Below are 142,825 nucleotides of genomic sequence, written 5' to 3'. Positions count from 1 at the left end.
GTATCATTTACCCTTGCCTACTAGCAGCGGTCAGCATATGCATACACAAAAATGTGCACATATGGGCACACATGTACACACATGCACACGTGCACACTCATGCACACATGCATACACACATACACACTATGCACATTTATATGCTCTCATGCACACGCACACCTATGTACACACACATCTTGCCACAGTTCTAAGGTAGGTTTTTTATTGTTGTTTTTCTTCTTCTTTTTTTTTTTTGAGACATAGTCTCACTCTGTCTCCCAGGCTGGAATGCGGTGGCGCGATCTCAGCTCGCTGCAACCTCCACCTCCTGGGTTCAAGCAATTCTCCTGCCTCAGCCTCCCTAGTAGCTGAGATTACAGGTGCCCGCCACCTCACCTGGCTCATTTTTGTATTTTAGTACAGACAGAGTTTCACCATATTGGTCAGGCTGGTCTCGAGCTCCTGACCTCAAGCAACCCACCTGCCTAGGCCTCCCAAGGTGCTGGGATTACAGATGTGAGCCACCGCACCCAACCTGAGGTAGATTTTATATTTGTCATTGCCCAGCATCGAGGATCAGGCAGGGAGGTAGAAAGAGCACCTGTATTACATTTAAGCAAATCCAAGTTTGAATCTTGCATTCTGTCACTTTCTAACTGTGCAACCTGGAGCAAGTTTCCTAATATTTGTCCCTTCCTTCCTCAGCTGGGATTTGAAGTGCTGACCCTTCTGTAGGCACTAAATACATGGCAGGCAGGTGTTATCTGTATGATGTCAAGGAGTTCCTTAAACCTCTCTGTGTCTGTTTATTCCTCTGTAAAATAGAATAACAGCCCCTATATCAAAGGAAGAGGCGGAAGCACAGTATATGATGTAAAGAGTTTACTTGAGCCAGGATAAGGAAGATTCAGACACCAGTCACCTGGGATATGAGCTCCACTTGGCCTTTATTACAGGCAGATTTTTAAAGGCAAAAAAGGAGGGGAACAAGGATTGGACTGATACAAAGTCCTGCCACGGATTCTCATTGAATTGCAGAAATAACATTGATTAGTGATTGGCTACCCATGGTTAAGCCTTCGAGTGTGGGATGTTGTGTCCAGTGAGGCGTTATTAGGTTAATTCATGGCTACTTGTGGCAATAGCAGGCAGTTTCGACAGATAAATACATAGCTCTAAAGGGGGAGAATAAGATGTGATTGTTATATCATTTGACTGCTTCTCTGGGCCTAATAATTTGAAAGAGCTCACATTCCTCGATAAAAGTTCTTTCCTTTCCTTGAGATTAAGTTAGATGATAAATTTAAAATGTTTAGCATGCCGATTTATATGTATTAAGTATTCATAAAGTGTTATTCCATGTGCTGAGGGAGGGGGACACCCTCCCACATGCTCCCATGAACCCTATTTCTGGCAGATGTAAAGTTTTTTTAAATGGCTTTTTTTGGCCACATCTAGGAAGAGGGAAAATAAAGAGAAGTGAGAAGCAGCTTAGTCCATTAAAATGGGAATAATAGTAGTAATGATAGTGATGAGAATGCTGCAGTTTTCGTCTGTATGATTTTTTTTTTTTTTTTTTTTTTTTTTGTGAGACGGAGTCTCACTCTTGTCACCCAGGCTGGAGTGCAATGGTGCGATCTCGGCTCACTGCAACTTCCATCTCCCGGGTTCAAGTGATTCTCCTGCCTTAGCCTCCTGGGTAGCTGGGATTTCAGGCGCACACCACCACTCCTGGCTAATTTTTATATTTTTAGTAGAGACGGGGATTCACCATGTTGACTGGGCTGATCTCGAACTCCTAACCAGGTGTCAGGTGATTCACCCATCTTGGCTTCCCAAAGTGTTGGGAATACAGGCATGAGCCCATATGCAGGCTCTGCCCGTATGATGTTTTTTTATGCATTGCAAAGTGACTACACACCCTATCCCTTGTCTCCTTTCCCTCTCTAGCAACCGTCCAGTTATTAGGGCAGCTACTACTCTCATCTTCCATGTAAGAAGTGGGAACAGTTTCACGGATGTTCTGGGGCCCACAGTCCAAGTCCTGGTTCTTAGAGAGTTGGATCCAGATCCTGTGTCTTGTAGGTATATAGGTATATGTTTATGCATTGAAATGAAATATGTACAACTAGGTCCTTCCCCATCTCCCCACCCACCCAGCCTATAAAGTCTTCTATGAAACAAAGTTAATTCCACTCTCAGAGAGAGGCTCCCAGAATCCAGTGTTTTGGTTGGTCTCCGCTACAAATGCTTTTTCTGATATTTGTGTGTTTGCAAGTCCCTCTCTAAGACTTTCTAAGATTTGATTGCTAATTGGCTGCTGTATACATGAAGTTCTGGACTTGGTGTTCCAAGCTCTTTATAGACTTGCTCTGTCTCTCTCTCTCTCTCTACACACACACACACACACACACACACACACACATTTATACTTTAAGTTCTAGGGTACATGTGTACAACGTGCAGGTCTGTTACATATGTATATATGTCTCATGTTGGTGTGCTGCACCCATTAACTCGTCATTTACATTAGGTATATCTCCTAATTCTATCCCTCCCCTCCCCCGACAATACTTGCTTTTTTTTTCTCCCCCTCCTGCCATTAAATAATCACCCTTCAGCTTCTCTCAACTTACTGTCCATCAATAACCATTGTATTGGTTACATTACAGCCCTCCTTAATACAAAACAACGACAACAACAACAAACCATTCAAACTTCCAACCAACTTCCCCTGAAGGCACAGAAAGTGAGACCTAAGCGAAAAGAAATCCATCCTCTTTAACATCAGCTAACAGCATGGGAGTCAGTGTCTGGTGCAGAGCTCAGAATTCCTATTTCACATTCTGATTTGGCACTTTCACCATAATTATTCAAGTGGGAAAATCTCCTCTACTTTTCCTGTGAAGCTGTTTCCTCTCCTTCTGGAAGATAACAGCAGGATGATTGAGGAAGTAAAAGGATAAAGAGAAAGGATGCAGCCTGTTTCTTCATTTATTCGACCAATAATGTTCGAATGCGACAAAATCCTTGTCTTCAAGGAACTAACAGTCTGGGGTGAAGGGTGCAGGTGGGACAGATGTAAAAACATAATTTCAGATGCAGCTGCTACATGTGATTATAAAAGTCTATAGAATGGCTCATGTCTGTAATCCCAGCACTTTAGGAGACTAAGGCAGGCAGATCACTTGAGGTCAGGAGTTCGAGACCAGCCTTGCCAACATGGTGAAACCCCGTCTCTACTAAAAATACAAAAAGTAGCCAGGCGTGGTGGCAGCCACCTGTAATCCCAGCTACTCGGGAGGCTGAGGCAGGAGAATCACTTGAATCGGAGAGGCAGAGGTTGTGGTGAGCTGAGATCACGCCACTGCATTCCAGCCTGGGCAACAAGAGTGAGACTTCATCTCAAAAAAAAAAAAAAAAAAGTTTGTAAAGAAGAGGTCATAAAGTAGGGTAATAGTTTTTGTAAATATATATCTTCCTTTTCTCTCCTTATCATGCTCATGCTTTTCTCTACTTTCTTGAAAAAAACGGAATGTATTTATTAAACTGTGTTGCCTTTCTGGTCTGCTGATTCTATTATTTGTCATTTCTGGGTCTATTTTCTATTGATTGATTTGCCTACTTTACACCGGACAGGGGGAGCCAGGAAGCCGTCATAGGAGAAATAACCCCAGTGAGGGGAAGGGCCCTCCAGGCAGCAAAAACAGCACATAAAAGTGGGGTGGAGCACAACAGAACAGCTCAGGGAGCCTGAGAAATTCCGTGGCACTGGAAGCTGGGTTATGAAGGGGATATGTTTAAGGACTATGGCTGGAGAGGCCTTATCTCTCAGGTAAGCAGGCAGAACTCATCCTATAGAAGGTAAAGAGCCTCTGGAGTGGTCTAAAGGAGAAAGTGACTTTTGTTTTAAATGCTCACTAGCTGCAGAGTAGAGAATGGATTGATAGAGGTGAGCCTGGAGAAAGGCCACTTCAGAAGCTATTATGGCGGTTATGGTGAGAGATGACAGTAGCCTGGAAAAGATCAGATTCAATGGGGTTGAAGAAAGGTGGATGAATATGGTAGAGTTTTAGAAGGGAGAATCTAATATCATAGAAAACATGAGGGTGATTTCTGGCCCTTCACAGGAGAAAGAGGCTGAAAGAGAGGAACGGAGTGGGGAGAGATTATGGAATGAGCTAGGATGGGTAGGGTTTATCCTCTGGGGTTCCCATGCCAAATTTCCTTCAGGTGGCCAGTTTTACCTTTCTCCCTACCCCGTTCATCCCCGCCTGGTCATTAAGGATGGATATGCCATTTGTCTTTGCTGGACCTCAATTTCCATCCATGAAATGAAGGGACTGGGATTGAGTCCTTCCCTCTTCTCTCAGGCTGGACTGAGGTCTCCCTTCTCTGAGTCCTGCAATGTCTGTCTCAGTCTTACACTACTAAGCTTTTGCTGCTTCATTCTGTTTCCCCAAGAAGAGTTGAAGTTCTTTAATTAAGCCACTCGGCATCCTCTACCAGCTGCTTGCAAAGGCTTCTTCAGGCCTGAGAGACCAGTATTCCTCGGTATGGAAAACTAGTCTTCAGGTTGCTTCTTGCTATCCCCAACATCCTTATTCTCCAGAACTTTCAGATGCTGGGTCCAGGCCCTATTTCACTAAGCCCTCTGCAGCTGGAATTTATCTTGCCCCAGAGCCCAGCTGAACAGCACTAGGGGTGGGAGATGTAAGCTGATGGGGGAGAAACATGGCAGGAATCCTGGTTCTTGGAAAGTTGGATCCAGATCCTGTGTCTTATAGGTATGTATGTGTGTGTTTATGTATACATATGTATGCATGCATGTGCAGCCATATGTATGTGTGTGTGAGTATTGGAGTGTCTCTATGGTTTTTTTTCTGTATTAAGTTATATGTGAAGTTCCATGTATGTGTCTGCATCTAAATCATGACGCATAAGTCAGTGCACACATGTCAACATCTATATGCCCATGAGTATTAATGCCTGTGTATGTGTGAGGGCCTTTGCTGGCAAATGCATGTGTCTGTCCACATACCTGTTTGCAAGCGGGTGCATATATGTTATAAACATGTACGTATGTATATATGGGTGCCACACTGTGTGTGTGTGTGTTTGTGTGTGTGTGTGTGTGTGTTAAGTGTTGTCTATAAATGGAGGCAAGATACAGTGTCTAGTTAAGAGCATTTGCTTTAAGGCCTGGCTACCTGGGTTCAAGCCCTGAAATCAGCATTTAAAAGCTATAGGCCTTTGAGTAATTATCTTTTTAAAGCATTGGTTTACTCATCACTAAATTGAAGGTAATAGCAGTGGCTAACTTCCATGTCTAATGTGAGGGTGGAATGACAATAATGCCCAACATGTACTTAAAATAATGCCTTATACATAGGGGGTGTTAAAAAATATTGGTTGTCACAAAGTAAGTAATTCATGACAATAAATATGTAAGTGGCTGGCTTGAGGGTCTCTGAGGCTTTCTGCATGTGCATCTGTGCCTTTGGGCACATGAGGTTGATGTGTGTGTCTGTTAGAATGTGTGTGTTGGTGTGGATAGACGCCTCTGGGCATAGAGGCCTGTGTTTGGGGGTAAGTGGGTATGTGTGTTGGTGGTTTGTCTGTGAGTGCCTCTGTGTGAGTTTGGGTTCTGCCAGGATTGTGAATCTTCCAAGGGAAGGGATTACATCTAATTAATCATTGTACCCAGGTCCCTGGACCTGGGACATACAAATTGCTAAGCAAATTTGTGTTGACTGAATGAATGAAGTGGACTGGACATTCAGAGATTGTTATTCAGACAACATGCTCATTTGTAGAAAAGAAAAAGGTGTAACTAGCTAGCTAGCTAGATGATAATTGAGTAGGTAGGTATGTAGAGAATAGGTAGATAGGAGGTAGATGATAGATAGATAGATAGATGGATAGATAGATAGATAGATAGATAGATAGATAGATAGACAGACAGACAGACAGACAGATAGATAGATGGATAGATAGATAGATAGATAGATAGATAGATAGATAGATAGATAGATAGATAGACAGCCAGACAGATAGATAGCTGAGATTGGCCCTAAGTGGAATCTTATGTACTTTCTCCTGGACGTTATGCTACAGTTCATACGTCCCAGGGTGCTCCAAAACATTGGCTCTGGCAGCTCTGTGAGTGTTTATGGAGTTGCTTTGAGGGCCTGCAGAGGAAGGAATCACAGAATGGAGAGCTAAGTTCCCCACCTGACATCATCAAGAATCTATTTGCTTTTAATCTCTGCATGTCCATGTCAAATTGTAAAGTTCCACAACTATACATTTTTGAAAATCTTGTTACAGACCAACCCGTTTTATTCTACAGAAGGCAGCAGCTGAGCCTCAGAGAGAGGAGAAGGTTAGAACCTGACCTCCCTTTCAGGCCTATTTCTACCATGCCACCTGCCTTGGGATGTAGTAGGTAGGCCTCCTCTAACTCACTGGAAAACAGAATGTAATTCCTCCCAGGAACTCCTCTTTTAGAGACGCCACTATCATAGTGGCCCTTGGGATGTCTGTCCAAGAAACGACCCCATTCGTGTGAGATTGCCCCATCAGGTCAGTCACTTTGGCTGTGTGCTAGATAGTCCCAGTCCCCTGGCCCAGACTATTGAACCCTGGCCCAAGCAGCGAAATCAAATACCCTGTTGCGATTTGGAGGTGGGATGGCAACAGGTTAACCAGTCTCTGTTGGTCCCTGAATTAGAAAGTGATGTGAAGCTGGAATGTCCATATTTAATCAAGGGATGAGTGAACAGGAAAAGCTGGCTTCAGACAGAAAAAGAAAGGCGATGCAAAGATACACCGTCATAAAAGGCTATGTGGCTTCAGAAAGAGGGACAGAAGGCAAGACAAACTTTGGCTTCTTTTGGCTTGCCAGGCCCCACTCCCAGAGTGTGTGCAGCCTGGAGGTATCTCTTGCACTTGAACTTTGTGCTCCTACGTCCTTATAATTAACTCCCCTTTTGCCTGAGAAATTGTAGTGGGTTTCTGTTTCTCGCAACCACACCATCTCTGAACAAGGTAGCACGTTGGAACGTCTCCTCCAAGTAGATACACAGGCTCGGCACCTGCTGGTCTACCTTGGTTCCTGATGTGTCTCTGAGGCCAGCTTTGCGAGGCCTTATCTGTAGCTGTGGGAAGGGCGTAAGTCAGTGTACACATTTCAGTATCTATATATATGCCTGTGAGTATTAATGCCTGGGTATGTGTGATGCCCTATTTGTTGCATCTTTGTGGAGTGCTTTGAAGTACTCATTAAAGGTCTCCAGAAAGGGACTTCACCCATCTCCTAGGCTTTGCAGTTACATTCCCATAGCAGGACTGGTGCGTTGCTTCTGCTGGGACTTCTTGCTTAATCCTTCAGAGCAAGCACAGCACCGTTTACAGTGAGAGGTACTCCCTTGGGTGATGAAGTTTCTGCATCAAAATCGAGTCATTCCTCCAGCATCTAGGTCCCAAGGATGTTTGTGTAGTTCTCTAAGTCACAGCATGTCTGTGGTATAGTGGGGGACAGGGGAGCTATGGGGACTAGTGTTTCCTGGAGCAGAGTCTCCAAAAGTGGCCCTTTGATATGTTCCCATGGGGATTTTTGGAAACCATGATACAAACAATCAGAGGAAGCAGAGTGAATGCAAGGGTCAGTCTCTTCAATTCACGAGCAGTCAGAACAGGAGATGCTTAGGAAGGAATCATGGCCGGTGCTGCTTCTCCATGCTCATCCCATACCCTAGTGACAGGATACCTCTTCCCTGGAGTTAAAAACATGCGCCACACTTCCGGTAAAGGCTAAAGCCACAGAGGGCACCTAGCAAGCTTGCTTTCAAGGTCCCATTAACAAATGAGAAGGGCAGCCCAGGATAGACTGACAGGAACCCCACTATGTTGCCTTTTTTTTTTTTTTTTTTTTTTTGAGACAGAGTCTTGCCCTGTCACCCAGGCTGGAGTGCAATGGCACAATCTCAGCTCACTGCAACCTCCACCTCCCGGGTTCGAGCGATTCTCCTGCCTCAGCCTCCCAAGTAACTGGGATTACAGGTGCCTGCCACCATGCCCAGCTAATTTTTGTATTTTTAGTAGAGATGGGGTTTCACCATTTTGGCCAGGCTAGTTTTGAACTGCTGACCACAGGTGAGCCACCTGCCTCAGCCTCCCAAAGTGCTAGAATTACAGGCGTGAGCCACGGCGCCCAGCCGAGAGTTTTAAAGAAGGTGAAAGTTCTTCCCTTTCCCGAAACCTAGCCTGGCCTTGAGTCTGTTAATACCAAGACTGTGTGAATTGGAGTGGAAAGCAGAAGTGGCGAAGGGAGCCATTGCCAGAGGGAAGAACACAACTTCAAGGCCAGATGCTCAGTGGAGCTCTCAGAACAGCCAAGCCAGGAGGACAGTCAGGAGGACCATGGGCCAGGCCACCAGGAACCCTGAAATACAAGAAAGATGACTGTCAAGTGTTGGGCTTTGGGAGTCAGGAGTAAACGTAAGTTGGCCTCTTTGTCTTTTGCAACACCAGGATGAGAAAGGCAAAGCATTTTTAATATCTGGCCTGGTTATAGTCTCTGAGACTCACATGGTAGAGGCAAAGCTATCTAATCACCAAAATTTTTTTCCCATTTTCCTCTAGATGCACAGTAAGGCAATTTTTCTCAGTGTCCTTTGCAAGTAGGTGGAGCCATGTGACTGAATCTGGCCAATAAAATGTACATAGAAGTCATCTGTGCCATTTCTATGTCTGATCCTTAAATCCTCTTATATATCCTGTTGCTCTCTCATCTACCATCTAAGGGAGCAGATGCAGAGTATCCAAGATAGGACTTGCAGGGGATAGTGGAGTTGCCAGAAGTTACCAGAAGGTAGTAGAAGCCCGAGCTCCTAATGACTACATGGAGTAGAACTGCATCCCCTCCCCCAATGATTTAGTGGGAAACAATGCTGTTGTGTAAAGACACAGAAGATTGGGGACTCTTTGTTATAGCAGCTAGCATTACTTATGCTGACTAATACTGAAGGGGCAGAAAGACACAGAGGTTAAAAAGCACTGCCTCTGAGGCCTGATTACTTAGCTTAGAATCTCAGCTCTATACCTAGCTGGGCAGTCCCAGAAAAGTTATTAAACCTCTCTGCCTTTATTTTCCTGTATGCCAAAGAGAAATATTAATAGCTCCTGTGACTTCACTGGATTTTTGTACAGCTTAAATGAGTGAGTTCATATTAAGCATTGAGATCAGCACCTGGCACATGGTAAACACTATATAAATGTTGGTTTTAAAAGTTAGACTCTAAGATCTAGTTCTGCTGAGATTGTATCTCTTTGGCACATCACTGTGTACTCAGTTTCGGTGAAGGACATGGATTCCCGATGATAACTGTCTTGTATCGGAGGGCCTAGGAGAAACATGTGAGCCTTCCTGCCATACTACCAAATTATAAAATTTCCCCATTAACCCAATTTCAAAGTAATTGGCTGACGTCCTAGAAGTGAGGAGAGAAATATAAATTTCAGACACAATTCATGACAAAAAGTTATAATTATAAAACAGGTTGATGTTCAATTAATTCTAAAACATCAAAGATGATTGTGATAGCAGACAATGAAAACCACAAATGCCCTCTTGTAGTGGGTAGGCTGCCTCAGCATCAGACTGATACCCTCCTTGTCCAGAAGCATCCAAAATCTACCACTCATCCTAGAAATTAGTCAATTTGGCAAACTGTACTGGGAAACCACAGTGTTCCAGGCACTAGGCTAACCAGAAGGACTGGCAGAAAGGAATGAGACTTGAGGTTCCTGACTTCAAGCTGCTTTTTTTTTTTTTTTTTGGATGGAGTTTCGCTTTTGTTGCCCAGGCTGGAGTGCAATGGCGCAATCTCAGCTCACGGAAACCTCCTCCTCCTGGGTTCAAGCGATTCTCCTGCTTCAGTCTCCCAAGCAGCTGGGATTACAGGCACGCGCCACCATGCCCAACTAATTTTGTATTTTTAGTAGAGACAGGGTTTCTCCATGTTGGTCAGGCTGGTCTCAAACTCCCAACATCAAGTGATCTGCCTGTCTTGGCCTCCCAAAGTGCTGGGATTACAGGTATGAGCCACCCGCACTTGGCCTAACCTGCTTTTAGAATGAGTTCTAACCACTCCTCTCAATGAGCATGACTTTTCTTAGCATTGTCTGAATACTGGCACTGAACATAGAGAGTCCATCTTGGACTTACTTGGGCAATTTAAAAACTGCCATCTAAGTTTGGGCTTTAAGGATAGAAAGAACCTTTTCATATCTGGGTTCACCAATATAGGTCATTTTGTGGGAAAGCAAATCTTAATAGTATGTGCTTTCCATTTTGTCCAAAACACATTTCTAGTACCCTATAAATATGTAAAAAATGTAAAAATGTTCTCTCTCTCTCTCTGTGTGTGTGTGTGTGTGTGTCTCGCTCTGTGTGTGTGTGTGTGATATTTCTTTTATTAGTCACCTTGTTTAGCTCCAAGTCATTAATCAAACACCCATTCAGATGTTACTACCTGGTGAAATTCTTTCCAGACCTTATCCAATACAGTTAATTAGCCTTTTATGTACTCTTTCTGTACCATCTACCTACTTGTCATTTATTTGCTCACGTGCCTGTCTCACTTGTGCAATGAATTGTTAGTGTTCCCATGCATATAGGGCTCGTTCCCCTAACATTTGCACCTCCGACTCATTTTTCTCATTTAGCTTAAACATCACTTATTCTGAAAGTTTTTCTGACCACTTATCCATTCTGACAGTCTTTCTTCCTTCCTACCTTGATAATAAAGCCATCAAACATCGGTTAGGCACACGGCCCACCCAGAGTAAAGACTGCATTTCCTAGCTTCCTTTGCAGCAAGGTGTGGCATGTGACTAAGCACCAGCCAATGAGATGTAAGTGGAGGTATAAGGTGCTAGCTTTCAGGAATGTCTTTTAACACTCATTGGCTTCTTCCTTGTTCCCTCCATCCTGCTGCCTGGATACAAAGGTTGGAGCTTTGGCTGCCATCTTGGAACATGAAGATGATGGCCACACCTCAAAGATGGTGGAAGCATGAGTTGGAAGGAGCCTGGATCTTTGACGACTTTATGGTGCTACCCCACTAGCCTTGGATAGTTTGCCTCTAAGCTTCATTTATGTGTTACAGAAATGAACGTCTATACAATGAGAACACATGGACACAGGGAAGGGAACATCACATACTAGGGCCTGCCAGGGGATGGGGGGCAAAGGGAGGGAGAGCATTAGGAAAAATATCTAATGCGTGTGGGACTTAAAACCTAGATGATGGGTTGATGGCTGCAGCAAACCACCATGGCACATGTATACCTATGTAACAGACCTGCATGTTCTGCACATGTATCCCAGAACTTAAAGTAAAATGAATTTTAAAAAAAGAAATAAAAACTTCTTGAGTTTGAAAAAAAAGAAATGAATGTCTATTTTAAGCCATTATTACTCTTCTATCACATCACTTTCTTTTATTTCCAAAGTACCATGTTTACTTTTTATTTTCTACTTTCCACACTGGTGCATAAGCTCTATGAGGGTAGGCACCTGGGCTGTTTTGTTTGCCATCACATCTTCAGTGCCTAGAACAAGACTTGGCACACAGTATATATTTCTTGTCAAAGGACTGTCTCCTCCGCTAGACTGTGGGCATCTCAAAGGCCAATCTTGGGTCTGATTAATGTCAGTGTCCCTAGCATAGGGTCTGGGCCGTAAAAGGGGCAGAATTGAAAAGAGAAAGGAGAGTTGAGAAAGCTACGGGAAAGGCATGAGAAAATGATGTACCTGCAGTGCTGGGGGTTCCATTCATGACACCAGGAGACTGCGCACCTGTGAACAAGAACAGAAGGGGAGGGTTTCCTCAGTCATGCTCCAGTGACTGCAGCACTGTGGCCATAACTGCTTCACATCCTCCTAGACCTGGCCATCACAACCACTGGCCATCCACATTGTGGGGACATCTATGATCTGGCACAGGCACCTTTCTAGACACATTGCATGCATCTTAGACTTAATCCTCCTAACAGATTTGTGAGGAAAGTATTCTCATCCCCATTTGACAGATGAGAAGACTGGAGCTCAGCGATGTTAAGGGACTTGCCAAATTGACCTTTCCAGTCTGTAGCAGAGCTGAGATTCAAACCCCAGTATGTCTGATTCAAAAATGAAAGTTCTTAACCTCCACCAAGTTACCCTGTGATGCCACTTGAGGCTTCAAGTTGAGAGTTCAGTAAAATGGTAGGAAAACTCAGGGAAGAGCCTTCTTCATGAGACAGCCTCTGTTTGTTCTGGAAAATGGAAATGGTGATAATGCTTTACCTACCTCACCTGCTGTGAGCATTCAAAGTGATCATGCATATAAAGGCATTTGACAAAGTGCCAGGCACAAGGAAAGTATTATTATTACCAACATTACTGCATCTTAATTTCTTTAGGGGGAAAAAAAAGGCTTTCATTCTTCCACTTCTCCATCCTGGTGGAAATAAAAACACTAAAGAAACACTACTGTAAATCCATGAGTAGGATGGATGAAAATATGAGGAGCCATTGGAAAGCCTCCCCTATATTATACTCCTGAATACCATAAATGAATTTTGGAAAACACAGTCATTCACCAGAAAACAAAGTTGCATTTAAATGGGATTTAGGACTTACACTTCACCTGTAAGGAACTGAGTTATGGGGACCTGGAAACAGGTGGAATAAGGAAAAGGCCACATGTTTTGGCATCAGACTGAGCTGGGTTCAGTCCTAACTCTAGCCACTCATGAGTAGGGGGATCCTTGGCGAGTCACTTAATCTCTCTGAGTCTTAGTTTCTCGCCTGTAACATGGACACAGGCATAGGAGGATTAAGTGAATTGATGGATGCAAGAGCTTAGCCTGGTCTCTAAGCACACAGGAGGTCCAAATGACAATATTGTTATTATTACCCAAAGCATCTCAAAGAATAGGTTTTTCAGTAAGGGTCAGACTGAGGTGGCAGCAAAGCCCTGAGAAGTTGGGCTGGTGACCCCAGGCATCTGTGGTTAACTGTCAACACTCAGCCAGCAGGTCTTGTCACTGGGATTTGGCCACTTACCTCTCCGAGTGATGGGCCCCAAATCTAGAACCCGGGATAGGTCAATGGCCGGTACTTCACTGCGGACTTGACTTCTTGAGCAAGACTGTAGGGATGATGAACTTTTATTATATCAAAATTTAAATGCCTGGATTCTATCTAGACTGCTCCTGCAATGGGCAACTCTGGACCAAGAACTGGGTCCAGAACTGGTTCATGCTATGGCCCTAATTCCGATGCTGTGGTTATCTCAATCTAGAAAATTATCACTGTCATGCCAAACAAATCTGGGTTTGAATCTCATCAAGTAGAGACTTTCTTTTAGCTATATAATTTGGGGCCAATGACTTTGCCTCTCTACAATAACTAAATAGTACCCACCTGGTTGTGAAGATGAAAATGAGATGTGCCTGCAACACGTGGGCACAAAGTAAGCACTTGGAAAATACCAACTATTCACAGGCAGTGCCAAATGCAGGCAAGAGCAGGGACACTGGAGTCACCTCTCGGCTGGGGCACACTCTGGCTCTGATATTTTCTACATGTGTGTGGCCCTGTGGGCAAGGACTTCTCTGACCCTCACAGTGGGGTAGATAAAATAATCTGCTTACAGGGTTGTTCTGAGAGTTACATGAGAAAACGTATGCAGAAGTTTTAGTATGGTGCTTGACAAAGAGCAAGCACTAAAAATGTCATCTATGATTATAATCATTTAAGAGATGCCAGTGGAATCTAGTAGACAGATTTCTTTATCAAATCTGCCTCCTGGGGACACAAAAATTGCTTAGATTTGGTCCTTTAGGAGACCTAGAGTATATCTATTTATCCTTCGTTCTTCCCTCCCTCCCATCCACACACCTACACATCTCTTTCCGTCTCTTCATCCTGCTCCCTTCCTTCTCTCCTTTCCTGTTCCTCCTTTCCTTCTCCATCCCTCCTGTATTCCTTTTCCCCCCCTCTTCCCTTCTGACTCCCTTCCCTTCCTTCCCTCATTCCCCTTCCTCATCCCCTTCCCTAACCTTCCCTTCCCCTTCCTCTTCCCCTTCCTCTTCCCCTTCCTCTTCCCCTTCCCATTCCCTTCCCTTCTCTCCTTCCTTCAGTTCCCTTCCCCTTCTCTTTCCCCTTCCCCTTTCCCTTCCCTTCCCTCCCTTTCCCCTCCCTCCACCCTCCCTTCATTCATAATTGCAATAAATATATATGGAGAGTCTATCAGGTACCAGGCTCCATGCCGGGCACTGAAGAGTTCAGTTCAAAGAGAAACTCACAGGCTGGCACTGTTCATTAAGAGAATCACAGAGATGAATCTCACAATGCAGGAAAACTAGGTCATAATGTCCAGCAAACATGAACATCTGAACTGAGAACCGGCTTTCCGAGGATCTCCCATTCTCCTCCACATGGATGGTGGAATCACGTTGATTTGAGCAGCTGGGAGGGTGACAGGGGCAAAGGTGTAACTTCTTAAAATAGCAGTGGAGAAAATTAAAGAGTCCCTCGGGTTCCCTCCATCATGATAAAGTGGACTTTTTCTGTTCCTCTGTTTCCTCCAAGATATATCCATAAACTCACATGGCTTAAATTATTTGGGGGCACAGTCTCTGGAGTGAAACAGACTGATTTTATATTCTAGCCCAACCCATGTTCTAGCTAAGTGATTATGGGCAGGTTACTCATCCTTACTGAACCTTACTTTTCTTATCTGTAAAGTGGAGACAGTAATATACACTTTATGAGACTGATGTGAGCATCTAATCAGATAACCCACATATATTTCTTGGCACATAGCTAAGCTCAATGACAAATATTAGCTAAGATTATTACTATAATTTAAATCGTGATCTATAGAAATGCATTTTTCCCTTGTTTTTGTCAGCCGGGCATGTTCAATAATATTTCATCCCACAACATTTATCATATTGTTTTCATATTGACCCAGTGTTCACTTCGGTGTAATAATCCATTACTACCAAATTGATTCCCTACTTTTGAACAATAAGCCTGTTGCCAAAGTTATCAAGAATATTGAAATGGAAAAATATTGGCATTTATTCACCCTACCCACCTATTTGGTATTAATATTTTAGGCTAAAATCTCAGGAGTGATATTTCTGAGTCAAAGAGTGTGGTTATGCTATGTAATAAAACTTACACATCTGCTAGGGATGGATGAGACGAACATTTTCCCGTAAACGTTAGTAAGGCCAAATGATAATTCTAGAATTGCTCGTTACCTGTTTCTGATGATGAAATACTTCACAGGGTCAGCCTTGTCTTCAGTGGGGGTGGCATAGCAGTTCCTCAACACCAGGTTAAACCGGGAGGTGTCCCCTTGCTCCAAGATGGCGCCCACATAGAGCATGGACTCAACAGACAGTTCAGCTACATCCCCTTCATAAGGATTTGTGTAGTTCTGGTCTTGGAAGAGGGCCATCCTAACAATAAACTCTCCATCCCCGCCCACACTGACGTTCAGGAAGCTGAGAAAAGGAAAGCCACAAGAGTGGGAACCTCAGAGAGAACAACATAAATCAAGCCCTGCTACTTACTTAACACACTTATGAAGGCAAAGACACATATCTTGGATCCTTAAGTGAACTATTCAATCATTCATTTAAACTGAGCATTTATTAGTTTCTAGGCACCAAACTTGACAGACAAGTCTGTCTCCAGGATTTCCACGGATCCTCCCTGCAGGACAAGTTACACATATATATCTCACTGAAGGAATAACTGAGTGTACACCTCCATCTTCTCACCTGGAGAGTGGGGCTGAGAACCAGTTCTGTGTGTTTACATTTTTTTAGCAGCAGATCGCTTCCCTCCATTCCACAGTCTTCAGTGAAACCCAATTTTAACAACAGAAATGGCTTTCCTTTTGATTTTTTGTGAACCAGGAGCCCCAGCACCAAACCATCTGGAAACCACTGAATTAGAAAATTGCTAATCCTTCTGATCCTGTTGCTTTGTAATACCAGGGGGCAATAAGGAATGAGATGGGCACTCTGGATTTTTGACTTCCCAGAAAGTCCCCTGGAAAATCTAGGGATGCTAAGGAACTGATTCAACAGGACCCCATTTCAGGCACAGAAACACAACAAAACAGAGAAAAGCCCCTGCGCAAATTGCTATCTGATGCTATTCCTGCTGGGGATGGGGTGCCTGTTTATTCGATAAAAGCTGGTCTCTGCTTCAGTCTCATGTCTGCAGGGAAGTTGTTCTGTCCCCATCAAATCCACCACCAACAGGGGTCTGGAACCCCTGTTCCCTGCTCCCAAAGCACCCCACGTTTTTTTTACATTGCACTCATCTTGCTTATAAGTAATTATTGATTTAATTAGTTGCTTAATACCTTTGTTCCTCAAGGTGAATGAACTTGTCCTGTGTTTTTGTTTTCTAGCACATTTAGTAAGCACTGTTTCATGTTGCTGCATTGCCTAGTTATAACCATCTTTAATATCCACAGAATAATCTATGTCTGTCTTCTTCATGCTGAACATCTTTAATATACAATCAATGAGTACTTGTGGAATGAATGATTGAATGACTGGAGGCTCCTGGAGGAGGTTGGTAATATGGTGTGGACATCATAGTCTACACTTGAAGTAAGTGTGATGTGACTATTGCTAAGGTTATAGGTCAAAGGGCAAGGGTCAATGCCATACCTTACAATGGGCTTCAAGGCAGCTTGGAGGCTGACTTTCATGTCCAGTGGGTAGGCACATTGGAAGTTGATGTTGAGGATGGTGTCTCTGATGATGAAATCACTGACCAAGGAGAGGGTGTTTTTGTAGATGGCATGGGTTTGATTTCTCTTTGGCATAAAAACAAAACCACACAGATGTTTATGTGTAAGTGTATGTAGGTGTATCTCAAATCCAGATCTGATTTCCAGAGTCAATGTGCTTCACCATGCAGCCACCCTACCTTCTGAGCTCATGGAGGTAAAGGGACCTCCTCCTTCAGTGTTACTGACACTTTGTGGGAAAGGGAATGAGGACACCAGACAAAAAACTAGACCAATAAATTATTGACCCTTGGGAAGAGTCAGGAACCGACAAGCTTGCTTCTCTGTGCATCCCTCCCCCACCATCCCTAATTAAAATGATCATAATTGTAGCTTACGTTTATGAAACTCACATGTCAGATTTACACTAAGCTCTTTATGTAAACCAATATGTGCACTCTCACATAACCCTGGGGCTCAGGGAAGCTAAGTGGCTTGTCCAAGATCTCAGAGCTACTATGATAGGTCCCATCAGCCCAACACATACCTTCTGGCAGCAGTAGTGTGAAAGCCACTTACCTCCAGAATGTTCCTGCAGGCACTAGCCTGGACGGGACTGGTCACAGATACCCAGTTCGTCTCGCCTGTCTGCAAGATGCTGCTGCAGTTTGGGTCTCGCAGGTAGGCAATGACCTCCTCCTCCAAACCCAGGCCTCCCAGCAAACATTTGTCCACCTTCACCTTGATCTCCTCGGCCCCACAGTCTAGCTGAGGCTGCAAACTGTGGAGATCTGCAAAGCACAGATGAAGGCAAGTGGAATGGACATGAGTCTGGAAGCCCACTTTCCTTACTCTTTGGTAAGGTCTCCATGACCCAGAAGATTATGTAAACTAGAAGGTCCCTGGGACCCAGACGGAATTCATGCCTAGACTGGCAGTAGGTGAGGCTGGCAAAGGGGGCCCCTCATTCGAGATTTCCAAGTGTCCTATGTGCAGGCTTAGCTAAGGTTTTTTGGTCTAGTTCCTCTTGGGGACTGTGTTATCTGGGGAGGCAGGATGGACTTGCATTCCATACTAGAATCAAAGTTAGATATATGCTACCTTGTTGAGTCAGCACATCTGACCAAGTTCAGAGCTATCATGTTTTAACTCAACATTTATTCAACACACAACTTCTTGAGCATCTACTATCTGCCAGGCACTGGGGCTACAACACTTATCAAAAGTGACAAAATTCCCGCTCTTACAGAGCTAACATTTGAATAGGGTAGACAAATAGTAAACTAATAGGAAGACAGTTTCTATTGCATTCATGAATGCATTAATTCAATATATATTTACCAACCACCTTCTTTCTCTCTCTCTCTCTCCTTTTTTTTTTTTTTTTTTTTTTTAGACAGAGTTTTGCTGTGTTGCCCAGGTTGGAGTGCAGTGGTGAAATCTCAGGTCACTGCAACCTCTGCCTCCTGGATTCAAGTGATTCTCCTGCCTCAGCCTCCCGAGGCTGGGATTACAGGCATGGGATTACAGGCATGTGCCACCACACTGGGCTAATTCTTGTATTTTTATAGAGATGGGGTTTTGCCATGTTGGCCAGGCTGGTCTCAAACTCCTGACCTCAGGTGATCTGCCCACTTCAGCCTCCCACAGTGCTGGGATTACAGGCATGAGCCACTTTACCAGCCACCTTCTCAAATGCTAGGTGCATTCAACACAAAGTAAATAAGGCATGGACTTGGCCTATGATGATTTCTTGGTCTTGTGTAAACACCAACACACCCACAGCTTATTATACTTCAATATGATAAAGATACAGACAGAAGTATGTACAGATGCAGGGGGAGCAGAGAAGAAAGTCTAAGTCTCTTGGTGAAGCCAGGGAAGGATTCACAGTGGGGTGAAACTTGAAAGAAGGGTAGGAGTTTTGCAAGTGAGTAAAGCAAGTGAAAGCATCTCAGGCTAAGGGAATAGGATAGGCAAAAGCATGGAGATGAGATAGAGGGGATGGTGCATTTGTGGAATTTCGAAGTTCAGAGGTGCAGGAACCTAAAATGAGAGTGGGGTGTGAGAGATGGAGAAGAAAGTGAACGTCAGTCCACAGAGGGATGTGTCTGCAAGCAATGGGGCCCACTGGACAGCCATCATTCTGCTGGCCACTGATGAAGACGTGAGGCAGGCCACCTGCTCACTCAGTCAGCTGAGGCTGTCCTTGGAGCCCATCCAGGCACAGGGAGGGCCTCCTTAAAGCCCAAGTTCTGTCTCTGTGATGGGCCCAAACCCCAGAAAACCACGCTGACTCTCTGGGGCCTCATCCACTCAATGAGCAGAAAGAGGCTTTAAGGAGATCAAGGTTGTTGGTTGTTCCCTACCCCTCATTTCCCAGGGTGCTCCTGCTGGGCACATCTAAGCATCGCCCTGTTCACACTGCAGCTCCGTTTTCCAAATGTGTCATGCTCCTCCTTGTCCTGCTGCCTAGAACACTCTGTCTTCCATAGGGACTTGGAGTGTGCTCAGAGGAAGGCATGCTTGTGCCAAGGGCAAGATCAAAGGCCCTTGTTAGAGTTCCGTGATGGAGGGAAATAATCTCAGTGGGAGGCTCATCCATCCCGTGTCCAGGGCTTAGTGTTTGTTTGTCTATGACATCCCTACCCACGGGCCATCTCACTCTGCTTGCTCACCTCCTGGGACGAGAAATTCATCACCTCCTGAGCCTTCCCAATTGGACTGCTCTGATTTAGTTCTCACAATAGCCCTGTATGGTGGGTATTATTATCACCTTAACCTCATTTTACAGATGAGGACATTCAGGCTCAGAGACAATAGTGACTTGTCCCCAGAAGTCTGCCCATGTCCCTGACATGAAGACCCTGTGACTATAAAAACATAGCTCCTACATTTGCAGAATTATCATCTTCAGTACCTTCAGCCTCAGGGGTCAAGCCTGTGCATGTCAGAACCATTTCCTGAGGCCGTGGTCCAGCAGCTGACCTGGAAATTTTGTTCCAACCCTGCCTTCCTATCTTTGCAAACCCACTGGCTTTACAGCAAATAGATTGGAGAGCCCACATTCCCTTGACCTCAGGTCCATGCCCCCGACTCTGCTTTATACCTTATCCTGACTCTCTAAAGCTCCCTCCCTCCTGCCCTGTCCACTCAGGATGGTAGTTACTGGCCCAGTGAGCCACTCACCAGAGCTATTGAGGTCCTGTCTGCAGAAACAGCCCCAGGTGCCGTTGCGGGCAAGGCACTCCTCCTCGGGGCGGCAGGCCTTCTCACACTTGTCCTCCACAGTGGAGGGATCTAGGTGATGGGGCACGGAGAGAGAAGATCAGGATGCAGTGTGGGCTGGACTTGAGGCCCCCAAGTCCAACCTTCTCATTCCACCGGGGCACAACAATCTTGCCAAGGTTGTGTGATACTTGGTGGAAGCGTTAAGCCTCAAACTCAGATTTCCTGACTCCCAGTCCAGTGGGATAAGTGAGAGCCCTAAAGCTGCCACCTGAACACTTACCACAGACAAGACTCTATTCTAAGGACAATGAATGTATTAGCCCATTTAATCAAAATGAGAAAGGACAGCATGGCGGTTAAGCCCATGGATGCTGGAGCTAGAATGCCAAGTTCAAATCCCAGCTCTACCATGCTCCAGCTCTGTGATACTAGGACAGCCCCTTAATTTCTCTGTGCCCCTCATTGTGGTAATTAGGTAGCACTTATCTCATGGAACTGGGGAGAGGATCAAATGAGTTAATACATTTGAAGTACTTAGGATAGCAACAAGGACATTGTGAGCATTATGTGTTAGCTGTTATTTTTGCCGTTACCCCCTTTTTTTCAGATCAGAACACCGAGGCTCAGGGAGGCAAATTTAACTTCCCAAATGGAGCCAAAATCTGAATGAGCATGAGCTCTGGATTTTATGCTACAGACATTTATAAACTGGGAAATTTCACCCTTAAATGAGAATTCTGGCTTGAAACGTTGGAAGGTCTGACAACCCCGGTGTTGTGTTCTCACTGGGCAGGAGCTGAGTCAAGGCTGCTCTGCATCCTCTCCTGTCTCCTCTTGGCTTGCTCCACTCACTTTACTAAGCCTGGGGGGCATCTCGCTGGCTGTGTAGCTGCCTCCTCCAGGGCTCTGCTGCTCACCTGTGCAGTATCTCAGATTACACTCGGGAGTGTCTTCCAACCGGTACACGTGATACCCGCCTGGGCAGGCCTTCACCAGCACCTCCGTCTTCCAGAGACAGCAGTTGCCACTCCAGTGGGCACAGGCAGTGCGGTTGACGATGCCATCCCCAAGGGCAGGGTGGGTCCCGTTCAACCACACGGGAGCGGCTGTCTGGCATCGGCGCACCTGGACACAGGTCTCCGGCATCCTCACTCCTCCTTCCCCTACAAAGCGGTACCAGCCACTCATGTTGTCATCGCACCCCTGTTCCTCTTCTGAGTTCTCTGTGCTTCGGAAGGGTTCATCCAGGAGGGTGTAATTCTGACAGGGGTCAAAACAGATGTGAGCCTCTGGGGTGCCAGGAGCTCCGCAGTCCAAGTCCAGCCCATAGGAACTGGCTTCACTGGGGTTTCCATAACCTGGGAAAGTGACAGAGTGCAGTTGGGTTTAATGTTTAATCCATTAATTAAACATCAACTTCATCACCTTGCGGGCAGAATAACCAGTGAGGATCTTCTGCGGTATTTTTTAGGCATTGAGGACATCAGGGCCACCATCCTGCCCAGTCTCCCTCCCCGCCTTAGAGTAACAAAGTTCTTTCCTGTGCATTCATGCACAGCAGCCTTGTTTGACTAATATTTGTTTTTCTCATTATAAATGTAATACAGGCTCACTGAAAAAGAACCTCAAACATCATTAAAATGAATAAAGCAAAAATGAAAGTTGCCATAAGCCCATCTCATCCCCAGAAGTAACAATAAATTTGTTATGTAGCCTTCAGATTCTTCTTAGGCATGTTTAAAATATATTGCTTTCTTAAAAATAAAAATAAGTTTAATTCTGTACAACATCTTTTTTTCCACTTGCATTTTTTACTTAACATAACATAGACATTTTTCCATACCAGTAGCACAATCTAATGTAAGAATTCCAAACCTTGGCACTATTGACATTTTGGCTGGGTCATTCTTTATTGGAGGAACCATCCTGTGCATTATAGAATGTTTAGGAGTATCCTTGGTCTCTACCTACCAGATCCCAGCAGCATGACCCAAAGTGGTCTCCAGGCGTTGCCAAATGTCCCCTGCGGGATATCGCCTCCAATTGAGAACCACTGACCTAACAAGACCATTTCTGATTGTTGATCTATCATTTTTCAAAACAGTTTTAGAAACTGTGATGTATGAAGAGGCAGAGAAGTGAAGGAGGAAGACCACAGGCTGGTCGGGCTGACTTTAAATCCAATTCCACACTTGCTGGCTGGGTGACCTTGGCAGGTGACTTAAGTCCCCTGAGACTCATTGGCAAAACCACGTCTGTGAACTAGTGGTTCTCAAACTTTATCCATTCCTATGCCTTGGGTCATGACCTTTGCCATACATGTGTTTGCCTGTCCTATTATTGACTTAAAATGTTTCTTTCAATGATTATCTCTAAGAATTAGTTTCATCTTAAAGAATAATATCTATAATAACATAGATATCATGTGCTAGTTATATTTTTTAGATATGCATAAAAAATAAACATAAAACCATTAAAAACTTGTTAAGAGTTTGCCAGGCATCCCCCAAATCATCTTGGAATATATACACCTCATTTGGAGAAAGAAAGCCTTAAATGATTGTTAGAGGATTAAGTGAGATAATATGTGTAAAATGCCAAGCGGAGCACCAGGGTCTAGCGAATTCTCTTCTCTAGTTCTGATTTGTTGAATGCTGTAGATGCCTGAAGAAGGAGCTAAGTGCACACACAGGATCATGTGCTTATAATACACGTTAAAGGGGCTTTCGAAAAAAAGAGACTTTCAAGTTTTGCACATGCTTGTAATACACATTAGAAGGGCCTTTCAGAAAAAGAGATTTTCAAACTTTTCTCATGCGTGTGCTTAAGACAAGGAATCCCTGCATTTACTGTTCTTAGATTACTCCTTGCACACCCTGCGTTTTTCCACTGGAGGCCTCCAATGAGTTCAATTCCCTCACCCACCCTCCTCCACAGGGCTGAAATTTGCACTCTAATTCTAAGTCTGAGACTCCTTTCTGCAAGTATCTGAATTGCCCAATTCATAAAAAGATCGTTTAATCTAGCCCTTTCAGGAAAAGAAGAAGGCACTTGCCAGTACAAGGTGACTAAGTTGTGTATTTCTTGATCTTCTTTAATCTGGGCTCTCTGATCTCCCAAAGATATGGGCATGGGAAGTTATGTTAACTGGCTCCCACTGCCCTTTCAAGGGAATTTCTGATTAGATTCTTTGAGAGATGATTGTGACTTGATTTCCATTGTGTCTCACTATGTTTCCCTTGATTTCTAGCTCTGAGTTTTTGCTTTAGAACTGCCAATTCCTCTTCCTTACCTGAGCCACCTTCTCTGCACTTCTATCCTCACTTGCTAGGTCTTCCTTGACATCTGAGATGCCAGGTGAGCAGAATACTTACCTTGCTGCACTGCAGATGCCTGGGCCAGAATGCAGGAGACCAAGGCCAGCCACAGGAGGCCAGAACCCACCATCCTTTCCATAAGGTGAGGCATGCAGGTCACTTTGCTGTATGCAGACTTCCCGTGCAGCTACGGAAACGAAACACCCAGATAAGATCAGGGCATAAGACTATGTTCTTAGAAACAGATCCGTTGACTTCCTTCATGAAGAGCTGCATTGTTTCAAAGTAGGTGTGACTTGTGGACAGATGAAGCAAGATAATGGGAGATAAAGTTGACAGTAAGCAAACCAAAGACAAGCTCAGAGCTGGCTAGTACTGCAGAATGTCCTAGAAAGGTCTCAGGATGGTCCCTGCTCAGGTGGAGGTAAAGGCTCTCTGGAGATTGGATAGAGAAAGAGGGATACGGTGCCTGTGAATATCTGCACACAAAAGTAATGGCTGCCCTTTCTTAGTTTGATGCAATGGGTGCTGTTAAGAGCTCTCTGAAATGTCCTCTATGCATGTAGATTTCTGTGAGTGTGGAACCATGCCAAACCGAGCCCCATGTTCCTTGCTCCTAGTACAGAATCCGGCACACAATGGGTACTCATTAGAGGATTAAGGGATGAATAAATAAATCAATGGGGGTTGGGAGCAGTGGTGAGGCAGAAAGAAAGAGCTGCAAAAAGCCTGCCAGCATTTGGATGGCGTTTACTTTTCTGGGAAATCCTTTCCCTGAATGGCCAAATCTTTGGATAACTTCCTATAACCTCTGGAAGACTTCAGTGGAAAATAGAGATCGGTTTCTGGCAGGGATATTGTGAGTATGCTATGAGGCAGCAGGGATAGGGGAGCACCCAGGATTGGTGATTCTTAGAGTTGAGATCCCTATAGAGACCTAGTTCCCTGGTGGGAGTATCTGGGGCAAGGGAAAGGGTGGCAACTATAGGCCTGGAACATCGCAGGTGACTGAAAGCATGGCTGAGTTGGATATAGAGTGGTACCTGGAGCACTTGACAATGGCCAGGATCCAAACTCCTTGCTGGGTTCTAAAAATTTCCAGAAACAAAGAACCCTAGCAAGTCCAGTGGATCAAGATTTCCCAGGATTAGGAGAAAGCCTCCTGAGGCTTAAAGCAGGACTTACCTCCGATGAGAACACAAAGCGTTCCTTCTCCTCTGCCAGCCATGGGAATGCAGCCTGCTGTGGGCTGTCTTTTTATTGCAATTTCCCACCCATGTGTCTCTCCTCAATTGGTGCACAGGTACGATGGGAGTTCTAGGCCATACACTGGGCTTGTTGAGTGGAGGTGAGATAAGCCATTTACGCAAAGGATGGTGAAAGAAGGGCCCTCCCCTTACAATGTAAACTCTTCCAGCTGTCTCAGCATCGTGCAAATGCTTCCTACAAACAATAGTGCTGTGTGCTGAATGCTGAACATGCTGGGCACTACTTTGCGTCCATGACTTCTCACATTTAATCTTCCTAATCAATCAATGAAACTGGTGCCATATTTATTACCAGAAACCAAACACGAATTGAAAGGAAGCTTAATACCCAAAGGGAAGTGAAGAGAAAATCAAACAGGCACTTGTTTGCACAATGGATTTTCAACTGTACCTTGTGTTCCTAGCTAATCATCTTGGAACATTTCTGCTTCTGTCTGAAGGCCACTGAGCTTGGGCCAGTTAGACTAAGAGGATAAATAGGAAAAGAAGGAAGGGAGTGTGGATGTTTCCACAAAATTCCATTTCTTGGTCCATAGACTCTACCCAACTCCAGATTTCTAATGCTAAGGAGTTTTGGAATGGCTAATTTGGTGATGATGGATTTTGGAATGCCAAAGGACAGACAAAGGTTCCTGGACAAAAGAAGCATCAGAGCAGCCCCTGTGAATCCCTTTTGATATGTAGACTGCCCTAGAGATTGGAAGGCATGAGACTGAGAAGACGCTGTAGAGGATCTTGGACTTACTAACTCCAGGCTTGGACTGGGCTTTCATGGCATGGTAGAAATCATGGACTTCATAAAAGAGCCAAAGCTTTTGCAGAAAAAAATGGCCACTGTTTCTTCTCTGTCACTCTGGGACTCCTTAAGGAGCCAAGGCAACTGGGGACAAGGGAACAGGAGAGTCTTGGCATTGGTAACACCTTCTACAAAACCTCAACCTGGAAAAATGAAAGGTGCTACAAGCCACCTTCTCTACTCCCAAAGCAACTGGAGAAAAGTCTCTATAATGTGGAACTTATGACAACTGGGTCCACTAAATAGCCCACTGATCCATTCAATCTGGCCAGGTGCCCATCCCAGTCTCCCCAGTGGCCACTCTTAACCTTCCCATTCCTCTTAAATGGTCTCTACGGCTATCATCACCCGCTCACACCACCTTTCTCAGCAGCTATCTTGTACCCTACTTCAAAAACAATTTAGGCCACAACACCTGACCTTGCTCCTTTCCCTATAAACATATAAATACTGGTCTCTGTCCTCCACTTCTTCCCCCTTCAACTTTTAATAAGGCGATCTTCCTCCTTTTCAAAGTCAGTTCCTCCATCCTTCTTCTGGCCTCACCATTCCAATCTGAACCATGCAGCTACAACTTTATAGCCAAATCCACTGGGTAGTTTGTTTCTGCTCCTTTGTGATTGGATTTGCCTACTGCTTTTTCCGGGTACCTTGCATTTCCTTGACTCCGCATGATAGTATTTTCTTGAGTCTCCTATTTCTACTTGGAGATTTCTGTTCTGTTGCTACAAGATCCTGTCCCTAAGAATGCCGGTTAGGTCCTATTTTTCTTGTCACTTCATAAACTCTCCCTGGGAGGTATCAAGTTATCTCATGGTTTCACATACCATCTCCAGGCTGCTGAGTTCTGAATCTGTATCCCCAGCTTTCGCTACTCCCTTGAACTTCAGTTCCATCTACCTATTGATTGCTGGACCTCTCACTGCCGCTGAGATGCTTGAGACACCTCAAACTCAGCAAGTGCAACACTGAGCTCATCAAGTCCCCTAAATCTCCTCCTCCTCATTGTATAATATATTTTAGTCAAAGGTGCCACTCCCCTCCCAGTCATCCAAGCTGGAAACTTGGCCTCTTCCTTTCTAAGCTCCTTCCTTTCTCCCTCTGCCCCCATTTCCAATAATCCTTTCCTCTCCATCTCCACCTCACCAATCCAAATTCGGGCCACCATTCCTTATGAAGGTAATTTTTTTTCTTTGACCAAGGGTCTTGCTCTGTTGCCCAGGCTACAGTGTAGTCACGTGATCATAGGCTCACTGCAGCCTTGATCTCCTGGGCTCAAATAATCCTCCCACCTCAGCCTCCTGAGTAGCTGGGACTACGGTTATTGGCCACCACATCTAGCTAATTTTTAAATTGTTTTGTAGAGGCAGCGTCTTGCTATAATTTGTGGTTGTCTGGCCTCTTCCTCATCTTCAAGCCTTTGCATACGCTATTCCCTCAGCCTGCATCACTCTTCACCCAGCCTCCTCCTACGTTATCACCTCTTCCAGGAAGCCTTTCCTAACTCCACCGGCACTCCTCTTCTCTGCTCCTAGGCCTCGCAGGGCTGATTCCAATTACACTCACCTGCCAACTTATCTGTCTACGTCTGAAGGCTGTTAAGATCTTTGTGGACAGAGGCCAGGTGTGATGGCTCATGCCTGTAATCCCAGCACTTTGGGAGGCCAAGGTGGGCAGATCACTTGAGGTCAGGAGTTCGAGGCCAGCCTGGGCAACATGGTGAAACACCATCTCTACTAAAAATACAAAAATTACCCAGGCATGGTGGTGCATGCCTATAGTCCCAGCTACTCAGGAGGCTGAGGCAGAAGAATCACTTGAACCCAGGAGGTGGAGGTTACAGTGAGCTGAGATCACACCACTGCACTCCAGACTGGACAACAGAGTGAGACTCTGTCACATAAATAAATAAATAAATAAATAAAAGATATCTGTGGACAGAGAGCGTGTCTCTGCAGTCCTAATCAGTACCTAGTAAGTACTTCTTGAGTAAACACATGGATAAATTCATAAAAAGCACTCCCAGACCCTCTGCAGTGAGCAATTCCTCAAACTTATGGCTGTCCAAGTGTAAGCAGTGAGCCTTGCAGGAAAGACACAAGATCCTACCTCAGGACCTTTGCACCTGCTATTCCGACTGCTTGCAATGCTCTTCAGATATGCCCCTGGTTCACTCCTTTACTTCTTTTAGCCTCTGCTCAGCAGAGGGACTTTCTCTGGTCATTTTATGTCAAATAACACCCACATTGCTCTATCCCTCATCCTTGTTTCTTCGTCCCCCTCAGGACTTGTCACCATCTATCACGTGGCACATAGTTGTTGGTTAAATGTATCTGCCTTTTAAATGTAAGCTCTCTACCAGCAAGGGCTCTCGTTTGATTATTTGCTGTTTCCATGGTACATATAAAATTGCCTGGCATTGAACTTATGCCCAAAATACCTGTTGAATATATTGAGCTGGATAATCGATAGAAAACAAGAAAGGCAAAGAAAAAGTACCGAGGGACTGAAGGAGTAATTCTGATGTGCTTTCTTTTTATCCCAGCTCTTGTCTTTGGTCTTTGTCTTTATTGATCTTGGCCCAGATTTTTCCTTTATGTTCTGTTGTATTGGAGTGCAAGCACAGATGGATGCGTACACCATCAGCCACCAACTGACCATGGCCTGACAGTGGACAGGGGCTGGGATCAGCCCATAGTCTTCCTCTGCAAAGTTCTTATGTCAAGGTTTTCTGTGCATGTCTGTGTGATAACAGGCCCCTTGACTTAAGACACACTGCCCTAGCAGCCCCCATTTGCTGATACACACGTGTGGATTTCCCTGGGATCAGAAAGTTCTGATAATGTACCAAGGAGGGCCTTGGCCTCTCCTGAAAAGCCACAGCTGGAGTCCAGGGAAGCAGCTGGTAGCAGAGCAGAGAGTTCCCATTGAAACTGGCTTTCTTCTATCCACTTGGCACAGAAGTCCAGAGACTCGTGGGGTATCTGGGTCTGCTGGAACCAGCCGCCCCATCCTGGAGGACCCCATACCCCACAAAGCATTCCCTACTAATGGGGATCATTGAACTCTTTTCTACTCTTGGTGTGTCCCTGGGAGTTGGTTTTCCAGGGAATCTTCTGGATTGGGAGGGAGATGTCCAATGATTGGAGGGAGTCCTTAGAACATTCCAGGTACCTGACCTTGACTTGCTTACTCCTTATTACCCCTAAGGACTGGGAGACTCCTGGAAGCAGGGACTTACTCATCAATATGTAATTGTCTGTCTTATTCATCAGTGTTTCCTAGCACCTAGAACAGTGCCTGGCACATATAACATTCTCAGATAAATGTTTCTGGAAAACTGAACTAACCCTCTGAGGATATCACTATTGTCTCCATGATACAGAACCAGCAGGCCCTGGTACACAATCATTTATTTTTCTTTTTTTTTTTAATGACAGAGTCTTGCTCTGTCACTCAAGCTAGGATGCATTGGCATAATCTCAGCTCACTGCAGCCTCAACCTCCCAGGGTCAAGAGATTCTCCCTCCTCGGCCTCCTAAGTAGCTGGGACCACAGGCATGTGACACCATGCCCAGCTAATTTTTAAATTTTTTTTTGTAGGGGTGGGATCTTGCCATGTTGTCCAGGCTGATCTCAAACTCCTGGGCTCAAGCAATCACCACCACCGCCTGGGCCTCCCAAAGTGCCAGGATTACAGGTGCGAGCCACCGTGCCTGGCCTATGCTCTCATTTCTGAAATGTCTGACCTACTTAGAATTACTTGTTCAACTTCTCTCTCCTACCAGACAGGAAATTCCAGGGCGGCAGGGATTGAGTCTGGCTTGTTCACTGCTATATCCCTGGCATCTAGCATATAGTGCCTGGCACATAGTACATGCTCAGCAAATACGAATGAATAAATGGATGAAGCTCAGAGACACTGTGTAAGGTCACACAGCAGAACCTGGTCTCACTGAGCAGACTATGAACTCCATGAGGACAGGGTGGGGGGCTATGTTTTCCCACCATGGGATCCTTAGCACCATACATTGTGCCTACATGGTAGAGTTCAATAAATACTTGTTGAATGAATGGATGACTTCAAAGACTGAGATTTAAAACTCATTATTTTGCCAGGAGATGGGGGACTCAGGTACACCGTCACAAGTCCCATTTTGAGAACAAGCAGCATTTAAAGACACAGGCTGTTTCTCGACAGCCAGGATGAAAGGGGAGAAAAGAAGGCAGGCTGACCAAAGCATGAACTTTCTTTTCTGTGGCTGGAGCACTGGCCTACATCGTGCCCCCTGCCCGGCAGGAAGGGAGATGGCAGCCACGGAGCACAGGGCTTTCTGCTGTCAGTCACTGAAAAGTCAGGGTCAAGGTGGCCGAGAGAAGCAGAGGCAGCCAGACTTTCAGGAGTCCTGAAAAGAAAACAGTTACGGGGCAACTGCTAGTACGACTGTACTTTTGTGCAAATTAACATAAGCTGCCTCCTCTAGACTGACCAATCAGAAGAGGACCCCCTCTCTGGGCTGGTCTCCTAGAAAAAGGAAGCTTCCTCTTTATCTGCCCTGAAAAAGGTGGACTGATCTGAAAAAGGTAGTCGTTCCTCTGGCACTAGGCTTGGTACCTCCTCAAAAGGGCACTCTTGTGCAGTGCCCAACCTACTCAACCATCCTTAGAGACCTTGGGGGATAGTCACAGAGGGCAAACCTCTTAGGAGTGCTGTGACTCTCCATCTCTGAGCTCACCAGTACTGGGCTGAACTAGTTCAGGTCAAATGCCCAGTTAGCTGGGTGGGGTGGCTCACACCTTTAATCCCAGAATTTTGGGAGGCCAAGGCAGGCGGATCACCTGAAGTCAGGAGTTCAAGACCAGCCTGGCCACATGGAGAAACCCCATCTCTACTAGAAAATACAAAAATTAGTCGGGCATGGTGGTGCAAGCCTGTAGTTCCAGCTACTGGGGAGGCCGAGGCAGAAGAATTGCTTGAACCCAGGAGGTGGAGGTTACAGTGAGCCGAGATTGTGCCACTGCACTCCAGCCTGGGTGACAGAGCAGACTCCACTTCAAAAAAAAAAAAAAAAGGCCAGGCGCGGTGGCTCAAGCCTGTAATCCCAGCACTTTGGGAGGCTGAGACGGGCGGATCACGAGGTCAGGAGATCGAGACCATCCTGGCTAACACAGTGAAACCCCGTCTCTACTAAAAAATACAAAAAGTTAGCCGGGCGAGGTGGCGGGCGCCTGTAGTTCCAGCTACTTGGGAGGCTGAGGCAGGAGAATGGCGTAAACCCGGGAGGCGGAGCTTGCAGTGAGCCGAGATCCGGCCACTGCACTCCAGCCTGGGCAACAGAGCGAGACTCCGTCTCAAAAAAAAAAAAAAAAAAAAAAAAAGCCAGGTTAGTGTAAGAACCTCCTTAGATCCAGGTACCAGTAGCTGTTGCATAGATTTGCTTTTTACCTAGATTTTTAGACAATTCAGTAGCCATAAAAATGATGGCCATAAAAATGCGTTTTTTTCTTTGCTTTTCTGACCACAAAGTCCAGGGATAGGTGGCCATAAAAATGCCACCTGTCCCTGGCCTTTGTGGTCAGAAAAGCAAAGAAGCAGAGAAGTAGGGTTTCTTGTTTGGTCGTTGTATTCACCCCAGTACTAAGCATGCTTCTTGGCACATAGTATTACTCAATGAATATTCATCACCTATTGAATGAATCTAGTAAAAGGTGTCAGAGAGGAGCCTCGGAGCTTCAGGAAGTGCCCAAGATACAGATCTGGGGTATGTTCATATCCTTTGGGTACAGGTTTCCAATAAGTGTGTGTACATCTGCACACACAAATATGCACGCAGACAATTGCAGCTTTCTGTGCATCTGTACATGCAAATATGAATGCATGTATGTGACCTTGTGTGTGTGGGCAAACATGTCTGGATGACCTACATTCTCAAGTGCTTATCTGGGCATGCCTGTGTCTGTGTGCACATATGTACTATTGGGACACAGCATAGGTATGTGTGCATGTGTCCAGCCCTAGGTCCAGGCACCCCAGGCATTTCCATAGATACAGTTGCCTCTTCAGAACTCAAGTCCAGCCCTTCAGCACACCCTGGGACCCCAGGCAGTCAGAAGAGCAAAGAAGAAGCAGAGAAGTAGGATTTCTTGTTTGTTGTGTTTACCCCAGAACTAAACATAGTTCTTGGCACATAGTAGCACTCAAGAAATATTTGTCACCAATTTTTTTTTTTTTTTTTTTTTTGAGATGGAGTCTTTCTTTGTTGCTAGACTGGAGTACAGTGGTGCGATCTTGGCTCACTGCAACCTCTGCCTCCCAGGTTCAAGTAATTCTCCTGCGTCAGCCTCCCAAGTAGCTGGGACTATAGGCATGCACCACCACACCCAGCTAACTTTTGTATTTTTAGTAGAGACAGGGTTTCACCATGTTGGCCAGGATGGTCTCAATCTCTTAACCTCGTAATCCACTCACTTCGGCCTCCCCAAGTGCTGGGATTACAGGCATGAGCCACTGCACCCGGCCTATTTGTTACCTATTGAATGAATCTAGAAAAAAGTGTTAGGAGCCTTGGAACTTCAGTAAGTGCCCAAGATGCAGATCTGGAGTGTGTGCATATCCTTTGAGTACAAGTTTGTAGTAAGTGTGTGTATAAAATAAGTGATCTGTATACTGGAGCACACGTCCCAGCTCTACCAATTAATAGATAAATGCATGATCTCAGTAGAACCACTCAGGTTCTCTGAGCCACTCTCCTCATTTAGAAAATGGAACTAGTAACACCTCCCTTATAGAGGTGCTATGAAGCATTAACAGTTAACAGATAGAAGCCCCCCAGGAGAGTTCTGGAACAGGTCCCACTGCGGAGAGGAGCTGAACTTACCCAAGCTGCTAAAAGCAGCTCTTGAGACTGTGGCCTGGACACCTTTGGAGAAAAACAGAAGGATCAGTGAAAAAAGAATGCATGAGATTGGCAAGCAGCCTGGGAGAAACCCCTTCAATCTACTTTTCACTTCGCAGCCAGAGTTACCTCTTCAAAACTCAAATCTGATCACGTTACTCCCCTACTTCAGACCCATCAGAGGCTCTCATTGCTTTCAGGAGAAAGGTCCCAACCCTTAGCAAGAACTGCAAGGCCCCACAAGGTCTGCAGCAGCTCATCCCACACAACTCCCCTGGCCTTCTCTGAGTTCCTTTAACAGGCCAGGCTCCCTCCTGCCACAGGCCCTTTGCCCAAGCTGTACTCTTGAAACCACCTTTGCAAAATTATGACTGAGACAGTGAAAGAGAGCCAACCTAGCCGACCCCATCTTGGTTCTAACTTTTAAGTTGTCCTTGTTCCTTTCTTGGTATAAGCTGAACTAACTTTGGAAGGAACTCAGTTTATAGTTTAAAACAAAGATGATAACAGCCCTTTCCAAAAACAAACCTTCTTCTTGTCTGGGGGCTAGACTGCCTTTGTAGAACTAAGAACTTAGCTACAAGATTAGAAATTATGGTTTAGGAGTCATGCAGCTGGAGGTTACAAGATTCTGACCCTTCCTAAACCACTCCTAAGATCGGTGCTTGAGACATTGCAGACCCTGCGCTTGATGGATCAACTGGCACCACCCAGATCCCACACATCTACATGGGATTATTCAAATGGCATCTTCCTCACTGATTCACAAGCTCCATGGGAGCAGGGCCATCTACTTCTGCTCATCACAAGACCCCCAGACAGAGAGTAGGCACACATCTACTACAAATATGAATGTATGTATGTGGCCTCATGTGTGTGCAAACATGTCTGCATCATCTACATTCCTACCTGCCTGTCTGGCCTCCCCTGTGTCCTGTGTCACATTCATCCACAAATCATATGTGTGCAATGAATGGGAATAGTAAAAGGAAGGCAGTCTGTATTCCACCTTGCCCCAGAGGATCTACTTGCTCCCAGTTCTTCAGAGCTCAGTAAGGTGCCCAGTGCCAGGCTCTGTTATCCCTCTTCCTCTCCAGAGATCATTCCCAGCCAGGAATGTTGAGGAGGGAGTGGTTCTCTTACCTTTCCGTGTGATGGGACCCAAGTTCAGGACACGGGATTGATCTATGACACTCTCACTTCGGAATCTGGTCCCAGAGCAGGTCTAGAGGGAGAGGGCAATAGAAAAACACCCTCCGTGAAGGAGCCTGACTGTGGTTCTGCCACATGGAGTGGACTGCCCACCTCACAGGTGCCTCCTTCTGCCCCAGGCAGAAGTTGTTAGGAGACCTGTATACTGGGGTTCATACATGTCCCGGCTCTGCCATTTGTTAGATAGATGCAAAATCTCAGGCAAGCCACTGAAGTTCTCTGAGCCCCTCTCCTCATGAGGAAAGGGAACTAGTACTACCTCCCTTATAAAGTTGCTGTGAAGCATTAAAAGCTAACACAAATAAAGTGGACACGGTGCTTAAAAATGTCAGCTCCTGTTATTTGAACATAAGCTTGCAGATAAGCCAGAGCTTTTACCAGCCTGCCGCACTTCACAGATCCCACCTGATTTTCCCGGCAGCTTAGGTTTCCTGCCTAGCCACACCCACCTCATCTTATTGCTCATTCTATCCCTGTGGTAAAAGGGGGAAACAGGGAAGAAATATTGATTTGCTTTCTTTGTGGCCAAATGTCTTTGGTTATAAGAGATGGGTTGGAGGAGGGGAGGCGACTCACAGGCTTGCACTTTTCATTCATGGTGTCACAGAGATAGACTTCACAGTGCAGATAGACTAGGTCATAGTTTCCAGCAAACCGGAACATCTGGACGGAAAATCGGCCTTGGGAGGACTCCCCGTTCTCCACCACTTGGACAGTTGAGTCTTTAGTCTGTGGGCATCTGGGAGGGTTACACATCATTTAATGTGGTTGGTTAAACAAAGATTCTGGAGTCAGACTTCCTGGGTTCAAATATTGCTCTGTCACCTTTTAGCTGTGTGACTTTGGGCAATTTACTTAATCTCGTGTGCCTCAATTTCTCCGCCTGTACATAGGAAATGATTGCAGCCCATGTGATAAGATGTAAGGATTAAACTGGTTAATTTCTCAAAGTGTGTAGAACTGTGTGTAGCATGCCATAGGTGCTTTATATACTTGATACTAAAGTGAAACTGTCATCAGTGCAGAGCTGAAACTCTCCAAAAGCCAGCACTTCCTCATTTCCCAGGAATTACATTCAAAAATTATTAGCTGCTATGTGCTATCTACAATATGCGTGGTATAATTATAACAGTGGAAACCTCTGGGTACCGAGAGCCACTGATGAAATTGGAATATGTGCACCCATCTGCGCATATGCACCATTGTGCCCAAACACAGTTTACAAAGAGAAACCCGAAATAGAGCATGCAGAGACTCCCATGTGTGCTGGGCTGGGTCAGGATACCCATGGGCATTCTGGGGAGGCAAACTGGGCACCCTCTCTGCCATTCACACGCTTTCCTCAAAGTTGATTTACGAGGGAGGCTGGACACTGACTGCAAAACTGAGACGGGACCTTCTGGGAGTGTTTTTCACTCTTAGCTCTGTGTCTGCCATAATTCACATCTGGCCCCAAAAGTGCAGACTCCACCTGGCAAAAGAAAAGCCCTAAGGTTAAGTGGACCCAACTCCTGAAAGGCAGACAGTATGGCCTGTGAGGGCTCCATGGGCTCAAGCCAACCTGGACATTCATGTGTCCCCTCCAGGCGCTTTCACTCTCTCCCTGACTTATCTCCTCTTCGTGCCTTGTGATATTCTGACACCCATCCTAGACTGGCAGTTCTCACCCCAGCTCCCACACACACCCAGATGGAAACACATAGACACACCCTACATTTTTTCCTGCTTCTTTTTCAAAACTTTCCAAGTTTTCCACAATGTCCCTGCTGTACTTATTTTATTTTATTTTTAGAGGGAGTCTTGCTCTGCCACCTAGGCTGGAGTGCAGTGATACGATCTTGGCTCACTGCAACCTCTGCCTCCCAGTTCAAGCAATTCTCCTGTCTCAGCCTCTCGAGTAGCTGGGATTATAGGCGCTTGCCACCATGCCTGGCTAATTCTTGTATTTTTAGTAGAGACGGGGTTTCACCATGTTGACCAGGTTGGTCTTGAACTCCTGACCTCATGATCCACCTACCTCAGCTTCCCTGGTGTACTTTTTTTTTTTTTTCTTTGAGGCGGAGTTTCGCTCTTGTTGCCCAGGCTGTAGTGCAATGGTGTGATCTCAGCTCACTGCAACCTCCGCCTTCCGGGTTCAAGCTATTATCCTGCCTCAGCCTCCCAAGTAGCTGGGATTACAGGTGTGCACCACCATGCCTGGCTAATTTTTTTGTATTTTTAGTAGAGATGGGCTTCACCATATTGGCCAGGCTAGTCTTGAACTTCTGATCTCAGGTGATCCACCTGCCTCAGCCTCCCAAAGTGCTGGAATTACAGGCATGAGCCACCGTGACTGACCCCCTGCTGTACTTTTATACTCATGAAAAACAAGTTTTAAAATCCCAGCATAGCAGGTGTTATTTTTCCCCATTTATGTCTGAGAACAGAAAAACCCAGAGAGATGAGCTGACCTGTTTCTTAAAACTAAGAAATGACAAAGGCAAGATTTGAACCCAAATCTCTGTGATACTCCAATCAAGGTCATGCCAACAGTTTCCAAATTTCAGTTCTTTTTTTCTTTATTGAGCTACCACCTTTAGGAGCATTTTCCTGTGTGTCTCAACATCTCTATTATTATTTACTTACTAATTTTCTTGAAATCCACTTGTATTTTTTACTGAAATACATTTATTTTCTAGAAGAATCTTTAGGTCATGACTTCAAATGGCAGACAAGTATCACTTGCCATAAATAGAACAGGACCATACAATGAGGACAAGATCAACAAAAGAGTTGTATTAAGTTTGAGTTAGACACTGTTAATTGTAAAATGCTCTGAAACAGACTTCTGCTTTATTTTTATTGCAAAGGGAGATTCCAGATAACAAAGAAGTATGAACATCACATTAGCACTCACCTGAAAATATTCCCTTGATATAACCAGGCAGACTCTAAGACAACCTAATGGAAACAGACTACTGTCTCACAGGAATGCTTTTTCTGACAATGCAATTAAAATTGCAAATGTCTCTCTCCTTCTCCTGCTTTGTTTCTTCTATAACTTCTTTGTCATTAACATACTACATATTTCACTTTCATTTAATCGTTTGTCCTCCCCCTTTAGACTATAAGATGTATGAGGGCAGAGGTTTTTGTTCCTTCTATTTACTGTGAAGTCCACAGAACCCAACACATAGCAAGCTTCCAAAATATCTTTTCAACTTATGAATGAGAAAGTGAACCACCTTCTCATGGTAAGATTCATAGTCATCGAGTGCCTCTTGAGTGAAAGGTAGCACACTTGTGTCCTAGTTTCAATTGGCCCTTGGCTAACCATGCCCACACCTTACTCCTCCCCCAGGTGCTGGGCTGCCTGCTCCCCTGGGCAAGCCTTTCCATCCGGTTTCTTACCATTTTTTGAATTGTAAACCCTACTCAGCTCTCTGGCGAAGCTTGTACATCTCTCTTCAGAAATAATATTTTTAAATGCATACAATATATAACACATAAATATATATATTTGCAAATACATATGCATTTGATAATTCATTAATAAGGTCTAGTGAAAATTCTAATGCTATAGTAACTAAAAAGTACTGATGACCATAAATGACTTCACATGACCTGCTAATATTTCTGTAGTTTGTTGCCTGTATTTATAATGTATGGGAATGCTAAGGTTCTGCTACAGGGTAATGAATATAAAGATGCGATTTTCCGGCTGGGTGCAATGGCTCACGCCTGTAATCCCAACACTTTGGGAGACCGAGGCAGGTGCAATGACCTCAAATCATCATTTGAGGTCAGGAGTTCGAGACCAGCCTGGTCAATATGGTGAAACCCCATCTCTACTAAAAATACAAAAATTAGCCAGACGTGCTGGCCTGTGCCTGTAATCCCAGCTACTTGGGAGGCTAAGGTAGAAGAATCACTTGAACCCAGGAGGCAGAGGTTGCAGTGAGCCGAGTTTGCGCCATTGCTTTCCAGCCTTGGCAACAGAGCAAGACTCTGTCTCAAAAAAAAAAAAAAAAAAAAAAAAAAAGGATGCAATTTTCCTTCTTCCAAGTCCAAAGACCCCCTCTGAATTCTACCCGTGGGTTCCCATTTCCCATGTAGGAACCTTTGCCTTACCTGTCCTGGATGATGAAGTATTTCAGGGGGTCCGTGGCATTGCCACTGGGCGTGGCATAGCAGTTGGTCATGAGCAGTGCAAATCGGGACAGGTCACCCCCATCCAACATGGTGCCCACATAGAGAAAAGCCTCAGTGGACAGCGTCACGGAGGAGCCTTCATAGGGCTGCGTGTAGGAAGGGCTCTGGAAGAGGGCCATCCGCACGGTGAACATGCCGGTCCCGCCCACTCTGATGTTTAGGACACTGCCGGGGGAGAAGGGTTGGTGAGAGGACCAGGCTGAGAACATCCGCAGATGAGCCACTTTCTCTGGTTTGCATTCCTGGGCATTCCCTTGCAGTTATTTGCATTTTTATCCAGCAATAAGACTGGAACCCACCAACCGTTGTTTTGCAAACTGCAATAAGTACACACAGGTCAACTTGGGATCTAGATAAAATGCAGGCTCTGATTTAGTGAGTTTGGGGTGGGGCTCAAGGTCCTGCATTTCTGACAAGTGCCTGGATGCTGCTGATGCTGCTGGTCTATGGATCAATCACATCTCAAGTAACACGTCCAGTCCTTCACTTGCTACCACTGTAGCCTTTGCTACCCCTGTAACCTTCAAGATGGCAAAAAGCAAATTATTGAGAGAAACACCTGGATTCCTTCTTTAGTCTCAATCTAGAACAGGTTAAAAGGGATTGAGCTATGATGAGTCCTACAACTTGCATCCTGATCTCCATCGTGATGTACTAACATCTACAGCAGAAGACTGAGCTTTATAAATGATTTATTTTTAACCACACTGAAAACAGCCACACTGATGTGAACTTCACTGGATGATCCAACAAAGGACATTGTAAGGCTGATACCTCACGAAATAAGGCACATGAGAAATACTCCAAAATGTGGAAGTCCATTTTACAGATGCGAACTGAGTTATCAGTGAAGACTGGGGTGAGATGTCTAACTCAAGACAGAGAGAGGGACCAGGTGCTGTGGCTTATTCCTGTAATCCCAGTACTTTAGGAGGCATAGGCAGGAGGATCATTTGAGGCCAGGAGTTTAAGACTAGCCTGGTCCACATAACAAAACCCTGTCTCTACAAAAATATTTTTAAAAATAGCCCAGGGTGGTGGCATGTGTCTGTAGTCTTAGCTACCTGGGAGACTGAGGTGGGAGGATAGCTTGAGCCCAGGAATTTGAGGTTGCACTGAGCTATGATTGTGCCACTGTACTCCAGCCTGGGTGACAGAGTGAGACCCAGATTCTTAACAAAACAAAACAAAACAAAACAAAACAAAACAAAACAAAAAACCATAAAACAGAGAGATGTGGGCAAACTTGTTGTTCCCCAGAGCCTACCACGCTGAGGACAGGGCCACATTGCTCCAGGACAGTGCTTGGCCAGGTGAGGCTCCAGCCACCAGCTTGCAATGAGCACCCTTCTTCCTCCAAGTCAGCTGTGCACTCTCATCAGTGCCCAGCATCCTTTCCTGAGTCTGGCTGGCCAAGAGAGCAGAAAACTATGGGCAAGCTTCGAAGGGAAGGTCATGGTCAAGTGGAGGCTCTGGACCTGATGTCTGAATCCCAGCTCTGTCACCTGCTAGACTTTACAGCTTTGGGTGAGTCACTCAAATTTCTGTAACCCTCAATTTCCACATCAGTATAATGGGAATACTACTACTACTACTACTACTACTACTAATAATAATAATACCTTTGTCACCTAGGGCTGCTGTAGGAGTTTGATGAGATGTTCCAGGCAGAACACCAGATACAATGCCTGAGATATAGTAAGCTTTCAATAAATCTTAGTTCTTGGCAGGGTGTGGTGGCTCACGCCTGTAATCCCAGCACTTAGGGAGGCCGAGGTGGCTGGATTGCCTGAGGACAGGAGTTTGAGACCAGCCTGGCCAACATGGTGAAACCCTGTCTCTGCTAAAAATACAAAACTTAGCTGGGTATGGTGGTGGGCACTGTAATCCCAGCTACTTGGGAGGCTGAGGCAGGAGAATTGCTGGAACCCGGGAGGTGGAAGTTGCAGCAAGCCGAGATCACGCCATTGAACTCCAGCCTGGGCAACAGTGCGAGACTCCGTCTCAATAAATAAATAAATAAATAAATAAATAAATAAATAAATAAATAGTCAGTAAATCTTATTTCTTATTATGACTATTATTTTTCCATCATTGGCCTGTGATTCATCCTATTTGAAGATTTTCAATTTTATTTAGCAACAGGTTCCTTTTTAAAAATATATAATAAAATCTTAGGTGGCACCCAGTATGAATAGTTTACCCCTGCAGGTACTCTGCCAGGGCACCTCCCTTGGCCCCTACCAAGACACTTGTAAAAAGCATAATTTTTAAAACCCTCTATAATCAAATTTATTTCATTCACAGAGAAGGAAGGAAGTTGAGGTCCAAATGTGAAATACGATTTGCCCAGAGTTCCACAACAGTCTGGACTCAGACCCTTCCTGCTCTCTGGCACAACCATCCTGCCCCTTTGAAAAGTAGAGACTCTAATATTTGATTCACATCGGAATCTTCTACATCAGTTTAATGGTTGAATCTGATTCACATCACAATCATAGCTCAATGCAGCCTCAAATTCCTGGGCTCCAGCGATCCTCCCATATCATTTGATTCTTAGAGTACTGCTGTACTCTAAGAAAGGCGGTACAAGTATGGCTAAACCTATTTCACAGATGAAAATATTGACACCCAGAGAGGGGCTGTCAACTTCCCAAAGCCAGGCTCAACAACTCACTCAAGCTCATACAACTAGTAAGTGACAGAGCTGGGGCTTGAACCAGGCAGTGCTCTGACTCTGTCCCCCCCTGGCCAGGGGATAACCATCACTTATGACAAAGTCTAGATTTGAACCTGAGCTCCAGAATTCCTGGCTCTTCCACTGGGCAACCCTGATTCCCAGCCCTCACTCCCAGCAGTTGACAGAGAAGCTCATGGTTAAGGGGTTTTGGGGTAGAATCGTCTAGGGGCCTCAGGGACCCTCTCTGGCCGCACCTGACCACTGGCTGTAGGGAGGTCTTCAGGCTGACTTTCATGTCCAGGGGGTAGGAACATGCAAAGTTGATTTTGATGTTGCGGTCACGGATGATGATCTCATCTGCCAGGTAGAGGGTGTTGCTGTAAGTGGCGTGGGTTTCATTCCTCTGTATTGTAGGGAATGGGGGAGTAGGGGTGGGATGAGAGAAAGAGGCATGAGAATCTGAGTAGGACTTCAAAGCCAAATCTTCTGGTCTCTGGCTACTTGTGAGCTGCTCTCCTAGTCTCCTTGATAAAAAGCTGCCTATGACCGGGCGCGGTAGCTCATGCCTGTAATCCCAGCACTTTGGGAGGCCGAAGCAGGTAGATCACCTGAGGTCAGGAGTTTGAAACCAGCCTGACCAATATGGTGAACTAAAAATACAAAAAAAAGTAGCCAGGCATGGTGACGGGTGACTATAATCCCAGCTACTCAGGAGGCTGAGACAGGAGAATTGCTTGAACCCTGGAAGCAGAGCTTGCAATGAGCCAAGATCGTGCCACTGCACTCCAGCCTGGGCAACAGAGGGAGATTCCATCTCAAAAAAAAAAAAAAAAAAAAAAAAAAAAATCCCAGAACAGTTAAAAACTCCCTGTACAGCCTGAACTATGAGCCAATTAATCATCTTTTCTTTACAAATTAGAAAAAAAGTTACAACAGCAATGACTATTCATGCGCACATGTCATGTGCCAGACCCTGAGTGGAATACCCCTCCTGAGTCATTGCATTAGTCCCTTCAGTGACCCTAAGAGGTGGCGCTGCCACATCCCTGCTTCCTGGACAAGAAGACAGAGGTTCATAGTAAGAGAGTCACTGAGGGATTGCCCACAGTACATGACATCTCACAAGCCTAGGCCCTTTTCAGCACCCCGTGCTTCCTCTCTTGAAAACTAAAAACCATATGCCAAGTCATCATTAATGGAATTTCAAATACCATCCGTGGAAAATGACGTTAATTATTTCTGTTTGTTTGTTTGGGGACAGAGTCTCACTCTGTTATCCAGGCTGGAGTGCAGTCGTGCAAATCTTGGCTCACCACAACCTCCACTTTCTGGGTTCAAGTGATTCTTCTGCCTTAGACTCCCAAGTAGCTGGGATTACAGGCGTCCACCACCACACCCAGCTAATTTTTGCATTTTTAGTAGAGATGGGGTTTCTCTGTGCTGGCCAGGCTGGTCTCAAACCCCTGACCTCAAGATATCCACCCGCCTCAGCCTCCCAAAGTGTTGGGATTATAGGCGTGAGCCACCATGCCCGGCCAACATTAAATCTTTCTTTCTCTCCCTTTTTTCTTTTCCCTTTCTCTCTCTTTCTTTCTTTCTTTCTTTCTTTCTTTCTTTCTTTCTTTCTTTCTTTCTCTCTCTTTCTTTCTCTCTTTCTCTCTCTCTCTTTCTCTCTCTCTCTCTTTCTCTCTTTCTCTTTCTCTCCTTTCTCTCTTTCTTTCTTTCTTTCTTTCTTTCTTTCTTTCTTTCTTTCTTTCTTTCTTTCTTTCTTTCTTTCTTTCTTTCTTTTTCTTCTGGTAATGAGAGAGGTGGCAGGATATACTGCTCCACTCACACAAACATTTACCTCTGGGTTTCATTTGAGGAGACCTCTGTAGGTAAGGTCATGGTTCTCTGTACATTAAGGATACAGACCTTGCCTTCCAGGACCACTGGAGTCAAACAGATAAGTTTCTGAACCCAATGCTGATGCCTACTGGCTGGGACAATCACTATTATCGCCCTACTTTTCCCATCTGTAAAATGGAGAACTATCACCATGAATTGCTCTCTTTAGTTGAAGCTGATGTTTATTGAGCACTTACTGTGTGCAGTCACTGTCCTAGTCACTTTAACACATTAACTCATTCAGTCCTCTCAATACACCTGTGGAGTAGGTACTATTATTTCTCCACTTTACAGTTGATGAAACTGAGGCACAGCCAGGCCAAATAACTCCCCAAAGCTACTATAACTAGAAAGTGATAGAGCTGAAGCTTGAACCAGGCAGTGCTCTGGTTCTGTCCGCCACTGGCCAGGACGTACCGTCAACACTGTTCCACAGGGGCCATCCCGGGTTGGGGTCACTACAGACACCCAGTCCCGGTTGTCTCTGTCATTGAAGCCCGAGCACCGGCTGTCACTCAGGTACATGAAGACCTTCTCGAAGCCCAGACTCTTCAGCTGGCACTTGCCCAGGGACACCTTCATGTCATTGGCCCCACATTCCAGCCTGTGCTCCAGGAGGGAGATGTCTGAAACAGGTTAGGCGGGATTGAGGGCCTGTGTCTGTAGCTTGGCTGGGCCGATCACTACCTGGAGGTGCTCCAGATTGGACCTCTGACATCAATGGATATATCCTGGGTTCCCCTAAATGTGGGTTATATACCAAATGCAAGAGGGTTTGGGGGAGGGGGGTGGTTGATGTCCCAGCGTTAAATAACAATGAATACTAGTTAAAAAAAAAAAAAAAAAAAGGCCGGATATGGTGACTCATGCCTATAATCTCAGCACTTTGGGAGGCTGAGACAGGCAGATCACTTGAGGTCAGGAGCTCAAGACCAGCCTGGCCAACATGGTGAAATCCCATCTTTACTAAAAAAAAAAAAAAAAAAAAATGTAGCCAGGCGAGGTGGTGGGCACCTGTAATCCCAGCTACTTGGAGGTGCTGAGGCAGGAGAATTGCTTGAACCTGGAAGGCAGACATTGCAGTGAGCTGAGATCGCACCATTGCACTCCAGCCTGGGTGACAGAGGGAGACTCGTAAAAGAAGGAAGGAAGGAAGGAAGGAAGGAAGGAAGGAAGGAAGGAAGGAAGGAAGGAAGGGGAGGGAGGGAGGAAGGGAGGGAGGGAGGAAGGGAGGGAGGGAGGAAGGAAAAGAGAGAGAGAAAGAAAAGAAAAAGAAAGAAAGGAAGAAAGAAAGAAAGAAAAGAAAGAAAGGAAGGAAGAAAGAAAGAAAAGAAAGAAAGAAAGAAAAAGAAAGAAAGAAAGAAAGAAAGAAAGAAAGAAAGAAAGAAAGAAAGAAAGAAAGAAAGAAAGAAAGGAAGGAAGGAAGGAAGGAAGGAAGGAAGGAAGAAAGGAAGGAAGGAAGGAGGGAGGGAGGGAGGGAAAGAAAGGAGGGAGGGAGGAAAGAAGGAAAAGAGAGAGAGAAAGAGAAGAAAAGGAAAGAAAAAGAAAGAGAAAGAAAGAAAGAAAGAGGGAAAGAAAGAAAGAGAAAGCAAGCAAGCTGCAATTGCTTTCTACCCTTTTCACATCAAGGAGACAGTCCCAGCTTGCCACTAATGTCTTTAATGCCATATACACACTAACTTCCCTCTCTCTCTCACTCTTTTTTTGAGACGGAGTTTCTCTCTTGTCACCCAGGCTGGAGTGCAGTGGTGCCATCTTGGATTACTGCAACCTCCCCCTCTAGGATTCAGGTGATTCTACTGCCTCTGCCTCCCGAGTAGCTAGATTTACAGGCACCTGCCATCAGACTCGGCTAATTTTTGTGTTTTTAGTAGAGATGGAATTTTGCCATGTTGGCCAGGCTGGTCTTGAACTCCTGACCTCAGGTGATCCGCCCGCCGCGGCCTCCCAAAGTGCTGGGATCTGTTACAGGCATGAGCCACTGCACTCGGCCCACTAACTTCCATCTCAAACAGGGCAGGCCTCGGGCTCAGAGTTTGGGGCAGGAAACAACACTCAGCTAGAATTCTTTTTTAATTTTTTAAAAATTAAAGTATTTTTCTAATTTTTAGTATTTATTTTTTAAAATTTGTTTTATTGAAGTATTACACAACTGCTGGAATTTAGTAACTTTCTTTTCTTTTTAGTAACTTTTATTTTTACAGTTAACTTTCTATCCAAGGTAAGCATAACTTGCCACAGACAGATGAAGTCGTGACCATCAACATTCCAAATTTGCTTAAGAGATTCAGTCCATTAGAAGAAAAACAACTTAATAATAAAAGTCATGGCACAGGTAACACTGGGATAAAGCAAGTGAACCAGGGTGCCAATTGTAAAGTTGGCACTTGGATGTAACTAAAATCATGACTGAAGTCTGGAAAATACTGTTTTCATCTTCAATAATTGTACCTATGAGAAATCTGAGGCTTGTGCCTGGCCCAGAGTCCTGAGCTGATTGGTGGTCTGGTCACCAGGCCTGAGCTGATTGGTGGACTGGTCACCGGGCCTGTGTTCTGGTTGGCTCCCAGATGGCAGCAACGCGTGTGCCTACTGCGGTGTGGGGCCTCAGAAAGAAGGTTGGGAGTTCCCCAAACCTCTGAGAGCTTTGAAATCAACTAAAGGGAGGCTCAGGGAGCCTCAGAGAGCCTCTTGCTGGCTTTAATGGGTATTAGTGGATCTTCTCTTTTCACTCAGGTTGGATATGCAGCCCCTGCGTCACACCCATATGGCCCCAATCTCACAGGGGAGGAATATGTCCCTTCCCCAGTCAATGACAGGTTTCTCAACAACCCGTTTCCTCCCCACTGGCCTCACCAGTGATGTTGAAGTCCTGTTTGCACTGGCAGTGCCATCTGCCATTATTCGATTTGCAGTCTTCGTCTAAACTGCACTCCTCACACGTCCCCTCCACGGAGCTGGGGTCTGCAGGGTCACAGGGACAGACAGACAGTCAATAAGGACACACCCCTGTCTTCTGCAGTGCCTATCCAGGCCTGGGATGAGGACTGTGGGGAGACGCCCAGCTGACCTGTGCAGTACGCCAGGTGACACTCGGGGGGCGCCGTCAGGTTGTAGACGTAGTAGCCGCCGGCACAGGCCTTCACCTGGATGGACGCATCCCACAGGCAGCAGTGGCCGCTCCAGTGCGCGCAGGCCTTGCGGCTTACAATGCCCTGGTCGCTGGACGGATGCGAGCCGTTGAGCCACATGGGGGCGGCCGTGTTGCAGCGCAGGACTGGCACGCAGGTCTCGGCCAGGCGCACACCGCCCTGGCCCACGAAGCGGTACCAGCCGCGCAGGTCCGTGTCGCAGTAGTAGCCCTCCCCGTACTCGGTGCTGCGCCAGTACTCGTCCAGGATGCGGTGCGCCTGGCACGGATCCGCGCACACGAGCGTGTCGCCCTCGGGCACGCAGTCCAGCCCCGGCCCGCAGGAGCCCGGGGAACACTCACAGTGCCATCCATCCCCCCAGTAGCCCGCGGGGCATACGCACGAGTAGTTGCCCACCACATTGACACACGTGGCCAGGGCGTGGCAGTGGCTAAGCCCAGGCTCTGCGCACTCATCCACGTCTGTGCAGCCGAGCCCGGGCGACAGGCGGAAGCCTTCGTGGCAGACGCAGGAGAAGGAGCCTGGCGTGTTTACGCAGCGGCTGTTGGCGGAGCAGTTGTGAGCACCAGGAATGGCGCACTCATCCACGTCCACGCAGGTCAGACCGTCGCCGGCGAAGCCCTCCTTACAGGTGCATGTCGTGGCAGCCTCATCCTCCTTGCAGGTGGCATTGCTGTGACATTCAGAGCACCATCCTGTGGACGGAAGAGCCCAGCCTCCGAGTGTTGGGCAGCTGGGCCCATGGCCACCCAGAGATCCTTCCCTCGTTCTCCAGGGAACTCATATTATAATTTAAGACTTATTCCCTAGCAGACTCCCTCCAAAACAAGGAAAGAAAGAAAGAAACAAAACTCCCCTGAAGATGTCAAGCTTCCACCATTCATTCTGTGTTTATTTCACTGTATTTTTAAACTTTATTTATTTATTTTTTTTAGAGAGGGGATCTAGCTCTGTCGCCCAGGCTGGAGTGCAGTGGTGCGATCATAGCTCATTGTAGCCTACACTTCCTGGGCTCAAGCGCTCCACTCCCTCTGCCACCACCGCACCCTGCCTCAGCTTCCCAAAAAGCCAGGACCACAGGCACCCGCCATCAGGCCCAGCTCCACCACTGATTTTTGTGTTAAGCATTGCTTTCAAGCTGTCTTCTTTTAAAATAGTCACATTCTCACATTCAGAAAAGTAATGCACAGAATTCCTGTACTCTGGTAGGATTTGCAATGAACCTGTTGCCCCTCCCTGCCTTTGCACATTTTGTTTTCTGCCAGATCTGCTTCCCTGACTGGCAAAACCTTCATCAGGACCCTGCTCAGTGTCGCCTCCTCTCTGAGGAGTCCTCCAACCCCACCAGGCAGGGCAGTTGTACTTTGCTCCTCCATAAGAAAAATAACTGTTAAAAAAAAAAAAAATAAGCTGTTGTTTATTAAGCAGTTACTCTACGCCAGGCAATAGGATGTGCACTTTTCATTCACTATCTTGTTGAATACTTCCCAACAGCCTTGTGAGGTCAGTTTTTTATTTATCCTTATTTTAAAGACAAGGAAACTGAGGTTCAGAGGGATTAAGCTCCTTGCTCCTTTGGTAAGAAGTAGAACCAGGATACAGACGCAGATGGCAGGACCACAAAATATGTGCTTTTAACCAGGACATCACAATAGTATTCATCATGCCCCAATGTACTCCAGGGAGAAAATGAAAGTGGGGTGAGAGCAAATATCAGCCCAATGGAGTGACCTCTTAAGGTTGAAAGGGAAGGTGTTTGGAGCCTCCTGCATTGGTTCAAATCTCCTATGTGATATAGTATGTTTTTGACTTCCAATACAGGGCCTTCAGGCCTTAGAGATGTTGTAGCCCCTTGCTTTTCAATGTGTGCTCCAAGGACCCCAGTACCAGCATCACCTGGAAGCTTGTTAAAAATTCAGCATCTCAGGTCCCACTGCAGATCTGCTGAACCAGAATCTGCATTTCAGCAAAATTTCTAAGTCAGCCCTATGCATACCGAGGTCTAAGAAATGAACTTAGAATGAAGACAATGCAAGTCCCAAGTGCAATAGGAGGATTGAGATCGCCTCTGACATGGGCTACATTGCTCCGCTCCCCACCACATTCACACATGCACGTGCATACACACACATACAATGCACACACACTTCTCACTTACTTGCTTCTGAGGAGTCAGTGGCTGCAGTTGTGATTAACCAAGAGGCCACCACCAACAACAGCACCCAAGTCAGAGATGGCTGTCCCATCCTTTCTGCTCTTCCCAGCTACTTCTGGTCTAGAGAACACCTGCCCAAAGGCAAGACGGGTTGGCCCTTTGAGTTTTTCTCTCTGTCTCTGATGTCTGGTGTCCTGTGAACAGAGATGGATGGGACAAATGCATGATCGAACTCTCCTCCCCACAGCTGGGAGGAGTGCTTTGATTGTATAGTATAAACTCCAGGAGGTGTCACTTATATGGACTAAAAAAATTGCAGAACACTGCAGCCCTTGTTTTGCTGGCACTTTCTCCCTTCTATTCCCCATCCTTACCTCACCAACGTCCCAGTCTTGGCTCCCCAAGTCTCAGCACATTGCACGTTTTGAAGGACTGAGTCATTTGGAGCAGGAAGTAGCAAGATGGAATAGTGTTCTGTTCTGAACTCACCACTTTATTGAAGGGAGCTTTGGATTTTAACTGATCCTCTGCCTGGAGACTTTCAATTTGCCCAGATCACTTATTCATTCAACAAACATCTATTGAGTAGCTACATTGTGCCCAACAGGGAGCTAGTCACCATGGAGAACAATGAATACAACAAAATCTGCTCCTTCATGCAACTCACATATTGTAAAGAAGTGGCTTGAGACAAGCAACTTGAGAGGTAATTAACCTTCACAATGCATTTTAATGTTTCTGGACTGGTCACTTATTATTTCTTTTAACTGGAAAAATAGTCCAAGGTGAATGCCAGTATTACCCCAGCGTTTAGAGCAGCAAAATAGCGTGGCATGTTGGCTAAGTATGGAGGAGCTGCAGCCTGCAACTGGGATTCAAATCCCTGTTTTACTGATCACGAACACTGTGACGTTGGGTATTTCAGTTCACTAAGTCTCCGTTTTTGTCTGTGAAATGGAGATTGCTGCTTTCGCAAACTGGATATCTATGATGGGCCAGGCTCAGTTCAAAGACGTCCATGTGCTCAAAGACATTGGGTCCTAGAGCAACGTTTTCCAGATCTTTGTGACCATGATGTGCTACAAGAAAAACATTTTATGTCTCCAGGTGCAGTGGCTCACACCTGTAATCTCAGCACTTTGGGAGGCCGATGGGGGTGGATCACGAGGTCAGAAGTTTGAAACCAGCCTGGCCAACATGGTGAAATCCTATCTCCAATAAAAATACAAAAATTAGCTGGGCGTGGTGGCATGCACCTGTAATCCCAGCTACTCGGGAGGCTGAGGCAGGAGAATTGCTTGAATCTGAGAGGCAGAGGTTGCAGTGAGCTGAGACTGCGCCACTGCCCTCCTGCCTGGGTGACAATGTGAGACTCCATCTCAAAAAAAAAAAAAAAAAAAGGAAAGAAAAACATTTTATGTCACGATCTAGTGCAGTCGCTTCTGTGTGTATGTGCACACACACATAAAATAAAAGTTTTATAAGACAACTGATATCCTTACTATCCTGACTATATTAAGTCATTTAATTTGTACCACAACCCTACGAGATAAGTATTACCCTAGTTTGCAGATGAGAAAACAGAGGAACAAAGATGCTGCTTGCCTCAAATGTGTATTGCTTACTGACATATTCTATTATACTTAATTAAAAGAAGTCTCTGGATATAACCCACAAATGGAATGATTTTATGACCCACTAATGAGTTGCGACCTAAAACACTGCGTTTTGTCACTGGGATTAACTAAGATGACATATGTCAAGCAGGGCCCAGCACATAGCAAATGTTCTTGTTCATTGTCGTATCCCTGGTACCCGGCGCATAATAGGTGCATAACTAATATTCATGGAATAAGTCAAAAAATAGTAGTCACTGTTACTAGGACAGAGGGGATCAAAGAGAGGAAAACTAACTTACCAAAGATTATGAAGCCAATAATGATAATTATTGAATAATGACTCAAATCCAGGTCTGACCCCAGTGTCCAAGGTCTTAATTTCCTCTCCTACCTCCCTCAAATAGAATGGGGAGAAGCTGGGCTAGGAGAAGACAGCTACAGATAGCCTTACCTGAAGCCGGAAAGGTAGAGTTAGTCTGGTTACGATGTGCCTCATACTTATATATACACATTTGCCCCAGGCTGGCAATCTTTCCTCCAATTATTCTCTAGTTCTGTTTTTTGATATTGTTTTCTTGGGGGTGGAATATTTTTTTCTCCTGGCATAATGTTTGCCTTGTCCAAGCTGTGAGGTGGTTGTTGTTCTTTTTCCTAATAGCTAGAGACCCCAAATGATTGACATTGGGGGGGGTCACCCCTGTGCCCGGAAGTACAAGGTCACTGTTTCACACCTTCTCACAGCAAAAGATTCCTTAGTTAGAAATTAACTGGGAAAGCAGTGCCAAGGTGCTGGGCTTCTTCCTGGTCACTGACAAGGGCAGGGTGGGTCCAAGGAGCCAGGCAACTGCCAGTATCTAAAGACAGACTCCATAAAGACAAAAGAGGTGTTCATTGCCCCTGCTGGGAGGTGCACCTGTCCTGCAGAGGGCACCCTTTTGAAACACTCATTCTCATGAGATCAGCCTTAGAATCCAGACACAAGCAAGAGAGGAGCTGAGAATGGCTGAAAGTCAGAGCCAGAAGATAGTTCAGACATCACTGCACCTGACCCACTCTGTGAAACAAAGAATCAGGTCTGATGACTGGGAGGTCCCTTTGGAGGCGAAAAAATTTGCAATTAAATAGACTGACTTTGGAGTCAGTCTGACTCCTTTATCTGGTGTTTATTGTGTGGCAGTGGGCTCATTTCTTAACCTTCCTGAGGTCCAGAGGTCAATTTCCTTGTCTACAAAATCAGAATACCCATCTCCCACAGTAGTGATAGCAGCCAAAGGAGATGATGCAAGTAAAGGCGCACAGTAATGATTACATTCATGGAAGTCCTGAAAATTCTGCTTTGCTGTTGTGCAATCACTGAGGTAGAAAATGACAGAGCCTGAGTTAAAACCATGTCTTCAGACCCAGTTCCACATACATGGCATTCCAAAAATCGACGTGAGAGTGGCTGTCATCATGTTAAGAAAAATAAAATATGTGTGAACTTGGGCTGAACAGGAAAATATCACCATGATCACTGCATTGATCTTTTCAGGACATTTCTCCATCCTGTCTCACTCAGTGGTAGGGTAACCCCTGGCACTGGTGAATCATCTCCTCAGGATTATGTCCAAGGAGTGGAAATTCTGAGTCAAAGAGTCGGCACGGCTGTAGGGATATTGACTCCTCTTCCCAAACAGCATCCCAGAGAGATTATTAAAAATTGGTTTACAATCCCACCAACACTACTCACCAGTTGTGAGCATTGTTAACTTGCTTTCATCTTTGCCAAAAGATAAGTGGAAACGATCTCATTGTTGTTCATTTTTGCAATTGTTTGATGAAAAGGGAAGTTATCGCCGGGCGCGGTGGCTCAAGCCTGTAATCCCAGCACTTTGGGAGGCCGAGGCGGGTGGATCACGAGGTCAGGAGATCGAGACTATCCTGGCTAACATGGTGAAACCCCGTCTCTACTAAAAATACAAAAAACTAGCCGGGCGTGGTGGCGGGCGCCTGTAGTCTCAGCTACTTGGGAGGCTGAGGCGGGAGAATGGCGTGAACCCGGGAGGCGGAGCTTGCAGTGAGCCGAGATCAGGCCACTGCACTCCAGCCTGGGAGCACAGCGAGACTCCGTCTCAAAAAAAAAAAAAAAAAAAAAAAAAGAAAAGGGAAGTTATCTCTTCATTTATTTGCTGTTCTTCTTTTCCTGAACTAATTATTTTTATCCTATACCTTTTTCACGAGGCCTTGTCTAAACCTTAGTATGGATGTCTTCAAAGGATTAAAGATGGTGACCCCAGGTGGCTTCTACAGTTGTCTTGACAAAGACTTGGGCAGAAAAACGGGGAGTTTGGGCTGGAATCTATTCATAAGTGTAATCACCATGCTTTCTAGTTTCTGTATTTCATGCTTTTACATCTTGGGGCCTTACTGATCATGGAGGGACTGCCCCTTCCAGGGCTCAATAATTACTAGAGATCAAAAACGACTTATCTGTGAATGTGCCCTTCCGACTGCAAATCAATCAGTCCAGAGCACATACCCCCAACCCTTGGCCTCCTTTATGGGGCTTTTACACTCAGGGTCACAACTCGCTGCTTTAAATCACCCTAAGGGACCAGGTACCAGACAACTAGAGACAACTCCTATGGCCCAGAGGTCTCTGAAATTATTCAAACGAAGCCAACGCTAAATCTGCTCACTCTGCCTCTCCTATTCCTTCCTGCAGAAACTACAATAAAGGCTCTTTCCTGCCTTTTCCCTTGCTCTCTTTACTTCCTGACCGACCCTGGTGCTTCCCAGCGGCTCTTCCTCTACTTTCAGCCCCTCTACCCAGTGTGGTGTGTTTCCTTCTCTTGGGATCTGTGAGTATAAAAAATTGTCAATGGCCATAGTTTCCTGCTCTGTTGCTCATCAAGTTCACCAAAGACATCTACATTACCGAATTCAATCAATATTTTTCTCTTTATCTTACCTCTAGGACAGTGCACAATAAATATTTGTTTTTGAACGAACCTTAATCTCTCAGCACTTCCTTCCTTCTTGAAACACTCTTCTTTCTTTTTTTTTTTATTTTTTATTTTTTGATACAGAGTCTTGCTGTGCTGCCCAGGCTGGAGTGCAGTGGTTCAGTCTTGGCTCACTGCAACCTCCACCTCCCAAGTCCAAGTGATTCTCCTGCCTCAGCCTCCCGAGTAGCTGGGATTACAGGTGCACACCACTAGGCCCAGCTAATTTTTGTATTTTTAGTAGAGACAGAGTTTCACCACATTGGCCAGATTGGTTTCGAACTCCCAACCTCAGGTGATCTGCCTGCCTCGGCCTCCAAAAGTGCTGGGATTGCAGGTGTGAGCCACCACGCCCAACCTGAAACACTCTTCTCTCTTAACTTTCAAACATGGGTAGGAGACTCGATCTTAGTAATGCTGAGAACAGTCACCTGCTGAGCACTTCTCTTGGGTCAGACACTGTGCTCGGCGCTTTTGCCTCCATTGTCTCAAACAACGAAACACAGCAACCCACGTCACAGGGAAGAAGACAGGTTCAGAGAGGCGGAGTAACTCCCCCAAGATTACACAGCTAGCCATGCTAAATCCAGACGAAAACTCAAATCTCATTTGGATTTACCTGCATTCCTGAGTAAAGAACATTCCTTGCTCAGTCATGACAGGGTCTTAGAGGGATAAGTGGTTTTAGGTAGTTTTGGAAAGAGTGAAACTAAGGGGTGGAGAGTTTTGAAAAATTGAACATAAAGAATTAGAATGAGAGGTTGGTGTGTTTCAGAAAGGGGCAAAATATGAGCCAAGGGAGAAGATCCTCCAACAGAGGGGTATCACCTGTCCTACTTACCTCTCTGAGCACACACCTCCTGAGGCCCCAGTTATGCCTGGGGGACCTGCAGGCGGCATACACATTCTCTGGCTCGTGGCCTGTCAGGGGCTCTATGCCACATGATCTGGTCTAGGCAGCCCCCCTGTAACTCTCCTTCAACTGGCAGCCACATGGCCTCAAGGCCGAGGCAGGTGAGCCTCACACCGTGTCCTGAATACTAACATCTGCTCCTGTTGGGGAATTTGGCTCAGGTGAGTTCCAGAGCCGCAGGCTGTTCCCTGCTTCCTCTGGTTGTGGACAGGCCAGGTTCGGGGTGAGGGGTATGGGAGCTGGCTCTGGAGGTATGAAAAAGCACAAACAGCCCTTTTCCTTACATGACGGGTGAGGAGTGGAGGCACCCAGGTGGTTCCTAGAGACCTCAATTTCTAAAAGAATGCTGCCCTTCTTTTCTCAAGAGAAGGCCTGGCTGAAATGAATGACACAAATCAGTGAGGTAAACCTGTGGTAAGCTGAATAATGACCCCCAAATACGTCTACCTCTGAATCCCCAAACCTGTGAGTGTTGCCTTATATAGCAAAAGGGACTGTGCAGGTGTGATTATGATCCTGAGATGGAGAGGTTGTCTGGGCAGGCTGGATGCAGTCACAGTGGTGCTTATAAAAGTGATGCAGGAGGAGTCAGGAAGTAGGTGTGAGGATGAAACCAAAAGTCAGAGTGATTCTAGGACAGAACCATGAACCAAGGAATGCAGGGGCCTCCCAGAAGCTAGAAAAGGCATAGCAGGGAATTCATCCAAAAGGGACTAAGTCTGATGACATCGTGAATTTAGTCCAGTGGAATTGATTACTAATTTCTAGTCTCCAGAACTCTAAGAGAGTTTGTGTTGTTTTAAGCCACTAAGTGTTAATTTGTAAGAGCAACAACGGGGAACTAATACAGATTTCAGTTTGGATCTGGGGACGACACTGTCAGCACCTCTACCTTTTGGGATGACTATGAAATTATGTATCTCTCCCCTAAAATGGAATTTTGTATTGATCCATGAGCATTTATTGAGTATCTACTATGTGCCAAGCAGAATTCTAGGCAAAGGGAATATAGCAAGAAAAAAAAAAACCAAGTATATCTGCTTTCATGGGGCTTGCATATTAATTGGAGAATCAGGCAATATATCATTGCACAACAAAATAAGATTCTTTCAATTACTGGTCTCCAGGAATGCCTTTTGGAGGTGGTGACAGGTGAGCTGAGATTTGAACCATTAAAAAGTCACAGCTGTGTGAGGACCTGGGGGAAATGTATTTTGAAGCAAGTACATTTAGGCAGAGGGAACATGAAGAGAGAGAGAGTGAATTTGGCTTGTTCAAAGAGCAGACAGCAAGTACGGCTGGAGCCGAAAATGTGAGGGGGAGAGGGAGAGATCTGTGGGGCCAGACCTTTCAAAGTGTTGAAGGCATGGTAGGCAGGCTAGATTTTATTCTAAAAGCAATAAAGATGCCATTATAGCAGCGGTCCCCAATATTTTTGGTATCAGGGACAGGTTTCCTGGAAGACAATTTTTCCAAGGATGGGAGTGGGAAGGTGGGGAGGGGGGGAGTAGGAGAGGGTGGGGGGGGGGGTCAGGAGGGAAATGTTGTGAAACTAGGAAATAAGAAGTGGGATGAAACCATTGAACGGCACAGATCTAAAGCCAGATCATCAGGGATTAGATTCTCAAAAGGAGCCAGCAACCTAGATTCCTCGTATGCCCAGTTCACAATAGGGTTCAGGCTCCTATAAGAGTCTAATACCCAGGCAGAGCTCAGGCGGTAAAGCTCACTCACCTGGCGCTCACCTCCTGCTGTGCTGCTGGGCTCCTAACAGGACACCTACCCATACCGGTCAGCGATCAAGGGGCTGGGGACCCCTGCATTACAGAATTAAACAACGTGCTGTTGTAAGTGCTTACGGCTCTGGCTTTTTAAAAGATGGCCTCAGTGGCTGTATGGAATATGGAGGGGTTTAGGGTGGGTGCTGGGAGGGAGGTACAGAGGGGCAGCAAAAAGATCGGTTAGGAGACTTCAGCTGAGAAATGGTGGATGACAGTTAGTGGAGAGATGAAGGGAAGTGGGTGGAATCACATGGATGGATAAGCTACTTTTATGATAGTAAAAGAAGGCAGTTGAGCCCAGCACTTTCGGAGGTCAAGGCAGGTGCGTTGCCTGAGCTCAGGAGTTCAAGACCAGCCTGGGCAACAAGGTGAAACCCCATCTCTCCAAAAATATACAGAACGTAGCCAGGCGTGGTGGCGCATGCCTGTAGTCCCAGCTACTTGCGGGGCTGAGACAGGAGGATCATTTGAGCCCAGGAGGTTGATGCTGCAGTGAGCCTTGTTCGCGCCACTGCACTGAGTGGATTGATTCCAATAAAAGCATATATCATTGTGGTAGGGTAGGTGGGGGGCTGGATAGGGTAGCCTGGGTGACAGAGTGAGAACTGTCTCCAAAAAAAGGAAAAAAAAAAAAGGAAGGAAGAAAGAAAAAGGCAGTTGTTGATGATTCTGGAGTGATTGCTGGAGTGAATGGGCCACTTACTGAGATGTGGAAGTCTGGGGACAGGTTTGGGATTCGATCGTTTTCTTACTGTGCCCAAATGAAGCGTAAGACAATCAATCCACCTCATTTGAAAGACTGAGCCAGACTCTCGGGACACCTAACCTGGTAGGAGATGGTAGCATAGTGGTTAAGTGCACAGTCTTCGGAGTGCGATTGTCTGGGATTGGTTGCATCTCAACAGCTTTGCACCTGTGTGATCCTGACTGGTTGCTTAACCTCTCTGTCCCTCAGTTTTTCCCATCTATAAAATGGGGTTAATGAACCCCAGTTCAGTGATGGTGTGAGAACTAGATGAATGCCAAGCATGTTGCACACACTCATTGAATGTTGCTACTGTGGCTTCCCTTGCAGTCCTGTCTGAAATCCAGGTCACACAGTTCTTCTAAGAGAGCATCAACCAGGAAAAAGAGGTCATGAGTAAAACAGAGCCAAGGACCTTCAGAGGTTTTATTATCCAGCCCCACCCCTGCCCCACCTACCCTACCACAATATATATGCTTTTATTGGAATCAATCCACTCAGAAAATGATGCCAGGATCTGGAAGATGAGCATCTTTTTCCCTGGTATTGGAGAAGCTACAGTTCTTCCTTGACTTTTGGTTTCTTCTTTTGCGTTGGAGGTCCCTTTGGTTTGGCCACCACCACCACCTCCTCAGATGTTTTCTTCTTCCCAGCGGACTCTTCCAGCTTGGATACATGCTTGGTCACGTTCTTCAGCTCAGGCGACTGCTGTTCAGGTAACTCTTTCTTCGTCATAGGCACCTCCTTTTCCTTAGCTGGCACTTCCTCTTTTATCACTTCGTTTTGCTCAACAGACAATAGCTATGAAACAAAAGGTGGAAAGAAGAAGGGAGGGAGGGAAGAAAGGGAGAAAGAAATAGACAAGAAATATGTGATCATTGTGGTTGTAGTAGTAAAGGCTACTTCTTCTGAAAGTGCCCAGAGAGAATCAGTCTTTGGACTGCACGGCTTTCATAGATGCTAAAGATCCATTTGGTTTGGGTGGTAAAATGCTCAACTGTGGTTTCACCCTTCAGGTAAGAGGACCTTGGGAGGAACCAAAGGTTCTAAGTCTATAGATGTGGCTCCTGCACCACTAGCTCCAGGACTGGACAAGTGACCAGTCTTAGCTAATGAGATCTCTGTCCAGGACATTTTCTGGGACATCTAAGAAGTAGTTGCTTGCTTTCTAAACTGGGAGGATGTTAGTTTGGAGCTGTAGTGTAATCTTTGAACTTCTGTGGGGAAATGACTACTTGAGAATGAAACCAACATAGAGGAAAACAGAGATGGGAAGACAGAAAGCAAGCCTGGGTTCTGGATCCACCCACACCTGATGTTCTACCAGTTATATGGGATAAATTCCCATTGTTGCTTAAAGCAAAGAGTAGTGTCTAGAATTTCCAGCGGAAAGTCTTAATTAATACAGATGGCACCGTCCAGCAGAGGGCCTCACTGAGGCATGGCTAGGGGAGAAAGCAGGCTGTGGTCTCATGCATCAGGAGAGTAATGCTAGAGGGCAGAATCCCACCAAGACATCTGGTCAGTCCCAGGGGAGCGGCCCAAGGCAAGCAGCTGTGTGTTACCTCAGAGCCTCGGTCTTTCTAGATGTTTCTAAAGTCTGCCCTTTCTGCTTCCCATAGTAAGTGCCTTTGAAATAAAAGTGACTAGTAGAGTCACCCAAACTGGATGGCTCTCCATCCATCCTCAACCATCTCCCGAGATTATGTAACTCTAAGCACACTCTTTTGTCATCCATTGAGTTCCTAGGGATTCTGTGTGGGACAGAATAATCCAAAGTGTTTCTGTTGCCCCTTACCTCATCCTCATCCTCATCCTCAATCCTAGTTTTGATGTGGCTTTCCAGGAAGTCAGAGAAGCCCTTCAGTGTATGTTCTCCCTTATACAGGACAGCCTAGGAAGAAAATGGAACAGGGTCAGGATGGGATCCTCTTCCCGAAGAGATGCTCGAGGATTGCTACCTAGGTAAACCCAGGGTCAAATTCCTAACAACCCCGAGTATGTTATGCAGGTTCCTTAACTCGTCTTAGCCTCCAGTGCCATGGCTCCAAGGGAAGAATAATAAAAATGCCTCTGTCATAGGGCTGTTATGTAGTGGATGAAAGCATGGACTGTAAAACCACACAGCGAAGCCTTAAACTTTGGCTGCATTACTGCAGTGTGGTCTGGTTATTTAATTTCTCTGACTCAGTTTTCCCATCTCTAATATGGAGACAAAATAGTACCTACCTCGTAGGATTGTTAAAAGGATAAAACAAAGCGATGTATGTGAAGTACGGAAAACAGCACCTGGTTCGTGATGAGCACTATAGGCGTTTGTTATTATTATAATTGCTATCATAGTGACAATAATAAGAGGAAGAATAGTTATTTTCAAAAGCATCTGGCATATGGTCAGTGCTCCGTTATCATACGTTCTCTTTCCCTTTTTTTTTTTTTTTTGAGACGGAACCTTGCTCTGTCACCAGGCTGGAGTGCAGTGGCGCGATCCCGGCTCACTGCAACCTCTGCCTCCTGGGTTCAAGCAATTCCCCTGCCTCAGCCTCCTGGGTACTTGGGACTACAGGCATGCGCCACCATGCCTGGCTAATTTTATATTTTTAGTAGAGATGGGGTTTACCATGTTGGCCAGGATGGTCTGGATCTCTTGACCTCATGATCCAACTGCCTCAGCCTCCTAATGTAATGAGATTACAGGCATGAGGCACCGCGCCCAACCCCCTTTCCTCTTTAGGAAAGTTCAGAAGCTTCTTCATGTCCACGGGTCACCCAAACTTCTTCAGATAATTTGAGATTATGACCTTAGCCTCATCCTCTCAGCCCAGCCTCAGTTGCACAACTCCCTGACATGCATCCTCTGCAGTGCAGACTGAGCAAAGAGTGGGTCACAATGGAATCTTGCCACAGTGCTGGGTCACCCTTCTGCCCACCTCTTTGTTCAGACTACACTTCCTACCTGTAGCACATAGTCCCCACCATTCTCCGGAGTACTGGGTCTGCATGGAGACTTGCAGCCATATCTGCCCTCCAGAATCTCTTGCTCCCCCTTGATTTCAATTGCATTCATCCATACTCTTCTAAGGAGCAGAAACCTGGGCTCACATTTCTTTGACTGATGCTGTTTCCCATGCATGGACATGGCATGGAGGGTGGGTTCTATCAACACTGGTTATGGCTGATGACTGTAATCCCAAGGTGGAAATGACATTGTTTGTCTCTAGCATGTATTTTTTCCTTCATCTAGTAATACCCCACATCCAATATTCTCATGGAGATTCCTCCCACCTTATTTCATATAGTTAGGGTAGAGCTTAGCCCCAATACTAGTAGGAACCGTATAAACCAGGCTTGCCCATCAAAACATCCACATCCACTTGGCCACAGTGATTGGGTCAGGGATATGCAAGCTACACCCAATGATAGTGAGTCTCAGGACTTTGGTGCAAACTACTGGAAAATATTCTTTGAACTTGAATGTTAGAGGATGGATAGTGGCCGCAGCTGAGAATAAAACTGGTTTGGTAGAAAGCGTAGCTGGAGGTAGGGAGAAACTGAGTCCCTGATAATAACATAACATTGTTTTCAGCCATGTGTGTCCCAAGAGCCCCTCACTTGTTGAGAGTCGGTGGGAAACAGCCTGAAGAATGGGTACCGGTCCAGGTACATCAGCTGAATGTCATTTGCTGTGATGTCGATCTTGGCAATGATGATCGTGGAGTGGTTTTGATACTTTCGGCCTAGTTCCTCCAACAGCGGGAACAACATCTTGCACTTTTTAGACCAGGGTGCATCTGGAAGAGAAGGGCCATGGCTCAGACTCACATTGATGAAGATCCAGAAAGCTGGCGCCACCCAACACATGGCATCGCTGTGTTCCACTTGTGGTCCTGCTGTTTTGCCAATTGCACTCCCTCTTTCTTTTAATCATATATCAGGTTATGTTTACATTTCAGCCGTAGTACCTGATTGTTATTCGATAAATTAGAAAAAGATAGCTTTGGCCGGGTGCGGTGGCTCACGCCTGTAATCCCAGCACTTTGGGAGGCTGAGGCTGGTGGAACACAAGGTCAGGAGTTCAAGACCAGCCTGACCAATGTGGTGAAACCACATCTCTACTAAAAATACAAAAATTAGCCTAGCATGGTGGCATGCGCCTGTAATCCCAGCTTCTCAGGAGGCTGAGGCAGGAGAATCACTTGAACCTGGGAGGAAGAGGTTGCAATAAGCTGAGATTGCACCACTGCACTCCAGCCTGGGTGACAGAGAAGGACTCCACCTCAAAAACGAAACAAAAAAAAAAAAAGAAAGAAAAAGAAAAAAATAGCTTAGTTCTCTTCTACCTAAATACTAACACTTTTGGTGTGTTCATGTTTTCTTTTATTTTTTTGTTTTGCTTTTTAGAGGCAAGGTTTTGCTATGTTGCCCAGGTTGGGCTCAAACTCAAACTCCTGGGCTCAAGAAATCCTTCCATCTCAGCTTCCTGAGTTGTTGGGGCTACAGGCTTGTGCCACTGTGCCCAGCTTGCTTTTTTTCTTTTTTTCAAATTCCTTTCTTTTAACATAGTGTTCCACTCTAGTAGAAGAAGAAAGCCAAGAACAATATTTATGCTAGATGACTTTTTATGTTATGCCGAAAAGTGTGTGTGTGTGTGTGCGTGTGTGTGTGTGTGTGTGCGCGCATATGCATTATAGCACAGGGGTTTTTCACAATAGAAGTTTGGGAACTTGCCCAAAGTTATGCAGTAATTTCACTTTTCAGATCAGAGTAGTTAAGCAGAAGAAGTGGGGTTTAAAGACAGGCTGCTTTGACTAGTGACCACTATACCACAGGTAGAGATTAATATAACATAACATATATATGTTATGTTATGTCATGTCATGTATATGCAATTACATGTCATGTCATTATACATACGAAATTCAGTGGAGGAGAATATCCCCAAGAAGTGTGACAGGTATAGTAACTACTCTTGAGTAACTACTCTTGGACAGGGGACACTGAACTTTCTTGTGGACAGTTCTTTGGTCTTTGAATGTGGTCCAGGGTCCTGGGCCTCTGGAAACCAGAGACCTGCTCCAATCCAAGGGAAAGCAAACCTTACCTGCTTGTCCTTCTATTAGAGCTCAAAGCTCAGTTTCTGGCTCTGTAAGAGAAATGGCCTCAAAAGCCCCCAGACACGCCACCTTCAGATGATCATCCCCCATTTACAAGCCAAGTGTCTTCATGGCCATCCCCGCTGCCTGCAGCATCTCTGGCAGCCCCACTAGCACTCAGCGGGTCCTGGGTCAGAACAGGAGGGGGCATAATGGTTGCAGCCCCAGGGGGCCAATCCCGTAGCACTACTTCCAAGAAAATGAAGCTGATTTTGCCTTTTATCAAAATGAAATAAGACAGTCTCATAACTCTGGGTGTGACGTAAGTACAGAATGGCTGCACCTGGGTAGCGGATCTTGGTGATTCAGCCACAGACCTTAAGCACCTCGCTCTGTGAATAAGAGTCCCTTTCAGAGTGATTGTAAAAGGACTGCATGATGCAGTGTAGCCCTTGCCTTACCCTCAAGAAAGTAATAGCATCAGAGCTTGCGTTAAACTTCTTGTCTTGCTACTTACTGTGTGACCTAGGGTAAGGTCATTAACCTCTCTGCGGTGGGGTTCCCTGATCTGTGACATGGGGAAAACCAGCATACCTTCCTCACAAACTTGTCACACAGCTCCTTAGAGCAGGTGTGTCAATAGCAAACTCATGCTTGACTCATTGTAAGGGCTCATTAAATGTTAAAATAAAGAGATGTCTGAAGGAACTTCAGTATCACCTTTCTCTGTGTCTCAGTGTGGGAGAGAACATCTCTGGCTTTTTCTCTCATGTGCAAATCAGAAACAATGGGAAAAGGGCAATAGTTCTTAGGCGAGCCCTGGAAGTAATTATAATAATAGAAATAACAACAGCAGTAGCAATTTTCACTTATCAAGTGCTTACAAAATGTCAGACGGGCTAAGTACTGTACATGAAGGATTGGGGTCCCCACCTCCTATGGGCCATTTGACAAGTAATCTAAAGCCAGAAGCAAAGAAATCCTGTACAGCAGTTAGGAGTGTAGGTGCTAGAATCAGATGCCTAAATTCAAATCCCAGTTCCAGCACTTATTGGCTGCAAGATACTGGAAAAAAATGTCTTCACCTTCCTGAGACTCTATTTAATCATCTGCAAAGTCAGAGCAATAAAAGTAGCTACTTTCAAAAGGATGTTGTAAGGAATAAATGAGATAATGTATGCAATGGCTTAGAATAAAGCCCAATATACTACAGCATCCAATCAAACATTGTTAGCCATCAGCATTATTGCTTTTAGAAATAGCCACAGGCCTGGGTTATATGGAAGGCATTGCATACATTGTAAGAATTACATTTCTGGGGGACAGAGTTGCATTGTTCCTGATAGCATCTTGAGTCAATCTCTTTGGGTATCTGAAGACCATCCTTGGCATGGTGCATTGATGGGTTTTAGAGATTTCAATGCCGAAGAATTCAGGAGAAACAGTTGAAACATAATTTTGGCACCTGTTGCCTCCCAACCCCTCTTGAAGGTACTTACAGAACATCACAAACACGTCCTTTTCTTTGTCAAAGACGACTATGTTGAAGTTCTTCCCCACGAGCTGCTTAACCAGTCCCTGGTCCCAGTGCTTTGGAATCTCTTCACTGGATTGATGTTTCTAGGAAGCACATTTGAAAGGTCTAAGAATCTTCAGAAAGGGTTTCGAAGTTGTGGGCCTCCCCACCCTGACTGGAAACAGCTAAAGGTTTTCTTGTGTCTTTTCACAAGAGCCTTAGAAAAGAGTTTGAAATACTGAGATGGATCATGAGCTTGATGTCAACCCTGGATGGTTCAGGGCAATTTGCGGTCAGGGGACTAAGGAGCAGACAAAGCTTCAAACTGGGATAGATTCTCAGATTTTATAAAAAGAAGCTTTAAACTGGGTGCAGTGGCTCACGCCTGTAATCACAGCACTTTGGGAGGCTGAGGCGGGCGGATCATGAAGTCAGGAGTTTGAGACCAGCCTGGCCAACATGGTGAAACCTCGTCTCTACTAAAAAAAGAAAAAATACAAATATTAGCTGGGTATGGTGGCATGCACCTGTAATCCCAGCTACTCGGGAGGCTGAGGCAGGAGAATTGCTTGAACCCGGGAGGCGGAAGTTGCAGTGAGCAAAGATTGTGCCACTGCACGCCAGGCTGGTTGACAGAGCAAGACTTCATCTCAAAAAAAAAAAAAAAAAAATTAGTTGTCCTCAATTACTCTAAGAATCAAGATCAAGACCACTTACATGACTTATGAAATCTTGATCGCACTTTGATTGGTCCCTGCAATAAAGGAAGTCTTCTCTTTTCTTTCCTCAGCCATGTTGGTCTTCAGTTTATCCAAATGGCCAACCTTCCTCCCAGCTCAGGCCTTTGTTAACGCTGTTCCTTCTGGCTGACAGGCCTCCCCACTCCTGATTCCTACCCTCCCTTCTTCATCTGGGTAACTCAAAATGTATGCCTCAGAATGACCCAAGGGAGGACTTCCTTGACCCTCCCCGGTCTAGATGAGGACTCGCTGCCATGAATTCTCATAATACTCAGCACTTTTTCTTGTATCACTTATTCACGTTTACTATTTATATTTATTTTTCTAGTTATTTGATTAATGTGTCTCTACCATACTAGATGGAATGTCAGAAGAGATTTTTCTTTCCTCGCCATTGAGTATCCACTGCCTGGTACATAGTAGATCCTCAATAAATGTTTTGCAAATGAATGAACAAAAAATGAGCTCAGCTTTTGCTTCTCTTTGAAGTAAGTGTTGGAAATCTCAAAACAAATTTTTATCTACAACCATTGCCTCCTGAATGTCTCCTGAATCCACATCCTTTTCTCCATCTGCGCAGTTACTGACCAAATCCAGGTTGCCTCCGTCTCTCATCTCGATTGACAGAAGAACCTCTAGATGTTCTCCCTGAATCTCCTCCCAATCCTCCCACACCTTTATTCCTTATAAGCAGGGCTCTATTTTCACCAAATCTGGCTTCTATCATTGCTCTTAGGAAACCAAATTCTTCTTCTTCTTCTTCTTTTTTTTTTTTTTTTTTTTTTTTCTGAGACAGAGTCTCACTCTGTCACCCAGGCTGGAGTGCAGTGGTGGGATCTGGGCTCACTGCAACCTCCACTTCCCGGGTTCAAGCGATTCTCCTGCCTCAGGCTCCTGAGTAACTGGGACTACAGGTGTGTGCCACCATGCCCAGCTAGTGTTTTGTATTTTTTGTAGAGACGGGGTTTCACCATGTTGGTTCTTACTATGCAGCCTCTGTCTGGCTCACAGCCTCTTCTTCCACAGGGTCCTCCCTCACCGCACCCCCTCCAGTCTCTGGAAAGCACTTAAAGATTCTATCAGTGGGAGCACAAATGGGGCAGCCATGGGGCATGGGAGATAGAAGATGGTGACAATTGTGGGGAATGGCTCAGATCAGGTGGATCTCATAGGTCTTGTAGAGGATGCCCATCTCTGCTCTAACAGCATAAGAAGACATGTTGGCCTTTGAGAGGAAGACAGACACCACCTAAGATCTAACTGCAAGGGAGAGAGAGAGGGGATGGGTAGTATTCCAGGTAGGATTTAAGACATGGTGATGGAAAGTGAGGAGGACCCAATGTGAAGACATCTATTTTCTTAGTGATCTAGGGGTAGAGTGCTCGGCCGAGAGTGGGTGGGAATGGGATATGAGGACAGAGACACTCTGAGATTTAAAAATGAACACACCAACAGAAATTTCCATGTGGATGCCAGGACTTTTCTCAAAGCCCATGGGAGGCTAGTTTGCAATGCCATGAAGCCAGCTACCCTCGTGGTGATGTTGGTCTGGAAGCAGGGAAGTTAAGGGGGTTCAGCCAGAGTTGGAACTTTGCCTAGTGAGTACTATGGGGTATAGAGGAGGTGGAAGATGGAGGGGATAAAAGAGTTAAGGGAATCATCATCAGAGCAATGAATGATGGAATGCAAGTTCGCAGACGGGGTACTAAAGAGAAATGGGATCAGGAGGTTGGGGACAATGAGAAGGATGAGGAATCGTAGCCATGTGTGTCCTGGAGGGAAAGTCAGGCATTGGGAGGTGCTGCAATCTCCAGGTTGTGGGCATGGGAGCAGGGAGCCGACATGGCATGGACACATCAGCTGCTGGAGGAGACCAGGGTTGTGGACACTGACATCTCTGGAAATGATGGCAGAGTTGGGGCTTAGAGAAAGGCTGCCATCAGGAGCTTAAGTCCTCGGAGAGTGAAGGGAGATAGTCACAGGGCAGCAACAAGGGGGTGAGAGCACAGGGTCAAAAAGCATGAGATCCAAGGCATCTGGGTTTCTAAAGGTGAAAGAACGAGAATGGGTTGGAAGTGGAAAGAAGGACAGCAGCCTCACCACTTGGCCCATGAAAATGCTGTGCACACAAGACAGCTTCCGTAGAGACGGCTGCAGGGGCAGCTATCTCTCTGGGGGAATGGACAAAAAGGCAGTAGAGGACTCAGGTAAGGGGACCGTCATTTGGGTTTGTCTGGAGAGTCTCAATTTACTTCTATTGTTCCAGATTTTTTTTGGGGTGGGAGGAGAGGTCTTCCTCTGTGGCCCAGGCTGGAGTGCAGTGGTATGATTGTAGCCCACTGTAGCCTTGATATCTAGGCTCAAGCAATGCTCCTGCCTCAGCCTCCTAAGTATCTGAGACTACAGATGCACACCACCACACCTGGCTAATTTTTAAATTTTTTGTCAAGATGGGATCTTGCTGTGTTGGCCAGGCTGGTCTTGAACTCCTGGGCTCAAGCGAGCCTCTTGCCTCAGGCTTGCAAAGTGCTGGCATTACAGGCATGAGCCACCACAGCTGGCCCATTCCAGAATCCTTACTCCCATAATGTCCCAATTTGGAAAATAAATAATATGGTTACCTTACTCAGCAGAGTAGCTGTGGAGACATAGACAGTGGGTGACTAGACTACATGTTCCATGTGTTTCTGCAGCCTCTCCTTCCTGCCAGCAAAATAGACGAGCCCCCTTCTAACCCCATCCAACCAAAAGGTCCCTAAAGCTTTTGAGGCTAAGTCTGATTGCCCTGTGGCTCCATCCCCCTTCTCCTCCTCAAAGCAAGCATATGCTCTTGGACCAAGTAGATCTTTCACATTGGAGGTGATAGGAGAAGAAGAGCCTCCTTTCAGAGGGCAAGTTAACCCTACTGAGTGCCTGCATTTCTATGGTGAATTCCTGCAAAGGAAATGCCTCCACTTTACAACTAAGAATGAATGGAGGAACTAAAGGCTTGGCATAGGTCAGAAGTTGGATAGATTTGAGGTGGGGAGATGGGGGATTTCCCCACATTGAGCCACAAAGTTGATCTTTATTCTGCCTCCACATACAGGTGAGGAGAATGGTCAAAGCCAGCAGAATTATGAGAAGGAGATGATTTTGAGGTTCTGGATAAACCTTGTCCAAGAACAAACCTACCTTGGCATTTTTACTCAGGAAGCTACGGCCAAATTTCTTCAGGTTTTCGTAAGTTATGTCATCCGAAGGCATTTTGTACCTGGCGTCAGAACTCAAGTTTAGGATTTGGACAGATGGTATATCGACCTCTGTGACCCGGAAATACTCAATGACACGTCTATTTCTGGGTTCGTCTGCATTCACAAGGATGAAAAGGATCTGCCAAAGAAAATGAAACCCTTGTCTCTCTGGATCCTTTGCCAATAGAGAAAAACTGTTGGAAGGCTGTGGACTAAGGGGATGCACATGGTGGGGTCTGTGGAGCACCTCTGCAAAATGTAACGAAGGCAGGTGCAGCTCTGCACCGAAATGCATGGCAGGCGGTAGCCACCAGCCTGGCTTCAGCCTCCTTGCACTGTGCTCCATCCACACAATTTCAGGAGGTCAGGAAGCCCTGAGCTTTCATTCTGTTTCATTCTGTTTCAAACTGTTTCATCAGTTTCCTGATCTGTAAAATGATTATCACAGTGCCTATCTTCTAGGCAGTGAGAATTCTGTGAGAATTAAACAGGACAATGTATGGAAAGGCTTAGTTCAGGGACTGGCAGGTAGAAAGTGTTCAATACATGACAGTTATTATTATTCAAAATTATTCTATCAAGGAAATTCATGACTTCGTTCATTCATTCATTCATTCAACAAACATTCATGGAGTGCCTACTATGTGTGAGCCATTTTACTGAGCAATGAGGACACAACCATGCCCAAAGCAGACAAAATCCTGCCCTCAGGGAGCTTATGTTCTAGTGGAGAAGACAGACAACAAATGAGTGAATGAACTTATAAAGTCAAACAGCAATGAGTGCCAATTAGACAATAAAACAGGGCAATGTGATAGAGAGTAACTGCCCAGATGGGGTAAGGTAGGGGCTCAGGATTAGGTAGGGTGGTCAAGAGGAGAACCTGGGGAGGTCACATTTCAACTGGGATATAGTAGATAGTAACAAGTCACAGAACAGTATTCCGGGTGGTGGAAACTGCCAGTGCAAAGGCCCGAAGACAAAACAAACACCTAGAGAGCTTACCGTGTTCTGGGAGTAGAAAAGAAACGTCAATGTGGCTTCATCAGAGGTGTTTAAACCAGAGCAACTCCATCTTGAATACAGGCTGGGTAAAATGAGGCTAAGACCTATGGGGCTGCATTCCCAGATGGTTTAGGCATTCTTAGTCACAGAATGAGATAGGAGGTCGGCACAAGACACAGGTCATAAAGACCTTGCTGATAAAACAGGTTGCAGTAAAGAAGCCGGCCAAGACCCACCAAAACCGAGATGGTGACGAGAGTGATCTCTGGTTGTCCTCACTGCAACACTCCCACCAGCGCCATGACAGTTTACAAATGCCATGGCAATGTCAGGAAGTTACCCCATATCATCTAAAAAAGGGAAGCATGAATAACCCACTCCTTGTTTAGCATATCATCAAGAAATAACCATAAAAATGGGCAACCAGCCGCCCTTGGGGCTGCTCTGTCTATGGAACAGCCATTCTTTATTCCTTTACTTTCCTGACAAACTTGCTTTCACTTTACTCTACGAACTGGCCCTGAATTCTTTCTGGTACGAGATCCAAGAATCCTCTTTTAGGGTCTGGATCAGGACCCCTTTCCAGTAACAGCTTCATCACCATGAGGGAGAGAGACAAAAGAGACAAGGTCAGAGCCTGTCGAAGATGAGGTCAGAGATCCAGTAAGGAGCCTGGGTTTAGTCTGAACATAATGGTGGGCCACTGAAGGATGGTAAGCTAGAAAGTGACATGCTAAAAATTTTGAGAAGGTCATTCTGGTTGCAGAGAAGAAGCAAAAGTGGAAGTAGGGAGATGAGTTGGAGGCAACTGCTGCAGCCACCTAGGGTCAGATACTTTCAGTTCATTCATTCATCAGATTAAAGGCCCCACTGCGTGCTCCTCTTCTAGGTGCCAGGGAAATTGAAAAACACAGCAAACATATTAAAACCATCCTTGTGTACTTTCAACTCCAGTACTTTGGCACTGGAGCACAGAGGTGAGCAAGATAAGAGGTGCAATCTGTTGAAACAGTATCCATTCAACAGTTCATCATTGGCCATGAAATGGATCGCAATCTATAAACGGCATTTGGGAAACTCACTAGGGTGACTGCAATTTAGAGCTTCGTCTTCTGATGTAAGCCAAAGTAAATACCAGGAAGATTAAAGAGTTAAAAAGAATGGAAGAAAATAATGGCTAAGCATTGACTACTGTAAAATCGGAGAAATAGAGAAAAAGCAATCAGGTTGCAATCAATTTAACTCTATCCAAAAACTTGGAGTAAAATTGGAAAAAAACAGCCCCCAAGAAATATATTTAACAAGAGGAATTCTTTCTGTGATTCAAACCATCTTTTTTGAAAATAATGTGGTGGGATGTAGCATGAACATCATATATGTTATACTCTAGTGGCTTTATTTTAGGTTACAAAGTTCTCAATTGTTTTATTTAATTTCAGATTAATTTTTTTTCAAAAGAGAAAAAAAACCCTGCCATGATTCTACTTCCTGTAAAGATGAAGAGAAAAATTAATGAAACAGTTTCCATAGTTCAGGTACTGCTAACTACCTTAAATACAGGAATAGCTTAGGGGAAACGTTTGTTTCTAATGGTGATGATGACGATAATAAAAAGCACCATTGATTGTAAAGCTCATGCTTTACATATATATTTTCTAATTCTTACTACAACTGTCCATTTCATACATGAGGAGACCTCAATATGGGGTTAAGAAACTCACCTGAGTGTAGTTTGCCAGAGAAAGAGAATTTGAACTTGGGTCTGCACAATGTTAAAGCCCAGAATCTTAGCAATTACTTTCCAGATAATCAGAAAGCCCCACCTTCAGGCTTTCATGTTGCCTGACCTCAGACAGCAGTGGTCTTTCCTCCCCCCACCTGCCGGCCAAATGATAACACTCTTAGTGTATGGAGTTCACTTAGTGATCCATCAAAAAAGCAGGCAAACCTTCTTGTTCTCAGAGTAGACTTATTACAAAGACGAGCGAAGGAGTGTAGATTTGGCATGAAGAGACACTGGGCAGGAAGAATGGAGGAGGCATATTTAAAATTAAATAGTAAATGATATGAGGCGTTGACATGCGGATCAGAAAACCGGCAGGCAATTGCACATGCCGATCTTTCCTGATTCAATTTATAATAAGCAGGGCAGACAAACGCCCTCAGGGTCTGTAGGCCTTGAATCCTCATCCTGGAGTCCTAAAGAGCAATGGCGCACTCTACAAACCTTGTTTTGGAATTCCTTTGACGCCAGCTTATAATGCTGAATTATGATTCCAAATGACTCCGAGCTTTTGGAGACGAAGAGCAGCATGTGACTCATGATGTACAACTCGTAAATCAGATCCTTATTCTGAAATGACCAGCAAAGTATGTCATCCCAAGCACACACAGTGGCCCCAGCTCCCCTTCCTCTGGGGACGATTTACTCACTGACCTCAGCGTTGTATTCGATCACAAAATCTGTAAGGTGCTGTTTTATGACACGATTGAGTTCCTGTTTGTTGGTACTGTCATTAATAAGTTCTTGGCGGTTCACGATTTTTCCCTTGGACCAAAGGAGAAACACATTGGAGGACAGTAGCTTTCGTGATATAGCCATTTAATAAATATAAATAGCACCATTTTCTCCTTGGATGAAAAGGAAGCACTGAGGAATGGTGTCAGGTGTAGTCTGTAATGTAGGTAGTGAATAACTAGGAAGGGCTGCTCAGATTAGTCTGTGGGTGGAATCTGGGTAGGTGAGAGTCATGAAAATCTCAGATCTGTGGCAGGCCACAAGGAGTGTAATTGACTTAATGGCCCCAGCCATTGACATGCTCTGTAATCCATCAAATTATTAAAATATCTGTGCCAGGGCTGAGCAATTTCTCACATACTATTCCAACTAATGACTGACAGCTCATTCCTATTAAGACAAGCCCGGTCCCAGGAGATTCAGGACTTCACTGACAGGTGTTAAATCAAGCTTAGCCTAAAGCTGCCTCCTTACATGTTTTAAGTTTGGCCTAAACGTTTCTCTATACATAGTGAACTATAACCTAAATGGAGGTGTAAATAGACCGTCATAGTCTACTCTTGGGCCAATCACTGAGTTTTGGCCAATCAAAGATGGCCAACTGTTCAATCATTGTTAAACTAAGGCGAACACTGAGCTGTAACCAATCCTGCCTGCTGTTTCTGAACCTCGCTTCTGTTTTTTGTACATCACTTTGCTTTTTCTGTCCATAAATCTTCTTCCACCATGTGGTTTTGCTGGAGTCTATCTGAGCCTACTCTGGCTTGGGAGGCTGCCTGATTCATGAATTGTTCTTTGCTCAATTAAGCTCTTCAATTTAACTTGTCTAAAGTTTTTCTTTTATCATTGTTATTCTTTTTATTTCTTGTTTTTCTTTTTGAGACAGGGTCTCATTCTGTTGCCCAGGCTGGAGTGCAGTGGTTTAATCAGCTCACTGCAGCCTCAACCTCCCAGATTCAATCAATCCTCCTGCCTCAGCTTGCTGAGGAGCTAGGACTACAAGCACTTGCCACCATGCCTGAATAACTTTTTTTTTTTTTGTAAAGATGTAGTCTCACTATACTGCCCAGGCTGGTTTCGAACCCTGGGCATAAGGCTTCTTCCCTCATTTTATACTCTTGATCTAGGATGGTATCAATAAAGATAGCAATTAATGATTAAAGAGATATTTTGGTTATAAAATCAGTAGGGTTGTGGTGATGGATTGCCTATGAGAGGTGAAGGAGAGGGAAGTGTTAGAATGTTGGCTGGGTTTTCTGACTTGTTTAACTGGATGGGAGAAGTGGTTGCATGATTCCTTGAGCAAGAGAAAACACTGGGAGAGGACCTGGAGAGGAGATTATGACTTTGGGCTTAGCCATGTTGAGACATCTGGTTGCACATAAAGGTCTGCAGATTAGAGAATCTCACTGGAGATGGATATTTATAAGACATGTGCGTGTAGCATAGATGGTAACTGCTGATGAAGGGTAGAAGCATGGAGTAGAAGAAAAGAGGGCATAGGATTGAGTCTTGATGAACTGCATTTACTGGTTAAATAAAGAGAAGAAGCTTAAATGGCTAGAAAGGCTGGAGTGACACTGGGAGACCGTGACTTCACAGAATTCAACTAGTCCAATGCCACTGAGCTCACAAGTGGCAGAACCAGAATTTGTACCCAAAGCTCATACGATTCCACTACTTTGAACTAGAGACCCCCTCACTAGCAATAGGATCAAAATCCTACCTTTTTGAACACCAGGATGCTGTCAAGGGTGACGTGGAAACGCCCAATGGCATTGCCAATCGTTATGACTCCAAACGTGAGCTCTGGAAAGTCTTTGATCACATCATAGAACAACTCTGCTACTTCTTCCTCTAAATCCTGTTTGGGAAAGGATATTTGGAAAGGCTTCGGTAGAAATCAGGGTGCCTGGCTTATATAAGGGAAAGACGGCAGTGGTGGCTGATTCGTCTCTTTACTTTTTCAAGTACTGGGGTTTGCCTGGGTCACCCAAATCCTCTTTCGTATTTCATACTCAAAACGCTTCTCTGGCTATGACTAAAGCCAAAATAGGCAAGCCCTCAGAGATCAACGAAGAGAATTGATAAATGTGACCTTTTCCAATTGCTAGAGTAAAGGCTGTTCTAGCCCAGTGATTGAGACTTTTAACATTTATTCCTTAGTTACTTTCACAAGAGACAATTGATTTTACCACATGTAATACAAAATGTGAACTTAATATCAAGAATTTCAGCCTTCATTCTTTAGCTTGAAAGAAAATTAAGGCCAAACACCTCTCAAAGAAGTGGCAAGGGGTGAGGGAGAGAGGCAGATATTCTCTCTGTATTAAATAAAATGCCCGAATTCTGCCTTCTACTGGGAGAAGGAGAGGAGTCACCAGTTTATAGCAAATGAATCAAGACACATGAGAAACTCATTCTCCAATAGCAAGAACAATTTGCAAGTTATTTATAAATATGAAAAACATCTATATGTAAGGCTATTATGAGACATTTCATGATTATATCTAAGTTACTTACGTTCTTCCCCAAACATCTCCTCCTACTGCACCTCTAAGGGTTGGTGTATTTTCGAATGAGTGCATGTTTATCCTGTGCTATTGATTTTCATATATGAGAATGCTTGGAAAGAGGTTAGGGAGAGAAACTGGCCTGGCCCAAGCACAGCTGGTGGCCTTCAGACTCACAGAGAACAATGGCTCTGAAACCAGAAACTAAGATATCCCTTTATTAAGTGATGTTCTAAATGGACCCCTAAGAAGATTAGCCACACTGTTAAAACCCATTAAGTACAGATGCCATTCTTCTCTCTTTTCTCTCCATTCCCGTTCATTTGAACCCTTGGAGCTTCCCCTAAAAACCAGCTCATTGGATGGAGAAAATTGGGCAACCAAAACAGAAGAGTCTCATCACCCATCCCCTCCCAGACACAGCACTTTCACCAGCTGAAAGCCTCCTCCCACCTCTTGGCCCCAGTACCTGGAAGAAGCCAACGATGACCAAGGGCCTGGATGTCACAAACTCTGCCACCTGCTCGCTGCTGTTGAACAAAAATGCTTTCTGGCTAATTTGTCGTCTCAACCAAACGACTAAGGCAGTAGATTCAACCACTCCTGGAGAAAGACACAGTCAAATGGATATCAGAGAAGTTTCCTCTTGAACCAAAGCAAGAAGCTGGTCTTTCTCCAGTTTAATGCATAGAAGCTTCTTGTCTCAGGCTCCCATCCCTTGAAGGCCAAGGTCAGTTCCTCCATTCCCCTCTTCCCCAAGCTCCAAGCATGGACATTAACAACAGCAGCTAAATGTTACTGAGCACTTACCGAGGCCCAGACACTGTGCTGAATGTTTTGCTTGTATTAAATCTTCACAATAATCTACGAAATAGATACTTTTACTCTCCCCATTTTGCAGATAAGGAAACCAAGGTTCAACTGCCAACAGGCACCCAACTAGCAAACCTGAAGATCAAATTTAGGAGGAGGCATTTCCAGACTTCTTTTCCTATGCATTCTCCAAGGTGACAGGAAGATTGATTTATTTTTTAAAATCTCAATAAAATATAGCTGGGAAGACCACCTAGCTCTGTAACCTTGGGAAAATCCTATTATCCTTCTGTGTCCCCCATTCCTCAGCTGAGATTCAAATGTCCTCTCAGGTCATCCACTCCTGACTTCTATTTCTCAGCTATCGCATGGGTGGTGTCAAGCACACAAAAGTCTTAGCTTCTAAAATTAAGACACATCTATCATATCTGGAAAGACAAATTGGTGAGCCAGAAGGTACAGAAGGCTACACACAGGTGAACATGTGTTTTTCTAGGATTATCAGTTTCACATGATGGAAAGTAATGTAAAATATTATATATTTGTATCTGCTACAGAACATTACAAGTGAACATTTTAAATGAGTTTATGAGCTAAGCATGGTGGTCCATGCCTATTTTCTAGCACTTCGGGAGACCAACGCAGGAAAATCACTTGAGGCCAGGAGTTTGGGACCAGTCTGGGCAACAGAGTCAGACATTCAGCTCTACAAAAAAAAAAAAAAAAAAAAAAAATTAGCCAGGCATTGTGGCATGTGCCTGCAGTCCCAGCTATTTGGGAGACTGAGGCAGAAGGATTGCTTGAGCCCAGGAGTTCAAGCTGCAGTGAGCTATAATTGGCCTGGGAGACAGAGTGAGACCTTGTCTCTAAAATAAATAAATAAATTTATGAGATAAAGCAACATTCGTTGTGACTAGCTTTGAACTATATCCACAGATTGTTATTCATTTACTCATAATTTATTTCTTCCCTCACTTATTTACTTGTCAAATATGTATCGAGTGCTTACTATCAAGTGCTCTACTCAGCCCTGGAGATATAAGGTTTAACAGAAACAAACACATTACTACCTTTCACAGCTCTCATTCTGTTGAGGAAGACAACAATCAAATAAATACACAAACAAGGGCATCATTATACCCAAAGGAAATACTTGAAATCAAAATTCTGCCAGTCTGTAGCAAAGATGCCTGATGTAGACTGTGAAGTTAAGGAGGACTTCCTGGAGGAAATTGCGGATGAGCTGTAAACTAAAGAATGCACTGGGCCAGACAGAGTGGCTCACACCTGTAATCCCAGCACTTTAAGAGGCCAAGGCAGGCAGATCACAAGGTCAGGAGATCGAGACCATCCTGGCTAACACAGTGAAACCCTGTATCTACTAAAAATACAAAAAAATTAACCGGGCATGGTGGCACACGCCTATAATCCCAGCTACTCGGGAGGCTGAGGCGGGAGAATTCCTTGAACCCAGGAGATGGAGATTGCAGTGAGCTGACATCGTACCACTGCCCTCTAGCCTGGACAACAGAGCAAGACTCTGTCTCAAAAAGAAAAAAAAAAGAAAGAAAAGAAAAGGAAAAGAAAAGAAAAGAAAGAATAGAATGCACTGGAGTTAACTAGGAGGCATTAAGGAGAGGGAAAGTCTTCTATGAGAAGCAAACAGCCTATACAAAGTCCTGCAGCAGGACAAATTGCTGCCTGAGGCTTAATGATGCACCCTGAGCTACTAAATCAACTGCAAAGGCTCTACCTTTGGTATATTTGCTTTATTTCATGAGAACATGAAGCCTTTTCAAAAACTTATAATAAAGTAAATTTATATGCAGAAAGGTGCATAAATGATAATGTATGGTTAGATGGATTTTCACAAAATGAACACACCTGTGTAACTACAACCCAAATCAAGAACTAGAACATCATCAGATCCTCAGCAGTCGCTGTTGTGCTCACTCCCAGCCTCTACTCCCTCCACATCCAAGAGTAACCACCACCCTAACTACTTCTTCTTCTCCTCCTCCTCCTCCTCCTCCTCCTCCTCCTCCTCCTCCTTCCTCCTCTTCCTCCTCCTCCTCTTCCTCTTCTCCTTCTCCTTCTTCCTCTTCCTCTTCCTCTCATTCTCCTTCTTCTTCTTCTTTTTATTTTACTTTAAGTTCTGGGATACATGTGCAGAACATGCAGGTTTGTTACATAGGTATACACGTGCCATGGTGCTTTGCTGCACCTATCAACCTGTCACCTAGGCTTTAAGCCCCGCATGCATTAGGTGTTTGTCCTAATGCTCTCCCTTCCCTCGCCCTCCACCCCAACAGGCCCCAGCGTGTGATGTTCCCCTCCCTGTGTCCATGTGTTCTCATTGTTTAACTCCCATTTATGAGTGAAAATATGCGGTGTTTGGTTTTCTGTTCCTGTGCTAATTTGCTGAGGATGATGAATTCCAGCTTCATCCATGTCCCTGCAAAGGACATGATCTCATTCCTTTTTATGGCTGTATAGTATTCCATCACCGTTCTAACTTCTAACAGCATACATTAGTCTGCCCTGTTCCTGAACTTCATATAAATGTTCTTGGCTCTGGTTTCATTATGTTTGTGAGATTCAGCCACAGTTTTTCATGTACTTGAAGATTCATTTCCACTGCTGTGAATATTCCACAACTTATTTGTCCATTCTCTGCTGATGGGCATTGAGTTGCTCTCATTTTAGGGCCTTTTTTTTTTTTTGAGGCAGTTTATCCTTCTGTCACCCAGGCTAGAATGCAGTGGTGTGGTTGTGGCTCATTGCAGCCCCGATCTCCCAGGCTCAAGCCCTCCTCCCACCTCAGCCCTCTGAGTAGCTGGGACTACAAGCATGTATCACCACACCTGGCTAATTTTTTTTTTTTTTTTTTTTTTTTTTGAGACAGAGTCTCACTCTGTTGCCCAGGCTGGAGTGTAGTGGCTCAATCTTGGCTCACTGCACCTCCGCCTCCTAGGTTCCAGTGATTCTCCTGGCTCAGCCTCTCGAGTAGGTGAGACTACAGGCATGTGCCACCATGCCCGGCTAATTTTTTAGTATTAGTAGAGATAGGGTTTCACCATGTTGGCCAGGCTGGTCTTGAACTCTAGGCGATCTTCCCACCTCGGCCTCCCAAAGGGCTGGCATTATAGGCTTGAGCCACCATGCCCAGCCCACACCTAGCTAATTTTTAAGCAATTTTTAGTAGGACAAGGTTTTGTCTGTGCTGGGATTACAGGCGTGAGCCACAGCACCCGGCCGAGCTGCTCTATTTTCTTCACGGAGTCTATCCGTTCTTGAAATTATTATGATGATTTTTTGCTAGCTTGTTCAGTATGAGCTCCCAGTAAGCTCCTATAATGCTTGGCACATAGTAGGTGCTTAAGAAATCTTTCTAGAATGAATGAAGGGGCTGAATGAGTCATTAGGGAAGCTGGTTTGAGGAAACTTGATCTTGGGCCACCTTCTTGGGGATGTGTGAGCTCCATTTGCCCCTCTGGCCCCTGTGGGACCAAAGTAGCTATGAACTCTGCAAGCTGTTGATTCCTTTGTGCCTGCAGATCAGGCACTGCCCTTGTCGGGGACCTCCTTTGGTACTTGGCTCTGTGCCAGAGGACATGGTGACAACTGAAGTGTGAATGCAATGTCAATGATTGACTAGGGCCGGCACTGGGCTGCATATTTCCAGGCACAAGTTGTGACTGCATCATTAATAGAGGCCTAGAGGCAACCTGAGTCTCCCTCCTTCCAGGGTGGCGGTCATCAATCCTTGGAGATTAGATGAGAACGGGACTGGGGCTTTGACCCCACAAGGACTAAATCCCACCTGCGTCCTAAGAGGGGTTTTTATCAAAGTCACATTGCAGAAGATGCGTAAAGCACTGTCCCCTCTCAGGTCAGAGGAGCCCTGGCAAGTAGGCAGAACTGGCATTACTCATCCTGTTTAGAAAAAGAGAAATTGGGCCAGGTGCGGTGACTCACACCTGTAATCCCAGCACTTTGGGAGGCCAAGGCAGGTGGATCACGAAGTCAAGAGATTGAGACCATTCTGGCCCACCTGGTGAAACCCCATCTCTACTAAAAATACTAAAAATTAGCTGGGAGTGGTGGCGCATGCCTGTAGACCCAACTACTCGGGAGGCTAACGCAGGAGAATCACTCGAACCCGGGAGGTGGAGGTTGCAGTGAGCTGAGATCACACCACTGCACTCCAGCCTGGCAAAAGAGCAAGACTCCATCTCAAAAAAAAAAAAAAGAAAAGAAAAAGAAAAAAAGAGAGAAATTGGAAGCTTGGTTGTAAAAGGCTCATTGAAGTTCCCATGGCTACTGCTCATCCTAAAATCGAGGGATCCTCAGTCCTTGTCCCGGCTTCATCCTGGCATTCCCCTTCCCCTTTCCCTGGCTGGAAGTAATACTGAGGAAGTAAGCCCAGCAGAAATATGGGTAGGTACTTTATCCTATGCCTGCCTGCAGTGGGTGCTTCCAATTCCGTGTATTCAAACTCAAAAACTATTATTATTATTTTAAAATTTAGAGACAGGATCTCACTCTGTCACCCATGCTGAAGTGCAGTGGTGCAATCATGGCTCACTGTAGCCACAAATTCCTGGGTTCAAGTGATTCTCCCATCTCAGCCTCCTGAGTAGCTGAGAATACAGGTATCCGCCACCATAACTGGCTAAGTTTTAAGGTTTTTGTAGAGACAGGTCTTGTTGTGTTGACCAGGCTGGTCTCAAACTTCTGGGCACAAGTGATCTTCCCATCTAAGCCTCCCAGACTGTTGGGATTACAGGTGTGAGCCACTGCACTTGGCTCAAAAACTATTTGTTAAGAGCTTAATTGTTCCAGGCATTGGACTAGAATCAGAAAACTAATAGTCCGATAATAATAACGAACACATCTGCCACTTGCTTATAGTGCAATGTAAAGCAGATTTCAACATACTACAGCCTGTAGTCCAAATCAGGTCTGCTGTTTGAATGTATAAATAAAACTTTATTGGAACACAGTCATTCCCATTTGTTAACACGTGGCTGCCTTCACATTGCATCAGCAGATGTGAGTAGTTACAACAGGACTGCCTGGCCTGTAGGACCTGAAATATTAATGATCTGGGCCTTTGCAGAAAACTTTTGCTGACTCCACCACTACTCGCTGGGGAGCTTTGAGGAAGTTATTCTACCTTTGTGTGCCTCAGTTTCTCCATCTGTAAAAGCACTTCTTATATTGGGGTGTTATGATATAGGAGAAGGGTCTAGAACAATGCCTGGAACACAGTATATGCTACAGGTATGTGTCAGGCCGTGTGCCTTGCAAACATCATTTTATCTTACCAACAATGTAGAGGGATCGATCTTTTCACCATCCCCATTTAACAGATGAAAACTGAGATTCGAAGAGAGGCAGTGATTGTTTCTTAAGCCTGCAGTAAGGATTTGGATGCAGAGGGGAGTGCTGTCAATTCTGGCAGTCTCTTTAGAGGACTCAGGAGTGCAAGTGAGATCAGCCACTGCCCTTGTGATGCTCTCTGTAGAGAACACGCAATAAGGAGCAGATGTAATTTTTTGAGGCCTTGACGGGGAAAACACAGATGCTGTGAGGCCACAGAGGTGGAGCAGGCACTCTGGCCTGGGCAGTCAGGGGAGACTTCCTAGAGGGGGTGATGATGAAGCTTCCTGTATGGCAGAAGAGGTCCCAGGCACTGGTTTCCCTGATGAAGGGGGCTCAGAGGTCAAATGCCTTGGGGACCTTCTCTGCTAGTTTCACCCACAGTCTGGAAGTTGCCATATTGTTACTTTGTCGCCTCTAAGTGGAGTCAGGTCTCTCCTGCCCTTCAGGAAGGAAGGTCATCGCAGCACCTGGGCCACTCCATTAGCAGTCATGGGCTCCAATGACCTAGGGCCTCCCATTTCCTCATAGCTCTCCCCAGAGCAAACACATCACAAAGGGCTCCTTGCTGGTGTCAGTGAGTCCCCCTTGTTGAGGGTCATCCCCTGGTATCCACAGGAAACGGCACCCTCTGTTGCTTCTCTCACTGCTCCTGCCCTCCCTCCCCATGTCTTCTCTCGCCCACACAGCCACCACCCTCCCACAAGCCTGCTGGGAGCTGCAACCCTGCCCTTTAGGTGACTGCTCTGAGGTTCTCTTGCGGTGCCTTGCTCTGAGTCTATCCTGTGTCTTTTGTGCCCTCTTGTGTCCGTTCTGAGAATTGCAAAGCATCCTGCAGCCCCCGGATGTGTGTTTCTTGCAAATAACACTGAATCTGGCTTATTGGAAGCTGGCTATACACCAGATCCAGTGGAAGGCAGTTTTTGTTACTCAAGACTCAATAATTTAACATATATAATGGGAACATTCTACTGGCACAACTGTTACAGGCGCTTCTGTGTTCATCAGTTTTGTTACTTCCATCCTTCCATCCATTTATCCATCCTGCATCCATGAATGCCTTCATATATGTAACTTTCTAGAAGTTGGGACTACCATACGTGCCATACTAGTACCTTATTCTCTACACATCCTCAACATCAAGATAGGGCTTGGCACATGGTAGCTTGTCAATAAATGGATGTTGAATAAATGAATGAATGAGTTAATCAATGAATGAAAAATATGATGATAGAACTTAAAGTGTTTTGTAGACATTGCATCCCAAACCTGTCTTGTTCCATCATCTCCCAATTTCCCTTTTGGCTAACTAGTGCTTCCCTAGTCCTAGGACTCTGTCAAAATCATTCTAAAGTCGAAGATTGGGAGTGGGAAGTGGAGTTAGAACTTAATCTCTGGTGTCTGGTAGTTTCTAAGCCATGCACCCCACCCTCCCACCTCTTGGTGTTTCTAGGGCCCATCAGCTGAGCTGCAAGCTGTAGTAGAGGCAGCTACATATTCACTGAACCCGTTTTCTTTCTAAAGACAGAGCTGAACTGTATTTCTCAGCCTTTCTTGCAGTTGGTTCAGGCCATGTAGCAGAATTCTGGTCAACGGGGTGTGAATAGAAGTGATACTTCCCACTGTTCATGGCCAGGGCCATGAGCAGTACTCATGGTGACCTTCTACCCCTTACCCAAACTGCTGTCTGGATACAGAGGAAAGAGCAAGTGGTTCCAAGACCCTAGAAAAGGGCAGAGTCACAAGGTGGAGGAGCCTGGGTCCCTGAGAGGCTGCATGGAGCAGAGCCTCCCACCTTTACCCTATGGCTGTTAAGTGGACTTTCCATGAACATGAAACAAATGTGACACACAAGCACCATTACCTTTGCAGCTGATGGGCTCCGACCTGTTGCCCTCAAAAAACAGCTTCAACTGCGGGGCCTTGGTAATCCCAAACTCCTGCTGAAGCTCTTTCTCTACGGTAATGTCCACTTTGCCAAAGCCGATCCCATTCTTGCCTTTGCCCATGATCTCCACAGCTTTGCCCAGCTCTTCCGCCAAGTTCCTGGATTGCTTTGAGGATGGGCTGTCTGAAAGAGAATGAAGACAAAATTCGAGAGAGTCTTTCCTCACTCCCCGTCTCCAACAGTGGATTATTTGTTGGACCTGCTCAGCTCCCGGAACCTTTCTTGTGCACAGCTGCTAATGGCTGAATTTTCATAAATGTGACAGGATGTGAGACACAATGGTTCATGAAATTGGACAATCTGGGAGATGTCTATCAAGGTTCTTTGGATTCAGTAGCATTGGAAACAATACAACCGTGGTCAGCTTTACTCAATCTCTCTGAGCTCCAATTTTCTCTTGTGTAAAGTGGGGGAAAATAATAGTGGTTACTTCAAGGAATTGTCAGAGTTAAATGAAATTTATATCACAATCGGCTATAATTGCTTATTGTTTTCTAAGAGATTTATGTGCCTTAAGCCATTTTCTCCTCTCTATAACTCTGTGGGGTAGGTATTATTGTATCAATTTTATACCTGAGGAAACGGAGGCACAACAAATGACTTACTTGCCCAAGGCCCTATGACAATGGAGGTATGGCCAGGATAAGAGCCCACTCCGTGTGGCTGTTGAGTTCTTCTTTTCTAACCTCCACTAAGCACGTAAACACTTGGCATAATGCCTGGCACAAGTTAAGTACATGATGCATTCTTACTACTGTTTCCATTATTATGGTAAAATTTCTGTGGTCAAAGCAGGACCCAAGCAATGATTACACAAAAGCATGCAGAGTGGTATAATGGACATTGGAGACTCAGATTCGGGGAGGCTGAGTGCAGGGTGAGGGTTAAAAAAAAAAAAACTGCCTATTGGGTAGAATGAACATGACTCAGGTGATGGGTGCACTAAAATCTCAGACCTCACCACTATACAATTCATCTGTGTAACCAAAAGCCACTTGTACCCCCAAAGCTATTGAAATAAACAAAAACAAACCACTCAATAGCATAGACACGATGATCACATTTATGGAATTTTTAAGAAGTGTATGCGCAGGGCAAAAGAAGTCTAGAGGGAAATTTTCCAAACTATTAAAATTTTTTGTTTTTAAAAAATTCTGTGGTCAGAAATTATGGCGAGACAGAGAGGAAACATGAGAGCTCATGAGCGCCATCTGGTGGAACTTCCTGGAGCTAACAGGCCAAATTGGGCCTCTGCGGTTGCCCGGCATATAATTGGACAGGGGACTTTCCTAGGTAAGGAAGGCCAGGTGTGGGAAGGGCAGGGAGAGGGGAGGTTATGGTGTTCCACTGAGCCCACCCTCTTGCATGGGGGAAATCGAAGAGACCTGAAACTCTCCATTAAGCGGTCTGATCTGGATGCCTTGGCCCCTCACGTTGCTGGACAGTGGGGAGGGAGTGGGGAAGCCCTTTTCTAGAAGCAGTATCAGGGAGCTGGCACGTGACCTTGGCAGTGGAAGAGGCTTTTCTGGCTAAACGGAGGGGACTAAAAGGCGCCCAAGTTTGCCTTTCTTCCTCCTGATAACATTGTGAGGCTGCAGGTCCCTCGCTACCCCATGACTGAGGAAGGGGGGCTGAGCCAGGGCAGCGGGTCATTGGTTGCCTTTCAAGCCGAAACATTTTATCTTTTTCACTGCCCCCCATCCCCTCGGTCCATCTGGAGCACTTGGAGAAAGTGCAAATCACCTCTGCCGCGGAGGGCAAGTTCCAAGTCCAACAGAGAGGTGTTTTGTAAAGTGCAGCTCAGAAAGCAGGGCCCCGGGACAGCTGGCTCAGGCCCCGTTGCTGGTCAGCACGCCTGCTCCTGCAATGGGATCTGAAAGTGAATGATCGCTTTCATTAAACTCCCGGTCAATGGACGGGAAGCGGGGACTTTGAGCCTCCCTCCTGGATCGATGCCCCTCCACTGCCTGCTTTGTCACCGCCATCGCCTTCGATACTCCCCATCCATCATCACCAGCATGCACTGGCCAATTGCTGGCTGCTCTGGTCCCTGAGGCTCTCCCCGGCTTCCTCCTGGATGTGGCCATGCTGGGCTCAGGATTGCTGATTGACATAGAATCCGAATCTGAGTTTCTAAGGGCGGAAGCTCAGGGCAAGAGAAACACTTGAAATGATTGTCCAGATGGTAGAGCAAATTTCAGAGGTTTCACACACAACCCAGTGCCCCTGGGTGTCTGAAACGCAAGTGACAGAAAGAGATTGTGGCAACTGGAATGCTGAGTTCTGAGAGCTAGATTGATGGGGCCTATGATAACAGTAATGGAGAGTCATTCATTCATTTTATGAATTCATTCATTTCTTCATTCATACAATGAATCTTTTAGGATATGCCATGTGCCAGGCACTGTCCTGGGGATTGGGGATGTAACAGTGAACAGATAAAAACCCCTGCTGTCACTGGAAAAGGCAGAAAATAAGCAAAATAACAAAGGAAAATATGTGCTGAGTTAGATAATATGTGTTTTGGAAAAGAACAGGAGAGTTGGAGGTTGGCAGTATTAGGGAAATTGCAAATTTAAGTAGGAGGCTAAAGATGGCTCACTGAGAAGCAATGTTTTAATAAAGATGGAAAGAAATGAGAGAGGAAGCCATGTAGACATCTAGCAGGAGATGGTAATTCCTGGTAAAGAGTCAGTGTATGCAAAGGCCCTGAGGTGGGGCATGTGTGACATGTTCAAGGTATGACAAGAAGTCCATTGCGTCTGGAGCAGAGTGAGCTAGGGCCAGGGGACAGGTGATGTAGGGTCTTGCAGGCCACTGAATAGACTTTGACTCTTCCCAGAATATAGAATGGTACCAGAGGGTTTGGAGCAGAGGTGGATGTGATCTGAGTTACTTTTCTTTTTTTTAAACGGATCTCGTTCTGTGGCCCAGGCTGGAGTGCAGTGGCACCATCTTGGCTTACTGCAACCTCCACCTCCCGGGTTCAAGCGATTCTCCTGCCTGGGCCTCCTGAGTAGCCAGCACAGGCACGTGCCACTAGGCCCTGCTAATTTTTGTATTTTAGTAGAGACGGGGTTTTACCATGCTGGCCAGGCTGGTCTCAAACTCCTGACCTCAGGTGGTGATCTGAGCTACTTTTTAACTGGATTTCTCTGAATATTATATGGAGATTAGACAAAAGGGGGAAAAGAATGGATGCAGGTAGACCAGTCAGAGGCTACTACAGTAATCCAGGCAAGAGATGGTGATGGCTTTGGGCCAGGAGAGTGGTAATGGAGGGGCTGAGAAGTGATTCCATTCTAGAGAGATTTGAGAGGAGGAGTTTGGATATGGAACATGGTGAAAGAGCAGAGTCCAGGGTGACTCTGAGGTTTTGATCTGAGTGACTTAGGATTATGTAGGATCTTTTCCTATGGAAAGATGATAATGATGTCACTATCATCACCATAATGATGATGATATTGATGGCGATGTTGATAATGAGAATAGTAATAATAATAACACGTATTGATCCTTTACGATGCTAAATACTTTGCATAGTGTTCCATGCATTTTCCTGGTTAATCTTCAGAACAACCCTGTGAGTCATCTATGATTGCAAGCAGGAATATCACCGATACGGAAATGGAAGCTCAGAGGTCTTACAGCTAGTATGCGGTTAGGCTGAGCATCAACTTGAAGGCAGACTAGCTCCAAAGTTCATGCTCTAAATGACCAAATTAGCCAACTGGTCTGAAAAATCTTTCTTTTTCTCGGAGCAGATTGATAGGGGCACGTTTTTCATTTCTTCTGTTCCAGGTGGTTCCCATCAGAGCAGAGACAACCTTATAGAGCCAACGCCACTCTTTAAAATTTAGAGTCGGCCGGGCGCGGTGGCTCAAGCCTGTAATCCCAGCACTTTGGGAGGCCAAGACGGGTGGATCACGAGGTCAGGAGATCAAGACCATCCTGGCGAACACGGTGAAACCCCGTCTCTACTAAAAAATACAAAAAACTAGCCAGGTGTGGTGGCGGGCGCCTGTAGTCCCAGCTACTCGGGAGGCTGAGGCAGGAGAATGGTGTGAACCTGGGAGGCGGAGCTTGCAGTGAGCTGAGATCTGGCCACTGCACTCCAGCCTGGGCGGCAGAGCGAGACTCCGTCTCAAAAAAAAAAAAAAAAAAAAAAAATTTAGAGTCTGATTTTCTGGCTTCTCATTTAAAAAATTTTGCAAATTGGGCCAGGTGTGGTGACTCCACGCCTGTAATCCCAGCACTTTGGGAGGCTGAGGCGGGCAGACCACCTGAGGTCAGGAGTTCGAGACCAACCTGACCAATATGGAGAAACCCCCGTCTCTACTAAAAATACAAAATTAGCCTGGTGTGGTGGCACATGCCTGTAATCCCAGCTACTCGGGAGGATGAGGCAGGAGAATCGCTTGAACCCGGGAGATGGAGGTTGCGGTGAGCTGAGATTGCGCCATTGTACTCCAGCCTGGGCAACAAGAGTGAAACTCCATCTCAAAAAAAATAAAAAATAAAAAATAAAATTGCAAATTGGTTTTCCTTCCGGGTTCTGGAACCTTGAATTCCAAGTTTGTAGGTGTGAAATGAATGCATACACCCCTCAGGTCTCAGCATCTACGTTCTGCCCTGGTCAACTGGAAATGCCAGTTTGGCCGGGTGTGGAGACAACTCACATGTGTATTGGCACTTAGGCTGAGCAGTGCCCAGTGGGCTGTAGATGGACAGAGACCCCTTTGCTGTGAGGCCAAGAACGCCCATGGGCCCAACTTCCGTCAGGCCCTGAGCTCTCAGGTCCTAGCTCATTGTCTGCCATATACTAGATGCTCAATTAACATAAATTCCTTAGGTTATCGTATCAGAGGCAGTTATGGTGGTTTACAGTGCTTGTAGCCCAGGAAAGTTGTTTTTATTTTTTTAAGTCTCTGTGACTCAGTTTCCTCTTTCATAAAGTGGGGTTATTAATAGATCCTACATCTTAGAGTGATCCTACAAAATAAGACAAGGTGCGCAAAACTTTGGTACAAATAAACATTAGCTATTTTGATGACATAGGAGGAGACTCTCTGGTATTGCTCTGACCAGATTCTCTCTGGGAAGGGAGGGTCCCATGGCGATGTCAGGAATCCCAAAGATCTTCTGGCTACTGATGAAAGGGAACAACAGTGACCATCACCAAACCATCCATCACAAGTTCTAGGCCTATTATAGGGCTCTCACGTGGGTTTCAGGGTAAGCACATGGGACTCAGGGCCATGTTACAATAGGCAGTGGCTCCCTGACTGTCTGCTTGATGTGTAGATGTGCTAATGGCTAATGGACCTAGAATTAATGTTTGCCTGATCTTTAGTAGAAAACCCCAGGTTCCTCTCTGAGCAGTGAATGTGAGTCAGAGGAGGGGCTGATGGGTGATGGGGAGGTGATGAGCATGGGAACTGGAGTTTGATCCCAGCACAAGGAACTTAAGTCTGCCTTTCTTTAGACCAGTGGTTCTCTATGGGGGACATTTTGCAAGGTCTGGAGGCATTTTGGTTGTCACAACTGGAAAAAGAGATGCTACTGGCATCTAGTGGATAGAGGCCAGGGATGCTGCTAAACATTCTACAATGCACAGGACAGCCCCAGCCCTACAAGCAAAGAATTGTCTAGTCAAATGTCCATAGGGCTTAGGATGAGAAACCCTACTTTAGATCCAACTTCTGATCAAGCATGAAAAAAATATTCTGAGAATATCCCTCTCCCCATTGCATAGGGCCATGCACGGTATACAGAGGTGCTCACAGTCGATAGGGACTTCAGGATTGTCATCAATCTCTTCTTGTTTCTCAGAGGCCAGCCACCAATTTGTTCTGACCATTGCAATGGCCTTTAAGTTTTTAAAAGATCTGTACCTCCTTATTTTTCTGGCCTCATTTTCTACTTCTCTTCTCTTCAGAAACCCTGTATCTTTAGCCACATGGATACAATCTCCCTCACCCCAGGGTATTTTTACTTGCTGTTCCTTCTGCCCTAAATCTGCATGGATCACTCCTTCACCATCTTAAGATCTTTGCTAAAGTGTTACCTTTCTAGGAAAGCTGTCCCTGGCCATCCTATTTAATACTACAGCCTCATCTCCGTCCACCTCATGCATTCCCTATCACTCTTCTCTATTTTTCTCCATAGTACTTTTAACCATAGAAAATACTATGTGTTTTACTTATTTGTTTGTTTATCTTTTGTCTTCTGTCTCCAGGATGTCAGTTCCAGGAGGGCAAGGATGATCATCTGTTTTGTTCACCACCGTATCTTCAGTGCCTACAATATATCTGGCAAATAACCAGTATTCAATAAATACTGAAAGAATGAAGTTTCCAATGATCAGCACAGTGTAAGAAGGTGAATTTAGCACCAGTTTTGGTGTCAAGCTTGGTCTCAAACCCAGGCTTCACTACTTACCAGTTGTGTGACCTTGGGCAAGTGATCTAACCTTTCTGACATTTACATGCTTCATATACAAGATGGGGACAAAGTTATCAAGTGCAGTGCCTGAAACACAGGTGCTTGATAAATGGCCTTTGTCATCATCATCACCACTGTTGTCATTATCATCACCATAACCATCATCACCAGCACTATCATCACCACTGTCATCACCATCGTCATGACAGTCATCATCACCAGCACTATCATCGCAGTTGTCATCATAATCACCATAATGATCATGGTCATCAGCACCATCATCACCATTGTTATTATCATCAGCATAGTTAATAATCATTATTACCAGTACCATCATTGCTATTGTCATCACCATCATAACAATCATCACCAGCACCATCATCGCCCTTGTCATCATCATCACCATAGTTAATAATCATGATCACTAATACCATCATCGCCATTGTCGTCATCATCTTAATCATTATCACCAGCACCATCATCGCCCTTGTCATCATCACCACCATAGTTAATAGCCATTATCATCACCATCATTGCCATTGTCACCATCATCACCATTGTCATCATCACCACCATAATTAATAGCCATTATCATCACCATCATCACCATTGTCATCATCATCATCTTCATCATTATTCCATCCACATTACCATCTCCACATCATGCTCACCATCATCATCTAACTTACTCCCAGGACAGAATCTTATCACCTCTGCCTTAGAGACAAGCGATAAAGGACCCTAGACAGCTCCTAATCTTATCTTGACCTCTCCCCACTAATGGTAGTTAATCCCCTCTCCTTGATTCATTCAAGTAAATGTAGATGAAGAAAATTATGGGTCAAAGGAAATCTCATTCACCCATCTATTCATTTGTTTAACGTCTATGGAAGCCTACCATGCTCCAAGCACAATGCTGAATGTTAGGAATCAGGAGATGAGTAAGATTTGGCCCCCAACATCACGAAATGTACATGATGAAAAGCAGTTTTGATACCATATGGCAAATGCTATGAAAAAGAGGGTAAAAAGAAGGCAGTGGGAGCATAGGAAGGCCTCCCAGCCAGACTAAGGGGGAGTGAAGGTGGACACAGCCTACCAATGAGGGGCATGAACTTCACAATCCAGGTGAAGGAGTGTAGGAAGGATACTACGGAAGCTGCAAGTGCAAAGGCCCAGAGGCTGTAGCCGTGGGCTAGATCAAGCAGAAGACCGTAGCTACTGAGTGACCTGATCAGATTTGCATTTTAGAGGAAGTCTCTCTGGGTGCATTGCAGGACAGCGTTGGAGAAGGCAGGGAGACCATCTCAGAGGCTGTTGCAGTGGTTCAGGTGAGGTATAATGAGGCCAGAACCAAGGCTGTGGTGGCGGGATGGGGATAACAGAGATTGAAGGGATTTAGAAAGTGGCATCTACAGGATGTGATGATGGATTGCATGTGAGCGTAGAGGAATCAAGAACAACCTTGAGGTTTCTGACTTTGACACTGAGTGGATGGTGGTACTGTCAGTGAAGGCAGGACATACAAAGCAGCAGATTGTTGGGACCAAATCAAAGATGTTGAGGTCTGTTGTGGACATGTGGCATTTGGGACTGCGAGGAACATTGAGAGGAAAGCTCCCTCAACCCCTGGCTCTTGGCCTGGAGTTCTCAGAGAGAAGAGAAAGCTGGTCATCCATTAAGGATTTGAGCGACTCGGGCGGTCCCTGGGGGCAGTATCTGAAAATAATCTCTTTTTCGAAGAGCCCATTTACCCTTAAAGAAAGCTTTTATAGTGCTTTCCCCAAGTGATTTGTTTTTCCAAAGGCCACTTTAGAAAGCCTGCTAATTTTTTTGAGAACTCATTTTGAATTTAATTGTGTATTGGCAGGAATCAAAGATTCAAATGTAATGAGATTAATTGAGTGTCCCTTTTAGATAAGAAAATTTTTGCTGCTGTCGAGTTCACTGCTCTGGAATACCTGCTAGTGGAAAGGCTTTAGCTTTGAAGTATGCACATTGTTGTTGTCGAATGCAATTGAAGAATGTGAAATTGATTGGCTCCCTCTGTAGCCCCAGATTTAGTGTCAGTTCTTATGTAATAAGAATTAAAGAACCATGAACTCACCCTTCTGCCCTGGTTAAAACAGGGCAGAGCCTACTATTCTCGTGCGGACTGGACAGGTTTCCCAGCCTTATCCATCCACTACACCATTTTTGGAAGGGGAATGTGTTGAGGTGTGTTTTGTGGTTGTGTAAATGTATGGCTCTAAGCCTTTCAACACCTCCATTGAGGGTCCCAGATTAGAAATTAGGGCTACAGCAAAAGAGATGGTTTGGATGTTTCATCTGTGCAAACCATTAGTTTATCAGTTCCACAGCAAGTGGAGTAAGACTGCAAGGTTCTCTGCTCTTCCCTGTAAAAGTAACCGTGAAACAGATGCACAAGTGCTGGCCTGAATTCTAGTGTGGATGAGGGATGTGCAGAAATAGCTGGAGGAGTCTTTCAGCAAAGTGGAAATGCCTGCCCTGCTCACAGGCTCATGTAAAGAAAATGGTCCAGGGTGGATTTCTCTTACAAGGTATTGCTCAAAGGGCTTTGAAGTAAAATCAAACTGGCATCCTGATGAACAGTCTGAGCTAGAGGGAGGTCAGAAGCTTGGAACTACGTTGATGAAACTTCAAGCAACAGGCATGTTCAGTATTGGATGGAGGCAAAAATGACCCAATTGGACATTCCTTGTGGGAACCGTAAGTGTTAAGGGTACAAAAAGAAGGCGATTCATGCTTCCATGAAGTGGCAGCATAACCTAGCTGGGGAGGCACCGGGACTCAGGGGGACTGACTTATTGATGCTCCCACATCCCCAAATTTCCTCATGTAAGTGGCACCACTCACAGAGTATACCTCAAATGAGAAGGACAAGGATTGAGGAAGGAGATTGGAAGACCGAATTTCCGGCAAGGAAATAGACTCAAATGTCATGGGGATAAAGCAGAGAGTGTGACAGTGTGAGGTTGGCAGGACAGGAATATGGCAAATTGATAAGCATGTTCTCTGACCACAAGGAAAAATCACAACTCAGCTTCAGCCAGTTGTCACCGTGTAGGACTGAGGGCCAGTGCTTCCAGATCTTCTGATTTTTTGAAGAGCTGATGCAAATTCAGTTTTAATTGTGACATGTTTCATTTCTTTTAAACACTGCATGGGCCAGCTGCCAACTCATGGGCTCAGTTCCTGGGCTGCCTGTTGTATCCTTAGTTTCAATGTTATGGGAAAGAGTAGGAGTCATAGAAAAGAACTGTGAAAAAGGAGCCAGAGAGGTCCATAGGAACCAGAAGAGATTGAGTTCATGGAAACCAGGCATTAGGGGGTCTTGGCATGAATATGCAAAGAAGGTCAAGGAAGGTGAGGGTTGTCAAGTGTCCACTGGATTTGAGAAACAGCTGTCCCTTGAAAGCTAACCTGAGCCACAGTCAATAAAAGCAGTCTCTTGGAGAAAATAGTTTTTGACATTCCTGCCCAGAAGAGAAATCTTTTCCTGGTGGTTCACTGTCTTAAAGAGCTTATTCCACTAGGCTGCCTCTCAGCCCGCCCAGCCTTGAATTACTTCTGAACAAAGGTCATTTCAAGGCTTTTACAGCAAAAAGCAGGTGCAATGTGATGAAAGGAAGGCAATGTTGTGGGTTCCCCAGGCCTTGTTTCTTTATCCTCTTGGGGTACACAGTCATACTACATTTCCCAACCTCTCTTACAGATAAGCATGGCTATAGGGCAGTGATCTGGCCAGTGAAATGTGGGTAGAAATGATGTACACCAGTGCTTTCCACACTTTAATGTACATGAATCACCTGAGAATCTTGTTAAAATGCAGATTCTGATTCAGTGCATCTAGGATGAAACCTGGGAGTCTGCATTTCTTTTTTTTTTTTTCTTTTTTTTTTTTTTTTTTTTTTTTGAGACGGAGTCTTGCTCTGTCACCCAGGCTGGAGTGCAGTGGTGATCTCGGCTCACTGCAAGCCCCGTCTCCTGGGTTCACGCCATTCTCCTGCCTCAGCCTCCCGAGTAGCTGGGACTACAGGCGCCCGCCACCACACCCGGATAATTTTTTGTATTTTTAGTAGAGACGGGGTTTCACCGTGTTAGCCAGGATGGTCTCAATCTCCTGACCTCATGATCTACCACCCTTGGCCTCCCAAAGTTCTGGGATTATAGGCGGGAACCACCGCGCCTGGTGGGAGTCTGAATTTCTATGAGCTCCTGAGTGAAGCTGACATTGCTGGCTTATGGCCTATACATTGAGTGGCACAGATGGGTATCATTTCCAGGCCTAGCCTGACCCAGAAGCACATCCTGGCCTCCCTCTCCCTTTGCTGGCTGGAGGCAGAGTTTTCTGTGGAGTACTCTAGGCCCTAAGGAACGGCTCAGGCCCTAGGTAGAAGGAGCCTGGGTGCCTGAATGATTGTATGGAGCAGAGCTTCTCTGCAGATCCACCTGGAACTAAGATGACATGGACCCTTATGAACCTAGATTGTTATAGCAGTTAGCTTTCCCAGTAAATACAGTGATTTTTAAGACAACTAGTCAAAATTAGAGCAAAGAAGAAGTTTGAGTATTAAAGTGGGCAATACATTCTAGAATTTATTTCTTTAAGTGATTTCATTGATCTCATATTAATTGACCCCACAATATGCAAAGAACTAATAAGACGCTTGGCACATTGAAGTTAGCCTATAACCTTGCATCTTGTGGCAAATACTGAGAATCAGCCATTTATAACCTCCTTTTGTTTTGCTTCCTCAGCTAAAGAGGTTGGAAACCTAAAATATTCACCATTCCAGACTTCTCAGTTAGAAACATCCATGGGCCCAAGTTCTAGCCATTAAGACGTTACCAAAGTGATTGGATGCAGCTCTGGGAAAGTTTTATTTTTTTAAAGGGACATAGGTGGCTGATGTATTTTATCCCTTTGTTGTTTGCCTATCCCTTTTTGCTTCTAGCTGGAACGTCCAGTGCAATGCAAGAAGCACAGCAGCCGTCTTGTGACCATGAGTTGTAATGTGTCAAGGATAAGGGAGTAAGAAAATAGAAGGAGGCTTGTCCCTGAAGCTGTGGAGCTGCTATACCAGGCATTGACTGCCTATCCCACCTCACACAGTGTGTGAGATCAGCTCTTGGATTAAGCCAGCTGCTATATTTGGTTAGTTTGACTTTTTTTAAATGTCATTTGAAATTTGTTCCCCAGTGTTGGAGGAGGGGCCTAATAGGAGGTGTTTGGATCATAGAGGTGGATCCCTCACGAATGTTTTGATGCTGTCACCAAGGTAATGAGTGAGTTCGCACTCTATTAGTTTCTGTAAGAGCTGGTTGTTAAAAAGAGCCTGACATCTGCTGCCCCTCCCTCTTGTTCCCCTCTCATATGTGATCGCTGCCCACACCAGCTCCCCCTTCACATTCTACCATGAGTAGAAGCAGCTTGAACCTTTCGCCAGATGCCCAACTTCCAACCAGCAGAGTTGTGAACCAAATAAACCTTCACTGTTTATAAATTACCCAGCCTCAGGTATTCCTTTGTAGCAACACAAACAGATGAAGACATCACCATCAGCAGATTCTTAATTAGTTGCAGTTGAACTCTGTCCTAACTGACACAGGGTTGATGAACTGCATTTGCCTCAGTGCCACAGGGCAAGGGAGAATGGGAGCTCATGTTTATTGAGCAACTTCCACATGTCAGGTAATAGACAGCCTTTCAGTTCATCCCTCTAATGACTATACCACTTTCAATATTTTCGCTTTACAGGTGAAAGTGAGACAGGAAGAAACTCACCCAAGGCCACATATGCAGTTTACGGAAGAACTCAGCTTTACACTCAGGCTTGCCTGGATCCCAATGTACATTACACCAAACCTTGATGTTGCATAAGAACCAAGATGCACGAGTGATTCAGGCTAAGAGAGATTCTATAGAGTTTACCAGTGCTTGGCATGAGGTCTTTGATTAAATATGGACATCAACAACCATAAATTTTAATGACTTCTACTAACTCTTTGGCTTTGATTATCTATCACTGGGCATTACAGGGAAGCCTAACAGACTATGTATCTCACTTCAAGGCAAACTTCAAGCATCCAGATGCATTTGCATTGGCCTGGGAATCCCTCATGCACTCCAGGACATAAGGGAGCAGGAACCAAGCCAGAGAAGGTCACTCAGCTGCTGCAGTTGGAAGAACCACTTCTGAGGACGAGTTCACACCATTACTTCTCCACTTTAGAGCACCCAAAGTGTACAATTTAGACTATTTTAATTGCATGACTTAATCACACTTTGTTTTAAAGGGTTTCTCATGTCTTGTGACATTCCTGGCTTAAACTGTAAAGTCCTTGAGAGCAGAAACCAAGACACCCATGGAGTCCACCCATGACCTGGCATTGAGCTGCATAAATGTGGGGTGAATAAGAACCCCGTGGTGATAGCTCCTGCCTGTGGAGTGCCCACTATGACAAGGGACTGCATATCTGAACCCACTTTCATCACCACAACAACCTGCAAGAGAGGAATTGTTAACCTTGTACAGATGAGAAAATGGGTGAGGATGATGAGAGCGGAAGCCAACATCTCCTTAAGTTCTTATTACGCATCAGTCACTGTGCTAAGCACATGATTTCACTTAATCCCCACAATAACCCTAGGAGTTATAAATTTTATGTATGTACATATTTATTTATTTATTTTGAGACAGAGCCTCGCTCTGTCAGCCAGGCTGGAGTGTGGTGGTGCGATCACGGGTCACTGCAGCCTTGACCTCCTGGGCTCAAGCGATTCTCGCACCGCAGCCTCCCAGGTAGCTGGGATTTCACGTGTGTGCTACCATTCCTAGCTGATTTTGTATTTTTCTTTTTGGTAAAGGTGGGGTTTTGCCATGTTGCTCAGACTGGTCTTGAACACTTGAGCTCAAGAGAGCCTCCCACCTCGGCCTCCCAAAGTGCTGGGATTACAGGCATGAGCCACCACGCCTGGCCTATAAATGTTATTAAATTCCCCATTTTACAGTCAAGTAAACAGAAGTTCAGAATGCTCAAGGTCACCAGCCCAAGGCCACCAGGCTAGTAAGTGGCAGAACTCAGCCTCTGAACGTAGGACTGTGAACCTCCGAAACTGACCTTATCTCACTACATTGCACTCATTGGACTAGAAATAAAAGGGAGTCTGTAAATGGTTCTGGTCAGAGGGCAGCACACAGAGAAGGGAGATAGGGCTATCTCAGAACAATAGCCGAAAGGAGGAGCAAAGGGGAGTGTGGGTGGAGGGGCAGCTGGGGAAGCAGGTGAAAACCAAGAAGGGAAAGGCGCCCTGCCTCCCCTGCCCTGATCTTCCCTGGAACCTTAGGCTCTGCCGAGCCTCTGGGAACCTAGTGCTGGGCAGGCACGTCCTGGAAGCAGGCCTTGGGGACTGACACGGAGCCAGCCATTTTCCAGGAGTGGCTCTGAACACAGGATTCCAATCCAGTGTTCACACCTGCAGTCTAATTCTCTAAATCCTGCCATATAAAGCATGGTACAACATGGGGTCTGTGGTCTCTACTTGTGCTGTGTGACCTTGGGAAAATTGCTGATCCTTTCTGAGTTTCCGTTTCCTCAACTATCAGATAGGGAGATGAATCGTACCCACCACACGGGGTCGTGAGGATGGAATGATGTCACATTTAAAGCAGCGCTTAGGACAGTGCCTGGCACGCCATGAATGCTCACTATGGGGAAGTTGTTATGAAAATCCCTTACATTCTGTCCCAGGGCATGGCTCGGTCCCAATGCCTCAGGAAGAAGCAGTCTGCTCTGTCCCCCAAAATGTCTGCTGATGCAAAATGTCCAAAGAAAAAAAACCAGGCCTGCAAATCTGATAGCAAAAGTGATGGTCTCAGCCGGGCGCAGTGGCTCATGCCTGTAATCCCAGCACTTTGGGAGGCCAAGGTGGGCAGATCACTTGAGGTCAGGAGTTCGAGACCAGCCGGGCCTACATGGTAAAACCCTGTCTCTACTGAAAATACAGAAATTACAACAATTAGCCAGGTGTGGTGGGGGGCACCTGTGGTCCCACCTACTCGGGTGCATGATGCAGGAGAATTGCTTGAATCCAGGAGGCGGAGGTTGCAGTGAGCTGGGATTGTGCCACTGCACTCCAGCCTGGGTGACAGAGCAAGGCCCTGTCTCAAAACAAACAAAAAAGTGACAGTCTAAAAATTCCTGTCTCAAGAGCTTGCCCCAGACTGCCATCATTTATTTCTCTCCAGTTGTGTTCCAGGAACTTACCACATCTCATTTAATCTTCACTATAATCCAGTGTGTCATTAGGTTCACACCCATTTTATGGAGGAGAAAGACTGAGGCTCAGAATAATATAGACACCTGGGGTTAAAGCCTGGCTCCTCTTCAGTGGGACAGAGGAGCCACATACAAATCCAAGACTGGAGGGATGGCATAATATATTGCAATTTGCCTAACCTCCCTGGAGTATTCTCGTCTGGAGATTGGAGATGATGCTGTCGATATATATTAAATGTCTGTTTTAAATAATATGTGTTCTTATGTGTTTAGCAATATATAAAACTCTTCTGGCCCCCAGACACAAGGAGGCAGGCCTCATCCCATCTATCATCCCTCACCCAGGATGGGGGCACTCACGGAAAAGCACCATGAGGAAGCGGGTCTGGTTCAGCATCTGGGTCAGGCCAGCGGGCGTTAGCACTAGGAGATTGCGTTCCTCCAGGATGTGCACAGGTTTGGTTATGTGGATGCTGGAAACACCAGCGTTAACCTCTGGTGAGCTGTGGACAGCAGAGATACGAGCGGCCACCAGCAGCAGGGGCATCCAGAGCAGGTCCATGGCTGTCCTGCAGGGGCCAGAGAAGGAACAGAGACCTTATCAACACAGGTGGTGGAGCCCCACGTCATCAATCCCCCGTCCTTGTCCAGCCGGTTCACGTAGGGTGAATGTGGCCTGGGCATTGTCTCCCAGCAATGCCTGCAGCTTGGCAGCAGCCCTGGAGAAGAAGCAAAGTATTAGGTCAACCTCAGCCCAGTGGTGACTGTATGGGGAACCTTAGAGCAGCAACAACCCACTGGCAGCAGCTGGATGCGGAAGCAAACGCAGACCGCTCAAGCCTACTGACTTCCCAGCCAGGAGGCGAGACTTGTGCAGAGATAAGGTCCCATTTCAGAGTCCTCGGGTGAGCCTCTGAATCTCAGAGATAACTGGTTCAATCCCCCATCACAACCCCCCAGGAATCCCTCTGTCCACAATGTCCCCGCTTCACCTTCCTCCAGCTCCTGCTTGAATGCCCCTGTGAAGGGAAGCTCACTACCTTGCAGTGTACCCTGTTTAATTTTTGAACATATTTTATCAAGTGTAAATATTTAAAAAGTCATAACTATAATACACACTTGTAAAAGTTTCAAGCAATACAATACAAATGTCAAGAAGAAAGTAAAAATCTCTTCCATTCTCTCACTGCTGAGAAAGTGACTCTTAGAAGTATGGAATGAATCCTTACAGATATTGAAAATACCTATATAAACATACCTTTGAATATATCTATATCTATATATAGAGAGAGAGAGATAGAAAGATAGATTTTTTTTTTTTTTTTTGAGATGGAGTTTTGCTCTTGTCGCCCAGGCTGGAGTGCAGTGGCACAGTCTCAGCTCACTGCAACCTCCACATCCTGGGTTCCAGAGGCTCACTCTAGTGATCCTCCCACCTCAGCCTTCCAAGTAGTTGAGATTACAGATACCTACCACCACACCCAGCTAATTTTTGTGTTTTTAGTAGAGATGGGGTTCCACCATGTTGGCCAGGTTGGTCTTGAACTCCTGACCTCAAGTGATCTGCCTGCCTCAGCCTCCTAAAGTGCTAGGATTACAGGCATGATCCACCACTCCCGGCCTGAATGTATGTTTTTAAATATAAATGGAATCAGATTATCTTTTTTTTTTTTTTTTGCTTGATTAGCTCTTTTTAACCCTGGATACACATGAAAATCCTCTGGGGGAGCTTTTAGGAGAACACCGACACTCAATCTCATTCCAGACCAATTAATTCAGAATTGCCCAGGATGGGGTCTAGATACCTACATGTTTCAAAAGCTCCCCAGATGATTCTTTTGTTTTATTTCAACTTCTATTTGGGAAATTTTGAACGTGTACAAAAACAGAGAGATGGTGTAATGTACCCCCAAGGTACCCATCACTCAACTTCACTTATAGTCATGACCAATGTTATTTTATTTGTATTCTTGACTCTCTGCCCTGGATTATTTTGAATCCAGTTCTGGGAATCATGTCATTTCACCCATAAATACTTTATTATAAATATTTAAAAGATAAGGATTTTTCAAAACAACACAATAACCTCAATACTATTATCATACTTAATGAAATGCACAATAATGTCATCATATCCTCAAATATCTAGACAGTGTGCGAATTACCCTGATGGCCTCATAAATTTTAAGTCTGTTTAAATCAGGACCCGAATGAAATCCATGAATTGTCATCAATTGTTTTGTCTCCTAAGCCTCTCCCAGGTAAATCTATCATTCAGTTTGTAGCTTGAGAAGCACACGGTCAAATGAAACCAACAAAGGGCAAGTGGAGAAGAGGAAGAGGGGCAGGTAGATAACCTGGTTTTCTGGACAGCTGAATGATACAGACCATTTAAATCTGTGTCTCGGTCAAAAGGCTCATCACCGTCAGCTCAGCCTTGAGTCCCTAATGATCTCAGGGTCCCAGGATTCACCAGGTGACATGCCACTTACCAGCCCGGACTGAGCCTGGTACAGCCGTGATGACTATCAGGTGGAACCCTTGTTCTTAGGACTAATTTACCTGCTTGTTTATTTGTTCATTGATGCACTTACTTGTGAGAGAAATGGCTGCCTAAGAATTCTTTGCCTAGCTGGAGACATCAAAGTACTAGAGAGTTAGTTTTTATTCTACAGAAAAGCACTTGAATAACCCCTTCGTTGTGATATAAATGTAAGGGTCACCCAGAACCATTCTAGGCCTGACAGTCCCTTCAAACCTTCCAAACCTCCTTGGTGCCCAGTATCCCTTGGCTGGCAGGAGGGAGCCAGATCTGCAAAAGCCCCAAGGGGCCTTCAGAGAAGAAACCTTGAAATTCAAGGTTGTGAGACCCTCTCTGAGAAGTCTGGATGGCACTTGCTGGAGGACAGAGGAGACTGGAGGACAGAGGAGACCTTGAGTCAGCTGGACTCCTTCAGGGTACAGAGCTGAACCACGGGCCCAGCTCAACCACTGTGGAGGGCTGAGGCTCTGAGCAAAAGCTAGGCAGGAGCGGCTACAGTGGGCTCGTCCTCACGCCCTCGCCTCCCAGGCCTTTGACAGAGTGTTTCCCTGGGTTCCTGATCAAGGAAAGGGTAGTGGGAGGTGTCAGGTTTCCTGCTAACCTGGGCGGGCTGGGTTATGAGCCTCAAATGTTTCCAGTGCTTCAGGTCGAACAGGACGGAGACCAAGCCCCACTGGCTGGCGAGGAGAGCCCTCCACGGTCAGACTCTGGCCACCAGGCTTCCCTCTGGCTCCACGGAGCCAGTCACAGCTCCTGTTCGCTCACTCATTCATTCATCAAATATTTTTGAAGTCTTAAAACATGTTAAGTACCATTCTAGGTGCCAGGGATACAAACAATATTCCTTGCATCTTAGTGGTGGGAAACACAGTGAAATAAATAGATGCGATCAATAGTGTGTCAGATGATGGTAATGCAAAGGAGAAAAGGGGGATAACAGAAGATTCGAAAGTGATGGAGTCGGGGAGGAGTGTTGGTATTTTCTTCTTTTCTTTCTTTCTTTTTTTTTTTTGAGACAAGATCTCACTCTGTCACCCAGGCCGTAATGCAGTGGTGCGATCTTGGTTCTCTGCAACCTGCGCCTCCCTGGTTCAAAGGATTCTCCTGCCTCAGCCTCAGGAGTAGCTGGGATTACAGGCACATGCCTCCATGCCCGGCTAATTTTTGTATTTTCAGTAGAGACAAGGTTTCGCCGTGTTGGCCAGGCTGGTCTGGAACTCCTGACCTCAGGTGATCCACCCACCTCGGCCTCCCAAAGTGCTGCGATGACAGGCATAAGACACCGCGCCCAGCCGATATTTTAAATAGGGTGACCACGGGAAAGCTTCATTTAGAAGTCGACATTTGACTAAGGGAAGCAAAGAAGTGAACTATTGTATTTGCATTTCTGGGAGTGTGGGAGAAATAGCCTCTCTCTGCCCTGCTCCTGTTTTTCCTCCCAATCTCTCCCACAATACCTGGCTCAGCTCTGCAACACCCCAGGGCTCCCCTGAGACTGTAGCGCCCACCCTGGTCCAGCCCTGGGACTGTGCTCTCAGCCATCCTACCTCCAGCCTGCCCTGACCTGCCCCTTTATTCTCTCAGCCTTGGCCCTTGGTTCTCCCGGCACCTGCTTCTCTAGCCTGACACCACTGTGGGTCTGCTGTGTCCCCCAGCACAATCTCCCCAGCCTCACAAAGTCCAAGCTCAGCTCCAACATCAGCTCCCTACCCGCTACTCAGAGGAGAGTGACTGTGATGGGAAACTTTTATTAATGAGAATAGCCAAAATCGAGGGGCTGGTCACCAGCCATATTTTGCTGAGTGCCAACTGTGTGCATTCCCTTCACCAGTATGCCGTGGAGAGACCCCGTGTCTCAGTCACCCTGGTTTCCTGCCAAGAGGGTGTGGTAACCTCCTCATTGATCCCGCCTCTGCTTCTACTCTTTGCGCTTCACCTCAACCCATTGCCCACAAAACAATCAGATATTTCCTTTATTTTTATTTTTATTGTTTGAGACGGAGTTTTGCTCTTGTTGCCCAGGCGGGAGTGCAATCGCCTGATCTTGGCTCACTGCAACCTCCGCCTCCTGGGTTCCAGCGATTCTTCTGCTTCAGCCTCCCTGGTAGCTGGGATTATAGGCACCCGCCACCATGCCCAGCTAATTTTTGTATTTTTAGTAGAAATGAGATTTCACCATGTTGGCCAGGCTGGTCTTGAACTCCTGACCTCAGGTGATCCACCTGCCTGGGCCTCCCAAAGTGCTGAGATTACAGCTGTGAGCCACTGCGCCCGGCCGAGATTTCCTTTTGACACAGGAATTCCATCACACCACTCTGCCTATTAAAAGGTGCTCACTTGTATATATTGTGCAAAAAAAGTTTCTGCCTCTTTTTTTTTAACAATCCATTCACGAAACCACACACCAGCCAAACCGTTCTCTGTGGTCTACCAGGCCCCACTGGCTCTGGACCCATCTGGCCTTATCGCCCTCCTCTCTCTCTCCTCCTGCACTCTGGGGAGCCACACTGGCCTCTTCCCTTTCCCAGGCACACCCTACCTGGGGCCTTTGCCTCTCCCTGGGGCACCCTTCCCTCACATCGCCAGCCTTTTCTGGTTCTTTGGGTCCTGGCTCAAATCCAAGCTCATCAGAAGGGTCTTCCCGGGCTGCTCTGTCTCACCCCATCTCAGCTTTCAGCACGCTCTGCCATATCACCATTGTTTGCGTCACATTTTGTATTATTATTTCTGAGTGTACTTTGTTGTCGTCGTTTTGAACTTTATAATGTAAATACCGTTGTTCACAGCTGTTTTCTTGCCTCCAGAACAGTGCCTGCACCAGATTTGGAGCTCAATGAATGTTTGTTGAATGAATGAACGAGTGGCCTAATTTAATTCTTACACAACCAACCCCATCCATGGTTCATTTCAGTGGTTCGCAACCATGACTATGCTGAGAATCTCTTGGAGGGTTTAATAGAAAATGCTGATGTTCAAGCTCAAACCCAATAGGTTCTTATTTAATTGGTTTGGGGTTGGGTGAGTCTGGGCATTGTTACTATTTTTTAAAAGTCCTCAAGTTGATCCTAATGTGTAGCCATCTATACCAAAACCCACACTTAAAACTTAAACTGGTGACACCTGGCACAGAAAAGCCTCCCAAGGCAGGGCCCATCAGTTAGACTTCCCATTTTCACTGAAGCTCGTACCTGCAGGAAGCCAAGGCCACTCCCAGGGTTACTGAGGCCGAGCCGGGGCTGTGCTGGGGGTGGGGCCACAAACTCTGCGGTCCCTTGAGAAGGGAGGTTGTAGCCTGAAGAGGAGGCTCCTGGCTTCTTCTTGTGATCAGGGCAGGACCCGCAGATGACTGGGCATTCTAAAGAAATCCACAGGCAGAAATGAAGTCCCTTCCTGGGCATACAGAGGCCACAGCAGCCTCAGCAGCAGTTCTGAGTTCTGGGGTTCTAGAGGACCGGGGGTGACCCTGGAGAAGAATGGGCCATTGTTGAGTAAGAGGGGGCCCTGCCTGGCAGCCCTTGCTGAGTTCACTTGAAGGGCCAGAAAGCAAAACTCACTGTGGGGTGCTGGATATGGCCCAGGAGGGTTCTGAACTCAGTGCCTATAGATTGGAATTTGAATCCCAGCTCTATCTTGAACAGCTGTAGGGTCTTGAGAATGTCACTTACTCTTTCTGAGGTGCGGTTTCCATGCCTGTAACATGGCATCTAACTCAGAGGGGTGTTGTTAGCAAAGTAAATTATGTGGAATTTAGAAGATAATTAAGGCTATGAAGAAAAATAAAACCTGAAAGGATGATGAGGAACGCCTGAGAGGGGGATGGGATAAAACAAGATGATTTATGCAAAATGAGCAGCTCGGTACCTAGAAGGCAGTAGCCCCCTCACCCATCACCACCCTGGCCTCATCTCCTTGGGGAGAAAGATCGCTACTCACCCTGCTCCAGCCACACTGGTGTGTCCCTGCCAGTCTTTCAGTACGATGTCAGGGCCTCTGCACTTGTGGTTTTCCCTGCTAGGGAGGCTCTTTACCCAGGTAGACTCAAGGTTCACCCTCTTAGCTTGTTCCCGTCTTTGCCCAAATCTCACTTCCACAGTTGGGCCTTTCCTGGCCACTTCGTTTAAATTTGTCAGGGCCCCATCCCCATCTCAGGCGTTCCTCATCATCTTTCCAGGTTTTATTTTTCTTCATAGCATTAATTATCTTCTAAATTGCACATAATTTACTTTGCTTACCAGGTGATAGGTGCTCAATAAATATTTGTCGAATGAATAAAGAAAAGGCTGTTGATATTATTAGCATCGTTATTATTGTCAGAGTTTGCAACCTTTGGCTATCTGCTGCCCAACTCTTACTAAATACTAATGGAGATGATTAACATTCATTTCACTAAATTTTAACATCTGTGGGTTTTAGTCCTAGAGCTTTGCTCTTCTCTCTCTTTTCTTTTTCTTTGAGACAGTGTAGTGGCGCCATCTCCGCTCACTGTAGCCTTCACCTCCAGGGTTCAGGCAATCCTCCTGCCTCAGCCTCCCGAGTAGCTGGGACTACAGGCACGTGCCACCACGTCTGGCTAATTTTTGTGTTTTTAGTAGAGACGGGGTTTCACCATGTTGGCCAGGTTGTTCTCAAACTCCTGACCTCATGGATCCACCCGCCTCGGCCTCCCAAAGTGCTGGGATTACAGGTGTGAGCCACGGCACCTGGTCCCGCTCTTCTCTTTCCATACTTAACTTCTATACTTTTGTTGGCTTGTTTAAATGCATGAGTTCAAATATTCCCCTTTAGAAGTAACTCCCTCATTTAGTCCCCTGGATTTGATCAACTGATTGCATTTACTATTAAGACTGTTTTCTCTCTGCCTATTAGAAAAGCTCTTCTTGGTTGAACCACACTCATTGAATACCCGAATGTCTTAATTTGAACTCATCATGTCCCTTTCAACTTTTCTTGCCAATTATTCCTTTTCTGGATGCTGTGTTTGTAAATAATTCCTGGGGTATGTTTGACTCTTTTTTCTCCCCTGTCCAAATCAACCATCTACTCTGGCATGTATTATTTTGACATCTTTCACACTTGTCAACTTTTCCTCACAAACTAAAACACTTGGGTTATTATCTCAAATGGCCTTTATTCACTTTCCTTCACTCTTGGACACAGTTAGTTGTTTCTTGGCATAACATAGACACTTTCATGGTGATACTCATTTACCAATAAAGCTGCTGCTTCTTTATTTTTTTATTTTATTTTTTGAGACAGAGTCTCGCTCTCTTGCCTAGGCTGGAGTGCAGTGGTGCAATCTTGGCTCACTGCAACCCCCACCTCCTGAGTTCAAGTAATTCTCCTGCCTCAGCCTCCTGAGTAACTCGGATTACAGACATGCGCCACCATGGCCGGCTAATTTTTGTATTTTTAGTAGAGATGAGGTTTCACCATGTTGGCCAAACTGGTCTCAAACTCCTGACCTCAGGTGATCCACCCGCCTTGGCCTCCCAAAGTGCTGAGATTACAGGCGTGAACCACTGTGCCCCACTTAAAGTTTCTTTTTGTAAAATAACATTAATTTCTTTCTGATTAGAAAAGAACAGGATTTAATTTATGAAACATAGAATATACAGAAATGAGTTAATTAAAATCATACATCATCTTACTTAGAGAAACATTCATATTTTGTTATGTATGGGATTAATATATACTTTTTAAAAATAAAATTGTGATTATATTATCTATAAAGTGTATCCAGTTCTTTCATTGAACATTTATGAGACATTTGTCATGTCTTATGATTATATATCCTTTTAAAAAGTACTGATGGAGAGTAGTGATATTGAGATTAGACTGCCGGAAAAATAGATAATATCCAACAGTCCGTACACCCTACTGAGGGTAGAGATTGTATCTTTAGATCTGGCTGGAGATTCAGAGATGAGGTTGTATCCTGGGTCGCAGTAGAGGACTGAATGCTGAGCAAGTGGACACTGAAGGCCCAGAAGATGGTTCCCTGTGGCCAAGCTTGGCAGCAAGGGAGAGGAGCTGCCTGCGTGGAAATGAGCCAAACTGGCCAGGCCAGGAAATGAGACAGAGTCACAGGGGAACAACACACAGTGATGGATAAAAATCCGGTGTGATGTTTGAATCACTGCAAAGAAAGGCAGTTAATGGTTCAGCATCCTCTCCATAGGACACCCATAACCCTGTCATTGCAACAACATGGATGGAACTGGAAGTCATTACATTAAGGGAAGCAAGTCAGGCATAGAAAGCAAACATTCTGTTCTCACTTACTTGTGGGAGCTAAACAGGAAAACAAATGAACTCATGGAGACAATAGAAGGATGGTTGCCAGAGTCTGGAAAGTGTTGCAGGGAGTTGGAGGAGAAGGGGGATGGTGAACGGGTACAAAAAAGTAGTAAGAATGAATAAATAAGGCCTAGTATTTGCTAGCACAACAGGATGACTATCATCAAGAATAATTTAACCATACACTTAAAATAACTACAATAGTATAATTGGATTGTTTGTAACACAAAGGATAAATGTTTGAGGTGATGGACCCTGATGTGGTTCTAACGCACTGCATGCCTGTATCAAAATATCTCATGTAACCCATGAATGTATATACCTACTATGTACCCACAAAAATTAAAAATAATTTAAAAGGAACTTCAGAGAACAAACAACAAAAAGACTAGTATGGCTGGAGCAGAGTGAGACAGGGGGTTTGAGGAGAAAAACTCGCAGGAATTCCTGTGGGGCCCTGTAGGCAGCTGACAGGACTTTTTGTTTGTTTGTTTGTTTTTGTTTTTTTGAGACGGAGTCTTGCTGCGTCTCTGGCTGGAGTGCAGTGACGTGATCTCGGCTCACTGCAACCTCTGCCTCCCGGGTTCACACCATTCTCCCGCCTCAGCTTCCCCAGTAGCTGGGACTACAGGTGCCCACCACCACATCGGGCTAATTTTTGTATTTTTAGTAGAGACAGGGTTTCACCGTATTAGCCAGGATGGTCTCGATCTTCTGACCTCGTGATCTACCCACCTTGGCCTCCCAAAGTGCTGGGATTACAGGCGTAAGCCACCACTCCTGGCAATTGTCAGGACTTTGGCTTGGACTGTGAGTGAGATAGGGAACTGTAGGAAGCTTTTTCAAAAAACCACCTTTGTGCCAGGTGCAGTGGCTCACACCTATAATCCCAGCACTTTGGGAGGCCACAGTGGTCAGATCACTTAAGGTCAAGAATTGAGACCAACCTGGTCAACATGTTGAAACCCCATCTCTACCAAAAAAATACAAAAATTAGCCAGGCGTGGTAGTGCGTGCCTATCGTCCCAGCTACTCGGGAGGCTGAGGTGGGAGGATCGCTTGAACCCAGGAGGTGGAGGTTGCAGTGAGTCAAGACTGCACCACCGCACTCCAGCCTGGGTGACAGAACAAGAGCCTGTCTCAAAAAACAAACAAAAAAACAAACAAACACCACTTCTTTTGGCAGTGTACAATTATTATTACTATTTTTTGCAGGAAATTTACAGAGTTGTGCTGTCATGACCACAATCCAAATTTAGAACAATTCTATGACTTCAAAGGGATGCCTTAGGGCCATTCCCTGGAACCACTCCTGTTCTCTCTGTGTCTATTGGAGGGTTCTAAGCAGAAAAGAAACAAAGTCTGACTTATATTTTTATCACTATTGTAACTTTTCTGTTAAAACATCATAATCTTCTTGTTGCTTTTTCTGATTAGATGGCAACTTGAATTTTTAGGGAATCTATCCACCAGTTTCGGTGCACCCACCAGGCATGACAGTTGAGGTCTGATCTTCCAGCCACTGTGAGTACTGAGCAAACTTGGCAGGAGGCCACTTTCACTGGCTCAGCGCACCCTGACCAGTTAAAGCCACTGTGTCAGCTGCTGGGTTCTGGCTCTGCCCACTCTTGGCTGCATTTGGGGCCGAAGTTCCCTGTGAGAGGCTGTTTTCTGAGGGAGCCCAGTGTTTACAGGCATTCAGGTCTGCTCCGCTCAGCTGAAGCAGAAAACAGAGACCTTTTGCATTACTTTGGTTCAAGAGCAAGGTAATTTGGAAAGAAAGTTTTCAGCCGAAGGTGTCAGCTGCCTCTGAGGCCTTTGCCGATTAAACCAGGAAGTGACATCCGAAATGGTGTCTGGGAATGGGAAGGAGGCCTGGGGATTCTAAATTATCAGCTGTTTAGGCGCCTGAGGAATCCAGGGGTGGGAGACTGAGGAAAGGATTGGGGCAGAGTTCAGGAGAGGTGAGGGGCAGGAGAGGTGGGTCAGAGAAAGGAAGTTTCTGAGGCGCAGGCCTACGCCTGGCGGCCACTGCAGAGGCTGGGGCCTATGTTTTTCCAGGAGGTGAAACCTGAAAGTCACTTTTCCCCTTAAGCCTCACTTTCTTTATCTGTAAATGGAGAAAATAACATTTACAGCATAGAGCTGTTATAAAGATTTAATGAAATAATGCCTATAAGCACTTTTAAAATGCTTGGTACACAGTAGGCCTTCGATAGACTGTAGCTATTACGGTTTTTCTTGTTGTGTCATGTTATTATTGTCGGTTGTTATTACCACATTTTGTTATTACCATATTTTGTTATTATTATTACTAAGAGGAATTTAATGCAAGGAAACTGAAACTGAGGTCACATGCAGCTCCCGGGCCAGTGTCTCTCAAACTTTAACATGTTAACTTTAACATCTGAACATCCTGTTAACTTGCAGATTCTAATTCTACAGGTGTAGGGTGGGGCCCCATCTGCTGGTCCCCAGATCACACTTTGAGTAGCAAGACACTAAAACTGGGCTGGGCACAGTGGCTCACATCTGTAATCCCAGCACTTGGGAGGCCGAGTTGGGAGGATCACTTGAGGCCAGGAGTTCAAGCCCTGCCTAGGCAACACAGTGAGATCCTGTTTCTACAAAAAAAACCTTTAAAACATTTAGCCATATGTGGTGGCTAGTGCCTGTAGTTCCAGCTGTAGGAAGGCTGGGGTGGCAGGACTGCTTCAGTTCGAGGCTGCAGTGAGCTGTGATGGCACCACCGTACTCTAGCCTGGACAACAGAGTGAGACTGTCTCAAAAATAACAATAATAAAAATTTTGAAAATAAAATTAATTTTAAAAAATTTAAAAAATTAAAGACACTAAAAGCACATCATGCCATGTAGCAGCCACTTGTGGCTTTTGAGCCTTTGAAGTGTGGCTAGTCCAAATTGACCTGTGTTTGTAAGGGTAAAATCTATATCAGATTTTGAGGACTTAGTACCAAAATAAACAAAAAATAAGTAAAAGGATGTAAAATATCTCTTTACCAATTTATTCATCTATTGACTATGCATTGAAATGGTCATACTTTGGCTCTATCTGGTTAAATAAAATGTATTATTATAATAAATCTCACCTGTTTCTACTTTTCTTAATGGAAGTAGTAGAGCATTGTAAATTGCACAGGTGACTAACTTTCTATCTCTATTGGACAGTGCTGCCCTAGAGCTGTCTTCAACTTTGTAAGGTCAGTTCAGGATTGGCCAAAGGCTTTTTGAGGGATTCCGTTTGAAGTACTGAACCTTGAGAAGTGGGCTCTGATTTCTGACCCAGAGGCCCACAGTCAGTGAGAGGTCAAAAGGACGGATCTCGGGGTCAGAGGAGAGAAATGACCATCACAGAGAAGAACTGAGACTGAAGTTGGAGAGTTTGTTCTACAAGTCAGTAGGGACCACAGTCACCGTCAGCACTGACCACAGGTTTCTCCTAACCTCGTGTTGTCCCCAAAGTCCAAAATATATGACAATGCCCTCTTTCCTTTCTTTGGTGACAGACAGGAGGCGACCACATGAGACCATGGTTGAGACACCTGGTCCTCCAGGTACTGAGGAACTCCAGGGGATTCTGTGGGTCTCGCGGGCAGCCAACACCTCTACCTGTTCCTCAGAAGATCGTGGCCACCTGGGAAGCCATCAGCCTGGGAAGGCAGCCAGTGCCTGAGTACTTCAACTTTGCCCACGATGTGCTGGATATGTGGAGTCGGCTGGAAGAGGTGAAGCCTGTTCCGTCCTAGAGTCCATCTGGGGCATCTGAGGCTGCCCTCAGGTACCACAATGAGACTCAAGACTCCAAGACATGTTGATGAGAAAATTTGGACCTGGGAATTTTGCTGGTTCTAAAATGTAAACTGTTAGCATTTGAGACTTAAGAAAAAAAATCTGAGTCAGTGTTGTGAGCCTTAGACATGCTTGTTCCTTCTCTGAAGTGTCCTGCATTCTTGAGCCCAAATCACACAGTGAGACAGTTATGTCCCTTCCGATTCCCTTCTAGTTGTTCATCAACTGAAGGAGGAAGTTTTGTTTTGCTGCTACTCTTTGATGTCTCTTGCTCAGTGTCATGCGCTTCTCTTCTAAATAAGGAAAGAAGGCCGGGCGCGGTGGCTCACGTCTGTAATTCCAGCACTTTGGGGTGCCAGGAAGGGCAGATCACCTGAGGTCAGGAGTTCAAGACCAGCCTCACCAACATGGTGAAACTCTGGCTCTACTAAAAATAAAATAAATAAATAAATAAATAAAAATTAGCCAGGCATGGTGGCACACACCTGTAGTCCCAGCTACTTTGGAGGCTGAGGCATGAGAATTGCTTGAACTCAGGAGGCAGAGGTTGCAGTGAGCTGAGATCATGCCACTGCACTCCAGCCTAGACAACAGAGCGAGACTCCATCTCAAAAAATAAAATAAAATAAGACAAAACAAAATAAAATAAGGAAAGAATAGGGCTCAGGCTCAAAGCTTTTTGCAGATCATAACAGATACATAGAATTGAATTAGAGAACCCTGATTTATTTGTGTATCTCTGTGCATCTGCTTTCTTCTTTATTTTCCCTTATATCTGTGTCTGTTGAGTCTCTCTATTTCATGGTTACTTTTTATTTGTGTTACATGATACTAACTTTTCATTTATAAGAGGAAGACCTACTTATAAAACTGTATTTCAACCAATGTGAAGCTTAACTGATGAGAAAAGCCTTTTCCCTGGGGGTTTTGTCCAAAACAATTACAGACAAATGTTTAACTTCGTTGTTGCCTAAGGCGATGGATAACAGTAGGGACAAACAATAGACTCACCAAAAAGTGAAAAAAGAAAAGCTGGAGAATACAAAACTGGAAATACAAAATTTAATTCAAAGAATTGTATTCATGTTAATTATAACATGAGATTGTTTAAAGAAAAAATATGATGTAAATGGCATTGTTAGTAGATACAGTAAAATTAACTGTCAGCAGATATAGTGAAACTTATGAAGGTGGTATGAGGATGACTGAGACTTAAAAGCAGGCTTTGCAGTCAGATAGACATTGTTCATCCATGTACTTGAAGTGTGACCTTGGACAAGTGCCCTAAGTTCTTTAGATCTCAACTTTCTCATCTGTACAATTATAGTCATACCATATGCTACTTAGAGTAATAGTGAGAATTAAATGAGAAGTGCATGTAAGAGATGAAGCCAGGATGCTCCATTCCTGATGGCCTACAAAAATCTAAGTTCTTTTTGCAATACTAGGGGCATCCTTAGAAGACTTCTCCTAATGATAAAAACAAGCAAGCAGGATTAGGTGAGGAAAAAATGGTAGAATAAGGACTTTCCAGCTATGCGGTAGCCTTGAAAAATAACAGCCCCCATTTCTTGTGCATCATGGCAACCATTAGAGGGGACAGAATGGAGTTGGAGTTTTTTCAAAGCTTCACTTAGGAAGAACTGTTATTATTTGAGCTGCCCATTGGTTCTTTAGAAGACCCTACTTGTAAAACTGTATTTGAATCAACTTGAAGCTCAACCAATGAGAAAAGCCTTTTCCCTGGGGGTTTTTGTCCAAAACAATTACAGACAAATATTATAGCTTCATTGTTCCCTAAGGTGATGGATACCAGCGGGACAAACAATAGACTCACCAAAGAGTGAAAAAAGAAAAGCTGGAGAATCTAATGTCTATGGGAGCCTTAAAAATTATATTGTATTCCTGGAAATCTAGAAATCAACACACCTAAGTAAGGCTGTGTTCTTTCCCAGGGCTTTGCACATGCTTAGGAAAGATCTGAGGAAACTCTAAGCTCTCACTTCTGGCAGACTGAGAGTTTGAGCATGCAGGAGATTAAGACTAAGGCAGGATTGTTAATTGCCTGGCTGAATGCTAAAGGTGTGCCTCAACACCCACCCAAAGACTGGGAGATTTATTGGTTTTAGGCATTTAAAGAAATTTCTGTCTAATCATAAGATGACTACTAAGCTAACCAAGTAGAGATCTCAGTGGCCACATAGAACAAATAATGCACACTTCACAGAAATGGTTCACAAAAGTCACTAAACAAACAACAACAATCAGCAACAACAAACCAAACTCTGGGGAGTTGCAGGGAATGGATGAGGGGGGAGGGATCTGATTTCCTGAGTAATCAAATGATGTAATTTTAAATGTATAGTTTTTAACAAAAATTTACAAGATGCTCAAAGAAACTTGAAATAGCATGGCTATGGTTATCAAAATAATGCACCCCTTCCCCAAGATTTTTACATCTTAATCCCTGAAACCTGTGAGTATGTTATCTTACACAGCAAAAGAGACCTTGCAACCATTATTATAACTAAAGATATTCATATGATGAGATTATTCTGGATTATCTGGATAAGCCCAATATAATCATAAGATACCCTATGAGAAGGAAGGAGGGTCAGAGTCAGAGAAGGAGATGTGACAATGAAAACAGAGGTGGGAGTGATGTGGGGCCATGATCCAAGGGATGTGAATTGCCTCTAAAAACTAGAAAATGCAAGGACACAGGCTCTCCACTAAAGCATCCAGTAGGAAAACAATTCTTCTGATACCTTCAGGTTAGTCCACCAAGACTGATTTGGAACTTTTTATCTCCAGAACTATAAGGCTGTATATTTGTGTTGTTTTATGCAACTAAGTTTTTGGTAATTTATTACAGCAGCAATAGATAGGATTATTCAAAACCAATACAGATTTTGGCACCAAGAGTAGCAATGAGAGCTGTAATAAATACCAAAGGATGTGCAAGTAGGTTTGGAATTAGGTGATGGGTAGAGGCTTGAAGAATTTTGAGGAGCACAGAAAAAAGCCTGAATTGCCTTGAGCAGACTGTTAGCAGAAATGCAGATATTAATGATTAATGAACGAGACCTCAAAAAGAAAGGAGGAACATGATAGATGAGACTTGTATTGTTTTAAAGAATCATGAATCATGAACAGACTGTTGGTAGAAATATGAACATTAAAGGCACAGATGATAAAAACTCAGAAGGAAATGAAAAATGTAATATCAGAAACTGAAGGAAAGTGGATCCTTATTACATAGTGGCAGAAATTTTGGCTGACTAGCGTCCTAGAGCCATATGGATAGAAGAACTTATAAGGGATAACCTTGGATATTTAGCTAAGAAGATTTCCCAGCCAAGTGTTGAAGATGTGGCCTGATTTCTTCTTGCTGGTTATATTACAATGCTAAAGGAAAGAAAGAGATAGAGGAAAGAACTGTTAAGCAAAAACAGAGCCAGAACTTGGTGGTTTGAACAATTCTCAGCCTTCTTATATTATAAAAGACATTAAAGTTAGGATATTCACTGTCAGAAAAGTATGCTGCAAAGGGAAATCCAAGAGTGTGGTTGGACAATCTTTTGCCAGCAATTCAAGTATCAAAAAGTCACAGAGAACTTTTTAAAGAGATTAGACATGGGGCTCCTGAGTTCCTTCAGTCATGGAGGCAGAAACCAGCAATAGAGATGGGATTATGTGGAAAAGATCTGTGGAGGAGCTACTTCTCTAATGGGATGAATCACTGAGACATACATGAGAGAACCATTAGTTTCTTGAGAATGTTGTATCAGCAGAAACACTGCCATCTTGTACTGGACAGAGAGAGGAAAATATAAAAGAAGGCTGTTGGACTCCCCAAATTCTACAGGCAGGAAGCAGGTGGTTAAAGCTACTTAACTGCAAACACGTGTCACCCTTCTTGAAAAAGAAAAGATTGTTTAGGGCAGAGAGTTGTTAGCCAAGAATGTGGAATTGGGAGCCCAGAGGGTGGAGCTGAGCAACTAGAAAACAAAGCCACAACCACAGAGGATTAAGGGCTTTGAAACATAATAGAGTTTTCTCAGTTGGATTCAGAGTTGCTTGGGATTGGTGACTCATTGTTTTCCTTTTATTTTAATCCATTGTTTGAATGGATATCTCTGTGACTATTATGGAATCCCTGCTTCATCATTGTATTTTAAGAATAGATAACTTAATATTCAATACTTGAGTAAGGAGCAATGAAAAATGAAGTTAAGAAATAATTTTATTTACTAATAGCATCAAAAAGAATGAAATACATATAAGTAAATTTAACCAAAAAAGTATAAGGCTTGTACACGGAATATGACAAAATATTACTGAAATAAACTGGAAAAGATACAAACAAATAGAAATACACCCCATGCTCATGGATTAAAGGAATTAATATTGTTAAAATGAAAATACACCCCCAATTGAGCTGCACATTTAATGCAAACTTTATCAGAATCCTAGGAGACTTGTTTACAGAAACAGACAATCTGATTCAAAAACTCCTATGGAAATGCAAGGGACCCACAGAGACCAAAACAATCTTGGAAAAAAAAAAAAGAAGACTAACACTTTTCTATTTCAAATCTACTGAAAAGTTACAGTAACCAAGACAGTGTGGCACTAGCATAAAGATAGACTTGGATAAATAGGTATGAATTCAGAGTCTAGAAATAAATCCACAAATCTACGATCAATTTATTTTCAACAAGGGTACTGAGACAATTAAATGGATGAAATAATTGTCTTTCCAACTATGATGTTGGCACAACTGAGTGTTCACATGCAAAAGAATTAATTGAGTCTCCTACCTGACATTAAATACAAAAATTAGCTCAAAATGTATCAAAGACCTAAATGAAGAAACAAAAAGTATAAGAAAATTTTTAGAAGAAAACATAGGAGTGTATCTTTGTGACCTCTGATTAGGCAACAGTTTCTAAAGCAAAAGCAACAAAAGAAAAAATAGATTAATTGGGCTTCATGAAAATTAATCATATTTGTATATGAAAGTAAAAAGACAGCTCACAGAATAGGAGAAAATATCTGAAAAATCACATATTGGGTAAGGGTCTAGTATCTACCACACTTAAAGAACTCAAACTTGACAGTGAAAAACACAAATAACCCAATTAAAATATGGGCTAAGAATCTGAATAGACATTTCCTTAAGGAATATAAACAAATGGCCAATAGACACATGAAAAGATGCTTGACATCTTTATTCACTAGGGAAATGCAAATTCTAGCTATAAGGAGATACCACTTCATAACCAGTGGCATGGCAGAAAAAAAAAAAAAAGGCACAATAACAAGTGTTGGAGATGATGCAGAGAATTAGAACCCTCAAACATGCCTGGATGGAAATGTAAAATGGTGCAGTGCTATGGAAAACAGTTTGGCAGTTCCTCCAAAAGTTAACATAGAGTTATTACAGTACTGACCCAGGAATTGTACTCCTAGGTACATATCCAAGACAATAGAAAACATGTGCTCACACAAAAACTTGTACATAAATCCTCAAAGCAATGTTATTTAAAATAGCCAAAAAGTAGAACCAACCCTAATGTCTGTCAACTGATGAATGGATAAACAAAATGTAGTCTATCCATACAGTGGAATATTATTCAGCCATCAAAAGCATGTAATACCAATTCATGATATGACATAGATAAATCTTGAAAGCATTGTACAAAGTGAAAGAAACCAGACATAAAGCTACATATTGTATGATACCATTCATATGAAATATCCAGAAGATGCAAATCCATAGAGACAGAAAGCAGATAAGTGGTAGCCAGGAGCTGGAGGAGGAGGGAATGGGGAGGGACTGCTAATTTGTACAGTGTTTCTCTTTAGGGCAACAAAAATGTTCTGGAATTAGAGAATGGTGATAGCTACACAACCTTGTGAATATATCAAGAAACAGTGAGTTGTGTGCTTTAAAATGGTGATTTTTCTGGTACCTGAATTATATTTCAATAAAAAAGGGAAAAACAGAAAACAGTGTAAATCACGTGCTACCTTTTGCATTAAAAAGATAGTAGGAAAAATATATGTGCTTGTGTTTGCCTAAAGAAACTATGGAAGGATATGCAAAAAACTAATACAATTGGTTACTTAGTGAGGCAGAGGAAGTAGAAAACAGGGCAGATAGGTACAAGGAAGGGAGCAAGCCTTTTCAATGCATGCCTTTCCATATTGCTTTGCTTTTGGAACCCTGTGAATTTTACATGAACTACTATAAAACATTAAACAACAGCAACAAGCAAACAAAAATTCTCAATAAATTAATTCTATTTTTTTTTTCTGCCTGCACCACCATCTAGGCTGGACACCGCCCCCCAAATCCTGCCTTCTGGTGGGTCAATGGCACAGGAGCAGAGATCAAGTGGAGCTTTGAGGAGCTGGGGAAGCAGTCCAGGAAGGCAGCCAATGTGCTGGGGGGTGCATGTGGCCTGCAGCCTGGGGACAGAATGATGCTGGTACTCCCACGGCTCCCGGAGTGGTGGCTGGTCAGTGTGGCTTGCATGCGGACAGGTCAGTAAGCAGGGCGGCTGGGAATTTTAGCTGGGGTCAGACACAACCTGCCAGAGCTTTGCGGTGTCCACAGAGTCTTGAAGATGGAGTGAAAATAAACCCTATGTGGAGTTGTGCTTACTTCCTATTTGCCCAACAGTCACAGACTTGATTGTATAATAGGGGCCAGACAGTGATGTAATTGATAAAAGCAGGTCAGTGCAAGGCAGTAGGGAGTGGTGAGGACTGGGGCAAACGGGAGATCACATGCTTTATCAAATGGGGTCGCTGCTTCTCAACTCGAACCAAATGTTCCCACGACAGGATGAATACCGGTGTTATCAGAACTTCTGATTTGTAATGGAAAACTCTGGATTTTTATGAAAAATCCTCCTGTCTTTTAATGTTGGCATCTGTCATTTTAAAAAGTCCTGACTGGGACAAATCAAGCTTATTTTCTGCTGGTCGTGGTTTGGGAGCCTTGCTTTAGTTGCTAGAATTTTACCTGAACAATGCAGTTATAGATGAGGGACTCCTATAACCAATCTATGTTAGTTTCACTCTTAGACTTTATGATTCTCATTATCACAGCATCATCCAGCTGCCAAAGGAAGGCAGATAAAGAGGAAATAAAAGAACTAGTGATATTATCCCTTGCAGGAGGTTAGGGGGACAGCTCCTCCTGTTGTCACGAATGTCCAGGGCAGTGAAACATTACCTTCTTAGAATGGTTCCTTCAGCAGAGACACAGAGGAGGAAAGAGGCCGCAGTGAGCCTAGCAAGCCTCCGCTGATGCTGAGTGAATGAGTGATCATGCACTTATTCAGAAGGCTAGGGTTTTTAGGCTGCTATTATTATTGTTACCTCTTCCAGCTCAGGCATTCCAACCCTCCCCAGCCCCTTCCTGCCCTCATCTCTTACCTCTATACCCAAGACCTTCCCTGCTATCCAGTCAACATCCACTTCTGTTTTATGCCAGGGGTTGTCATGATTCCGGGTGTCACTCAGCTGACGGAGAAGGACCTCAAGTACCGGCTGCAGGCGTCCAGGGCCAAGTCTATTATCACCAGTGACTCCCTAGCTCCAAGGGTGGATGCCATCAGCGCTGAATGCCCCTCCCTCCAGACCAAGCTGCTGGTGTCAGACAGCGACAGTCGGCCAGGCTGGTTGAACTTCAGGGAACTCCTCCGGTGAATTGGGGTTCTCCAGGAGAACAGCAGAAAAATGAAGTCATTTCCCCTTTAAGCAACAAAAGATGAAATGCGTTGCTGATTTCACACACAGAGAGTGAATCAGAGAGGAACACTCCCCTTGGCAGCCAGACTGACCTGAGCATAATCCTGGTCACCACCTTAATGTTCAAGGTCGCTCATTCAGTCAGTGCTGGATTTGTCAGCAGCTTTTCTGTGCTTCATTTGCTTCTATAATGGCGGTAGTGGTTATTAGAGCTACCATTCAGAGTATATGAAATAACCTATATGGTGCATTTAGTACATAGCAGGTGGTCAATTAATAATCAACTTATGGCCGTGTATTGGGTACTTAGCGTATTCCTAGATACTGTGCTATGTAAGCCTTCACCTTCATTCATTCATGTAGCAAAGGTTTAATGAACGTCTATTTCGTGACAAGCATTGTGTTTGGTGTTCAGAACACCATAATGGATAAGACATCATCTTATTTAATCCCTGAAAAGGACACGATGATGTGCCCTTCAACCCAGTTTTACAGATGAGGAAACTGAGGCTTGGAAAACTAAAGTGACTTGCCCAAGGTGCTAAAAAGTAGTTAAGTCAGGATTGGGCAGAGCCGAGACCCTATCTGCCTTAGAGCAAGGACCTGGTGGAAACCCTTCTTAGAATTTGAGACTTTGTCCTGATTGGAAGCCAGAACCCAAAAGGGGCCTCTCAGGGGCCTGAACAATTGAGTCACGAATGCTCACCCCACAGACCAGCTGCATCAGATTCACCTGGATGCTGTTTTGAATACAGATGACAAGGCCTCACATCTGACCTACTTAACCAGACATAGATGAGCAAGAGCCCTGGGGATCTTTTTTTAAAAAATCAGCCCATAGGCCTGGGCGCCGTGGCTCACACCCATAATCCCAGCACTTTTGGAGGCCGGGGCAGGCGGATCACCTGAGGTTGGGAGTTTGAGACCAGCCTGACTAACATGGAGAAACCCCTTCTCTACTGAAAATACAAAATTAGCTGGGCGTGGTGGCGCATGCCTATAATCCCAGCTACCCGGGAGGCTGAGACAGGAGAATCACTTGAACCCAGGAGACGGAGGTTGCAGTGAGCCAAGATTGCGCCATTGCACTCTAGCCTGGGCAACAAGAGCGAAACACTGTCTCAAAAAAAAAAAAATTCAGCCCATATGGTTTTGAAGAGCTGTCTGTGGGCCTAGATCAGTGGTTCTCAATTTTGGTTGTTACTAGAATTACTGAGAAGCATTTAAGAAAACATCAAAGATTCCGATTTTATTTTGTTCAGAGTGGATAGACAAGTTTCTTCCAAAAATTTACGAGGGGACTTCACGTTGCAGCCAGGGATGACAGCCAGTGGATTAGCTGGTCATCCAGATCTCAGAACTTTGGGAATTACCCAGATCTCAAAACCCCATACTGGGGGAAACCTTTAGAAAACAGTTCTAAATTATTAGAAATTGCGGTGGGGGTGGAAGCTGTGCCTAAATGTGCAGAATTATAGACACGGACATGTGTGTGTTCTACCAGAAAGTCCTCATACCTTGATAAGAAAGCATGGGCTCTTTTGAGTGAGTTATTTAACCATTTGAGCCTCAGTTTCCTTGTCTGCAAAAGGGTTATAATGATAGTACCTACCCTATGAGGTGATTGCAGGTTACCCAAGCCAGAGCTTTCAGCACAGCACCTCACACGTGATGCTTATGAAACGATAGTCATATTGTTGTTATACATATTACCAGTGCTACTAACTGTTTTTACTATGGTAGCGCCACCTAGTGTTTTTACATTTTACAGGGAGGCACCTACAGAGCACAACTGCCTGAGGACAAAGAGTCGAGACCCGCTGGCCATCTACTTCACCAGCGGAACCACCGGGGCCCCCAAGATGGTCGAGCACTCCCAGAGCAGCTACGGATTGGGTTTTGTGGCCAGCGGAAGGTACCAGAGCAGCTTGTCTAGAGGATCCAAGAACAGAAAGTGGAGAGTGGTCTGGAGGGAGTGGTGTGAGGGGAAGGATGTCAGGAGCTGAGGGCAGAGAGCCAATAGGAGCAGCTCAGGAAGGATCTTGATGATTCTGGATTTTACTCTGAGTGAAGTGAAAAGCCACTGGAGGTTTCTTTTTAAATCGTAGCCTATATATACATATACACACACACACACACACACACACATACACACACACACATATATACACATACATACATAAACATATACATACATATATCATAAATGTACCCTTTTAACCATTTTAAGTGTACAGTTTAGTGTCATTAAATACATTCACACTGTTGTGCAACCATGATCACCATCCATTTCCAGAATTTACTTTATCTTTCCAAATGAGAACTATGCCCCCGTTACCCAATAACGCCCCATTACCCTCTCCCCTCACCCCTGGTAACCTCTATTTTACTTTTCATCTCCGTGAATTTGATACTCCAGGTATTTCGTGTGATTGGCATCATGCAGTCTGTCTTTTTGTTTTGCAATTTGGCTTCTTTCACTTAGCATAATGTCCTCAAGTTTCATCCATGTCGTGGCATGTGTCAAAATTTCCCTCCCTTTTAAGACTGAAAAATATTCTATTGTATGGATAGACCACATTTTATTTGTTTTTTTATTTTATTTTATTTTTATTTTTTTGAGACAAGAGTTTTTCTCTTTTGCCTAGGCTGGAGTGCAGTGGTGCAATCTCCGCTCACTGCAACCTCTGCCTTCTGGTTTCAAGCGATTCTCATGCCTCAGCCTCCCAGGTAGCTGGGATTACAGGTGCCCGCCATCACACCCGTCTAAATTTTGTATTTTTAGTAGAGATGGGGTTTCACCATGTTGGCCAGCCTGGTCTCGAACTCCTGACCTCGTGATCCTCCTGCCTCGGCCTCTCAAAGTGCTGGGATTATAGACATGAGCCACTGCCCCTGGCCTCGACCACATTTTAAATAATCCATTCACCTGTTGATAGACACTTGGGTAGCTTCCACATTTTGGCTGTTGTCCATCATGTTGCTATAAACACTGGCATACGAGTATCTGTTAGAGTCTCTGCTTTTACTTTTTTTGGGTATACATGCAGAAATGAAATTGCTGGATCACATGGTAATTCTATGTTTAATTTTTTTTGAGAAGCATTGGATATTTTGAGCAGAGGAGTGACGTAATCTAATATGTTTTTTAAAGGCTCACTCAGGATGTTGGGTTCACAATGAAACTGTAGAGGAAAGAGCTAAAGAAGATGACTAGTGCATTAAGAGGCAAGCATGGTAGCTTGCCCGGGGAGAAGTGGGAGAAGAGATGAGATTCTGAATGTATTTTCAACCTAGACTCAATAAGACTTGCTGACAGAGTCAGTGTGGAATGAGAAGGAGGAGTCAAGGATGGCTCTAAGAAGAATGGCCTGAACAACCGGAAGCACTAAATGATGGGGGAAGAACTGTGGGATGAGCTGTCTAGTGGGAAGAAAACCGAGTTTGTTTATAGAGTTGTCAATTTGAGAGCCTTCTTAGACATCTCCATCCCCTTGTTAAAAGTGGAGATGTTGAGTGGGCATTTGGATATACACGTCTGAAGTTAGAGAGAAAGATTCATGCTGAACTTATCAGTGTAAAGATGGTATTTCATACCATGAGATGGGATAAGATCAGCAAAGTGTAATATAAACTGAAAAGAGAATGGGTCTCAGGACTGAGTGCCTGAGGTATTTCTGCACTGAAGGGGAGACCAGGAGGACTCAGCAGAGGAGACTGAGAAGGGAACAGCCAATGAAAGGGGGAGAACCAGGAGTGCCTGTGTCCCAGGATTCAAGTGCATGACTGCTTTTCTGTCTTGCATGTTTGCAGACACTGTTTCCCATTCCTGGGATGCTCCTGCTTCTCTGCCTCACCTATATAATCCCTATGCATTGTTTATGTCTAACTCAAGTGTCATCTCCCCTACCAGAGCATTTCTCAGAAACTCATCTCCAACATTGCTCTGGATTAGGTGCCTATTCTCTGTAATTGCACAAGGCTTTGTGTTTAGCTCTGTTAAAACATGCTCTCCAGCGGCTTCCTAGATATTTATACTTCCTAAACTCTAAGGCCCTAAAGCAAGACGAATTGTTCTTTTCTATATCCCTAGTGCTAACCCAGACTAAGTGCTAAATAAATGTTGGCTAAATAAAGTGACCTTAGCACAGAGTACTGGGGTTAACTTTTTCCCTTATAGATCACACCCACTGGACTGTGAACTTTCTGGAAACTCTTTTTGCTTCTGTATTCTTAGTCTAGGGCAGAGGTACATGGAAGATGCTCAGTAAATGCCTGTTGAGACAATAGTTGACTTGATGGTTCTTGTTCAGGTTTCACAAGTATAAGTGAGTACCCACTGAGCAGGGCTCCAAATGGGGTGATATAGATAATACAATCCTTCTTAAAGGTAGAGTCATCGCCAAGGGTGCTGACGTTCTCTAATTTTTGGCAGACGGTGGGTGGCCTTGACCGAATCGGACATCTTCTGGAACACGACTGACACTGGCTGGGTGAAGGCAGCCTGGACTCTCTTCTCTGCCTGGCCTAATGGAGCTTGTATTTTTGTGCATGAGCTGCCCCGAGTTGATGCCAAAGTTATCCTGAATGTAAGAGGAAAAACCAACAACACCCCATATGTGTTGGGTATAAATCAAGATGAGTGGGATATAGATTTCAGGCTGCAGGAGAAAACACATGAATCAATGACTTTAAGGCTTCTTTGGTGTGGCTCCCGGGCCTTCCATAATCTGGTTCCTGACCACCTGGTTCCCTTCCATCATTGCCTATGCCCTAGCTAGATTCCTAGATTAAGACCATTTCATTGCTATTTCTCCTACATGGGGTGCCCTTGTCTCCACCACTTTCTTCCTTATGCCTCTGCCAAAACCCTAGGTATTTGTCAAACCCTTAGGCAAAATCAGTCTGTGCCTCAACTCCAAATGCTACCGTCCATGGTGTTTAACATGAGTAGTTGGCCCAACTAGAGAGTCCTGGTGACTCCTGCTCAGCCTCCAAGGGTCTTCTTATAGGGAGGGAGGAGATTGGTGCCCCCAGTCAAGACACAGGTCACCTTTCTCCAGCCCCCCATCTCCTAAGTGTCATTCCTAAAAATGTCAGAGGGCTCTTCTGCTCATATTATTTGTACTGAGATAAGCTGTATCACCTGGTAGCTAACTGCACAGGTCATGCCATCAGTCAAAGAGTCAGACCTGGACTCTGATCCTACACCTTTGATTCGCTAGTTGTGTGGCCTTGGGGAAGTTGCCTAATCTCCCTGAACTGCAGTTTCAGCCTCACCTATAAGAAAGGGATAACATATCTCTATAGAGTTGCTGCGAGAATGAAATGATACAAGGCAAAGGGGCCAGCACATAATAAGTTCTTTTTTGAAATAATTTTTAATTTTTGTGGGTACATAGTAGGTGTATATATTTATGGGGTACATTAGATATTTTGATGTAGGCATGCCATGCATGAAAATCACATCATAGAGAATGAGGTATACATCCCCTGAAAGCATTTATCTTTTGTGTTACAATCTAATTATACTCTTTCAGTTATTTTAAAATATACAATTAAGTTTTTGTTGACTAAAGTCACCCTGATGGGCTTTAAAATAATAGGTCTTATTCATTCATTCTATTACTTTGGTACCAACTAACCATCCCCACCTTTCTCTCAGCCCCCAACTACCCTTCCCAGCCTCTGGTAGTCATCCTTCTAATCTCTATTTCCATGAGGTCAATTGTTTTGACTTTTAAATCTCACAAATAAGTGAGAACATGTGAAGTTAGTCTTTCTGTGCCTGGCTTATTTCACTTAACATAATGATCTCCAGTTCCACCCATGTTATTGCAAATGACAGGACCTCATTCTTTTTTATGGATCCATTGTGTATATGTACATTTTCTTTATCCATTCATCTGTTGATGGACACTTACATTGTTTCAAAACATAGTCGATTCTTTTTTAAAAAAACAATTATTTTCATAGGTTATGGGGGAACAGTAACTAAAAGGTGGTGTTTGGTTACATTAGTAAGTTCTTTAGTGGTGATTTATAAGATTTTGGTGCACCCATCACCTAAGCAGTATACACTGCACCCAATTTGTAGTCTTTTATCCCTCACCCCCTTCCCACCCTTTCCCCCAAGTCCCTAAAGTCCATTATGTCATTCTTATGCCTTTGCATCTTCATAGCTTAACTCCCACTTATGAGGGAGAACATAAAATGTTTGGTTTTCCATTCCTGAGTTACTTTACTTAGAATAATAGTCTCCAATGTCATCAAGGTCCCTGTGAATGCCATTACTTCATTCCTTTTTATGGCTGAGTTGTATTCCATTATATATATTTATATACCACACTTTCTTTGTCCACTTGATTTATGGGCATTTGGGTTGGTTCCACATTTTTGCAATTGCAGACGTGCTGCTATAAACTTGTATGTGCAAGTATCTTTTTCATATAATGACTTCTTTTCCTCTGGATAGATATCCAGTAGTAGGATTGCTGGATCAAGTGGTAGTTCTACTTTTAGTTCTTTAAGGAATCTCCACACTGTTTTCCATAGTGGTTGTACTAGTTTACATTCCTACCAGCAATGTAGAGGTGTTCCTTGTTCACTGCATCCATGCCAACATCTATTTTGATTTTTTGATTATGGCCATTCTTGCAGGAGTAAGCTGGTACCACATGGTGGACCAAATATAGTAGATTCTTAACCCATATTGATTGTTATCATCATGATCAAACTCATCACCATCATTACCCATGTAGTGCTTGATCAGCCAGTGTATGGACCTTCTCCTCGCATTGTCCCCAGCTCTGACATAGTGTTTTCATTATCTATTGCTATGTAATAAATTATACCCAAACATAGAACTTTAAAACACAAGCATTTATCTCACAGTTTCTGATGGTCAGGAAGCTGGAGGCAGCTTAATGAGGGGATTTGGGAATAGAGTCTCTCATGAGGTTGCAATCAAGAGGTCAGCAAAGTACGCTCGTGTTCATAGCAGCATTAACAATAACTAAAAGGTGAAAGCAACACAAGTGTCCATCCACAGATGAATGAACAAACAAAATGTGGTGTGTACATGCAAGGGAATATTACCCAGCCTTAAAAAGGAAGGACATCTTGTTATATGATATAATGTGGATAACCCTTGCGGACATTATGCTAAGTGAAACATGACAGTCATACAAGGACAAATATTGTATGATTCCACTTACATGAGATACCAAGAGTAGTCAAATTCATAGACACAGAAAGTACAACGGTGTTTACAAGGAGTTAGGGGAGAGAGTAATGGGAAATTATTGTGTAATGGGTGCGGAGTTTAAGTTTGAGAGGATAAAAATAGTCCTGGAGGTGGATGGTAGTGATGGTTTCACAACATTGTGGAAATATTTAATCCCACTGGACTATACACTTAAAAACCATTCCAATGGGCAAATTCTATGTTGTGTGTATGTTACCACAATAATTTTAAAAAAGATATTAGCTAGGACTGCAATCATCTTAAGGATTGACTGAAGCTGAAAAATTGCTTACAAACTCATGGTGGCTGGGTACAGTAGCTCATGCCTGTAATCCCAGCACTTTGGGAGGCCAAGGCGTGTGGATCATGAGGTCAGGAGTTCACGACCAGCCTGGCCAAGATGGTGAAACCCCGTGTCCACTAAATATACAAAAATTAGCCAGGCATAGTGGAGGGTGCCTGTAATTCCAGCTACTCGTGAGTCTGAAGCAGAGAATTGCTTGAACCTGGGAGATGGAGGTTGCAGTGAACTGAGATCTTGCCACTGCACTCCAGCCTGGGTGACAGAGCGAGACTCCATCTCAAAAAACAAAACAAAACAAAACAAAACAAAAAAAAATTCACTGGTGGTTTTTAGTAGACTTCAGTTTCTCACTGGGTGTTTGCTAGAGTCTCCAGTTTCTCACTGTGTGCACCTGTCCATAGGATGGCTTGAGCATACTCAAAACATGGTGGCTTGCTTCCCCCAGAACAAGGGATCCAAAAAAGGGAGAGAGAAAGAACATCCAAGACAGAAACCGTAGTCTTTGTACAACTGAATCTTGAAAGTGATATTCATCACCTTGACAGTATGCCATTGCTGTCACAGACCCACTTTGGTATGAGGTGAGAGGGGATTCCTCCAAAGGTGCAAATGCTAGGAAGTAGGGGTCACTGGGCACCACCTTGGATGCTGGATTCCACACATAGTTTTCAACTTGTCTGCTTTGGTAGTGAGAATATAAAGATGCAGTGCATTTGGCTCCATCTTCATGGTCCCACCCCAGTGATTCTAAGGACATCTTTCACCCTTTGCTTTTGTTTAGACTCTCTCTACATTCCCGATAACCACCCTCTGCTGTGTCCCAACCATCTTTCGGCTGCTTGTGCAGGAGGATCTGACCAGGTACAGCCCATCTGTTTGGTGCTTTGAGGGCCTAAGTATGTGAATATACAGCATGGGTATCCACACATACAACTATCCTCTCATTCCAACTCTCTTTCTATCTTTCTCTGTGTCTATATATTTTTCTGCCTCTCTCTTTGTCTCTCTCTCGCACACACATTTATACACATACACATTGACAAGTCAACATACCTGTAAACCTCACAGATGCCCCTCAAGAACAAGCTTCTGGCCCCCAAAAATTTGCATCCAGGTGGAACTAAATAGATTTAAGGCAGTCTGAAATTTTAGCACCTGAGATAGGCTTCTCCCCACACCATACACCCATGGGCTATTCTCTCAGCAGTGTGTCTGCTACTTCTGTGAGGCGAGAGAAATGATTGGACAATTGTTAGCCACCTATGAAGTGGGGTTTGTGGCCAGGGCCCTCAGGTCTGGTGAAACTAACAAGCCCACACCACAGTAGATGCCCCAACTCTCAGCCTCAGACTCACCCCAGCCAACTGTTCTCTGACCACATGCCATTGGGCACCCAAGAGAAAGGGACAAGGCACTGATGATGGCTCCATCCTGGGTGAAGCCAAAGCAACATCTTCTGGCAGAACAGGGCTAGTTGCTGGGGTATATGGAGAAAGGCCCACCGTCCTTCAGTACCCACCAACCCTGACCTGTTCTCCCTCTTTTGTCCTCCCCCAAGTCATAAGGAGTCATCCTCTCATCTTTCCTAATCACATGAATCTACCCACCAAGTGCCCAGAGGAGGGAGTTCTTACATGCTTCTAAAAGTGAATTCTTCTCCAATGTAAGAAGTTGATCCCATTCGGTGATCTGATGTGTGCATCTCCAGATGATGATTTTGGCTGAAAGCAAGCTCCAAGTACCTTGTTAAGAACAATGTCGTTGAATGCCATTTGGTAGTACTAAGTAACTTCGTCAAGCCAATTTGATCTCCCTTCTCCTCCAAGATCAAAAATGTACTTGCAATCACTGATTTTTTTTTTCTTTTAGTTTGGATGATTTGTTGAACAGAAAGGGCATTTTGCAACATGATTAATCTGTAGGAATTTGTGGGATTCTTAGAGGACTAATTTTTATCTTTTCAATTTTCTTTTCTCTCCTTTCTCTTCCTCTTTCTTATTTATTTATTTATTTAAGAGACAGAGTCTTGCTCTGTCGCCTAGGTTGGAGTGCAGTGGCATGATCTTGGCTCACTGCAACCTCCGCCTCCTGGATTCCAGCTTTCCTCCCACCTCAGCCTTCCAAGTAGTTGGGACTACAGGCATGTGCCACCATACCCGGCTAATTTTTTGTATTTTTTGGTAGAGACGGGGTTTTACCACATTGACCAGGCTGGTCTTCAACTCCTGAGCTCAAGCAATCTGCCCATCTTGGCCTCCCAAATTGCTGGGACTACAGGTGTGAGCCATGGTGCCTGGCCTATCTTTTCAATTTCTAATTGATTTATCTATCCTTTTCAATCAGATTATTGTCCTAACCAATTTATGATCAGTTTTTTTCCAACTAAATTATTTTGGCCAAGTTACCTGGAACTCACCATATTATGCCAAAACCTATTATATGAGCTTCTGATTTTATCCCAAACTCAGATAGGGTGAATCTTTTAAAAATTATCTGTCCATGAGGAGAATGGTTGCAAAGCCAGAGGATGGACTCACTTAGAGCAGGTTAAAAAGCAGGGCCGTCTACCCTCTAGTGCCTGTGGATGTTTACGTCTGGGCAGTGGCACCAGAAGGCGGGTGGTATGAAGATCCTGACATAGGTGGCCTTGTTTTCCTGCCTGAGAAAGGTACCAGTTTCAGAGCCTGAGGCACTGTCTGACCGGAGGAGAGGCCCTCAACCCTGACGTGAGGGAGAAGTGGAAACGCCAGACCGGTGTGGAGCTGTACGAAGGCTATGGCCAGTCTGAAACGGTGAGTACTGGAGGGGCCAGGTCCCCTCCAGGGCTTCCTGCCTCTCCAGCTGTAACCTCCCTGAAGCTTCTCAGGGACCACCCCACCACTCCTCCACCCAGGGAAGAAGCTGATAACAAAACTCCATCAGCTTTCCTTCCCTTTTGATTTCCATATGTTCTCACTTATAAGCGGGAGCTAAGCTATGAGGATGCAAAGACATACAAAGTGGTACAAAAGACTTTGGAGACTCAGGGCCGGGCGCGGTGGCTCAAGCCTGTAATCCCAGCACTTTGGGAGGCCGAGACGGGCGGATCACGAGGTCAGGAGATCGAGACCATCCTGGCTAACACGGTGAAACCCCGTCTCTACTAAAAATACAAGAAAATTAGCCGGGCGAGGTGGTGGGCGCCTGTAGTCCCAGCTACTTGGGAGGCTGAGGCCGGAGAATGGCGTGAACCCGGGGGGGGGGGGGCTTGCAGGGAGCCGGGATCCCGCCACTGCACTCCAGCCTGGGGCACAGAGGAAGACCCCCGCCCAAAAAAAAAAAAAAAAAAAAAAAGACTTTGGAGACTCAGAAGTAGGAAGGTGGGAGGAGGGGTGTGAGGGTAAAGAAACTACATATTGGGTATAATGTACACTACTCAGGTAACAGATGCACTAAAATCTCAGAATTCACCACTGTAGAATTCATCCATGTTACAAAAAAACGCTCATACCCAAAAACCTATTGAAATGCACACACACACACACACTTCTTAAAAATTAAAAAAAGGTACTTTAAAGTGCTTTTACAACTATACCATGACCAGCAAACCAGCCCTCACGGTTGAATGCATTGTTTGTCTCTACCAAGACAGCCTACATGTGCGGCTGTTCAGAGTCCCAGATTCTAAGCAGTGTCCTCTACAGTCATCTAGGAAGAGATCTGGGGATCAACTGAGTCTTTTGGCTCAGAGATGCATTAAGTTCTTTATGTTTGAGTGCCCCCTGGAGTGCCCCATAACTGTTTGTTGACTATGGAAAGAAAAGAAGAAAGGCAAGAAGGAAGGAAGAAAATAGGAAGAAAATGAAGAAGGAAGGGAGAGAGGAAATAAAGAAAAGAGAAAGGAAAGGAAGGGGAAAAAGATGAAAGGAAGGAAGGAAATAGTGAAGAAAGAAGAAGGGAGGACAGAGGAAAATGGAGAATGAAATAACAGGGAAAGGAATGAAATAAAGGAGGAAATAAAATGAAGGAGGGAAGAAAAAAACAGGAAAGGAGAAAGGAAAGAGGAAAGGAAAGAAGGAAAGGAAGGAGTGAGGGAGGAAGACAAAAGAAAAAAGGGAGGAAGAAAGGAGAGAAATGGAGAGAGGAGAAGGGAAAGAAAGAAGAAAGTGAGGGAGGAGAAAAAAGAGGATGAGAGAAAGAGTTATCAGGCAGGGCGAGAGAAAGGCATGGTCCAGGAAAGAAGCTAAGTGGAAAGGCTCTTCTTTATCCGTACTGCTTTCTCCCCAGGTTGTCATCTGTGCCAATCCAAAAGGCATGAAAATCAAGTCTGGATCCATGGGGAAGGCAGTCCCACCCTACGATGTGCAGGTAGCAGCCTCCCCTAACTTCTGGCGAGGCCTGGCGTGGAGAGGAGAAAGACACACAGGCCTGGCTGGCATGAGCCTCTGGGCTGCTGCAGTAGCCCAGGGTGTAGACGCTCATACATGCACCTCTGTGATCTCCCTGCCAGATTGTGGATGATAAGGGCAATGTCCTGCCTCCTGGAGAAGAGGGGAATGTTGCCATCCGTATCAGACCCACCCGGCCCTTCTGTTTCTTCAATTGCTATTTGGTAAGAGACGGGAACAGCCGTTCTCATGATAGTGACTGTGTGCTAAGCATTGTGCACCACACTTTGTAAATATCTATTTGTTTAACCCTTACAATGACTGCATGAGGTAGGTTGCTACTATTATTAGTAAAGTTCTGTTATTGATAAGGAAGACTATTATTGATAAGGAAGCTGCTACAAAGGGGAAGTGACTTATCCAGCATCATGCAACTAGCATAGGCAGGACATGGGATTTAAACGGAGGTATGTCTGAAAGCGCAAAAATACGACATGAGGGCAGCACCGTTGTTTTAATGAGGAGAAAATGGAGGTGCAGTAAAGGAAAGGAGCTTCTGAAGGTCAAACTGCAGCCGGGTGCGGTGGCTCACACTTGTAATCCCAGCACTTTGGGAGGTCAAGGCAGGTGGATCACCTGACATCAGGAGTTCAACACCAGCCTGGTCAACATAGTGAAACCCCGTCTCTTCCAAAAATATAAAAATTAGCCAGGCGTGGTGGCACGTGCCTCTAATCCCAGCTACTTGGGAGTCTGAGGCAGCAGAATGGCTTGAACCAGGGAGGAGGAGGTTGCAGTGAGCCGAGATCGCAGCACCGCACTCCAGCCTGGGCGAGGAAGCGAGACTCCATCTCAAAAACTAATAATAATAGTAAATTAATAAATACATAAAGGTCAAACTGCACTATTGTGTCAGAGCTGTCTTCAGGTTTCTCTTTGTGGTTTGCTAGCAGGGCACAAACCTGGGATTTCAGTCCAAGTTTCTGGGATAATTTAGTAATTGCTTCTCTTTTGTATTCACCTTGGCTGGTGTTTATGTTGGGCTTTCTTTTCTTCACAGCTTTCTCTATAAAACCCTCAGATCTGACTGTGCACTAGAAACTCCTGGCAAGCGTCAGTTATTGCTGATGCTTGAGCCCCACCTCAGGCTAATTAAAATTAACATTTCTGGTGTGGATCAGTTTCCCAGGTGATTCGAATGTGCAGCCAAGCCTGAGAGCCACTGCTTAATAGAAATGCCATCTCATGTGTCTATTAAGCTGTCAATCAACTACAGAATTAGAAGGAGCAGAAACAAACCAGTCCATTTGTTTTTGGAATGTTGCATTTTAATGGTTTTTCTGTGACTACAAGAGAAATAATCTTTTACTTTATTTTGTTTAAAATCACAGAAACTTACAGAAACCCACAACATAGTAATCATGCCAAGCTGAGATCATGTTAACATTTTAATGTATTTTTCTGCTAATCAGTCTTGGAAACAATAGTAAATCTTTGACCCCACTGAAAAATGTATTCATTCATTATTTATTGTCTACTTCGTGCCACTCGGTGTGGAGCAGGACTCTGGTACTTACTGTACTTGTACACATTCTTCCTGGTTGTGAGATCATTCCACTGAGCGTACTAAAGTAATTTGAAAAGTTATTTGCTAGATAAGAATCTTTAATTTTTTTGACTGATTCTTTCCATCACCTGCACCAACAGTTAGTTTTCTTTCCAGATCTTTTTTGTTTTGTTTTGTTTTGTTTTGTTTTGCAACACTGTCTTCTCACTCTGTTGCCCAGGCTGGAGTACAGTGGTGTGATCTTGGCTCACTGCACTTCCTTCCGCCTCCTGGGCTCAAGCAACTATCGTGTTCCAGTCTCCCGAGTAACTGGGACTACAGGCGCATACCATTTCACCGGGGTAATTTTGGTATTTTTAGTAGAGGCGGGATTTCGCCACCTTGGTCAGACTGGTCTGGAATTTCTGGCTTCAAGTGATCTGCCTGCCTCGGCCTCCCAAAGTGCTGGGATTACAGGCATGAGCCACAGTGCCCGGCCCAGCTCATTCTTAAGAGAAAAATATTAAATCTCTTCTGTGAGAATCATGAAACATGTGAAAATTATTGCAGAGAATCTCAAACCAAAATTGTTCTGTGATTTTTTGATAAGCTAAGCTCATTATCCCCCCACAATAAACATAAACATTTCAAATTCATGTTGGTCATTCCCATTTAGTGGAATTGCACATGTCAGTTACATGAATAGGCCCATGTCAACTTTATAACCCATATAAGGAATATGCTTATTTTCCTAGGGAAACAAATTGTCAAATGCACAAATATTTGTTATAGTGTTAGCTGTTTATAACAGATAAAAAAGGTGGAGGGACTATCTAAATTTCTAATACCAGAAATTAGTTATGTAAAGGATTATATTATATTATAGCATTGTGAACAAAAGCCAAAAAAAAAAGAAAAGAAAAGAAAAAGAAAGAAAGAAAAAGAACAAAAAGGAGAAAAACAAGAGAGAAAAAATTTTTTAAAAAGAACCCAAATTTCTAACACAGGAATTTGCTCAAATAGCTAATATCACCACCACACAGAAATATTATGCAACTATTTAATACAGTTTTTTGGAAGCAGGGTCACATTCTGTCACCAAGGCTGGAGTGCAGTGGCACAATCATGGCCACTGCAACTTCGACTTCTTGGGCTCAGGTAATCCTCACACCTCAGCCTCCCGAGTAGCTGGAACTACAGGCACACGCCACCACACCTAATTTTTTTTTTTTTTGTAAAGATGGGGTTTCACCATGTTGCCCAGGCTGGTCTTGAATTCCTGGGCCCAAGTGATCCACCTGCCTCAGCCTGCCAAAATGCTAGGATTACAGGCATGAGCCACCACACCCAGCCTACAGGAGTTCTTAATATATTCTTTATATTGGTCATTTGTTATAAGAGTTGCTAATATCTTCCTCCCCGGTGGTAGCTTATCTTTTCACTTTCTTTCACTTTCTTTAAGCTATTTTTATTGAACAGAAGCGTTTATTTCCATGTCATCAAATCATTAAGTTTTTAAGTGTTATGAATAGTGCTTTTTGTGTCTTATAAAATCATTTTCAACTTTGGGGTAGGAAATACACATATTCACCTATAGTTTCTTCCAACAGTTTTATAGTTCGGCTTTTGACATTTAAGTTTATAATCCATCTGTGGTTGATGTATACATGGTATGAGATAGGGGTCTATTTTATTTTTCTCTATATGAAAAACCAATTTGTTGAATAAATCCTCCTTTTCCCAGTTATCTGTCATGATAATTTTGTCAGATATAAAAGTGTAATATAGGCCAGGTGTGGTGGCTCACACCTGTAATCCCAGGACTTTGGGAGGCCAAGGCGGGTGGATCACCTGAGGTCAGGAGTTAGAGACCAACCTGACCAATATGGAGAAACCCCGTCTCTACTAAAAATATAAAAATTAGCTGGGCTGGGTGTGGTGGCGGGCAACTGTAGTCCCAGCTACTTGGGAGGCTGAGACAGGAGAATTGCTCGAATCCGGGAGGCAGAGGTTGCAGTGAGCTGAGATCACACCACTGCACTCCAGCCTGGGCAATAGAGTGGGACTCCATCTCAAATAAATAAATAAATTTTTGAAAGTTTGATATAGTCATAGTTAGGTTTTGGCACTTTCTTGTATTTCCTTGATCACTTACTCTGTCTCCGTACTGATACAATAAAGTCTTATCCACAAAAGCATTACCGTAAGTCTTCATATGTGGGAGAATGACTCTATCCTTGTTTTTCAACTTATTTAGAAGTGTTTTACCTATTCTTAGCCCTTTGCTCATTCATTTACATTTTAGAATCAACTGTCAAGTTCCTTGGAAAATGTTTGCTAGCATTTTGACTAGAATTGTATTGTCTATAAAACAACTTAGGGATAATTGACATCTCTATTAATTAAGTCTATCTTGTTTTGTTTTGAGACAGAGTCTTGCTCTGTCACCCAGGCTGGAGTGCAGTGGTATGATCTTGGCTCACTGCAGCCTCCACCTCCTGGGTTCAAGTGATTCTCCTGCCTCAGCCTCCCGAGTAGCTGGGATTACAGCCACCCACCACCACACCCGGCTAATTTTTGTATTTTTAGTAGAGATGGGGTTTCTCCATGTTGGCCAGGCTGGTCTTGAACTCCTGACCTCAGGTGATCCGCCTGCCTTGGCCTCCCAAAGTGCTGGGATTACAGGCATGAGCCACTGCACCAGGTCGATTAAGTCTTTCTTTCATTTATTTATATCTTCTTTAATGTGTCGAGTTTTAAGTTTTCTCCATACACATCTTAGAGATTTTGTGCTAGATGTATTTCTAGGTATTGGTAGCTTATATTTTTTCTTTTTTCTCGGAAGGTACTTGTTGAATTGAGATATAATTTACCTACAATGAAATTCACCCATGTTACATGTGCGGGTTGATGACTTTTAACACACATTCGTCCCTGTGTAACTGCCACCACAGTCGAATATGGAACATTTTTCACCCCCAAATCCTCTCTTATTCCCCTTGACAGCCAATCCTCTCCACTCCAGACCCAGCAATTGATAAATTGTTTGTTGTCACTATGTAATAATTTTGCATTTTAAAAAAAAGAACTTCATATAAATGGAATCACTAACTATTCAAATTTGTCTGTCAGGTTTCTTTTACTCAGTATGATGTTTCTGCAAGTCATCTGTGTGTTTTCATGTATTTTTATTGCTGAGTAGTAGCTTTTTCTTTAAAACTTTGAGAATCGGAGTTTGATTGCTTTTCTCTTTCCTCTACTCTTGCCCCACACCAATGGGCTTTTTGGTGAGCCCTTCTCCCTCCCTTCCGTCCTTCCTTCCGTCCTTCCTTCCATCTTTCCTTCCTTCCTTCCCTTCTTTCTTTCTTTCTCTCTCTCTTTCTTTCTTTTCCTTCCTTCTTTCCCTCCTTCCCTCGCTCCTTCCTTCCTTCCTCCCTCCTTCCCACCTTTCATTCCTTCCTTTTCTTCTCTCTTTCTTTTCTCCCTTCTCTTCCCTTCTTTTCCCTTCCCTTCCCTCCACTTCTCTTCCATCCCTCCCCTTCCCTCACCTCCCCTCCCCTTCCTTTCCCTTCCTTTTTTTCCTACTTGGAGTAGCCCAGGCTGGAGTGCAATGGCACAATCTCGCAACCTCGCCCTATAGCCCAGGCTGGAGTGCAGTGGTAGAATCTCAGCTCACTGCAACGTCTGCCTCCTGGGTTTAAGCAATTCTCCTGCCTCAGCCTCCCGAGTAGCTGGCATTACAGACATGCACCACCACACCCAGTTAATTTTTTTTATTTTTAGTAGAGATGGGGTTTCACTATGTTGGCCAGGCTGGTCTCAAATTCCTGACCTCAAGTGATGCACCTACCTCAGCCTTCCCCAGTGCTGGGATTACAGGCATGAACCACCACACCTGGCCTAGCCCTTCGCTTTCTATCCTCAGTGATTCCCAAGCGCAAAGAGTATTCGTGTGTTCTTTTGTCCTAAAAAACACAGCCAGTGGCCCTGTGGGGCCCTTCTAAGGATGGTGGTGGGTGGTTGCCCTTAACCATTCGCTGGCAGTTGATTCCAATCAAAAGAGGGAAATCCCGTAACTAAACAGGGCCATAGCTCCCTGTCCATTGGGGAACTCTGGGCAGCCTGGACTTCAGGAACTGCTGAACTTTCTGTTGAGTGATCTCCAGCTTCCTACAGGGGGCTACGGGCGCAGTAACTGGCCTTAGCGGCTGTTCCCAGAGGGTCCTTCACGGGCTTTCTTTGTCTTTCAGGACAATCCTGAGAAGACAGCTGCATCAGAACAAGGGGACTTTTACATCACAGGGGACCGAGCTCGCATGGACAAGGATGGCTACTTTTGGTTCATGGGAAGAAATGATGATGTGATCAATTCTTCAAGGTCAAGTTGTCTGCACTTTCCTCCTCCCTTTGAAGTTTCATGGGGGTTGAGGGAAGTCCACTTGGAAGAGTTTGTTTTTCCCTTCCAGCTACCGGATCGGGCCTGTTGAAGTGGAAAGCGCCCTGGCAGAGCATCCTGCTGTCCTGGAGTCGGCCGTGGTCAGCAGCCCAGACCCCATCAGGGGAGAGGTAACTAGTGCACCCAAGAACACAGCCTCCTGCTTCTGTACTTATTAGCACCCAGCAGAACAAGCAGGAAGGCTCAGATTGTCCTGTATTTCACCTCCATCCATGTGCCACAAAGTTGAAATGCCACCATCAGACACACATTGCCTTCATGTCTTTAGAGATACAATTACTCTCTAAAGGGACATAACGGGAAAACACCAACACTTTGCTTTTTAGCAGACACAACTGGGTCCCAAAGAGGCTGGCTATGGGGCAGGAGATCTTAGGGGGAGGTGCAGGCTCTGTTATCCATCCTGTCTAATAAAAAGTCATTTTCTATTTGCAGCTGAGGGCATAGCAAGCACACCAGTCACAGTTTGCTGATGGCTGTAACCTGAGAGGGACAGAATATGTATCCAAAATGACCTTGATATACCAGAAAGATGGGCCAAATTTAATAAGCTGGGCTTTCATAGGAGAAATCTTTTTTTTTTTTTTTTTTTGAGATGGAGTCTTGCTTTGTTGACCAGGCTGAAGTTCAGTGGCACAATCTTGGCTCACTGCAACCTCCGCCTCCCAAGTTCAAGCGACCTTCTTGCCTCAGCCCCCCTCCCAGCAGCTGGGATAACAGGCATGTGTCACCACACCTGGCTAATTTTTGTATTTTTAGTAGAGACAGGGTTTCGCCATGTTGGCCAGGCTGGAGTCTTAAACTCCTGACCTGAGGTGATCACTCGCTCTGGCCTCCCAAAGTGCTGGGATTACAGGCATGAGTCACTGCACCCAGTCAGGAGAAATCTTCCTGTGGGTCCCAGAGGAATACATAGTATGTGAAAGATCAGCTTACAGGCAGACTTAGCTACTTTTCACTGGCTTACATCCAACATAATCCTAAAGCACAAGTTACGTTTTGAAAGTTAGTGCAACATCAGCCTGCATTCTCAGAAGCATCAAGACCGCAGGAGAGATTCTCAAAGTCTGGTTCTTGGACTGCTTGCAACTGTATCATCTGAGATGCTTGTTTAAAATACAGATTTGTAGACCTAAAGTCAGACTTATGGAATCATAATGATTGGGAATGCAGCCCAGAGAATCTGCATTTTAGCCAGCCACTCCTGACCAAGTGATTCTCCACTAAAATCAGAGGCCGTTAATATAGAATAAGGGAGGTGTGGAGTCCCATTGGTGTGCTGAAGAAATCACACCTGAAACGTATGACTCGTTCTGTATGCCATGAGTTCACTGGGATTGTGACAAATGGCTGTGTGCTCAAACTTAATCCATGTACAGTGCTTAGAACTGAGTCTGGTGCGCAGAAAGTGCCCAACAAATGTTTAGTAGTTACAGTAGTGAGGAAGCTCTTCCTAAAAGCATGTCTGTCTGAACATGAAATGATAGTGGCCTTCCTCCCTGTGGGAAGTAAGCAAGGACAGTGAGCTACCCCTTAATAGAATACTGTTAACAGATAGGAATGCTGGAATTAATAAGCATCCGAGTGACCTTCCATTGCTAACAGAAACTGTGTTCTGTTTGTTGTGCTTGAGTCTGGGACACTTCCTCCTCCCTGGCATATGACAGCCTGCAGGAAAGATGTGGGCAGAGAGACCCAAGGTGTAGAATGTCCTTTGGAATGTCTGGAACAGAAGTGGTGCAGTTCAGGGTCTGCTGATTGCAAATGTTCATCCATGCAGACCCCCAAATACCTCGTTCCCCTTGAAATTGACTGCATTTTCCTCAGTCCCACCTGTTCAAACCCATACCTTCCTACCTTGTTAGGAAAATCTGGAAGTAAATGGCCGTAGGAGCGTATGAACCTCTTCTCTCCAAAATATTTGCTTCTTAAGAGAAGCAATGTTGGCTTCAAATGGTGTCATTCCAAGTGTGGGTAGGAATTTGAGAAATAGGTAGGAGTTTGAAATCAACCCACAAAGGTCAATGCTCCTAGTAGTCACACCTGGAAAGGCCAGCAAAAGAAAAATTGACGTTGTTTGTGTCACTGGCTGTGCCCAAAAAACTAGTAGAACTTTCATGGTGCAAAGGTAAATGTAGGCACTTATTCAAGGGTCACTTAAGGAGAAAAGAGTTGTTATACAAGGTCTGATCTTTTCTGGGTATTTGTTTTGCTGCAGGTGGTAAAGGCATTTATAGTCCTTACTCCGGACTACTCCTCTCATGACCCAGAGGCACTAACGCGGGAACTCCAGGAGCATGTGAAAAGGGTGACTGCACCATACAAATACCCCAGGAAGGTAAACCTCAGGGTTTCCAGGGTACAGTGATCTGGAAATCAGATGGACACGCTCTGCCTGGGCCCCAACTCAGGGCCAGGCCCTGTGACAGGCTCTGGGGATATGGAGAAACTTGTAACCCTGGCTGCTGCTTCAGTTTTTTTCTGTATTTCTTCACTTGGGTTCTCCCCAGAGCACATTTTGTTCTTGCCCTAAGAACAGCCTGATCCCTACCATAAATCAGATACAAGAGGTGGTGCTCAAATGCTGTCAAAAAGATCCTGTGCTCCAGGCTCCAGCTGTTTTGCTCCTGGCAGTGTAGGGGGAAACCCTGAATCAAGGACAGGCAGACAGTAATGGCCCTTTCAAAACAAAAGTCTTTTTGAGGAATGATGATTTCCAAGTGTTTTTTGTTTTGTTTTGTTTTGTGTTTGGTCACTAGGTGGCCTTTGTTTCAGAACTGCCAAAGACGGTTTCTGGAAAGATCCAAAGGAGTAAATTGCGAAGTCAGGAGTGGCGGAAATGAGGTGCAACCCCAGGAAGGCCCCGTAGACCTCTGAAGGCTCCACGAGAAACTAATGGATCACTGGTCAGCCCCCATAGGGAGCATCATCTCTTCAACCCTAAAGATGTCAAAGGCGTGCAGCTTCCAAACGGCATCCCCAGGATCACTGCGCAATGCTGGAAAGAGCAAAAGAATATCATTGGCCCCGACCACATAGATGCTGCGCAGCCTAGCAAATGCTTGGTGGTTTGACTTCTCCCTCTGTCTCGGGGGAGGCTCAGCATCTGCCCACTGGTCTCACTAAGAGCTTCAGATTTCCCTCTGTAGGACAGGTTACCGGAGCCGTGGGGCACTTGTGGGTACTCATTCTCTGCCAGTGGGAATGTAAAGGCTCCATCCTTTGTATGCAACCATTTGGTAAAAGTATGCAGGACCATAAAATTGGCAATATCCGCCGGGCGTGGTGGCTCAAGCCTGTAATCCCAGCACTTTGGGAGGCTGAGACGGGCGGATCACGAGGTCAGGAGATCGAGACCATCTGGGCTAACATGGTGAAACCCCATCTCTACTAAAAAATACAAAAAAAAAAAAAAAAAAAAAAACAAACTAGCCGGGCGAGGTGGCGAGCGCCTGTAGTCTCAGCTACTCAGGAGGCTGAGGCAGGAGAATGGCGTGAACCCGGGAGGCGGAGCTTGCAGTGAGCTAAGATCCGGCCACTGCACTCCAGCCTGGGCGACAGAGCGAGACTCCGTCTCAAAAAAAAAAAAAACAAAAATTGGCAATATCCTTTAGCTCAGAAATTCTACCTTCCTAAGTCACCACAAAAGAAAAAACTCAAAATGCAGAAAATGTGTGGTGCACTAAGATGATCACGCAGCATTGTTTAAAACTAAAACAAACAAACAAACAAACAAACAAAAAACTAACATCCAAACAACAAGGAAATGATTAACAAAATTGTAGTACATTAACTCAATAACATATAATGTGGCCATTGAAATATTTAAGAGCAGTTTAGTATGTCTTGGGAAAAGTGTAAGCTATATTAATTTTAAAAATCAGAATAAAAATATTTGCATACTGGAGAATCCCAACTCTGAAAAATAAAGGGGAAACTAGTTAATTGTCATTTTCCTGGAGATTGAGGAGGGAGGGAGAGAAAATAATGGATGGTAGTTTTTCTTCTTCCTTTTTCCACTACATTTCTGTATTTCCCAAGTTTTTGTACTAAGCACATGCAACTATTTTAACGAAAAAGTTATGTTAAAGAAAGCACATGCTGCTTCAGGTCTAGTTCTTCCTCCACATACTCACACATCATTCCCAAAGGCTGCTGTATTATGTCTGTATTAGTCAGCATTCTGCAAAGGAAGAGAAGCAATAGTATATATACAGACATAGGAGAGGGGACTTATGGTGGGAATTGGCTCACTCGATTTTGGAGGCTGGGAAGTTCCACCATCTGCCATCTGCATGCTGGAGACCCCAGGAAGGCCCATTCCATCTGAGTCCAAAGGCCTGAGAACCAGGAGAGCCAATGGTATAACTCCCTGTCGAGTGCAAAGGATCGAGAACCAGGAGCTTCACCGTCTGAGGACGAGAAAACGCAGGTGTTCTAGCCCAAAATGAAGGAGCAAATTCGTCCTTTCTCCTTTTTCTCCTCTTCATGCCCTAATGGATTGGATGATGCCTGCCCATGTGGATGAGGGCAGATCTTCTTAGTCTATGACTCTATCTCTAGTATCACCTGGAAACACCTCCCAGAGACACCCAGAAGTAATGTTCATAGCTATCTGGGAACTCTTAACCCAGTCAAGTTGACACCTAACATTAACCATCACAAAGTCTTATCCAGGAGGGGCATAAGGACCTGAAGCCACGGCTCAGGCCTGCAAACAGGAAAGGGTGGTTCTGGGAGCAACCCTGGAGGAAAAGCAGCAGATGGAAACTGACGCAATCCCAGTGCTGCCGACCCCACCCCTGGCACCGCCACATCCTCCAGGGAAAATTCAGGGAGCACCTACTCAGTACTGAGCTCTGAGACTGCAGTGATACACTAAAGCCAGCCTAGTCCCTATCTATGTGAGTTTTCTGGGTCTGCCATAACAAAGTACAACAGACTGGGCCATTTAAACAACAGAAATTAAAGTCCTCACCGTTCTGGTGGCTGGAAGTCTAGGATAAGAGGTTGGCAGGCTTGATTTCATTCTGAGGACGTTTCCTTGGTGTGTAGATCGCCGACTTCTGCCTTTGTCTTCACGTGATCTTTCTTCTGCGTATGTGTGTCTGGGACCCAATCCCCTCTGCTTCTAAGGACATCTGTTATGTCAGATTGGATTAGGGCCCACCCTCATGACCTGACTTTGACTTAATCACCTCTTTAAAAACCTTGTCTCCAAAGACAGTCACAATCTGGGGTACTGGGAGAAACTGGGGTATCTGGGGTTAGGCCTTCAACATAAGAATTTGGGGAAACACATTTCAGCCCAAACCCTTGTGGAGTTGAGTCTAGTAAGAAGGTCATTATTATTTATCACAGAATAATGCAAATAAATGTACAATTGTAATGCCATGAAGAAAAGAATACATTTAAGACATAGACTGGGGGGACTGATCAAGACTCAGGGGGCTGAGGGTATCAGGAAGGATTCTATAAGAAAGTCCCTGGGCCGGGCGCGGTGGCTCACGCCTGTAATCCCAGCACTTTGGGAGGCCGAGGCAGGCAGATCACAAGGTCAGGAGATCGAGACCATCCTGGCTAACACGGTGAAACCCCGTCTCTACTAAAAATACAAAAAAATTAGCCGGGCGTGGTGGTGGGCACCTGTAGTCCCAGCTACTGGGGAGGCTGGGGCAGGAGAATGGCGTGAAACCGGGAGGCGGAGCTTGTAGTGAGCCCAGATCGCGCCACTGCACTCCAGCCTGGGCGACAGAGCGAGACTCCATCTCAAAAAAAAAAAGTCCCTGAACTGGGTGCAGTGGCTCACGTCCATAATCCCAGCTCTTTGGGAGGCCGAGACAGGTGGATCACCTGAGGGAAGGAGTTCGAGACCTGCCTGGCCAACATGGTGAAACCTCGTCTCTACTAAAAATACAAAAATTAGCTGGGTGTGGTGGAGTGCGCCTGTAATTTCAGCTTCTCGGGAGGCTGAGGCAAGAGAATTGCTTGAACCCGGGAGGCAGAGGTTGCAGTGAGCTGAGATCACACCACTGCACTCCAGCCTAGGTAACAGAATGAAACTTCATAAATCAGCTCTGTCTAGGCAGTGGGCAAGGTGAACCCACTGGGCGGTTACAATTCCCTTCCATCAAACCCACTTGCTGGCTTTATCAGTAGCCTTTTGTCATATACAGGCTGGAGGTGAGTGAAGCTCCAAAGTCAGGTTGGGATTACTTCTGAGCATGTCATGTGACACCCTCTCATTAAACTGTGGTTGTGTTTCCATGGTCTTCACTTGGAGCTTCAGCCAAGATTCTGAGAAAACAGAGGAAGTCCCATTTAACATTCTCTTTCATGGGCATCATAGCTCATTGCTATTGCTTATTATTTTAGGTTTGTTTTGTCTGTCTTTCCTAGTAGATTGTGGACTCTTCTAAATCATTGGCTAGATCATAGTCTTGTCTGTCATCCCAGTGCCAATGTCAGGACTTGCTGCCTGGTAGGTATCAGTAAATAGTCATTGAATGAATGAATGAATGAAAAATAAGATACTAATTGAGGGGAATAGGGAGCTGAAGAGGCATCAAGCAAGAATTACACCTGAAGACTGTTCACCTCTTTTTTTCTCTCCAAATGAATGTGTCTGTTTCTTTTCTTGAATACTGAAAAATTCCTAATAGAAACCTAACAGTTCTATCTGGTACACAGGCAGGTGACTTTCCCTCTGTAGGCCTCTTTTTCCACATCTCTATATTGGGGGCTGGAATGTTAGGCTAGACCTACATTCCCAAGCCTTTCCATTGCTGTGCACTCCTTTCTATCATTCTGCCATCATGTTTAGAAAGATTTTCTCTCAAAGTTCATACTCCTTCCAATCCCACTATGTCCATCAGAATTTGGGGGGGTGTCAGCTTTTATTGGGTAGTGATGCTTGTATGTTAGCTATTAATTTAATTTTATTTTTCTTGTTTCAGTATTTATCTTGGTTTTGATAAATAATCCTTAGCTAGAAAGAGCCCAGTCTCCTATTGTGCAATGTGGTAAATCACCCCTACCTCAGCCGCCCGAGTAGCTGGGACTACCAGCGTGCACCACCACGCCCAGTTAATTTTTGTATTTTTAGTAGAGATAGGGGTTCACCACGTTGGCCAGACTGGTCTCAAACTCCTGACCTCAGGTGATTCACCCACCTTGGCCTCCCAAAGTGCTGGGATTACAGGTGTGAGTCACCCGCGCCCAACCAACAAATGTTATTCCTAGTTACTATTACTCAGTCTACAATCCCATTTTCCGGAGGGGACAGTAAGATCCCGCACCCCAGACGACCGATGAGTTTCCTACCTTCATGCAAGGGGTCTCTGGGTGAGTTGCCTCATGAAAGCTCCCAATAATCATGGAAATAGCAGTTTCTTTCCAAAGCACTAATTATGTACCTGGTATTTCTCATATGCCTTAGCTCCTCAAACTGCAGCAAACAAACTCCACGGAAGAGAAAAAAAAATGGGACTCCAGAGACTCGAAACCACAGCCACTTGTCAGATGCAGTCCCCAACTCTGAAAGTGAGAAGCGGAGGCAGAGTTATCTCCTGAAGCACATGGATACTTTTGAACAGGTTTCTTAGATCAAACATAAGGCTTTGCAGAAATCTAGCACTTTGCATTGTTCTCCATGTCTTAGAGGCTTAGGGGTGCAGCATTATACCCCTCTGGCATCAGGACAAGTGAGAAGCCTCCAGAATTGTCTCACTCAGGCTTTACCACGATCCTACCAGATAGATGCTATTTTTATCTCCATTTTGTACAGGAGGAAACTGAGGCACAGCAGGTCAGTGTGTGTGCTCATTTGGTAAGTAGTACAGCTAAGATTTAAAATGGGTCTCCTGATGGCAATTCTCAGGCATCGTCTCTTGCTTCAGGCTGCTTCCGAAACCTTGGGTCCATCCACCCAGGCCACCAAAAACTTCCTGAGATGATCAGAGGTAGAGCGTGATAAAGAAAATCTGTTTTTCCAGCGGTGGTTCTGATTCCTGACTCAAAACCCCCTGCCCTGGGAAATTCTGAGCCCCCCACCACAGAGTTCTGCTCCCAACGTTTCCCCAGAAACTCCAGCACTGTTTCTATCTTCCCCAAACATTGAATCCCCACTGTGGGCCAGATTCTAGGAACACAGAGATGGTCAGTTGATTGCGCACAGCCTCCAACAGTGACTATTTCAAATCATTTTCTTTTAAAATGCCTCTTTGCAGAAACATGGTGTTCCATATGAGAAGGACACTGGACTTTGACGTTAGATTTGAGTCCTGTTGTAGCACTTACCAACTGTGGGAGCTTAGCCAAGTCGCCCGTCCTCTCTGAGCCTCAATTTCCTTATCTATAAAATGAGGCGCTGGATACCACTCCTGTAGAGTTCTTGTTACGATTACATGTGAGCACATCTATAAAACACTGAAGACATGAACTAGCCGTTATTCTTTTTAAACAGTCATCAGGAAAATTTTGATTTTCCACCTCACAGATTTCCCAGTAGAATATGCTATCCTGAAATGTGTCTAAAGGTCAAAATTTGTAAAACCGAAAGGAAAAGACACTCAGCAAAGTCCAGCATCATGACTTGGCAGTGTCCCCAGTGGCCAGGTGCAAAGGACCACCCAGAGAGGGGTTTTCAGACCATTGTAAATACTGTGAGTGCTATTTAGGACTTACACACACTCAGACACATGCACACACACACAAATATAGATACAGCCACACATACATCTGCAATTCCACCACTACACATAGACACTCACACATGCAAGCACACACAAATATCTAGTCACACTTCTAGCCCCCCACCACTCACACACATGAATACACACACTTACACTTACAGTCAGTCTTATGCACATGCCAAACTCATAAACAGATATATAGACGTACACTTAACTGCAGAGCTACATATACACTACAGTCACATACATAATTACAAATTTGCACACATACATTCACATACATCCACACACACATAATTACATACACATTCGCACACATACATTCACACACATCCACATCTACCAACACACATGCATGCATGTAAGTATGCATAAACACCTGTACACCTGCTCATGCAGCTCTACACACACTTGCACACACATACACATACACAGTCTCACATACATCCATGTACTGACAAACGTGTAGGCACACATGCACACAAACATGCACAATCTTACACATATGTCTTTTTTTAATACTTTAAGTTCTAGGGTACATGTGCACAATGTGCAGGTTTGTTACATATGTATACATGTGCCATGTTGGTGTGCTGCACCCATTAACTCATCATTTACATTAGGTATATCTCCTAATGCTATCCCTCCCCACTCCCC

General features: G+C 44.8%; 4 protein-coding genes across 8 annotated transcripts; 1 reads left to right on the top strand and 3 right to left on the bottom strand.

The window, feature by feature from the left end:
* Positions 1-6,730: 6,730 nt before the first annotated feature.
* Positions 6,731-24,678, bottom strand: GP2 (glycoprotein 2). Its single transcript, XM_003916619.5, has 10 exons — positions 23,408-24,678; positions 20,951-21,391; positions 19,992-20,102; positions 17,382-17,593; positions 16,741-16,889; positions 15,310-15,555; positions 14,344-14,506; positions 13,100-13,184; positions 11,804-11,848; positions 6,731-8,428 (listed from the first exon to the last, which is right to left on the bottom strand). Exons 1-10 carry the CDS (start codon positions 23,499-23,501, stop codon positions 8,370-8,372), a joined length of 1,605 nt encoding a protein of 534 aa, XP_003916668.3. The 5' UTR covers positions 23,502-24,678; the 3' UTR covers positions 6,731-8,369.
* Positions 24,679-29,505: 4,827 nt separating this feature from the next.
* On the bottom strand, positions 29,506-49,842 carry UMOD (uromodulin). 2 transcript variants are annotated; one of them, XM_003916621.3, is made up of 11 exons: positions 49,658-49,842; positions 47,591-47,781; positions 45,351-46,127; positions 45,137-45,244; positions 42,698-42,906; positions 40,648-40,796; positions 37,633-37,878; positions 34,099-34,261; positions 33,454-33,535; positions 32,293-32,334; positions 29,506-29,820 (listed from the first exon to the last, which is right to left on the bottom strand). In XM_003916621.3, exons 2-11 carry the CDS (start codon positions 47,676-47,678, stop codon positions 29,759-29,761), a joined length of 1,926 nt encoding a protein of 641 aa, XP_003916670.1. In that variant the 5' UTR covers positions 47,679-47,781; positions 49,658-49,842; the 3' UTR covers positions 29,506-29,758. The 2 variants fall into 2 exon arrangements, with proteins under 2 accessions (XP_003916670.1, XP_009194371.1); XM_009196107.1 differs by having other exon boundaries at positions 49,506-49,680.
* Positions 49,843-56,026: 6,184 nt separating this feature from the next.
* PDILT (protein disulfide isomerase like, testis expressed) lies at positions 56,027-101,126 on the bottom strand. The gene is made up of 12 exons (XM_003916623.5): positions 100,872-101,126; positions 95,502-95,710; positions 80,310-80,516; positions 72,717-72,850; positions 71,461-71,598; positions 69,654-69,764; positions 69,444-69,569; positions 66,153-66,350; positions 62,222-62,342; positions 59,242-59,420; positions 57,428-57,523; positions 56,027-56,430 (listed from the first exon to the last, which is right to left on the bottom strand). Exons 2-12 carry the CDS (start codon positions 95,701-95,703, stop codon positions 56,185-56,187), a joined length of 1,758 nt encoding a protein of 585 aa, XP_003916672.1. The 5' UTR covers positions 95,704-95,710; positions 100,872-101,126; the 3' UTR covers positions 56,027-56,184.
* A 4,213-nt stretch (positions 101,127-105,339) lies between these two features.
* ACSM5 (acyl-CoA synthetase medium chain family member 5) lies at positions 105,340-136,842 on the top strand. 4 transcript variants are annotated; one of them, XM_017953240.3, is made up of 14 exons: positions 105,351-105,746; positions 107,507-107,725; positions 114,131-114,341; positions 115,300-115,510; positions 117,328-117,471; positions 119,992-120,145; positions 123,888-123,967; positions 125,775-125,898; positions 127,373-127,453; positions 127,596-127,697; positions 133,270-133,397; positions 133,486-133,585; positions 135,694-135,813; positions 136,251-136,842. In XM_017953240.3, the coding sequence occupies exons 2-14, from the start codon at positions 107,522-107,524 to the stop codon at positions 136,350-136,352; spliced, it is 1,761 nt and encodes a 586-aa protein (XP_017808729.2). In that variant the 5' UTR covers positions 105,351-105,746; positions 107,507-107,521; the 3' UTR covers positions 136,353-136,842. The 4 variants fall into 4 exon arrangements, with proteins under 4 accessions (XP_017808730.2, XP_017808729.2, XP_003916673.3 ...); XM_003916624.5 differs by having other exon boundaries at positions 105,359-105,746; positions 136,235-136,842; XM_017953242.3 differs by lacking the exon at positions 105,351-105,746 and having other exon boundaries at positions 107,619-107,778.
* Positions 136,843-142,825: the final 5,983 nt, after the last annotated feature.

This window comes from Papio anubis, chromosome 18, assembly GCF_008728515.1.
Source record: "Papio anubis isolate 15944 chromosome 18, Panubis1.0, whole genome shotgun sequence".
In the NCBI taxonomy this organism is placed as follows: domain Eukaryota; kingdom Metazoa; phylum Chordata; class Mammalia; order Primates; family Cercopithecidae; genus Papio; species Papio anubis.
This window is presented reverse-complemented; position numbering and strand designations above follow the sequence as displayed.

What these genes read in the sequence shown, in the direction of transcription:
- GP2 (XM_003916619.5), bottom strand. Translation starts at nt 23,501, where the DNA reads ATGCCTCACCTTATGGAAAGGATGGTGGGTTCTGGCCTCCTGTGGCTG. An exon ending in GGCATCTGCAGTGCAGCAAG is followed by an intron (nt 21,392 to 23,407) that starts GTAAGTATTCTG and finishes TCACTTTCCCAG; the next exon opens with GTTATGGAAACCCCAGTGAA. An exon ending in GCCTTGAAGCCCATTGTAAG is followed by an intron (nt 15,556 to 16,740) that starts GTATGGCATTGA and finishes TCCTTTTCTCAG; the next exon opens with CTTCCTGAACGTCAGTGTGG.
- ACSM5 (XM_017953240.3), top strand. Translation starts at nt 107,522, where the DNA reads ATGAGACCATGGTTGAGACACCTGGTCCTCCAGGTACTGAGGAACTCC. An exon ending in GGTTTTGTGGCCAGCGGAAG is followed by an intron (nt 117,472 to 119,991) that starts GTACCAGAGCAG and finishes AATTTTTGGCAG; the next exon opens with ACGGTGGGTGGCCTTGACCG. An exon ending in GTGCAGGAGGATCTGACCAG is followed by an intron (nt 123,968 to 125,774) that starts GTACAGCCCATC and finishes TGCCTGAGAAAG; the next exon opens with GTACCAGTTTCAGAGCCTGA.
- PDILT (XM_003916623.5), bottom strand. Translation starts at nt 95,703, where the DNA reads ATGGACCTGCTCTGGATGCCCCTGCTGCTGGTGGCCGCTCGTATCTCT. An exon ending in GGAGCCCATCAGCTGCAAAG is followed by an intron (nt 72,851 to 80,309) that starts GTAATGGTGCTT and finishes GTCTTTCTCCAG; the next exon opens with GAGTGGTTGAATCTACTGCC. An exon ending in TCATCGTTGGCTTCTTCCAG is followed by an intron (nt 71,599 to 72,716) that starts GTACTGGGGCCA and finishes TTTCCCAAACAG; the next exon opens with GATTTAGAGGAAGAAGTAGC.
- UMOD (XM_003916621.3), bottom strand. Translation starts at nt 47,678, where the DNA reads ATGGGACAGCCATCTCTGACTTGGGTGCTGTTGTTGGTGGTGGCCTCT. An exon ending in CACTGACTCCTCAGAAGCAA is followed by an intron (nt 46,128 to 47,590) that starts GTAAGTGAGAAG and finishes TTCCGTCCACAG; the next exon opens with GATGGTGCTCTGAATGTCAC. An exon ending in TGAATGAAAAGTGCAAGCCT is followed by an intron (nt 33,536 to 34,098) that starts GTGAGTCGCCTC and finishes CTCTCCCTCTAG; the next exon opens with ACCTGCTCTGGGACCAGATT.